This window comes from Cibotium barometz, chromosome 65 (assembly GCF_041138505.1).
Source record: "Cibotium barometz isolate CiBa-2024 chromosome 65, ASM4113850v1, whole genome shotgun sequence".
NCBI classification, from domain to species: domain Eukaryota; kingdom Viridiplantae; phylum Streptophyta; class Polypodiopsida; order Cyatheales; family Cibotiaceae; genus Cibotium; species Cibotium barometz.
This window is the reverse complement of record NC_141110.1, coordinates 12,737,550-12,881,728: the sequence shown is the minus strand read 5'-3', so window position 1 is coordinate 12,881,728 and position 144,179 is coordinate 12,737,550. Positions and strand designations below refer to the sequence as shown.

Sequence of the window (144,179 nt, the reverse complement as noted above, 5' to 3'; positions counted from 1 at the left end):
GGTTCGATTTTGATAAGATTTTTTTTTCCTGAACTATCTTTCTCAAAAAGGATTGATAATTCAGTTACTAATTTACTGAATTTTATTCATTGAATATTCACTTAACTGATTTCTAGATTAATTACGAATTTCGATGAGGAATAAGTTAATCATTTATCTGAATATTTTGATCTCGATAGATTTCTTGAATTTTCTCTTTACAATCCATGTGAATATAAAACGATAGAAATTTCTCTCTTAGAGTATTTACTTATTCATTTATCAAATACTCATAGAAATTAAACATAGAATTAAAGAGAATTCTAAGTTTGATATAAAAATTCTTTATGCATCTATTTATGCATGAAAAATCAACTTCAATGGGAATAACACTTTTAAAATAAAAAAGAATTTCTTTATGCATCTATTTATGCATAAAATCAATTTTAATAAGAATAACACTTTTGTAATATATACTTCCTTTATGCATCTTTCTATGCATAAAAATCAAATTTAATGAAAATAACACTTTTATAACAAAAAAATTTCCATTATGCATCTTTCTATGCATAGAAATTAAATTCAATGAAAATAACACTTTTATAATAAAAAAATTTCCATTATGCATCTTTCTATGCATAGAAATTAAATTCAATGAAAATAACACTTTTATAATAAAAAAATTTTCATTATGCATCTTTCTATGCATAGAAATTAATTTTAATAATTAATATCAATGATATCCATGCATATTCATAGGTGAATATGTACATGGAGTAAATTAGAATATTTCTTTTAGAATGCACAAATGGTGGGAATTACTCTTTTGGAATAACATAAAAATAAACTTTCATTTTCACAAAATTTTAGAAAACTTTGCCATAACCTCCTTTGTATGGCTGACCATTTCTCATTTTTATCATTCTAATTTCAACTTATATTAACCCGATTAATCTTATTGGTCCATCAGAACCTTAATCCAAAATTTTCAGAAAATTTGGACCCTTAGACTAAGGCCTTTTGAGTAGATTAAAATTTATTTCTAATGCACCTTAGGAATTTCTTTTTAAACTTCTGTTTCGAAAAAATTTCTTTTATTAAGAAAGGATATTTTTCCATCCAAAGATATCTAAAAACTAAATTACCTCTCTCTATAATATTTTCTCTCTCTAGGCCAAAACAGCAGGTAGAAACAAGATCTTTTATTATTCTGAAAAGGGGATTGATTACAGGGGAAGAAACTGGACATCTTGAGGGGCTGAGGAGGAATCTTACATCCTCTCCTACTTGAAAAACATGAGATGTCCTCACATCTCACAAATTGGGGGTAATCCCGCATCAGTTCGGCTTCTTTGTGTCCCAGGTGGCATCTTCAAAAGGATAGAACTTCCATTTGACTAATAATGCTCTTAGAATTCTATTCCTGAGAACCTTCTCTCAAACATCAAGGATTTCTTTAGGTTGGAGTTCCATCTGCCCTTGGGTTGAAGAAGTAAAGAGTTCATCATTAAGCACATGATTTGGGCTTGGTACATACTTCTTAAGTAGGCTGACATGAAATACATTATGTACTTTGAGATGAGGAGGCAGAAGAAGTTTATAGGCTAAGTCACCTACTTTCTTTGTAATCAGATATGGCCCACAGTATCTGGGGGATAACTTCTTGTACTTCCCAAGAGATAGGGAACTTCTTTTGGGGCGTACTCGAATGAAGACCATATCTGCTTCTTCGAATTTTGTCTGTCCTCTTCTTATCTACATACTGTTTCTGTCTATCCTTGTGGGGGTAGCTTTTATATCTTTGCGGATTGACTGCATCTGCTGCTCCATGTCGTCAAGTATCTGTCTGGACATCTCGACCCTAATCAATGGGTCGGGGACCAAGTTAATGGCATTAGGCAGTCTTATTCATACAGAGCTTGGCTCATCCCGATACTTCGGTGATAAGAGGCATTGTAGGCGAACTCGACTAGGTGCAGATAGCTTAGCCACTTCTTGGGTTCCCTGCCAGCATGACCGAAGTATATCTTCGATTACTTGGTTCATCCTTTTTGTTTGACCATCGGTCTCGGGGTGGTAAGCTGTGCTGAGATTCAAGAAAGTTCCTACTGCTTCAAAAAATACAGTCTAGAATCTTGACTTGAACTTGGGATCTCGATCACTTACTATTCTCCTAGGTAGGCCATGTAATCTGAATATTTCCTTGAGGAACACTCTGGCCACACATCCACTGCAGTGTAGGTTTCTTTTACTGAAATGAGATGGGCAACTTTGGTTAGTCTATCAACTACCACGAAGATGGAGTTGTAACCTAATTGCAGTAGTCCAGTAATAAATTCCATACTGATACATTCCCACTTCATTTGGGGTATGTCTAATGGATGTAACTTCCCAGGCATTTTTACTCTCTTGGCTTTGACTTTCTGACATATCAGGCATTGACATACATAATTAATTATATCCTTTTTTAGTCTAGGCCAAAAGAAGCTTTTCTTTACAGACATGTAGGTCTTGATGAAACCTAGATGTCCTGTTATAAGGCTATCATGGGCTTCATTCAGAATTTGACCCTTAGTTCCCTCATCATTTTGGGAATGCATAGCCTGCTATTGTAATACATAATTCCTTTATCCAGGTTGTACCCTTGAACTCGGTTCAACTCCTGAGGAGTTTTGCTTTCCTGCATAAGTAGGGTAGCAATAGGGCCAAAGAATCTATCCTGCATGATCTTCTCTCTTGCTTCATTAATCAATGGATTGGACACCACTGTGATTGCAAGCAAGGAGGCTTTTCTGCTGAGGGCATCTCTGCTACCACATTTTCTTTGCCTGGGTGGTACTTGATTTCAAAATCAAATTCCTGCAGGGTCTGCATCCACCTTCTTTGGCGCATGTTGAGATTCTCAGTGAGTGAAGATCCACTTTAAGCTCTAATGATCTGTCATCAAAGTGAATCTTTGACCCAATAGGTAATGTCTCCGTAACTTCAAGGCATAGCATCAGTCCAGTATCCAGTCCCATGGGTTAGCCAACCGCCCAACCACTATCCAATTAGGAATTTGGTTAGGTTTTGTCCCGGGTGCCAGGGAAAAGAGTTCCCAAACCCCCTAGTCGGATATTCATGCAAACTTAAAACTAGTCACACCACTTACACACCCAATATGAAATTACCTTTTTCACAGATTCAACTTTAAAACAATCATTTAATGAAATCATAGTCACTGATCATGATCCTCCATAATATCCGGTTAAATCCTAATTTCCAATCATTCCTTCATCGGTGTACCTATGTTATCATTGGCAACCAGAACGCTCACCTCCTGTCTACTCAGGGGCCTTTTCGATAGTTCCTAACTCATAGTAACCAGCAATATATTCACATAACAAAATGGAATCTCCATTGAAGATTAGCAAGATCAACCAACGGATCCATATAAAAGAGCCATGGACTCATCCGTTGAGGACCAGCAAGGTCAATCAACCAGATCCATGCCCGAATTCAGAAAACAACTCTTACTCCTTGTTCCAATATCTTCCTCGATGCACGCGTGGGTATTGTCGGTGAGCCCGAGCACCGTATGGTCAGCACCCACTAGGATCCTTCGCAACAGGTGACCTAGCGCTTCACTCATAGGCCGCTTCCTTGGTCCCTGATCATCCACCGTACCAGAAGCTCACCATTTTAATGGAGGCTTCAGCCACCTTGCTTATGCGAGACGTCCTCCATTGACTCTCCGTCAGCCGACCTTGCTTACGCGAGACGTCCTCCATTGACTCTCCGTCAGCTGTTGCAACTTTATCAGACTAGGTCTCCACAACCTCATTCACAAGACGGTCAAAATGCTTCTTTAGCATTCTTGACATAAAACAACCATTTAAAAACAGGTCATAAATACAGTTTCTATAGCGAACTCTCGTCTTTCCACATTGTTTCACATCAATTCTCATTTATTTCATGCGTATTCCCATTCTCATCACATCATTTATTTCATGCGTATTCCCATTCTCATCACATCATTTTCCATTTCATCACATTTCTCATTTATCCGCATCAGATCTCATCCACTCGCATCTAACCATATCCACATCAGATCTCATCCACTCGCATCTAACCATATCCACATCAGATCTCATCCACTCGCATCTAACCATATCCACATCAGATCTCATCCACTCGCATCTAACCATATCCACACATCAGATCTCATCCACTCGCATCTAACCATATCCACATCTCATCACATCACATTCATTCACATCTCATCCGTTCAGACCACATCACATTCACTCACATCACATCTCATTCATTTTACCTCACATCTCATTCATTTTACCTCACATCTCATTCATTCACATCTATCCCGATTCACATCCCATCACATCATACACATCATACACATCTAACCATATCCACATCTCATCACATCACATTCATTCACATCTCATCCATTCAGACCACATCACATTCACTCACATCACATCTCATTCATTTTACCTCACATCTCATTCATTCACATCTATCCCGATTCACATCCCATCACATCATACACATCTATATCCATCCTTTCACATACTCATTCACATCAATTCTTTCACATATACATTCACATCCATTCTTGATATCACATCTCATCCATTCATTCATACCTATCTGATTCACATCACATCTCATCACATCTATTCACCTCTATTCACATCACATCTATCCATCCATTCACATCTATCTGATTCACATCACATCTATTCACCTCACATCTCATCACCTCTATTCACATCACAACCACCCATCCATTCATTCACACTTATCTGATTCTCATCACATCTCATTACATCTATTTATAGAATTTAAACATAGAATTTAAGAGAATTCTAATTTTTGATATAAAGATTCTTTACGCATCTATTTATGTATAAAAATCAACTTCAGTGTGGGAATAACACTTTTATAAAATCCTTTTTTGCATCTATTTATGCATAAATTTAAATTTAAGGAAAATAACACTTTTGAAATAAAAATAAATCTTTTATGCATCTTTCTATGCATAAAACCAATTTTAATGAGAATAACACTTTTGAAATAAAAATAAATCTTTAATGCATATTCCTATGCATAAAACCAATTTTAATGAGAATAACACTTTCGAAATAAAAATAAATCTTTTATGCATCTTTCTAATAAGCATAAAACCAATTTTAATGAGAATAACACTTTCGAAATAAAAAAAATCTTTTATGCATCTTTCTAAGCATAAAACCAATTTTAATGAGAATAACACTTTCGAAATAAAAATAAATCTTTTATGCATCTTTCTAAGCATAAAACCAATTTTAATGAGAATAACACTTTCGAAATAAAAATAAATCTTTAACGCATCTTTCTAAGCATAAAACCAATTTTAATGAGAATAACACTTTCGAAATAAAAATAAATCTTTTATGCATCTTTCTAAGCATAAAATCAATTTTAATGAGAATAACACTTTCGAAAATAAATCTTTTATGCATCTTTCTAAGCATAAAACCAATTTTAATGAGAATAACACTTTTGAAATAAAAATAAATCTTTTATGCATCTTTCTATGCATAAAATCAATTTTAATGACAATAACACTTTTGAAATAAAAATAAATCTTTTATGCATCTTTCTATGCATAAAATCAATTTTAATGACAATAACACTTTTGAAATAAAAATAAATCTTTTATGCATCTTTCTAAGCATTAAATCAATTTTAATGACAATAACACTTTTGAAATAAAAATAAATCTTTAATGCATCTTTCTATGCATAAAATCAATTTTAATGAGAATAACACTTTTGAAATAAAAATAAATCTTTTATGCATCTTTCTAAGCATAAAACCAATTTTAATGAAAATAACACTTTTGAAATAAAAATAAATCTTTTATGCATCTTTCTATCAATTTTAATGAAAATAATACTTTTGTAATAAAAATTTCCATTATGAATCTTTCTATGCATAGAAATTAAATTCAATGAAAATAACACTTTTATAATAAAAATTTCCATTATGCATCTTTCCATGCATATAAATTAAATTCAATGAAAATAACTGTTTTATTAATAAAAAAATCCAATATGCATCTTTCTATGCATAGAATTTAAATTCAATGAAAACAACACTTTTATAATAAAAAGATTTCCAATATTCATCTTTCTATGCATAGAAATTAAATTCCATGAAAATAACACTTTTATAATAAAAAAATTTTCAATATGCATCTTTCTATGCATAGAATTTAAATTCAATGAAAACAACACTTTTATAATAAAAAAATTTTCAATATGCATCTTTCTATGCATAGAAATTAATTTCAATAATTAATATCAATGATATCCATGCAAATTCATAGGTGAGTATGTACATGGAGTAATTAAAAATATTTCTTTTAGAATGCACAAACGGTGAGAATTACTCTTTTAGAATAACATAAAAATAAACTTTATTTTTCATAAAATTCAAGAAAATTTTACCATAACCTCCTTTGTATGGCTGACCATTTCTCAATTTTTAACATTCTATTTTCAATTTAAAATTAACCCCAATTTGAAGTAAAGTACTCTAATCTACTCAATTTTCACTTTCTAATAAGAAAAGTTGAATCAATTTATTTGTTACTCATTTTAGGATAAAGAAAGGCTGAATTCCTAAGGAAGAGAAGGGGGTAGCCTTTTCATCAAGGCATAACATTAGGATTCACATCAACTATAAAAAAAACAAGGAAATCATAAAACCATAGATTTGAAATTAAAAAGTAAAAATTTTGGCTTGCATGGAGTTTCGTAAGCTTTCCTTTGTCTTGAGAGATTGAGGGTTCTACTCTTGTTTGGATCAAGAGTGGCCACCAACTTCTTTGGAGAGGATTTAGTAAAAAACAATTGAATTATCAAGTGAATTCAATGTAATTGGCTCTCTGGGTAGGAGTAGAGTAACAGTGCATAAACACTATTAACCTTTTACAAAGGGGGAGGCTTCTATTTATAGGAAAAAATGAGCCTCTAACCAAGCAAACTGACTCTAGAATTTTCTAGATCAATTTGGTCAATTTTTGACCATTTTTGGGTCAGTTTAGCTTACTTTTTGGATCTAGTTGAAATAAGAGAGAGGAGAGATAAAAATATCTCATTATTTATGAGTTTAAAACTCCTCCACACATGTGAAATAGGCGCCTCCTTCATGAGGGGAGATCCCCACACTGAGGTGTCAAAAATGCATCATTTCCTCTAAATATCTCTTCTTTTTTAACTAATAAGCCTTGTCCTTAGTCAACTCTTCATCTTAAGTGAGCATTTACTCATTTTTGGGGGATTTTCTTTTATTCTTCAATTTATCTCCTCCCTACATTTGGATTAATCTTATTGGTCCATAGGAACCTTAATTGGAGCATAATTCAAAAATTTTTGAAAATCTGGACCCTTAGGCTAAGGTCCTTTTTACCTATTTTCAATTAATTCCAATTGCACATTGGAAAGTTCTTTTTGAATTTCTGTTTCAAGGGAAACCATTTTAGACACTAGGAGGATTTTTATATCCAAAAATATCTCAATTTTGAATTACCTCCCTCGAGACATTTTCTCTCTCTAGGCCAAAATAAGGTAAAACAGGATCTTTCTTTTATTTCAGAGAGGGGAATAATTATAAGATCAAAAGAGGAGGTTCTTACACCTGCACACCTCAAAAGCCGGAGGGAGGAATCTTACACTGGCCCACATGTACAAGTAGACTCAAAGACCTCCACATGTTGGATCAGGTCCCCATTTCTCGAGAATTTTTGTAGAAGCTTTGAAATACTATGTGGCTTCATCTGGGATGGGGTCTGGATTCCAGGGCAATGCCTAGCTGCCTAACCATACCTCGGCCCATTTTCATGGCCATATTTAGCAGATCCGTCCTTGTGACTACATTTAAGTCTGTTTTAGGATACATCATTGGTCTCCAAGGAGCTAACCCGCTACCTAGACCACATCCTCTTCCTGGATAGATTCTTCTATTTAGTTCGGGTCTATGGCTAGGTCCCCGGTAATTCCTCATTGCAGCCTCAGCCTGCCTTTGTAGGATCAGGAGTTCCATGTTTTGTAAGAACGAGGGGTCATTGATCATTCCTTATATATTCTCTCTTTTATAGAGACGATCATTCCTTATATATTCTCTCTTTTATAGAGACGATCCTCACCACCTGTGTAGGTGCCCTAGGTAGGTTGTCCTCCTCCTCTTGAGTCTCCAAGGCTCTCGTCAGCCCTTGGTTCCTCACTCATTGATGGGTTCTAGAGTTGGTTCACTCCTTTTGTTATTCCCATCCACATGATATCAGTTGCATTTCTAGATGTTTTTGGTTCCTTGCCAAGTGGTCTGAATGGATTCACTTCCTCCATTTCCCATGGTTCCACCCTTGTTCTTTGTGTATTGAGCTCTTGTTTTCTTAAGCTCAATAGCCATAATTGTTGCTCTACCTCAACCCTGTTCAAGTCTATTTCCATTTCTTACACTGTGGGGAAGAAGACTTGTCATGTCATGGTGGTGCTTTCCTTATCCCTTCTAACCCCCGAGGGTCATCCCACCCATTAATCCTCACTGTGTTAGCATTCCTGGGGCCATAAGGTTGGGTTGGTAAATCCGATCTTAGACCGTGTCCTGCGCTTGTTGATGGGCCCGTTGCCCGCAGATTGTGCTTCATCCTCCGTGCCATGCTGGAGACCAGAAAATCCCTTCGCCATATAAAAGATTCCACTGGACCTCGTTGAAGAAGAGGTTTTTTCTTCCTCTCCAAGGCCCAAGAATCTTAGGATTCCTCACTACTTGTTTCTATGTGGTGATCAAATTCCTCCAAGCTAAAACACTCAATTGAGTGCTCGTCAAGTAGCCTGAACCAACACGTTTTTGGTAGGAAGAACCTGGGTGATTTGATGCACTATCGTCGGGGGTAAGGTCATCTCCAATGAGTGTCCTGGACCTCAAGTGCATGAGAATGTGTTTCAATGGGCAAAATCACTATAACTTTTTCACCTGGTTTTCTGCCGAACTGTCTGTCTGGTCATGAAATAGCAGACAATGGTTCACGTTGTGAAGTAGCAAGAAACAGTTCACACCATGAAACAACTTGTTGTTCACGTTGTGAACTATTTTTTTCACGTTTGCGACAACTAGTGTTTCACATTTTGAGTTTTCATCTCAGAATTACTTTAATCTGAGTCGCATAGACTCCAATGGTGCAATTAGGGTACTCTCTTATCTCTGGTACAACCCTTAATTTGTGAACTAGCAGTCTGTGAAAGGTTATTCCATGAACTGCTAACACATGAAGAGTTAACTTGTGAAGGGATTATTCCATGAAAGGTTTAACCTGTGAAGGGCTTAAGCCATGAAAGGCTCTTGAAGTGCTAACCCGTGAAGTAGCAGGTTATAGTTCACGTCGTGAAGTAGACTATACTTCATGCTGTGAAACAGAATATAGTTTACACCATGAAACAAATTGTGGTTCACGTCATAAAACAAAATGTCGTTCATGTTGTGAAGTGCTTCGCTTCTCTTTCACGAGATAAGATTTTTCTATTTCGTTGTGTTAGATGTGTCAGGATAAGGCACCCTAATTTTAGTACGGTAATCCTGAGATTCTTGACGCTGATTATGGAAAGTGTTTCACACCGTGAAGTATCAAAGAATGGTTCACATCGTGAACCGTTTCCTACACTTTCACATGTTAGTAACTACATGACAGAATGATGATTAGAGGGTGATTTCCCTACTATCCAAATGATTCCAAACAGTTATGCCAAGGATGAGCAATGCAATGCAAGTCATAAACACAACCGATGGCTCTTTGTTTTTGTAGTTTTCATGATTTTAAGAAAAAATAATGCAATGTGTGTCACCAATTGCTAGCTCATGTTATAGGAATTGGTGATGAAAAACAACAAAATTGAATGTAAAATTGAGTGTAGCTTTCCTCTAGGTTCTCCCAAGTACTCACCCACACTTTCAACACACAATTTTTTCTAATTATTTCTCTACCACACTCAAAACCTTATCTACACCATTTCTTCACAATGCACCTTCCAAATACAAAGGCATTAGTGAATCTTGCATCATGGGAGCTGGAGCTCTAAGAGGATGGAAGAAACAATGGTGTTTCCCCAACATCGGCACCAAAATTGTTATGGGCTACCGCAACTTCCAAGAGGGAACTCCACACAGCTGCAAACGAGAGAAGCAATAGACACAACAATCATTGGGTACTTACCAATGCTTTGAGCTCACGTCCCTTGAGGCTCCCCAAGCTCGTTTTTGGAAGCTCTACTCCTCCAATCTCCACCTCCACACTATCACTGCAGAGTCGCTCTCACCACAACACAAGGCAATCTACCTCTCACTCTTCCATGTACACATGCATAGAAAAGGAACATGCACTAGAGTACACACACACATACACACACACACTCTCTCTCTCTTCCCCCCCTCTCTCTCTCACACACACACTCTCTCTCTCTCCCCCCCCTCTCTCTCTCTCCCCCCCCCTCTCTCTCTCTCTCTCTCTCTCTCTCTCTCACACACACACACACACACACACACACAAACACAAAAGACAAATCCAAGAGCTCTCATAGCACAAAGGGGGATTGTGTCATTTCATTATAAGAATTTGCCTTTTATACAATTGGCCCTTATTCACACTTGGGCACCCAAAACGTACTTGGGCACCCAAAACGTACTAACTAAGGCCTTGGGTGGCCAATATCTCAACATGTACAACTTTTCTAGTGCCTTTACATGACACTTATTAATGTCCTCAATTGGAGGAGCATCTTTGTTAATCCAAAATGGGATTAATAGTATGTATGTATGTATGTTATATGTGTGTGTGTGTGTGTGTGTGTGTGTGTGTGTGTGTATATGTATATATATATATGTATGTATGTATGTATGTATGTATGTATACATGCATATATATATATATATATATATATATATGTATGTATGTATGTATGTATGTATGTATGTATGTATGTATGTATGTATGTATGTATGTATGTATACATACATACATACATACATACATACATACATACATACATATATATATATATATATGTATGTATGTATGTATGTATGTATGTATGTATACATACATACATACATACATACATACATACATACATACATACACACACACACACACATATATATGTGTGTGTGTGTGTGTGTGTGTGTGTGTGTGTGTGTGTGTGTGTGTGTGTGTATACATGCACGTATGTATGTATGTATGTATACATACATACATATATACACACACACACACACACACACACATATATATGTGTGTGTGTGTGTGTGTTCAATTTAAGAGCTTAACCTTAGCCTTTACTGAAATAAGTGTGGTCGATTGGTCTTGCCTTTGAACCACAAATGTAGCTTTTGCCAATGTCATTGTGCCACCATCGCATCCTCACTCCATTGTCACACAGTTGAAATTTTCCATGGCTATGGGGGTAAAGGGGAAAAACTCTCTTTGCCTAGATGTAGGGAAGAAGAGAATGGCCTTCTTCATGGATGGTGGTTCTCTCTCATAAGATGTGGATGGAGAAGAAGCTAATGAGAGGGAGAAACCTACAATCAAACATATTCAAGTAAGTTAACCATCCAGCATCATGCAAGAATCCAATAGAACATAAGCAAGCAAGAGTAGAGATAAGGGAGAGCTCACAAGTATTCTAGTATAAGGGAATGAATGTGTGTATTTCTTAATGTCAAAATCGACATATACAAATGACTAGCTTTCACACTAGGCTAGGAAAAGCTTAGAAACAGTCCATTGGCACTAGTTCTAGTCTTAAGCAACTATGCACATGAAGTGTGACTTCCTCATTTGGAAATAATCTCAAGGTAATACCTTTTTATAAAGTCTAACACTATCTTATAAAAGATGGGTTTCCTCTACTACATACACATAAGATGGCCGAGTGAAACTATGTTAACCCATGATGTGGTGAAAATAGCATACCCCCCTTCCTAATGGTGTGTCTATGTCCTCGTGTCACACCAAGCTTGGGTAGTTTGGAAGAGGTGTGGATGGTGGATGAATAATACAGTTGAAGAAACTAATCCACGTGCTACTTTCTGGGCTTATTGAGATGGAGTTTGGTTGGTTGGCTATTAAGTTAGGAGAGGCATGTCTAGTCTCACCAGTCATATTTTGGCCATAACAAAGGGAGTGCCAAGACTATCAAGGATGCTTCCTTGGCATACGAGGTCATGCACATTGGGTCATGTCTGTGGAATTTTGTTGAAATGGCTAGGAAGTGTAGGGCTCCTCAATCACTGAGAGTGATCCATCTAGCATATCTACCTCCTCCGAATTATCAGTGTTGTGGCAAGACTCAATAAAGTGTAGGGTGAGAGGGAAATCACAGCCCCGTGATGGTTGGGTTTGAAAGGCATTGAGGCCAATCTTGTTGAGGTAGGGGGCTACTTCAAGTAGGTTGGGTTTGAATTATCAGTGTTGTGGCAAGACTCAATAAAGTGTAGGGTGAGAGGGAAATCACAGCCCCATGATGGTTGGGTTTGAAAGGCATTGAGGCCAATCTTGTTGAGGTAGGGGGCTACTTCAAGTAGTTGAAAGATGGCATGGCATTTAGCTAATGGATAGGTGACGCTATATTAATGGTGACTCCCATTTTGACAAATGGATTAGGAAGATCCAAAGGTCGCTTTTTTGTGTCATTTTTTAAGGTTCCCTATCCCTACAGAGTAGGGATGAGGTGGAACTGGCATCGTCAGCCATGGTTCTTGCTTTTGATGTTCCTTTTATGAAGATTATGTTCTTAGTTTTAGTATGTTCATAGTCGGTTTTTGTGAAGTACAAAACGCTAGGAAAAGGATTGGATGTAGAAAAAACAAGGCTCAATGAATAAGAGGGGGGCTACATCAAAAGAAAGATCAAAATGGGGCGAGTTGGGATAAGATTGGTGCTTGTGATCTTGGAATAAGACTTATGTTATATATGCACACCCACTACAAATGTGCAATTTAGATCAAAATGTATAGTGGTGCATATAGTTTGTAGTGTGGGTTTTTGGACTTTCCCATTAGATGTAATATATGCATGCCCACCACAAATGTGTAGTTTAGATCGAAATCTATAGTGGTGCATGTAGTTTGTGGTGTGGGTTTTTGGACTTTCCCATTAGATGCATTTGGATTTCACGGGCTATGCCTTTGAACTTTCCCGTTAGATGCATTTAAACTTCATGAGGTATGCCTTTGGAATTTCTGGGTGTGTGTCTATAAAGAAAACCTAGATGTACATGCCATACTCACTTAGAAATTACACCATCGATGAGCGGAAGGTAGTCCAACTGACTACCAAAAGAGTGAAGGAGAATGGCCAGTCCATGTCCTACAATGGACCATCAGCAGAAGTGAAGGAGAATGGCCAGTCCATGTCCTACAATGGACCATCAGCAGAAGTGAAGGAGAATGGCCAGTCCATGTCCTACAATGGACCATCAGAAGTGAAAGAGGTAGACATTGCTGAGCTAGGGGGAGGATCCCAAACCTGTCTACATTGCTAATGACTTGACTACTACTGAAGAAGAGTAGCTCATTGCTCTCTTGAAAGCATTCAAGGATTATTTTGCTTGGAAGTATACTGAAATGAAGGGTGTACCACCCGAGGTGGTTCAACACGCTATTTTGATCATAGAGGGATCGAGACCATCCAAGCAAAAACCTTACCAGATGAATCCTAAATACACAACTATTGTAAAGGAGGAAATTGATAAGCTCATATTAGCTGAAGATTTCATCTATGAGATTGAGGACACAGATTAGCTGTCACCAATTCTGATCATGCCAAAAAAGAATGGGAAGCTCAAAGTGTGTGTTGATCTTAAAAAGGTCAATGCAGCTACCATGAAAGACCACTACCCATTACCATATATACAGAGAATGTATTAGAATGGGTAGCAGGTAATGAAGCCTACAGCTTTTTAGGTGGTTTTTTGGGATACAACCAAGTGTCCATTGCACCAGAGGACCGGCACAAGATGGCCTTTAACACAATGTGGGGGACCTATGCTTATAAGGTTATGCCTTTTCGGGGACCTATGCTTATAAGGTTATGCCTTTTGGCCTCACTAATACCCTTGTAACATTCCAATGATTGATGTGCATGGCTTTCAAGGACTACAATGCAGGAGTGGCTTGAGGTATTCATTGATGATCTTTGTGCACACTCACGATGGACTGAACATCTGGCTTGCTTAAGAGATGTCAATTGTATTGCATATCATTGAACCCTTTAAAATGCCAATTTTGGGTCAAGCACAGTGTTATATTGGGACACGTTGTGTCTAAGAATGGTATTTCCACCGATGAGATCAAGGTGAAGTTGATTATGGAATTACCCCCACCAACAAACTACAAGGGTGTACAATGGTTTATGGGACATGTTGGGTACTATCGAAGATTCATTATATTCTATGTTGAAATCGCCAGACCATTGTATAGACTACTCATAGTCTTTGAATGGACTGAAGAGTGCCAACAAGCATATGATCAGTTGAAAAGGGCACTGACTAGTGCACCAATTTTGAGACCACCCAATTGGGACCTTGTATTCCATGTGCACATTGATGCATCAAATTTTGCTATAGGGTGCATATTGGTGCAACCTTGTGAGACCCCTACCCTCTCCGTGTGGCCTTCTCCGGGCACTGGCAGAGCGAAAGTAGCAGCCTCTCATGTAGGGCAGAGATTCCCACTCGCCAACGGATGTCCGGACAAGAGACTAATCTGGTGGTTCCTCCAAAACCGAGACCGGAAAAACTTCCCTCACCCAGAAAGCACAGGTGATTCCTCCAGGAAAATTTTCTAACGAGAATCTTAACTCCTTAACTATCCTTTCTATTCTGACCGAGCCCATAGGTCACGTGGCCAGATCAAGGAAGGGACTTGCTTGGTTCATAAAAATCATCGCTTTTTTCCCCTTAAGCGAGGCACAACCGTTGATTCTTTCCCATAGAACAAGAATCTTCCTAGGACTTATTCTAACTAACGCAACTTGAACATATCTAACTGTATCATAAAAATCCACCGACGGCCCCTGGGTTATAGCCAACCGCCCAACCACTGTATTGGTGGGATCCTTTTTTATAAAAATTTGGTTATGTTTTGTCCCGGGTGCCAGGGAAAAGAGTTCCCAGGCTCCCTAGCTGACACTCAAGCAAATTACAAAATAGACACACCACTTACACACCCAATATGAAATTTCCTTTTTCACAGATTCAGCTGTCTTTAAAACAGAGTTGGAATGAAACCATAGTATTTCCATCTCATAATCCTCAAAATTCTAGTCCAATGTTTTACAGTCAAAATGTCATCCAGACTCTCCGTTGAAGACCAGCTAGTCAACCAACAAGATCCAATTTTAAGTTCCAATTCACTTAGATAATTTCTTTCCAGTCCATCATCAATAACTTCCTTGATATACGCATGGGTGTCCTAGCAGTCCGAGCCCATGCATCGCGCATGGTCAGAACCCTCTGGGATCCTCCTTAGGTATCCTAGCACTTCACTGAGGGACCGTTTCGTCGGCCCTCGCCCATCGTACCGAAAGCGTACCATTTTAACCATACCGAGGCTAGTCAAGACCTTGGCAGGCTTTGCCGCGTGAGAGACGTCCTTTGATGACTCCCCACCAGCTCATTAGGAAAAATTTGGACTCACTTTTGGTCCTTTTAAGCTCTTTGAGATTCTAGGGAATATTCTATAAGGACCAATGAGGTTGAGGCTTCCATTATGGAACTTTTGAGGTTACTGAGGAGGCTATAACTTTTGAGGTTACTTTCTGGAGAGGAGGCTATAACTTGAGCATAAAAACTCCAAATTTGTCGTAGGTTGGTGCATTAGAATCCTCTCATCAAGATCTTTCCAATGATATGTTACATGATATAGTTTTGAGGTACTATAGATAGAGTTATCCACTATCTCCCTTTTCGTAATAGAATGATGACTTAGAGGTACTATAGATAGAGTTATCCACTATCTCCCTTTTCGTAATAGAATGATGACTTAGAGGGCCCCAAAATAAGTCCACATTTTCCCTAATGTGTTACAACGTAATTCTCCTTAGATTAAACCATAAGCCAAATGCTTCCTCCAGCATTCTCGCGTAAGATAGTCCTTTAGAAAAACAGAGTTTCTATGCAAAGTAAGAATTTCCCGTTGATTTTAATTCCACAAGACCCTTTTTCTCAGTATCCAGACTTTCTTAATGAAAATCACAATTCTAGTATCTTGGTAACCCACCCATCAATTACAATGAATTTATGACTTATTTCTCGATGATTCTGGTCCAAGGAAAACTTCTCTAATTCCATTCTTCGTACTGAAGAAATGGGAATGGTCACAAGGTTTTGCTTAATTTCTAATTCGAGAGATAGGTAAGCATCTTATTGGCCCACCATTCGCACATGGTTGTGGTCTAACCATATATTACTTGGATTTAATCCTAGCTTTGATTCCTAAGGATTTTTCTTCTATTTATCTGATAAAGTAACTGGGATTTCCAATTGTAAGGGTAAAATCCAAAATTATGAAAATTTATTCTTTCCTAGCCCACAATAGAATTATAAATAGTTCTATTTGAGAATAATGAATTTTATAAAGATAACTCTTTTTCCAATAATCCATTTGTAAATATGCATATATCATTTTATTGATTTATTCGCGAAATATCTTAAAATGTTCTTTTCTCCATTTTGATCCTCAACATTAATATACCATAATTTTCTACATGAAATTATGGTGAAACCTTCTCTTTTAACACCGAATTTAATTTATGCATTTTCTGATTAAAGTACGATGAAAATTCCTTTTTTTAATAAATAAAAATACCCATGTTTTGAAATATGCCAAGAATTCCTCTTTTAATATTTAAATTATTTGTATCTAGAATATCATGGAAATTTCTCTTTTGCATCTATTTTTTGCATGAAAAAATAAATATAACAAAAATTCATCTTTTCTCTATTTAAACAATTATGCATAAAAACTATAAAACTATTTTCCATAAATATGACAAAAATCATTCTTTTAGCATAAAAATATCTATGCCTAGAATATGATGGAAATTTCTCTTTTCTCTATTTAAATAAATATGCATAAATACTATAAAAGTATTTTTCATAAATGTAACAAAAAACATTCTTTTAGCATAAAAATGTTTATGCCTAGAATACGATGGGAATTCCTCTTTTTTGTATTAACAAAATTATGCATAAAATTAAATTTATTTTTTAAAATTTTTACCATAGTTTTGCTGCATTTTTTGAGAATTCTCAAAATTCTACTTTTAAATAAATACCCATAATTATGATATGTGATAGGAACTCCTCTTTTAAACTAAAAATTTACTATGCATGCATAAACATAATTATATTTAAATCTTTTAATTATTCTTAAAGTATCCATTCATCATTACTATATGAAAATACTTACAAAAATATTAGCATAACTCTATTTCAATCTTAAAATGAATTAATATGATTTTTCTTAATCATAAACAAGCTTAAAAGAATTAATCATCATTTTTAACTAGATTAAAATCATAAAAATATTTAATCTTCTTCTCTAGCTTATCAAGCCTAGAGTTTTGATTAAGATAATGAGATTATCATTAAGATCTATCCTTCTAACAAGGATCTAACCATAAAGATGATTAATCTTTCAAAAGGAGAGATTTACTAATAAAATATATTATAATTAAGCATAAAGATTAGCATTAAATCATTTAAACATTATGAATCATTAAAAAGCTTGATTTCAAGAAAAAAAAACCATTCATTAAAAAGCTTCCCAAGCATTAGAGAGGTTGTGAAGAAGATTATCATTGAGAAAGATAGAAAAACACCATGGATTAAGGCTTACCCTTGATTTTTGGTTTGATTCTTTCAAAAAGAAGTGAAGCCCATAGCGCAAGCTTGGCCACCAAGATGGGGAGGGTAATCTCCAAGAGAGGATGGAGATTTGTGAAGCTCCAAAGCTTCCCAAAGTAGAGGCAAAATAGAGGGATAATAGAATTACACTAAAATGAAGATAATACTGGCATGTAAATACACAAAGATGAAAATACAAAGGAATTAGGGTCTATTTATAGGTGAGGGAGGCCACTAACCAAGTCCAACTAGGTTCTATAGGCTTTCAGCTTAAGTTTGACCCAATTTGGACAAGATTTGGACAAGATTTGGACAAGTTTAGCTCACTTTTTAATCCAGTTTGTAGGAGGAGTGAGGAGAGATTAAAAAATTTTTAAATTAAAAATGCAAGGTAATGATGAAAAAAAGGTGCCTCCTTCATGAGCCCTCTCCCTCCTTACTGAGGTGTCAAAAATTGATTTTTTTTACTAATAAATCTTAATTTTTAACTAAACCCAATACTTGGTCAACTCTTCATCTTATGTGAGTATTTACTCATTTTTTGGATATTTTCTTTTATTCTTTGTATTTTTGTCATCCCAACACTTGGATTAATCCTATTGGCCCTTTAGAACCTTATTTGAACCTTAGTAAAAAAAAATTTAAAAATGTGGACCCTTAGGCTAAGGTCTTTAATACACATATTCAATTAATTTCCAATGCACATTGGAAAATTCTTTTTGAAAACATTCATTTTCATTCACGTCCCTTATCGTTCATTCACATCCATTCACATCCCTTATCATTCATTCGCATCCCTTATCATTCATTCACATCCTGATTCATATGCTATCACATTCATTTTCATTCACGTCCCTTATCGTTCATTCACATCCCGATTCACATCACATCACATCCATTGACATCCCTTATCATTCATTCACATCCTGATTCATATGCTATCACATTCATTCACATCCTATTTACCTCTCATTCTCATCACTTCTATTCCCATCTATTCATTCTCATCTATCTGATTCATATCACATATCATCACATCTATCTACCTCTCATTCTCATTACTTCTATTCTCATCACATCCATTCTCTATTCATTCTCATCTATCTGATTCATATCACATATCATCACATCTATCTACCTCTCATTCTCATTACTTCTATTCTCATCACATCCATTCTCTATTCATTCTCATCTATCTGATTCATATCACATATCACATATCATCACATCTATCTACCTCTCATTCTCTATTCATTCTCATCTATCTGATTCATATCACATATCATCACATCTATCTACCTCTCATTCTCTATTCATTCTCATCTATCTGATTCATATCACATATCATCACATCTATCTACCTCTCATTCTCATTATTGATACAAAGATTCTTTACAAATCTATTTTTGCATAAGAACAACTTCAGTGGGAAATAACATTTTTATAAGAATCCGTTTATGCATCTATTTATGCATAAATTCAATTTTAAGGAGAATAACACCTTCGAAATAAAAATAAACCTTTTATGCATCTTTCTATGCATAAATTCAACTTTAATGAGACTAACTCTTTTGAAACAAAAATAAATTTCTTTAATGAGACTAACTCTTTTGAAACAAAAATAAATTTCTTTATGCATCTTTCTATGCATAGAATCAAAATTGATGAGAATAACTCTTTTGAAATAAAAATAATTTTCTTTATGCATCCTTCTATGCATAGAATCAAAATTGATGAGAATAACTCTTTTGAAATAAAAATGAATTTCTTTATGCATCCTTCTATGCATAGAATCAAAATTGATGAGAATAACTCTTTTGAAATAAAAATAAATTTCTTTAAGCATCCTTCTATGCATAGAATCAAAATTTAATGAGAATAACTCTTTTGAAATAAAAATAAATTTCTTTATGCATCCTTCCATGCATAAAATCAAAATTTGATGAAAGCAACGCTTTTATAATAATAAAAAATCTTTTATGCATCTATTTATGCATAAATTCAATTTTAATGAAAGTAACACTTTTATAATTAAAAAAATCTTTTTTGCATCTATTTATGCATAAAAATTAATTTTGATGAAAGCAACACTTTTATAATCAAAATATTCCCAATATGCATCTTTCTATGCATAGAAATGAATTCTAATGAAAATAACACTTTTATAATAAAAATATTTTTAATATGCATCTTTCTATGCATAGAATAAAAATAACGCTTTTAGAATACACAAGTGGGGGGGATTACTCTTTTTGAATAATAAAAGATAAATTTTATTTTATAAAATTTAAGAAAATTTTGCCATAATCTCCTTTGTATAGTTGACCATTTTTTAATTTTTTCTACCCTTAAGTTACTTAAAAATTATCCCCAAATGGTTTAAAGCATTCTAAACTAATTAAATTCCACTTTTAAAGGAGAAATAATATGAAAAAGTTAATTCTAACAATTAGATTACTTTAGGATAAAGAAAGACTGAATTTAAGAAGAAGAGAGGGGGAAAGCCTTTCCAGCAAGACATAGCATCATTTTACATTTTAAAACAAAACAAAAATTAGAAAACCATTAAAAGGAATAAGAAAAAGTAAGATTTCTAACTTACATGAATTTGTGGGAGCTTTCCTTTGGCTTGATGGTGTGAGGGATCTACTCTTGTTTGCAGCAAGAGTGGCCACCAATTCTTTAGAAGAGGGAATGGTCAAAAACTAATGAATTATTAATAAATTCATAGTTTTTGGCTCTGGGGAGAAGTAGAGTAAGAGTGCATAAAACACTATTAACCATTTACAAAGGGGGAGGCTTCATTTATAGGAAAAAGTGAGCCTCTAACCAAGCAAACTGATTTTAAAATTTTCTAGATCAGTTTGGTCAATTTTTGACCATTTTTAGGTCAGTTTAGCTTACTTTTTGGATCTAGTTGAAGCAGGAGAGAGGAGAGATGAAAATATCTCATTATTTGTGAGTTTAAACTCACCCACACATGTGAAATAGGCGCCTCCTTCATGAGGGGAATTTTCCCACACTGAGGTGTCAAAAATGCATCATTTCTCTAAATATCTCCCAAAAGAATAGTCATTCCTATGGCTAATTCTTTAGAAAAAGAATGCTTCATTGATAAATTCTTAATTCAAAACCAAACTCTAAGATTGTTAAGCTAGAGGTTAAGAAAATAGTATTTTTATGCTTTTATGTTAATAAAATTATGGTAAAATTATGATTTAATTCCATAATTTGGATTTAAGTTTAAGGATAGTTCTTCTATCATAATTGTATTACAAAGTCTTATTCTTTTTTAGAAAATTTAAAAATTATCTATAATAGCAACGAAGCTATGGTAAAATTTTTAGAAATTAATACATATCTTATTTTTATGCATAATGCTAAAAGAGGACTTCCTACCATATTTTAGGATGAGACATCCAATGCTAAAAGAATGATTTTTATCATATTTATGAGAAAATAATTTTTAGTATTTATGCATAAATAATTAATTAAAGAAAAGAGAAATTTTTGGTAATTTTATTTTTATGCAAAAAGAGAAATTCCCATGATAATGGAGATCCATGTAATTAAATAAAAAAAGAGAAATTTTGGTATATTAAAATAATGGATATTTTTATTTAATTTTAAGATAAATTTTAGATAAATTTATTTTATGCATGAGAAATTTTAAATGATAAAAGAGAAATTTCCATGACATTTAGAATTCAATCATTTAAATGGTAAAAGTGGAATTATTAGCATATTTGAAATAATGGATATTTTTATTTAATTTAAAGAGAAATTTTAGATAAATTTATTTTATGCATGAGAAATTTTTAAATGATAAAAGAGGAATTCCCATGACATTTGGAATTCAATCATTTAAAAGGTAAAAGTGGAATTCTTGGCATATTTGAAAAAATGGATATTTGTATTTAATTAAAAGAAGAATTTTTGTGGTATTTAAGTAGAGAAAGGTTTAAAATAAGTATTGGTGAGACAAAAGAGAAATTTTCACCATAATTCCACCTAGAGAATTAGGGTTGATAAATTAAATTGGTAGAAGAATATCTTTAGATATTTTATGTGGATATATCACCAAATTGATATTTATCCAAAATTAGATTAAATGGAAGAAGAGTATTTTCATAAATATAAAACCATTTCTTAAATTATTATGATTAGAATGAAATTCATAAAGTTGGAATTTTCTTACGGTTAGAAGTTCAGTAGATGTTTATCTGAAGAAAATCCTTGGAATCAAAGTTAGAAATAATTCGAATGATTTTGGTTAGACCACGACTGTGAAAGGGATGGTCAGGAAACTACTTGTCCATCTCTTGATCTAAATCAAGCAAAAACTTCGTGAACCAATTCCAGTTCTTAATACAAAGAATAGACTACTGTTAACCTAGTTTTTCCTTGACTGAAATCACCAAGAATCTAGTTGGATATTCAGTCAAATGATGGGTAGATTACCCTGATGAGAGATCAATGATTCTCATTAAGAAAATATGGATTAAGGAAAAAAAAGGTTTTATGGAACCAATCTCAAACCGGGAATTTTACTTGCATAGAACCTCTATTTTCTTTTAAAGGACTGTTTTACGCCAGAATGCTGGAGGAAGCATTTGGTATGTGTTTAACTAAGAAGAGGCTCGTTTGCAATAACTGGCAGGGAGTCATCGAGGGACGTTGCTCGCGGCGACAAAGCCTGTTTGAGGTCTTAACTAGCCTCGGTATGGTTAAAATGGTGCGCTTCCGGTACGATGGGCAAGGATCGATGAAGCGGTCCCTAAGTGAAGTGCTAGGACACCTAAGTAGGATCCTAGAAGGTTCTGACCAGGTGATGCACGGGCTCACGGTTGCTACTAGGACACCCATGCGTACGTCAAGGAATATTCAGATGAACTAAAAAGAATGACTTTTGTGAATCAAATTTTGATATTGGATCTCATTGGTTGAGAGTCCGGATGATATATTTTGTAAAACGATGGACTCAATATTTTGGAGGATTATGATTAGCAATACTATGATTTTCATTGAAAGATTGTTTTAAAGATAGCCGAATCTGTTATAATGGCAATTTCATATTGGGTGTGTACGTGGTATGCCTACCTTAAATTTTGCATGAAATGCCGGCTAGGGGGCCTGGGAACTCTTTTCCTCGGTACCCGGGCAAAACATAACCAAATTTTTATAAAGGAATCCCGCCAATACAGTGGTTGGGCAGTAACCCATGGGCCCATGGGCCGACGGGGCGACGGCGGGGGCTGGTGGATCGGGGGATTCCTTCCATACAAATAAGTTACGATTAGTTACGTTAGTTAGATTATGTCCTAGGAAGACCCTTGTTCTGTGGGAGGGAATCAGTGGCTGTGCCTTGTTTTAAAGGAGGAAAAAAGCGGTGATTCTATGGACCAAGTGCAAGTCTCTTCTTTGATCTAACCATGTGACTTTGGGTTTGGTCGGATCAGTTTGAATAGTTAAGACTTTGACTCGTTAGATTAATTCTCCCGTTAGATGATTTTCCTAGAGGTCATTCTGGTGAGATGGGATATCGTCTATGGGATCCCGAGGCTAGAAAAAATATCCGCAGCAATGATGTGTATTTCAATGAAGACAAGATGCATAAGAAGCCTATACCTATAGTGGAGGTCAGGAGAGTTGTGTTCCAAGAAGATGGACAAACAGCAAGGCAGCCAGCACCTATTGCTGATGCAGCTCCTGAAGTGCAAGGTGATGGAGTGGAACAACAGGCAGTTCAGGCTTAGCCTTTGTTAAGGAGGTCTACACGTGCTTCACATCCTCTTGATCGTTATGTTCCATCTCTTGATTATGTCATGTTAATGGATTGTGGAGAGCCCTCCTACTATAAAGAGGCCATGCAAATGGATGATAGAAAGAAGTGGGAGAGAGCCGAAAATGAATTTCGGGCGCGTTACAACCTCCGTTTTTCAGAAAAGCAGGCGATTTCAAGCACTGCGGGTAAGTCATCGATTCTCTGCAGAACTCTGTTTTAAGAACTGCAAGAAGAGAGATTGGTTGTGCAGACATTGTGTGTGCTGCAAGGAGGTCAACAGTTGCCATTAGGTGTATGTATGCACATTGAGGTCACTGGTTGTGACATTTGAGTGTACTACAGTCCCGTTGCAGAAAATATAGCAGTTTGTGCGGGACAAACCAGAGTGCTGTTTCTGGTAAATTTGTGTGTCTGGCAAGATGTCAAATGATGGCATAAACCAGATTGTTGCTGAGAAGCTTGATAAGAATAACTTCCATGCTTGGAGGTTCAGGTTGACGAATTTCCTGATGGGAAAGGGTTATTGGGACTACATAGAAGGTGAGCATGAAGAGGCACCGGAGATACCGGAGATCAATTCGACAGCTGCAGATGTGAAAGAGTTCAAGGATTGGAACCAAGGAGCCATAAAAGTTATGTATTGGCTCTCTATCAGTATACATGACACCATGATTGGGCACATCCACGATGCCAAGTCCCCCAAGGAGGCGTGGGATACCTTGGTAAAACTCTATGAAACGAATACCAAGGCACGAAAGATACAGTTGAAGAATGAACTTCATACTGTGGAGAAAAAGAGTATGTCTATGAATAACTATGCATTGAAGATCAAGGGTATTGTGGAATCCCTTGCATCTATTGGCATTTCAGTAGATGATGATGACAAGGTGGAAGTCTGTCTACGTGGTCTCAGGCCACAATACAAGGCATTCAAGACGTCTATTCAGACTTGGAAAAATATTTCCAATTTCACAGATTTGGTGTCTATGTTGATTATAGAAGAGAAGAGCTTAGGTGAAGACCAACAGTCTTCACAAAACAAAAATAATTCAGAGCAACAGGCCTTCTACACAAGTTCAGGAAGAGGACAAGGTAGAGGAGGCCGTGGACGTAGTCAAGGAGGTGGCCGAACAGGTAATCAGAATTATGGCCAGCAGCAACAACAACAACAGTCCCAGAATTCACAACAACAACAACACGCAGGTGGAAGAGGCCAATTCAGAGGCAGGGAGAGTCAAAGAGGTCATGGAAATTGGCAAAGGCAATATAATGATACACGTGGATACTTTTATTGTGGTAAGCTTGAACATGTGCAGGCAGATTGTTATAAGAAGCAGGGTGACATGCAAAATGGGAAATTGCAGCAAAACAACTAGAGCAGAAACAATGAGGATAATGAAAGGTTGTTTGTTATGCAGCATGTCGTTAATGCCATGTCTAAAAATGTTGAAGCAGCACATAAAGATGATGTATGGTACGTTGATTTAGGTGCTTCAAACCACATGACAAGAAACAAGGAAATATGTAAAGTTCCTAAGGTCAGATGGAGGGGGAGAGTTCTCTGAATTTTTGAAGAAAAATGGTATTCGGAGAGACAATTTACATGTAGATACACTCCGTAGCAAAATGGAGTTGTTGAGCGGAAAAACAGGCACATTGCTGAGATTGTGCAAGCATTGATGGAAGCGAAGAATATGCCGCATAGCTATTGGGTTGAGGCTGTTTCTACAGCAGTTTACATCATGATGAGAACATGACTCCAACTACAGCCATACATGATGTAACTCCAAAGGAGAGGTTTACTGGCAGAAAAAGAAAGATGAAACGTTAAGACTCTATATTGATTAGAGGATTAAATCAGTTGACAGTTGTCAAGTGAAAATCTGAAAGATGTTTTGGGTTTGTGTACATATGAAACGTGTGGTGTGCGAATAAGCTTTGCCCTGAATGCCCTGGCAAATGTATAGGCTAAGTGGTTTGGCAGTAAGCTGGCATATGCACGTGTTTTTTTCGGAGCAGATGCTGGAGATCTGGGGTTTTATTGCAACATATGGTGTGCGGGTTGTTGCTAAATGCAGGGCACCGGCTGGAAATGGTCATGATTGGTAAGTTGATATAGCTGATGATTCAAAGCTGTGGGCAGATATTGTAACTTTTGTTTTGGAAGGTCCGGCACGGCGCGATGACCCGAAGCATAAGGAGAAGGAGAGGCTATTGTAAGTGGTGGCCATCAAATTGAAGCTTTGAAATAGGAAAATATATATATATATAATCCATGTGGCCAATAATGTTAATAGCCACATGGAAGGCTTGGTTGGCTGCCAGCACGAAGGTCTAGAAGGTGGCGAGGCGCTGCGAAGAGTAGAGAAGTGGCCGCCTTGAAGTTATTAGAGTCGGGTGCAGTGCAGAGGTCGCAGAGACGGAGGCACTACGAAGAGAGAAAGGGGAAAGGGGATCACCTTGCGCGGGTGATCTGCAGCAGCAGCAGAGCTGGCGAAGATTCGAAGCCGGTGGTCGCCGGGGGTAGAGTGAAGAGTCCGCCTTGCAGAAGAAGGCTGCACAGCAGACGGGCGTGTGTGGAGAGTAGCTGACTGGCTGAGACCACGGGGAGGCAGCTATAGACAGCACAGCTACAGACAGGTGAAGAGAGAAGGGGTCGAGCTAGTTGCTCTTGGCGGTGCAACGAGTAGAAGGCGTGGACCAGTTGTGAGGTGGCCACTTTGTGAGAACTGTGGAGAGCCAACGGAGAAGGTACTGGCGGCCTTATGACAGTAGAAGAGCTGCTGAGGGCTCTTGGGCACAGCTGCAGCAGCCAGAGGGAGGCCAAGGGTTTGTGTTAAGCAGCCAGAGGGCTGGCTGGCATCAAAGGTTCTCGGGCGTAACTGCAGACTGCGCAAGGGATGACTCTGGAGAGAGAGAGAGACAAGGTGGTGGCTGCCTCGTTGTGGAGAGTACCCTAGTGATAGCTGCAAAGGGAGACAGTAGGGCTGGTGATTGGAGAAGCAAAGACAGGGCTGCTGTTAGCAAGGGACTGAAGTTGATGTGGCTTGGGCTGGATACAAGAGAAAGAGGGAGCTACAGTGTGAAGAGCGAGAGGAGCTGACAAGCAAGGATTGTGCAGAGGCTCTGTGGGGTTGGCGAAGCTACTGGTCTCGACACACAGAGAGTGGGAGCTGCTAAGTTGAAGGTTAGCTAGTGTGGGCGCCTTCTGTAGAGAGAGTAGCTGGTTTTGTGTGGTCACGATTGCAGGCAAAGAGTGGATGAGCCTTGGTTTTTTGTGTGTGTTGGCTGCAGCAGTAGAGGTGCTGATGTGTGGGGGGCTGGAGACAGTGGGGCTCGCCTACGACACTTGGCAGGTAGCAGCTGGAGATAGAGAGTAGCCGGGCTACAGAGGAAGTGAAGAAGGGTTGCTGGTGTGGGCGCCCTCTGGAGATTGCAGAGACTGGGAGACAGAGGCTTGGTTGTCAGACGCAAGGGTGAATTCCCTTGGCAGTAAATCCTGGCCAGAGTCCTGGTCTTTGGTATATTTGCTGAGTTGTTCAGTGTGGTTGGTGCTTTGTATGTTTTTTGCTGGATAATGATCAGTTGTCTGTGTTGGTTTTGAGCTGTTCCTTATGGTGTGGGTGGGTGGTGAAGTGTGAGGAGTGTTCCAGCCGGTGGGGCTGGTGCCCCCGTTCGTGTTGTTGTTTCCAAGTTTGGGAGGTGGAAGAGCTATAGAGGCAGGATTTTCTTTCTTTTTTTCACCTCACATCCTTCTGGTGCCCCCATTGAGGATAGCTCAGGGATTTCTCTTACGAGGGTGTATGCCCCAGAGTGAGAGATTGAAGGAAGGTGTTTCCAGTGTTTTTCTTGGGATTTGAAGCTTGGGGGACAAAAATGATGTCGTATCCATAGTTTTTTGGTGGTCCTAAAATGAAGATGTGGCAGATTTTCTGGAAAGAATGGAGGTTGCATGCATAAGCAATCACATCAATGAGCCGGCATAGGTGTTGCGGTTGCTGAATATCTGCTTGAAGGGGGATGCAAGGATATGGTCCAGAGCTTATGAGGAGTCGTTAAAGGATGTTGAGCCACACATTTCTATGACTGAGGATGGATTGAAGACTACTCTTTTGAACAGGTTCAAGAAGGTTGAGGATCCAGATAAAGTTTGGCATGAGGTGCAGGGGTTGACACAGGGCGAATTGGAGCCGATTGATGATTATGTGAAGAAATTCTCTTTGCTATGGGAGACTTTGTGCAAGGCTTTAGGAGATGATCAGGTACCTCTGGACATGAAGGATCGTTTTATTACAGGATTGAAGGGAGGCATTCGCTGGAAGGTGGAACTTAAGAAGCCCAGGTCTTATGAGGATGCAGTGGAGATGGCCAAATCAAAAGATTGGAAATTGCAACGATGAACCAGCTGGGGATGGTTCCAATGGCAGTGAGGCCTGAAATTAGAAGAGTAGAAGCGGTACCGATGAGAACTGTTGAAATTTGAGCTAAATGATGAGCTATGGTGGATCAAACACTAGAATCAACATAATTAACAAAGTGATTAGCAAGTGATTAAGACGTAATTAGTGAATAATTAGCACATAGATTAATGTAGGCATGGATACTCAAAAACCAGCAAATTCTCATTAGGGCTATGTCTCAATTTATAGAGTTTACATCAAGCATCAAATCCCATTGATTTCTCCATGATTCACTCCCTGAATATCTCCACCTCTTGCCTGATTCTCTCCACCTCTTCTCTTTTCCCTGAATATCTCCCAGAATATCTCCACACTCCTAAATTCCCTCATGCTACCCATTATTCTCTCCCAGTAGATTCTTCTAACCTTTTCACAGGTTCTTTCACAATTACATCTCCTCTTTTACAGCCTCTATCCAAGAGCTTGTTCCCACACACACCCTATTCACTTGTATTTTCAACACCTCCCCTCAAGTGAATAATCCTAACACACCTGGACCCTGTATCAAGTTTCCCTCTTACTTGATAGCCCGCGACCAGTGCCTCAAGTCCCTAAACTCCATAGTCCTTGACACTCTCTCTCTCAATGTGTCCAAGGCTACTATAAGTGCCCGCGACCTTGACTAAAGTGCTCACACATACATCTACCACTTGGCCTACATCATCGGTGGCTCAGAGGTGGTTTTACTTTATTGGGGCAGGTTACATTGGGTTGTGGGGTCTCTCTCTCTCTCTCTCTCTCAGAAAAGATGATCCGACTCCACTTCTCTTGGAGCCTCCATGAAGTTTGCCGATGTCGTTCCTTCTTTCACTGGGTTTGCTGTAGCAGTCTCTCGCCATGTGTCCTGGCTTTCCACATTTGTGGCAAGTGAAGGTCCTCCCTCCTACTCTGCCTCTTCCTCGTCCTCGTCCTCGAGAGAATCCTCCTCGGGTGAAGAATGCTTTTTCCTCTCCTGCTGTTGAGTCGAGCTCTTTCTTCTCTTTGCCTCTGCTCTCTTGCTCCAGTAGAGCTGCTTCTATCTCGTGTATCTTCAGTTCAGGTACATTCTTTAGTGTTGCTACAATGTTTTCATAATCTCCTTTGTCCACACTTTTCAAAAGTACAGCTAATGCTTCATCATCTTCTACCTTTTTGCCAATAGCTGCCAGCTGTTGCTTAATACTTTTATATTTGTTCAGATGTGTGATTAAAGGTTCACTTTCCTTCATGTCCAGTTTGTAGAATTGCATTAACAAATTTATCTTGGAATTTTTTGCTTGTGTACCAAATAATTTATTGAGTTCATCCCATGCATCTTTTGCCCACTGTATCCCTGTGATATGATGAATGATCTCATCATTTAAACTGAGTGCAATAAGCCCCAATGCTTTTTCATTCCTACTCTTCCACTCATTTTCCCCTCTCTCTGGGCATTCATCTCTCCCTTTAACTAATCCCCACAGATTTTTCCTCATCAGCAAATACATGGTTTTTGTTTGCCATGTATAAAACTGTTCTCCATTAAATTTGGCTATTTCTTGTGCTGAATTCATGGTGGTGTGAAGGGGGTCTTACCTCTTGATCCAAATTCAAGATTCAAGGGTAGTGTCTACCCTTTTACAACTCAATCTGGTGTTTAATAGATGATTACAACAATTTTATCAGCATAAAATCACCAGAAATTACATTAAATTGAGAGTAACCAATTTGTACGGGATGGTTGGAGTATCAAACCAACTCCGATTTGCAATCTGAAGCTTTAGGGATCTGTATCAGATACCTAATGGTTAATTTGAACCCTCAATTGCACCAAAGTACAGTGATTAGCACTGATTAATCACTGATTAGCAAATTAATGCTCTGGTTTGTGTGCAGAAAACAGAGTATGCGGGGAGCTCAGATCTGGTGCCTTCCACTTCAAATGAGCTCAAATGCTTTCAAAGACATCAATAGCAATGAGTCTAGTAGAGGATTAAGCCAAGAAACACAAGATTTGACCAAATAATGAAAGCTTAATCTCTGTTTTACCAAAGTCACCTACAGATTTGATGAAGAGCTTTGATCTCTCTGTAGACTTGATGAAATTGATTTCTGTCTTCACCAGCTTGTAGAGCATGCTTGATTACCCTTTGTGCCAAGAGGAATTAGCTCAATTTGATTTGATGGAGTGTAGATCTGCATTTTACTCAGAAAAAATAGCGCTGCAGAAAACGGCGATTTCTCCTAAACGCCTTCGCGTTTTGCTGCGCCGTTTGATGTGCTTGTAGCTAGATGTCTTAGCTAGCTTGTGCTAAGAGGGCATAGCCTAATATTGAGTGTGCATGGAGAATAGAGTCCTCCACTGGCTAGGGGTGAAGGGGAAGAGTGAAAGCTTACTAAAAAATTGATTTTTTGCTAATTATTTTACTAATCCTAATTAATTCACTAATGGGCTCATAAATCTGGTTGATTCTAGGCATGGCTCTGATACCATGTTGAAATTTGAGCTAAATGATGAGCTATGGTGGATCAAACACTAGAATCAACATAATTAACAAAGTGATTAGTAAGTGATTAAGACGTAATTAGTGAATAATTAGCACATAGATTAATGTAGGCATGGATACTCAAAAACGAGCAAATTCTCATTAGGGCTATGCCTCAATTTATAGAGTTTACATCAAGCATCAAATCCCATTGATTTCTCCATGATTCACTCCCTGAATATCTCCACCTCTTGCCTGATTCTCTCCACCTCTTCTCTTTTCCCTGAATATCTCCCAGAATATCTCCACACTCCTAAATTCCCTCATGCTACCCATTATTCTCTCCCAGTAGATTCTTCTAACCTTTTCACAGGTTCTTTCACAATTACATCTCCTCTTTTACAGCCTCTATCCAAGAGCTTGTTCCCACACACACCCTATTCACTTGTATTTTCAACAAGAACCGTGTTGGAAAGAGTGCAACCGACTGAAGTTCAGGTGAATAATGCCATACCACATGGGACAAAGGTAGCACCCACAGCTGTTACAGCTTCTGATGAAAGGCTTCAACTGGACATGAAGCAAATGGTGGATTATATGAAGAATATGAGTTTGAAGATGATGGAGAACACAGGTGGTGGACGTGGCCGAGGCAGAGGATATAATCAGGAAGGGATTGAAGGTCAAACAGCAGGCTATGGAAGTGGTCGTGGTTATGGCAGGGGTAGACGGTTCATTCCTACATGCTGGAATTGTGGTGAACTTGGACATCTAAGTACAGACTGTGATAAGCCTCAGCGAATGGGGGGTGATATGTATCCTTTACCCTCTCAGATTCCCAACAGGGCGAATGATTTTGGAATTGAAATTAAAGGTGAATCAGGGACCAGTGGATTGACAAATGAGGAGAAAGGTAAAACTAAAGTGATAGATGTGGTCACCCTTGAGAAGACGAAGGAAGCAGAAGCTGATGTGATGCCTTTGGGGAAACGGATGCCACAGGAAAGGGAAAGCATGAATGCTGTAGGGCCCAGTAAGAAGAAAGGTAAAGTGAAGGAAGGAGAGGATGTGAAGGTCAAGCAGAAGAGGAAGTCTCGTAGGAAGTTTCAGGTAACTGGGGGTTGGGCAGGATAGCTATAGTTTACAAGAGGACATGGCTGGAAGGAAAGCTAATATTACTTTTAGGCAATTGATAGAGTTAGCTCCTAAATTGAAGCGTCAGTGGAAAAGGAGCCTGCCAAAGGGATAGTGATTGTTCTATCTGTTCAGGAGTTGCCTGATATATGTCCTGTGGATGTATGGTACAAAGGGAAGAATCTGGGAGAGGCATACATAGATGGTGGTGCACAAATCTGTGTAATCACACTAGCAGCTGTGGAGAGGCTTGGTCTTAATATTACTGAAGCGTCTGGATTCCGTATTCAGTTGGCCAATCACCAGAAGGTCAAATGCTTAGGTATGATTAAAGAGTTAGAGCTACAGGCTTTTGATGTAAAGGTGCTTGTGGATTGTCATGTTATGCCTGCAGGAATGGGTGCATTCCCCATCATTTTGGAAAGACCATGGTTGAGAGCGGTGAAGGCTATTCAGGATTGGAGGAAAGGGGTCATTACTCTGTATGACAGGAGAGGGGATAAAAAGCAGTTTAATATGGATAATCAGAAGCCTGTTTGTAATGAAGAGGAAAGTGAAGCTATTTCGAGTGTTGATGATACGACCAGTAGCACCACTACTAGTGAGGGAACAGAAGACACTTCATCCAGTGAGGAGGATGCAGACATGGATGCCCCGGTTATTGATGAGAAAGTGTTTAGTGATGAGTTTGCTGAACAGGAAGAGGCCATACAGGAAGAATGTGAGGAGGTACAAGTGAATCATAAGCAAAGGTATGCATGTGATGTGAAAGAGTTTGCTTTTGAGTCTTTGGATAATGAACCTGTGTGGGATGAGTGGGAAATAGAAAGTCTGCAAGATGATGAGCCTGAGTTGGAGTTGGATGATCAGATGTGCATTAATGTTAAGAAAGCCATGACCAGAATTGATGCTATAAAGGAAGAGCAGCACCAGAAGTCTATGAATGATGCTGATGCTATGGATGAGACTATGGATGCTGTGATAGATGAATTTCTCATTGGCGTTGACGAAGATGAGCATACAGGAACTGAAGTGGATGCTTTGGGAATGGTGCCTGTTGAAGAGGAGTTTGTTTTGCCTGTAGTGGTGCCTGTAGTGGCTGGCTTTGATGGTGATGTTTCTCATGTGGATGGACAAGAAAATGTTATGACACAGCATGTCTTTCTTGATGAAGCTTTCATCAGTTATTACCCTCAACAGGAGTTGCTTCACTGGTTCTCCAATAATGGTGTTGACCGTATCAGTGATTTTGGCATTGAAATGAGGCAGGATCGTGTGTATGTCAGAAGCTTTGTTTCCAGAAGTTCTTATGTTGTGATGTGGGATGTGGGATGGAAAATTATGCTTGTGGAAGATGAAAGTGTTTCTTTGATCACTTGGAACAGAGATGTTTTGGTTACATTGTATGATGCTCAAAGGATTGATGGAGGGAAACGTGGTCATATGCTTTTTTCTGCTGATCATAAATGATTCAGCAGGCTAGGGGTTGGGCAAAGTATGTCAGGTGAAAATCTGAAAGATGTTTTGGGTTTGTGTACATATGAAACGTGTGGTGTGCGAATAAGCTTTGCCCTGAATGCACTGGCAAATGTATAGGTTGAGTGGTTTGGCAGTAAGCTGGTATATGCACATGTTTTTTTCAGAGCAGATGCTGGAGATCTGGGGTTTTATTGCAACATATGGTGTGCAGGTTGTTGCTAAATGCAGGGCACCGGCTGGAAATGGTCATGATTGGTAAGTTGATGTAGCTAATGATTCAAAGCTGTGGGCAGATATTGTAACTTTTGTTTTGGAAGGTCCGGCACGGCGCGATGACCCGAAGCATAAGGAGAAGGAGAGGCTATTGTAAGTGGTGGCCATCATATTGAAGCTTTGAAATAGGAAAATATATATATATATAATCCATGTGGCCAATAATGTTAATAGCCACATGGAAGGCTTGGTTGGCTACCAGCACGAAGGTCTAGAAGGTGGCGAGGCGCTGCGAAGAGTAGAGAAGTGGCCGCCTTGAAGTTATTAGAGCCGGGTGCAGTGTAGAGGTCACAGAGACGGAGGCGCTGCGAAGAGAGAAAGGGGAAAGGGGATCGCCTTGCGCGGGTGATCTGCATAGCAGCAGCAGGCGAGATTCGAAGCCGATGGTTGCCGAGTAGAGTGAAGAGTCCGCCTTGCAGAAGAAGGCTGCAGAGCAGACGGGCGTGTGTGGAGAGTAGCTGGCTGGCTGAGACCGCGGGGAGGCAGCTATACAGACAGGTGAAGAGAGAAGGGGTCGAGCTGGTTGCTCTTGGCGGCGGTGACTGGGCAACGAGTAGAAGGCGTGGACCAGTTGTGAGGTGGCCGCTTTGTGAGAACTGTGGAGAGCCAACGGAGAAGGTACTGGCGGCCTTATGACAGTAGAAGAGCTGCTGAGGGCTCTTGGGCGTAGCTAGAGGGAGGCTAGGGGTTCGTGTTAAGCAACCAGAGAGCTGGCTGGCGTCAAAGGTTCTCGGGCGTAACTGCAGACTGCGCAAGGGATGACTCTGGAGAGACAGAGAGACAAGGTGGTGGCTGCCTCGTTGTGGAGAGTACCCTGGTGATAGCTGCAGAGGGAGACAGTAGGGCTGGTGATTGGAGCAGCAAAGAGAGGGCTGCTGTTCGCAAGGGACTGAAGTTGATGTGGCTTGGGCTGGATACAAGAGAAAGAGGGAGCTGTAGTGTGAAGAGCGAGAGGAGCTGACGAGCAAGGATTGTGCAGAGGCTCTGTGGTTGGCGAAGCTGCTGGTCTCGACACACACAGAGTGGGAGGTGCTAAGTTGAAGGTTAGCTGGTGTGGGCGCCTTCTGAAGAGAGAGTAGCTAGTTTTTTTTGGTCGACGATTGCAGGCAAAGAGTGGATGCTGACCAGAGAGAGAGCCTGGTTTTTTGTGTGTGTTGGCTGCAACAGTAGAGGTGCTGATGTGTGGGCTGAATAGTGGGGCTCGCCTACGACACTTGGCAGGTAGCAGCTGGAGATAGATAGTAGCCGGGCTACAGAGGAAGTGAAGAAGGGTTGCTGGTGTGGGCGCCCTCTGGAGATTGCAAAGACTGGGAGACAGAGGCTTGGTTGTCAGACGCAAGGGTGAATTCCCTTGGCAGTAAATCCTGGCCAGAGTCCTGGTCTTTGGTATATTTGCTAAGTTGTACAGTGTGGTTGGTGCTTTGTATGTTTTTTACTGGATAATGATCAATTGTCTGTGTTGGTTTTTGAGCTGTTCCTTATGGTGTGGGTGGGTGGTAAAGTGTGAGGAGTGTTCCAGCCGGTGGCTGGTGGTGCCCCCATTCGTGTTGTTGTTTCCAAGTTTGGGAGGTGGAAGAGCTATAGAGGCAGGGTTTTCTTTCTTTTTTTCACCTCACAATAGTCAAGAATAAGTATCCTATCCCTAGGATTGATGAACTTTTGGATAGGTTAAGTGGAACCCAAATGTTCACAAAGATTGATCTCAAATTTGGATATTACCATATCAGAATTAAGGATCAAGATATCCCCAAGACAGCCATCAATACTTGATATGGTCATTATGAATTTACGGTCATACCGTTCGGATTAACAAATGCCCCAGCAACATTTATTCACCTCATGCAAGACATTCTCATAGAATACTTAGATGAATTTATTCTTGTCTTCTTTGATGACATCCTGGTATACTCTAAGAATGCAGCAGATCATGAAGATCATGTGCGTAAAGTCCTGGAGATCCTAAGGAAGCACCAACTCTTTGCAAAAAAGAGCAAGTGTACTTTCTCTCTGCTGACGATGTTGAATACTTGGGATTTATAATATCTAAGGATGGGATTTCTCCTAGCCCCGCTAAAATCCAAGCAGTCATAGATTGGCCAGAGTCCAAAACAGTGAAAGAAGTCAAAGGATTCTTAGGATTAATCGGGTGGTATCGAATCGGGTGGTATCGAATCTTCATACTACCCAGGGTATTGAATCGGGTGGTATCAAATCTTCATACCCAGGTATGCAATTGGGTGGTATCAAATCTTCATACCCAGGTATGCTCAGAGAGAGCATCCCCCTTAACTAACCTTCTCAAGAAGAGTAACATATTTCATTGGACCACTGTGTGTTAGAGTACTTTTGATAAGCTAAAGACAGCTTTAGTAACTAAACCTGTTTTAAAATTGCCAGATTTTTCCATACCCTTTGAAGTAGTGAGACAGATGCCAGTGGCTTTGCCCTAGGAGTTACCCTAGGAGGTGCACTTATGCAGGAAGGTCATGCAGTAGCCTATGAATCTAGAAAACTCAGAATGCAAGTTGGAGTTACTCTCAATAGTTTATGCTCTAAAGTTGTGTGGAGACATTATCTCTTGGGGGACAGAGATTCACCTTGATGATAGATCATCAAAGTCTGAAGTGGATCTTCACCCAAAAGGATGTCAACATGCGTCAAAGAAGGTGAATGCAAACCTTACAGGAATTTGATTTTGATATTAAGTACCAACCAGGGAAAGAAAATGTGATAGCGGATGCACTCAGTAGGAAAGCCTCCTTGCTTGCAATAATATTGGTGTCAAATCCGTTAATCCATGAAGCAAGAGAGAAGATCATGCAAGACAAATTTTTTGCCCCTATTGCTACCATATGCGATGAACCTTTGAATGAATTGAACAGGGTCTGTTGTTCCGTCATATTTGACCATAATTTGGAAATTTATACGATGGTATTTCTGTATGAATCATTGAGGCCGTATGTAAGTGCTCTTGTTGGAAGAGACTCAGTGAGTCCTTGGGCCACCTCCCTTCCTAGACTAGTCAGTATGTCCAAGGTGTGGGCATCTAAGAAAGAGTTAGTACTTGTAGGATTTGCGGGAATGATAGGCAAGGCACCAAAGCCCAGTTGAATCGAAGTGACAGGGGGTGTAAAACCCGATGACACGCTTGTTAAGCTTATCGATCCGAGCTATAGATCAAACGTTAAGGTCATTTCTTTGATACCCTTGAGAAAGTCATTACAAAGCGATTTGCATCATCTAACAAGATTCTAACAAGATTGTGACCCTTGTCTACTTTATTTTCAGACATAATTTATATATAATGTAATATGGCACCATTTCTTTGATAACCTTGAGAAAGTCACTACGAAGCGATTTAGGACATTCAATAAGATTGTGACCATCTAACCACCTTGTAGTGATTCTACTTTATTTTCACACATAAATTATCCAGAATGTAATATCACGACATTTCATTGACATATCTCACTAGTAAAAGTGATTTCTTTGACATATCTCCAGAATTATTGGAAAGAAAGTGCAAATGAGCCGACAACACTCTAGTTTAGGCATGGCCAATGGCATTGGGAGAGGTAAATTGGTGGCATAGATCTCAGTGGCATAGATCTCAGTGGCTCGAAGATGTCCTTGTGTGATCCCTAGCAATCCCTCTATCGTGGCCATGTCAGAGTGCCTAAATGCTCTTTAATGAGCAATCACAATTTTTTTTTTCTTTTTATACTTTCCCCCACAGCTCGTTATAGCCTCAAGAGGCTTGGCATACTCTTCGTTGGATCAAACAGGTGTCCGTTTGTCCTAATTTAGGTGCTATATGCACATTTTTTCGAAAAAAGTGTATGCTAGGAACTTCCCAAATGGAAGAGGAGGTCCTAAAACCTATTTTCCATCATTGTCTCGAGATGAAAAAATTTTCTGAGAATTTTTCCCTGTTTTGCAACACGTTTTTTAGGGTATTCCAAAAAGGAATTTTGAAAAACTCTATATGAGGGAGTTGTAGTATTTTTGGAGTACTACAACTTTGTTTCCCTGAGTCGTCCGTGATTTTGTCGTTTAGACCCTCAAAAAGTAGCCCGAATATGGCTCGTCATCGTTTTCGCACTATTTTTTACGATTTTTCGTGGTTTTTGGACTGTTTTTGCCTCGATTTCCGAGCCAAATTTTGAGGCTGATGTGGTCGGAGGCCAAAATGGTCGATTTTGACTTCGGACGACCGAGTCCACAGTTGAAGAGCTCAATGTCAGCTTTCCGATGAGCCCTAGAGTGCCTTCATCGGATATATGATTTAGAAGATACGGGCCTCCAAACAAGGGTGTTTTTTAGAGTTTTTTTTTCCCCACGTAAAACTGGTGTTTCATGCCGTGAAACGGTTCACGTCGGACTTCACAAAAAATTAAATTTCATTTTTTTTTGAGCTGCATGTGAACTAGTGTTTCACGCCATGAAACGATTTTCACGCGTGAACTGGACTTCACGTGGAAATTAAATTTTGATTTTATTTTATTTATTTTGCTGCGTGAACTAGTGTTTCACGTCATGAAACGGTTTTCATACGTGAATCGGACTTCATGTGGAAATTAAATTTTTATTTATTTTTTATTTTTTATTTTTGTCGCGTGAACTAATGTTTCACGGCGTGAAACAGTTTTCACACATTAACCGAACTTCACGTGGAAATTTAATTTTGATTTTTTTCCCCGTATGAACTATTTGATTTTTTTTCTAATTATCCACTAATCTTGATTAACTAGATAATGGGCTCATAAACTTGATGGATTCTAGGCTAGGCTCTGATACCATGTTAAAATTACAGCAATGTGATGAGCGATGGTGGATCAAATACTAGAATCAACATCATTAACAAAGTGATTAGATGATAATTATTCTCATTAGGCCAATGCCTCAATTTATATATCCAAGCATCTAATCCCACTGATTTCTCCTTGATTCACTCCACCTCTTTTGCTTGATTCTTTCCACCTATTCTCATTAGGCCAATGCCTCAATTTATAGAGTTTACATCCAAGCATCTAATCCCACTGATTTCTCCTTGATTCACTCCACCTCTTTTGCTTGATTCTCTCCACCTCTCCCAAAATATCTCCACACTTCCTAAATCTTCTCATGCTACCCTTTATTCTCTCCCAGTAGATTCTTCTCACCTTTTCACAGGTTCTCTCACATTTATAGATTCTCTTTTACAGCCTCTAGCCAAGGGCTTGTTCCCGCACACACCCTATTCACTTGTATATTTCAACAGTACAAGTACTAGAAATATTGGGACTTTTGATACCCATACCTGTCAAAGTTTGTTCTTGGGCAATGGTGGTGAAGTGGAGGCAATAGGAATTGGTGATTCTTGGGATTTTTTTCGGTTTCTCCTTGTTTTGTCTTGGGTTTGTCTGACTTTTGGCTTATTGTTCTCGCTTTTGTCTCTTTTACAGCCTCTAGCCAAGGGCTTGTTCCCGCACACACCCTATTCACTTGTTGGTCCGTATTTTAGGTTGGGTTTCTCTACTTGAGGTTTTTGGCTTGGGTCTCTCTACCTTAGGTCTGGCTTTTGGCTTGTTGGCCCGTGTTTGTTGTAGAGTTGGGAAGGGTTGGGGTGTTGGATAAGGCTTGGAGTTTTTGAATAATCGAACTTACAAGCTCGATCAGACCTGATAATAGAGTGAGAAATTTTTGAATCTTTGAGGAGATTTTTCATGGTTCTACTTCTACAAGGGACACTTACGGTTCTTTGCTTAAATTTGAGAGTCACAGTCCTTGTCCTCTAATCAATGCTGCAGTCATGCTTAGGAATCTATCCTCTTTCAAGGATGTTTTCTTTTGGCATAGTCCATGCAGTCATGGCAAAGAAACTTCCTTCCACGGGATAAGAATTGATGTGGAACTTAAGTTTTACAACACTTTCATACTTATTGTATAGTCTTGGGATAGTTTGCACTCGAGTGTTTGTGGGCTCTGTTGAGATTCAAGCTCGATGTCAGCTTGTGCCAGTTGCACTATGTGCTGGCATGTTAGGTAGTAACATGTGTGAGACATAAATGATCGCGTCCAGCTGGTCATAGTGTGTGGACATTAGCTAGGGTTAGTAGTGTGTGGACAACACAACACATAGTGTGTGTTGTAGATTATGGATTATGGCTTAATGCATTGTGTGAGAAGGGAGATGGCTTCCCTCTATGGTTAGGGTTTACATATAATACATTAGGGTTTGCTCCTGTGTGTGTGTCTCCTCTCCCTCTACCTGTTTTTCATCATGGTATCAGAGCCTGGTCCTCTCTATTAGGGTTTATGAGTGAGTGAGAGCAGAGGGAGAAGAAGCTGTGAAGAAAAGCTGTGAAGCTTGCCATTGGAGCTGTGAAGCTTGGAGCACACCAATTTCCATCAAATCTGCGAGCTTGGCCTACTCGGGTAAGGACTACTAAACATCCTTGAGTGGATTGCAGGTGCAAAAACACAAACAACACCAGATTTGAGCAAAGAGAAATTTCTATTTTGCAAGCTCTCCATTGAAGCTTGAGTGTGGTGAATGTATGATGCAAATAGTTACAAATCTGACAAAGAATCATGTATCTGGCAAAGGGGAATGTATTGGCAACTCATGTGCAAGCCCTACATTGAATTTGGAGCAAGTTTGATGCATATTAGTGAGTGGAAATTCACTGTTTTGAAGCCCTCACAAAAACAGAGAAGTGATTTAGAGCATTTTTACGATTGGTCTTTTCTGGTTTTACTGGTTTTTCTCAAAACAAAAAAGGGGATTTGATAAATTTGGTATGTACGCACCTTGGTTGGTGTTGATATGCAACATTGAGCTTGTTTAGGTGTCAATGCAAGCTATCCACACTTGATTGAACCACTACATTGCAGTTTGAAGCCTTGGAAAGCGCACCAAAACAGGGTACCTTGGACTGCGCATGCCAGTTTAATTTTAATGAAATCAGTTTGATTTTCTACATCAAAAGTGAAGTTTGTTGAGTACTTTGGAGTATCTGGAACACTTATAAGAGTGTGGTTGAGCTAAGGAAGGCTCGTTTATTATAGATTTAGACGTGTGTGGAAGGTGCATTTGCATTGAGCAAATATGTCAGACAACCCAGTATAGATTGTGGGTGAGAAGTTGGATAGAAAGAACTTCCAGGCATGGAAGTAGAGGATTAAAAGCTTTCTGAAAGGAAAAGGGTTTTGGAACCTTGTTAGAGGTGCGGAGCCAGAGCCAGAACTACCCCGACAATCTACACAACAATAGGTTGTAGCAAAGTTTTGCATTACTTGTCTATGATGACAAATGGTGAAAGTGATGACACTTGGTATATGGACTCTGGAGCATCAAATCATATGACTTGTCATGGTGAATGGTTTGAACATATGAAGCCTATGGATGTGAAAGGCTATGTGGAGATAGGAGATGATACCCAACATGCTATCACACATGTTGGAAGTGTACCATTGGTTATTCACAATGGTGAAATAAAGTCTATGGGCAGATGTCTTGTATGTGCCTTCTATTACAAAAAGTTTGGCCTCAGATGGTGGAACAGGGTTTACAAGTTCGTTTCAACGAGCATGGTTGCTTCGTTGAGGATTTCAAAAATGGATGTAGAGTCATTGCCAAAGGCAAGAAAGAAGGCAGGTTATTTAAGTTGGATGCTGGGATTCCTGAGTTAAAATCAGCCATGTTCTCTAAAAGTTGAAATGTGGTACAAGACATTGACATGTGGCATAAAAGGATTGGACATGTGAACATACAAAGGTTAAAGAACATGCAGGCAAGAGGCATTGTTAGTGGGCTGCCTAGATTCAAGTATGATGGGAATATGCATGTCTGTGATGCTTGCTAGTTTGGAAAGCAAGCGAGGTTGCCATTTCCTAAAGAAGGCAACATGAGTAGCAGGCCACTTGAGATAGTTCATAGTGATGTATGGGGTCCTGCACAAAACCCATCCATTAAAGAAGGCAGCTTGTATTATGTGACATTCATTGATGATTCAGCAGAATGACTTGGATTTACTTTCTCAAAGAGAAAAGTGAAGTGTTGGGAAAGTTTATGGACTTCAAAGCATTTGCAGAGAAGCAATATGGCTCTTGGATAAAATGTTTGAGGACAGATGCAGGTGGTGAATACACCTCACATGCTTTTGAGAATTTCTTGAAAAAGCATGGCATAAGAAGGCAGTTAACTTGCAGGTACACATCTCAGCAAAATGGTGTTGCTGAGAGGAAGAATAGAGTCATTTGTAATGTGGCTAGGGCGATGCTCAATGAAAAGAGCATGCCAGATTATTATTGGGCAGAAGCGTGTGCCACTGCGGTGTATGTACTTAATAAGACAACCACAGCAGCCATACATGGAAGTACGCCAGAGATGCGGCTTACAGGTTTTAGGCCAGACATTGGACACCTCAAAGTGTTTGGTTGCATAGCTTATGTGCATGTGCCTGATGAGAGAAGGAGGAAGTTGGATCCTAAGGCAGAAAAGTGTGTTTTTGTTAGGTATGCACAAGATCGCAAGGCATATAAATGTTACAATCCACAAACTAGGCAAGTGGTTATCTCACGAGATGTGGTGTTTGAGATGAACTTGCTAGCTGGTGTACAAGCAAAGGATGAGGGTGTCATTGATTCCATTGATGCTAATGTGCATGTGAACTTGCCACAAGCAAGTTCTATTTCTATGTCTGGGCTAGCAGAGTCTGAGAGTAGCACTATACGTCCATGGTCTCAGGACGCTTGAGACATGAGAGTGTGAGCACTGGGAGTAGTGTTGTGGATAAAGGGAAAAAGAAGGCTGAAGGAATTAGCATTACAGGTTATGAGTCGTCAAGTTAAGAAAGTTTGGATGAGGAACTTGGCATACCAGTTTTACGCACACCAAGTGCAAGGCAGGATAGATATGTGTCTCCACATGCTAGAGTGACAGGTGTTCAGAGTGATCCGCATACATTGCGGAGGTCCCAAAGAGTCAGGTATCCAGTTGACAAGTTGACATATCGTGACTTTGCTATGCATTACGCATATATGACCTCTTTGGTGAAGCATGTGGAACCTACAGAAGCTATTGGGAAGCATGTATGGGAGAAGGCAATGGATGTTGAGATGGACGCATTAGTTCATAAAATGAAACATGGCATTTGGTTGCCTTACCACAAGGTAAAAATGTCATTGGTTGCAAATGGGTTTTTAAGGTGAAATGCAAATTAGTAGATGGTTCCATTGAGTACCATAAAGCGCGGTTGGGTTATGCACAAACCCAAGGCTTAGACTATGATGAAACATTTAGTCCAGTTGCAAAGATGGGAACAGTGAGAGCAGTCATTGCTATGGCTGCAGCAAATGGTTGGGAAATGCATCAAATGGATGTGAAAAATGCATTTCTAAATGGTGATTTACAAGAGGAAGTTTATATGGCACATCCAGAAGGATATGTACACCCGAGGTACCCCACTCATGTATGCAGATTAAAGAAAGCATTATATGGTTCGAAGCATTATATGGTTCGAAGCAAGCACCTCGTGCTTGGAGTGATAAGATAAGCCGATATCTTATCTCCCTTGGATTTTAGGTTTCTTCAGCAGATTCTTCACTCTATGTGAAGAAGACAGATCATGGGATTGTCTTACTTGTCATCTATGTGGATAACTTGATTGTCACATGAGATCATGCTACAGATGTTATGCATGTCAAAAAGGCATTGAGTGGGCAGTTTGATATGAAAGACTTGGGTGAATTGAGATATTTTCTTGGGATTGAAGTGATCAAAGACCATGCAGGGACATGGTTAGTGCAATGCCAATATGCATTGGATATGTTGGCAAAATATGGAATGACAGGGTGTAAGCTAATGAGTACACCTTTGGAGAGCAGAATGTGAAGTTGCGGGCTGATTTTGGTGAAGAGTTGGATGATCCATCTATGTATAGAAAGATGGTTGGCAGTCTTATTTACATGTCTATCACACGCACGGATCTCAGTTACGCTGTGGAGCTAGTAAGCCAATTTATGCAGAGCCCCAGAAAACCTCATTTGGATGCAGTGAGTCGCATTATGCACTATGTAAAGACCACTGCACATGGTAAAGGCTTGAATGTACACGGCTACACAGTCGCAGATTGGGCAAGTAGCTCGTATAATAGGAGGTCTACTAATGGTTATGCCTTTACATTTGGAAGTGCAGTGGTGAGTTGGAGCAGCAAGAAGCAACCTACTGTTGCTTTATCTAGTACAGAGGCTGAATACAGGGGTGCAGCCATTGCTACGTGTGAAGGAGTATGGTTAAAGAGTCTCTTGGCTGATTTGGGTGACCCTATTGATGGCAAGGTTGTCATTCATTGTGACAACATGAGCAGCATACAGTTGGCCATACAGTTGGCCAAGAATCCAATTTTTCATGCGCGGACCAAACACATAGAGGTCCACTATCATTTTGTCAGAGAGAAAGTGTTGGATGGTACAATGGATTTATAGTATGTGAAGATTGAAGAGCAGGTGGCCGACATCTTTACAAAGCCACTTAGCAGGGAGAAGTTTGAGTACTTCCGTACTATGTTGGGAGTACATGGGATGAGCTCGAGGGGGAGTGTTGAGAGCTTTGATAGCCCATGTACTCCCAACATAGTACTTCCGTACTATGTTGGGAGTACATGGGATGAGCTTGAGGGGGAGTGTTGAGAGCTTTGATAGCCCAAGCTCATCTACATCTTTATCTATGGCAGTACAGGGGCTGTTGAGATTCAAGCTCGATGTCAGCTTGTGCCAGTTGCACTATGTGCTGGCACGTTAGGTAGTATTGGGATCCATGTCTCATAGGACATAAAGTTTCTTCCTACTCTAATATCTAATAAAGCAATCTTGGCTATACTCATTGTAGTGGAGGGGAAGTCTAAGCAAAGGCTTGTGGGCTTCACATCTTCTTCTTTGTCCACCATTAGTGTTTATGTTAGCCATGTGGAAGGGCAAATGCCTCTTCTTGGATTTCTTTTTCTTCTCCAGCCTTCACTTCCCTTGTTTTAAGGAATTCTCTAAGGAGTGCTTGATGTTCCCTTGACACTTCCTTTTCCTTCATTGGTGTTGAGGTATAGCTAGGCACGTTAACAACTCTAAGTGGTACTACGATGTCCTCCTTAAAAGACATTGATTTTTATGATGTTTCTTGGGGTTTTGGGCTTTTTGATTTTTGAGTCTTTTTTAATTTTATGGTTTTCTTGATGTTTTTGTATTTTGAAGTTTTCCTAACCATGAAAAGTGAATTATGAAGTAATCAAATAGACCAGGGTGATCAATCAAAAGAAAGTTGGTAAAGTTGGTCAACTCAAACCAATTTGGTTTTGAGATGCCCTCATGGAACTAATTTAAGAGGTCTCTGTGAATTTTCCTTGATAGGTGAATCATATGATTCATAAACTTGATTGGCAATCCAAGACTAGCAGCACGATGCACAATTCAAAATTTTTGTGATTCACTATTCAAGATCGATGGATGCCCTTGGATTAAGCGATTCAGGATTTGGAATCAGATGATCAAAGACCACCAACTGTAATTCATGATTTTAGATTTGAATTATAGCTACTCAAGCTACTCAAATGAAGGCACGCATGCACAAATTTAAGCATCTACAAGCTACTCAAATGAAGGCATGCATGCACAAATCTAAGCATCTACAAGCTACTCAAATGAAGGCAAGCATGCACAAATCACTCATCACACACAAGCAATCCATCACCACATGTAAAGAAGAAAGCACAAGCAAAAAGGTAGAAGCTTTAGAGAAGAAGGTAGAAGCTTATTCACTAGAAGATGTTGTGTGCTTTACATTATGATAAGTCACTTATATACAAAGGGCTTCGCTCAGAGAAGCTTTAGAGAAGAAGGTAGAAGCTACTCAAATGAAGGCAAGCATGCACAAATCACTCATCACACACAAGCAATCCATCACCACATGTAAAGAAGAAAGCACAAGCAAAAAGGTAGAAGCTTTAGAGAAGAAGGTAGAAGCTACTCAAATGAAGGCAAGCATGCACAAATCACTCATCACACACAAGCAATCCATCACCACATGTAAAGAAGAAAGCACAAGCAAAAAGGTAGAAGCTTTAGAGAAGAAGGTAGAAGCTTTAGAGAAGAAGGAAGAAGCTTATTCACTAGAAGATGTTGTGTGCTTTACATTATGATAAGTCACTTATATACAAAGGGCTTCGCTCAGTCGCCCAACACTTATGGGATGCCCAAAATAGGCTCTCATGTATATACAAGCCTTATATGGCCGGTCTCCCATTACAAAAGTGGGGCCATGGCCATACATAATATGAACCACTTAAGCTAGGGTGGAGAGAACAAAAGAGCACATGAGTATGAATTGAGGTAACAACCATTCTTTCAAATACCTGCACTAAGCCTCATCCTCCATTTACATTTCTAGATGGGGGGCTAGCCCATGGTACAACCCATCGCTTGGACCTTCCTAAAATTCACAAGACTCTTCCATAACCTCGTCTTCGACTACACCACCCATTGATCCATAATGCCTCTATCCCCGTGCTCAACAATGCCAAATCCCTTGAGTCAATAGAGGCCACCTAGCTCCATTGCCACTATGAGCAAAGCTAGTTGCTGTGCCTCACCACTTTAATGATCTTGATGCCCCAAGGAAAGGGATGTCGACGAATGTCAAAGAAAGCAGCCAAGAGAGTCAATGAAAGAAATTGAGTTGGAGAAGTCTACATATTGAGGATTGCACACATAGAGGCACACCTTCAACCCTTTGCCCATGTACATCACCTACATATTTCAATATGTGCATCACTATTTTTGTATATCTCGCATCTCATGATTCACACGCACACATGCACCTGCATTTAAACTGCGTCAACGATAACCCTCTAGGTATATCTCTAGATGGGGGGACCATGGCGGGCATAAGCCTGGCCCATGGTACGACCCATCGTTGGAAGAACCCTCAACCTTGCAGGTTCCTCCAGAGAGCTTCATTCCATACAACCTCTCCTCCTTCAGCTCCACTTCAACACCAACAAAACCTCCTTCAGCTCCAGTTCAACACCAACAAAACCTCGCTTTAGTCAATGCATTCACCACGATGAAGACTAATCTCTATGCATCATACTATGAGATCCGGACATACTCTCATGTTGTGCCATAAAGATTTGGACCGCTAGCTACCCATGCTAATCATTCCATAGTGGTCTTGGCACTCATTCCTCCAATCACAGGGTGCGGACCACTTCTATCATGAAGGGTCCACACCACTTCCATAACCAACAGAGGTCTATCATGAACAATCTCTACATCGCCTATCACCTTGCATGCTACCTTAACAGGTTGCCTACTACTAGGGCTACCCAAAGCTTTTCCCCAGTATGCCTAGCATCATTTGCCTGTGGATTTGGTCCCGAACCATACCACTTAACCTCACATGCCAGCTTCATGGCACCTCATGGACTATCCACACTATTCCAACCATACCACTTAACCTCACATGCCAGCTTCATGGCATGGACCATCCACACTATTCCAACCCGAGACAATAGATTCACCACCGACTTGGGGTGATGCGAGGACATGATCACCTTTAGGAGGGGGGTATGTTAACCACTCCATAGGCTAACATGGTTTCACCTCGCTCAACCTACCGTAAGGCACTTCACTATCTTACTCAAACGGGCACTTATCCTTTGTAAGATGACATTGGACCACATAGAGCAACCTTACCTCGTGCTTAATGTCAAGCGGCCTTATGGACCATTTTTAACTTTGGCCAACCTAGAATGAAAACTCGTCACTTTATATAAGTCATTTTTTGACAATAACCAATACATAATCATTCTCTTGCACCCTTGCAATAGAATACTTGTGAGCTCTCCTCTTCCCTCTTCTTGTTTGCATGTATGCTATTGAATTTTGCATATTTAATGGATGCTTGCTAGAGGATTTGTTGTAGGTTTTCTGCTTGCATTAGCTTCCTCTTCATCCCCCGCCCGCCTTTTATGAGAGAGAACCATTACCAAGAAGGACTATCTCTTTTTGCTTCCATCTAAGCATAGAGAGCTCTATCTTCACCCCTTTGGCAAAGGAGCATTCCAGTGTGACAACAGAATGAGGAGTGACGGATGATCTAGTACACCCACATAGGGAAGTTGTAATGGCTCTAAGGCAAGACCAATGGCATATGATTCAACAAGGCTAAGGTAAGCTCTTGACTTGAACACCCATCCTTGAAGAATTTTCCTAGGATCTTATAATAGAAGGACTATCTCTTTTTGCTTCCATCTAAGCATAGAGAGCTCTATCTTCACCCCTTTGGCAAAAGGAGGACGTGACGGATGATCTAGCACACCCACATAGGGAAGCTGCAATGGCTCTAAGGCAAGACCAATGGCATATGATTCAACAAGGCTAAGGTAAGCTCTTGACTTGAACACCCATCCTTGAAGAATTTTCCTAGGATCTTATAATAGACTCTATCTCCCTAGTTGTGCATGGCAGGCGAATTCGAGCCTCCTGGTTACCCTCCACAGCTAGCTTTGGTTCAATCCAAAGTCAGTGTGAGAAGATACCCTTAGTTGACTGATATCAATCTGTATGATGGCATGAGAGAGAGAGAGTCTAGAGTCGGTGAGAAGATACCCTTAGTTGACTGATATATATATATATATATATATAGAGAGAGAGAGAGAGAGAGAGAGAGAGAGAGAGAGAGAGAGAGAGAGAGAGAGAGAGAGATAAACGTCTCCTAGAGGCTGAAATGGCCCATGAGACCAAAACAAGGTACAACTGATGATGATGATGTCTCATCATAATAAATTTGAAAGAAAGAATGAAAATAGTAACATCCTAAGAGAGCTAAGAGCTGAAAGCTGAGCCGCTGAATCGTTGCGCGGTAAACTCCTCCGGTGGTGGCAGGCAATGATGGCTTGAATCTGCCGATGGTGAGGGAGTCGTGGATGTGATCCTCGTGGTCATGGGTGTCTCGCTCTATAGATGGCAATGGCTCTGTCTAGGGTGACTCCTCTGGAGGGTGGTATGCCAGGTAGGCCTGTAGATGGGGGAGTAGAGGCTGGTGGGGTTACAGTGCTGGCTCTGAAAAAATCTGTGAGGGCTCTTTGTCTAGGTGGCTTTGGTCCCACTGCCCTCCTGTTCCTCAATAGGCTCTCTCTGTGGCGTCTAAGCTCCATTATGAAGAGCCCTAAGCACCTTTGGTCCTCAAAGTCCATGATTTGACGCAAAGGTCCAAAGCCTTCATGGAACAGGCATTGGTACCTCCCTCGGATCTCATAATAGACAATACAATGACATATATAGTGTTCCTCTAACTCCACCTCCTGATGGCAAAGCTGGCATATGTGGTCCTCTCTAGTGATATATCCTCATATTGACTTGTCTCTATCCTCAGCCGGTGGTGTGAAGAGGTGCGAATCTGTCCAATAGCACTCCGAATACCATGTGAGAGGTGTGTGTCCATGTAAGCATGGCGTATAATAAACTCATTTGAAGAGAGGTGTAGAAAATGACTATGGTAGTGTGTCATTTCCGGCTGTGGAGGTGTGACCCATGTCCTCTCTGTATCTAGTCTTATAATGTCCATCCTGATCACCCGATTCAGCTCTGAACGGTTGAGATCTAAGAATGGGCAGTCCAGGCTGTAAGCAAAAGGCGGGAGTGCATCAACACTCATGCCATGCAAAGCCAACCATGTGCACATCTGGGCAGAGAGAGAGAGAGAGAGAGAGAGAGAGAGAGAGAGAGAGAGAGAGAGAGAGAGAGAGAGAGAGAGATGTGTCATTATCATTTGTAGTGGATACAATCAACAAAAAGCTTAGTGCTTAAATATCATGGTTTCCTCTTAGTGATGAGCAAGTCTATAACGAAGGCAAGAAGGGCAATGGTCTTTCCATTCTACGAGTTAGTGACCCACGCCCTGCCCTATCGCTATCCCTTACGTTCGAGCTGGGGAGTTTGAGGAGCTGCCACGTGGCCGTCGGCCATGAGCAATTACATATTAGTGTGGATAATAATATGGACTAGTTGGGGACCCATGCTTCGCATGTCTTTTGAGGCGTCCAAAAACAAATGCTACACTTCCTTGAGATAGAGATATAAAGATAGAGAAGAGAGCTTGCGCAAAGTCCCATACACACACGTGGTAGGGCGCCCTCTTTTCCTTTCACATTTTCTGCCGTTATTTTCTACCGCGTAAGAAATTACGAGCTACTCGCAAACAAATAAAGGGACTTGACCAATGTCAGCTCCCGTTTTCAACAAGACGACGGCAGCTCTCGAAGCCAACAACGTTCTGCACAGAAGAAAAGAAAATCATTCTGCACAAAAGAAAGAGAATCTGCCGTTTCATCACGCATTCTAGCTTGATTGATCTCACGAATTGCATTTCTATCGACAAATATACTGGGGAGGTGCTCTCTTCTCAATGCTTCTGGTTAACCTTTTTTTATGAGTTTTTTTTTTCTTTCTTTCTCTAAAGTGATCAAAAAGTACAAAATTTAATGCTAATCAGTATTTTTGCGTGACATGTTTCCTTTTCCTGTTTTTTCTGAGGATGTCATTATATTTGTGTTTTCCCTTTCCTAAGATCATATCAAATCATGAACTACAAAATTTCAAGTGTTGGTGGAAAATTGCCATTTTCTTTTTGTTGATGGGCCATTCCCCAGGTTGTACGATGTATCATCCGTCATGGTCAGGGGTAGTGGGAGGGTTAATCCTGGCCCTCCATTTGGCAAGCATTAAAAGCAGTAATAACCCCTCCAGAAGTAACAGGATTTTGACAAATCGTCACCCGGAATGTGGAATGCAACAAGATTTTTACAAATCAGCACCCGGAATGCAGAATGAAGCAGAATGCACCACCTCAACATGCGGAAGCTTGATTGAAGGAGATGGCACCACCTCAGCATCCGGAATGCTCACTGATCAGTGATCACTGATTTCTGACATTACCGACCGTCCTCCCCCCTCCCCCAGACTACAATGGCCGGGAAAGGCCGTCGGGAGGCCTTTTTGGTCGGATGGGGGCTCCCGGCCTCTGCCGGTCGCCCCCCTTCCTCCCGGGAAAGGCCCCTGAAGGCCTTTCCCTACTCCTTAAGGGCATCTGAGTTTGAACCTTGACACCTATAATATAATATATAAGTTAAAAATGGTTTTTGGAAAAGGCATCTTGTATCTGGTGAAGTGATATCAGCATTCCATGGATCAAGTTTGGTGTGGAGTCTATGATATATGATTGGGAAATTTAGTGTGATAGCCACTTGGGCAGGGGCCTGTCAACGCCTTCAAAAAGTTATAACCATCAAGATGATCATGGTAAGGTTATATTGATGAAGTAAGAGCAGTGTCTCCATGGTGATTGGCATGATTCGTGCAAATGTTTTGTACTCGCAGGACTAACATCTCCAAAATCTAGGTCCTGTGAGTATTTTCTAGTCAAAGTAATTTTAGTGAATCTAGGAGACAATTGCAAGACTTTGTACACTCCAACCAATCATCACTTTATATTCTCCATGAAGAAAACAGAGTGCTTTGGTTTTTGTGTGAAAATGTGATCCAGAGTGGAAAAACACCTCTGAAAACCAGCCTGCCCTCTTGCTCTCATGCCATGCTCTCGGTGAAAGAACCCACCTCAGCTGCTAGGACTGTTCCATAAAGTCCGGCCATCACGTGGCCGATCATGATAGTGCGGTAGTTGTTTGGGTCTAGCGGGTCTCCAGCTTTGTGAATTGGGATGATGATGTTGGCTGTCCCAAGATGGGGGGAAGCCTTCACAAAGGGCACGGTTAAAGATCTCAGCCAAGAAAGGGGCAAGTGTATCACATGCGTGTATGACGTGCTCCACTACAAGATCCTCATGGTCCCTAGACTTCCCAATTTGGAGCTAATGTACGGCCTTGGCTACATTTTGAGGTGTGAAGAGGCTGCACACCTCAAAAATGTAGTATTAGTATACATTTAATGTTAGTATTTTCATATGGTGTTGTGACCTTAGGAGTAAGTGTGACACATGGGACTATCAGGTTGGACCCCTCATTATCATGACCTTAGGAGTAGTATTAGTATTTTCATATGGTGTCGTGACCTTAGGAGTAAGTGTGACACATGGGACTATGAGGTTGGACCCCTCCCTCATTATCTTTGTACAAAAGGTGTGTACTTGCTTTCTTATCTACTGATGCAACTCGTGGAAGTTTGTGTGTTTCAGCCTCTCTGCACTTGAGCAATGCGATTGGGCTTTTGATGCTTCATTTTTTGCCCCAAATTTAACCCTAAATCTAACAGTTTTGTTCCTATTAATACTTGTGGGAGACAATGGCCACCATCACAGCTTGGCACATCTTGAAAGCGAGAAGCACAGAGGCTATGGACAGAACCTAGATCCTACCTTCTGAAACCCTTTCTTGGATTTGGACTGATATGTGCATACACTTATGGCCACGAGATCAATGATTGCCAAGAGGAAGAGTTTCCTTAGCGAATCAAAAGACTGTCCATTCTTTTCAGAGTCTTCCTTTGAAATTTGGCTTATCTTGATGTGTTCAGCCACCTATATGATTTATTCATGCTATGTATGGTGTATCGATACCTTGAGGCTGCGCTCTTTGTGTTGTTTCTATCATACTTAATAGAAGCCTTTTCATGGGGGGGGTGGGAGAGCGACGGACGGTGGGCAAATCTCATAGGCACAAATTCTCTTTTCCAGCCATGCACATAGAAATCAGCGTACTTTGACCTACGCTTGTCCAAATTATGAAAGACTTACCTAAGATGACTGATTTGAAGATCCCTTTTATTCTAGCATGTCTTGCTATATCATTGATGCAAAGGTTTCTTAAAAAAAGGATCTTCAAGAATCCTCAGCTAGTCTTGTTGTGGTTGTTTCTTGAGTGTCATGTGGTAGCACCCCATGCGGGATATCCTAGGATGATATGCGAGCCTATGCTCTTTGTACATGGATCAACTCTAGCATTTTAGCTTTGTCATTTTCTTTCATTTCATTTTAGTACTCATGGTGATGTATCCCATGGACATGATGTAATCCTTTTGGTCTCATAGGTCATTTTGGCCTTTTGTAGAGGTTAATATAACTTTCTTTCTTTCTTTGTTTCTTCAAGTGTGCAATCAGCTAGTCTTGTTGTGGTTCTTTCTTCAAGTGTGCAATCTCATCAAGTATATATTCCAAGTAATATTTGAGCAATGAATGAGAAAATAATAGCTTTAGTAAACGTATTTCTTGCTTGGACCATGCATAGCACCAAAGCTTCTCTTTTGGTCCTTATGCAACCGTAAAGATCACATGTTCCATTTGAGCCTAGCCCCATGACATCATGTAGATGAAGAATATTGTGTATGGGTGTTATGAGTGCATGTCGTGCCAAACCTGTTCCATTGCCCATACACAAGAGGCGAGCTCTTGCAAGTTCATTTCCAAAGCCTTCAAGCCTTGTTGTCTGCGGTCATAGAAGAGAAGTCATTGTACCAGGACTGGTGAAGAAACAAGGATAGAGTAGATAGGTGTACTTATGAAGAAACAGGACTGGTGAAGAAACAAGGTTTGTTTCTGCGGTCGTCATAGAAGAGAGGTCATCCTACCAGGACTGGTGAAGAAACAAGGATAGAGTAGACAGGTGAACTTATGTGAGGGATGGAGGCACAATGATGGCAGGATATGAATTACAATACATTTTTTTTGTTGGACTCGAGACTATCACATTATGTTTCAAGTCATTATGTATAGGTTGGTTTTTTTATTCGGTGCTAACTGTATTCTTGTGCAAATATGGTATAAAGATGGACAGACGTGACAATCATGGCTTTTAAAAAAAAGTCGTAATAAGTGTGTTAATGATTGCATTCTGTGCAGAGGTTGAAGGGGGAGTGCAATGGTGGAGTTGCAATCAGTGCATCGCTATGCAGCTGGTGCATTGTTTACTCTAGCTCTTCACCAAGTTCAGATTCACCAATGCTCCTTGCCGTATCATTTAGATGGTCATGTTACAGAGACACAACATGGTTCAATAGATACAGAATACGAAGAAAAAACTGATTGTCTATGGACTAGCCAACAGTCTGGTTTGCTCCGCCCAATCTTTAGGTTCATTTTTGTACTCTTTCACCATTTTTTGGGGCTTAACTTGATGCCATTGAATATAGAAGGCCTAAATTTGAACCAATGGGCTTATTTTGGGCTGCTTTTCCCTCCTTCCAAGCTATATTTTATTTAGTTTATGTTTTCTTGAAATCCATTGGAAGATGGCTTGCTGGATAAACCAGATGGGTGTCACTTGTCAGGTATTTGAAAATAGATCCCAAAGCATGGGTTGGATTAGAACAAACGGCTTTATCTCCAGATGCAAAGTCTCACATAGGAGCTGTACGTCCCTTCTTACGTCTTCTCATAAACTATGTTGGAAGCATATGTAGTTTGGGGTTTGGTCTTGATAATTGTACCAAATAAAGGTGGTTCATTTTTTCAAATGGATTCTGGTTTCCTTTCAGTTTATTAGAATTCTCTCAGAAGAGGAAGATAATGCCTCTACATCCAATAATGCGGAGGTGAAGTTGGCTGAAGCTGTGGAGACTGTTGCTGTTAACTTTGAGGGGTCATCGTCCTTAGTTGCTAATGAAAAAGAGCAACCTACTAAACCTTTGGAGTTTTCAGATGCAACCAAGCGCCTAGCAACTTCACAAGAAGCCTCCTCGTCGACGTCTTCGTCAGCTTGTGGTCACGATGGGAACCCCCAAGAGCTCAATAGTAACTTTGCACCAACAGACACCACAGGAGAGTTTCCATTGTTAAAGAAATATTATTTTTCTTCCTCTCTTGGTAAGAATAATAGAAACATTGCAGATCAAGGGAAAAATTAGTTGCTATTTTTAGCCCAATAGCTATTTACAAGGTTCTCCAAATAGTGATGGGCTATTTTACGAAAAAAATGTTGCAAGTTAAAAACAAATTCCCCAAAAATTACTAAATTTAAGTGGGTTATGAAGACAAAGCACTAGAAATACAATACGTGTCAGTGCATAAGGTAGACATTTTGAAAGATTTGCCCATGGTTTCTTTACTTTTGTTTATATACAAAAACCATATTCGTCAACATGTCTATATTTATACCATGACAATAGGCTCTTATTTTTTACTGTGTTTCAGATCCATATAGAAACGAAAAAGAACATGAAGCATCTGCAAGAGAAGGTCTTGAGTCAAAGAGATTAAGTGAGGCCCAAATACTTGGACTTGATGGTGTCTCAGAAAATATCTCTATAAAAGAAAATCCGATCTCAGAGGGTAGATTACTGACACAACAGAGGAAGGTTGCAGTGCTATATGAGCTTCTTTCTGCAGCCGTGGCTGATACTCTTCCAGGAAAAGGTGAAGATGAATCCAGGATGAGGCAGGGTTACGATGCTCGCGAGCGTGTAGCTCTTCGACTCTTGGCAACATGGCTTGATGTCAAGTGGACTAAAATTGTATGCATGCATGATACTTTTGTAATACTCTGTTTCTGTTTGGTTTGGATATTTAGTGCATGGTGATTTTTGTGACCTTGGATTTGGGGATATCTGCAGTCAGCAATGGAGATTTTGGTTGCATATGCTGCCATGGAAGCTCAGAAAAATACAGAAGAAAACAAGGATGATAAGGCAAGTGGAACAAAAAGCTGGGCTAAATGGAAAAGAGGTGGTCTTATTGGTGCTGCTGCTGTGACTGGGGGAGCACTCTTGGCCCTGACTGGAGGTTGGGTTGCCTTTTCCATACGCTGCTTGGTCTTTTGCCAGTTCCTTTTATAACATAAAAGGGGTATTGTCATCTTTTCTATTCAGGCCTTGCTGCACCTGCTATTGCTGCTGGTTTATCTGCATTAGCACCAACACTTGGCACTCTCATACCAGTAATTGGATCTACTGGGTTTGCTGCTGTGGCAGCTACAGCTGGCTCCACTATAGGTTCTGTTGCAGTTGCTGCTTCTTTTGGAGGTACCGATTTGATTTGTGCAAAAAAAAAGGGATCGAAATCAAGAAAGATCTGTTTTTTCCAGAAGTCTAAACTGGATTTTTTTGTATTGACCATTATTTTTTTCCCCGTAAAAGAGACATCTATTAAGTATAAAAAAATATACAAAAGAGAGATTTCAAACCAAACAAGAGGGAAATCTCAACCGTTCCAGTACCTTGTGCAACAGTGTGTTGCCAACAAGGTCCCATATGAGTGGGAGAGCCATAATCCCACTCTCATAAATTGGCCGCGCTTTCTTTATGCAGCCTCGAAGATCCCTGGATTCTGGCCCAAGTGCCCACGAGGGTGTGGATGATATGACTCCAAATCCTGTAAATGCCCTATGACTCAAAAACCAAAGTGCCCTCAATGGCCTCAATGCATCTAGTGTTCCAAATGTGCCAGGCTGAAGTACTAGCAATGATCTCCCATGCATCGTCTGACCTTCCATTTCTCTCCATTTCCAAGCTCTCCATGGCCATACCCAACTTGCTAGGGTGTTTTCCAAGCTTCTAAGAGTGTTTCCAAGTGCTAATCACTCTCCTACTGACTCCCAATGACTGAAATTCAGCAAAACAGCTCTCATTTTTGCTGTAATTTCTGGTCTTTTTGCTGAAAACCCTAGTTTCAGCCTTTCTTTCTCAAGTTGAACCATAGGGGAAGCTTTCCCAGGGTTCCCTTCATGCTCTTGAAGACTTTTGTTGCGAAGGATTGCGGCAAATCGAAGATATCAACACTTCTAAAGCTTCCAACGCGAAGGCTTCCGCTTGCAACAACTTCTATGAAGACTGGTAAGGACAATGTGTTGTCATTACTTATTCAGTAGAAGGGCAGGACTCCTCGTTTAGCCGCCCTGTGTAGTATTTCTCTTGTCCTATGTGCTCTTGAAGATGTTGCTACCTTGCTTGGTAGAACGTAGAGCCAATGGTAGAGAATATGGGCACTGAAGTCGGGCCGGGCATCAAGGCAGCTCCTTGGTGATCTACATCGACATACCATTGTTTTCTAAATGCTGAATTTCATATGCATTGGCATGGAGGATTTGGCAATGGATGCCCGTGAAGCTATGTATTGAATTTCTCCAATAGTAATACAATTTACTCAAGGGAGGGGTCGGCCGTTCCGGCTCATTGTGTGTCTCTTGTCAATTCAGCAATTTACTTCTTGTATATGAGCAAGTGTCCTTCAAATCTTAGTGTATTTAAGTGTATTGATTAGCATTGTGTTCAACAAATCACATTGGTATCAGAGCATACGGTTCTCTTTCACTTCTATCGTGAGAGACGATCACCGTGAACACTAGCTATCTCTACACTTAGAACATTATGGACAGCCATACAATGAATGTTGGAGATGCTAATACAAGAGGCAGTGACAATGAAATGCATGCCTCCAATGCTTTACAGGATGAGCAAACTCATGTGGTGCACAATAGGGAACATGAATATGTGGGACAGCCGTCCCTTGGCAAAGAGAAGATGCAAGAAGAAGAGTCCATAGTCTTGAGGGCTGAACTTACTCGTATGCAGGCTCTTCTCCATGCACAACAAGAAGAATTGAATCGCCACGAGGATCCATTGGTACATGATCGTTTGAAGGCCAAGAAAGCTGAATCTTATATGGATCATGCAATGACAATGATTGCTCAAGAGTTGCACATGCAATTGAGGGATGCAGCACGTGCATACTTGGCTCGTACCGAGGATGCCTATGCAAAAAAGGCAACCATTCCACGTCTTGGAATCCCGACAAGTGCCTGAACAAGAACTTATGTCTAAGAGGATGAATCTCCATGCGATGGGAGAGGAACAATCAGTGACTTCACGCCATGCAGGAATACCTCATGTACCCGTGAAGGATACAATGTTTATGGCAGTGGACAAAATGTATGTCAAATGCCATTGCCGGTTGAAAATGTACATGCACAACACATGCAACATGGGCTGCAATTTTCTGTTGGTGGAGGTATTCCGCGTATCTCTCATGCCACGCATGCCTTCGAGTCTGCTCGTGAGGGAGAAGTTATGACTGAAAATGTATCAATGCATGTTGAGGGGCCAGCCATGCCTCATGCTTACAGGGCACATGTATCTATGCCTTATGCATCACCTTTTGGTCCAAAAATGATGCCACACAGGAGCTGTACCAATGGACAAACATGGAGGAAAACATGTTGAGATGCACACACATGCATCAAAGTCTCGTGACTTCAAAGCCGGAGACAAATCTGTGAAGTTTGACACATATCATGGGGAATATGATGCATCAAAGGCACTTGCTTTTATTGCCCAGTTTGATATTGCTTTCAGTGATGAGGATATCACTCAGAAATCCATGATCTGGCATGTAAGCATGTTCATGAAAGGCACTGCTGTCCATTGGTGGCTCACGGAGAAGCTCTCACCGAATCTCGTTAGATCATGGGAAGAATTCAAGGAGAGGTTCTATGCTCAATTCTTGCCTCCCAATGCATTGAATGAGAGAACAATGAAGTGGGATTGGGTAAAGCAAAATGAGGGAGAATCGGTAAATGCATATGTACAAAAGTTTTGGAAAGTGCTTTTGGAGGTGTCTCCATTTATGCATGTCACCGAGGCGGAAAGGAAGAGAAGGTTTCAATCGGGATTGCAACTCGTGTACAAAGCGGGATTACAAATGTATCCTGGTCATACCTTACACCAATTAATCGCAGCCGCCACGGCCACCGAGCAATTGGAACTCAAATTGAGTCGATCCAATAAGGCTAAACCCTCATTTCAAGGCAAAGAGAGGGCTGTCCAAAACCTGCAAAATGATGTACAGCCACCTAAAAGGGACCAAAACCAAGCCAAATCAGGTCCAAAAGCTGAAAATAACTTTGCTAAAAAGCGCTCTTATAAGCCAGCAAACTTTGGTCTTAGTGCTGAGAAGAAGGAGCAATATATGCGTGAAGGCAAATGCTTTACTTGTGGCAGCACTGAGCACATGGCAAGAGCATGCCCAAATAAGAAGAATAAAGCTGAAAATGCTAATGTACTGAAGCCTAATGTGCATATGGTTCCGGATGTGCAGGGCAACACTTCACATGATAGCAAAGATAGGGTTGTATGCAAAGCTTGGGGACAACTCAAGGATCAGCCCGCTTTGTTCATGTTTGATGATTGTGCATCTGAAAATTTCATATCCACTCAGATGGCAGCTGCTTTGGGTATTGAAGTGGAGGACATGGGTCCTCAAATTGAAGCAGGGGCTGCCTTTGTTGGTAGAGAAGTGCAGGTCATGCCTATTTTTGGCAAGTTGCGCATACACATTCAAGGCTATGTGGATCATGAGGATTTTCTTGTGGCGCCTTTGAATGGCTGTGATGTATTGCTTGGAACGCCTTGGTATACACGTATTGATCCGTGCAAGGCTTACAAGACTAACAGGATCACCTTCATGCATAAAGGCCGAGAACATGTAATTGATGCTGGTGAAGAGAGTGATACCATTCCCCTTGTATCTCATGTACAAATTAAGAAAGTAATGAAAAAGAGTATTTTTGCGTACTTGATTTTTGTACGAGATCCTGTTGAGAAAAATAATGTACATGTAAACACTCTTTGTAATGATAGGCTGAAATTTTTGCAAGAGCACAATGATTGTTTTGCTGATGAGTTACCAAATGAGTTACCACTTGTACGACCGGAAGATCATCGCATTGATCTTGTGCCGGGTAGCTCACCACCTAATAGGCCAGCCTATCGTGTAAGTGCATCCCAAAAAGAGGAGATCATGAAGCAAGTGAATGAGCTTCTTGAGAAGGGTTTGGTTCAGCCAAGCTCTTCCCCATATTGTTCACCCGTCCTCTTGGTTCAAAAGAAGGATGGATCCTTTCGTATGTGTGTGAATTATAGAGCTTTGAATAAGCTTACCATCAAGAATCGGTTTCCGATTCCACGCATAGACGACATCCTTGACAAGTTGGATGGATCGGCATGCTTTAGCCGAATTGATCTCAAGAGTGGATATCATCAAGTACGTGTAGTGCCTCAAGATGTACACAAAACCGCTTTCAGGACAGGCTACAGCATTTGGGCTTTATGAGTATCTTGTTATGCCTTTTGGTCTTACAAATGCCCCGGCTACATTCAATAGAATGATGGATCGCATATTCCGTGGGTACAGGAAATTTACAGGTGTCTTCTTTGATGACATTCTAGTCTTCTCGAAGATCGAAGAAGAGCATAAAGCTCATTTGGCTATTGTTTTTGAAGAGCTCCATAAGCATAAACTCTTCATAAATGCAAAGAAGAGTGAGTTCTTCTTGTCAGAGATACATTATCTTGGGCATATTGTGTCCAAAGATGGAGTGCGGATGGATCCTGCAAAGATTGATGCAATTCGGAATTGGCCCGAATTGAGTTCGGTCCATGAGATCCGTAGTTTTCTTGGATTATGCTCTTACTACCGTAGGTTCATTCGGCACTTTGCATGGATTGCTTCTCCTTTGCATGATTTGACAAAGAAGAAGGCCGTGTTCAAATGGACTAATGTAGAGAGAGATGCATTCCTCAAATTGAAAGATGCAACTACTCATGGTCCAGTGTTGATCGTTCCGAATTTGCAAAAGCCGTTTTGTGTGGAATGTGATGCATCTGGAAATTGCATAGGAGCTGTCCTTAATCAAGAGGGACATGCCGTGGCTTATGAGAGTCGTAGATTGCATGATGCAGAGCTATCTCTTGGCATTTATGAGAAAGAGCTCTTGGCTGTAATTCATGCACTTACTATATGGAAACATTACCTTCTTGGGGCTGATTTCACTGTGAAGACAGATCACCAGAGTTTGAGATATTTTCTTACTCAAACTAAGTTGTCAGAGAAGCATATGAGGATGGCCAATTTCCTCTCTATGTTTCATTTTCAGATCTTGCACACCCCGGGAAAGAAGAATGTAGTGGCCGATGCATTCACGAAAGCCGTATGTAGCAGCTATCTCGGTTGCCTCTCATGGGGACTTGTCTACCATGCGTGATTTGTATCATACGGATGCTGATTTTGCCACTATTTGGGATGATTTGATGGCTGGTCATGCACATGCCTCATATGTGATCAAAGAGGGTTATCTCATGAAAGATAATTGCCTATGTGTGGTGTCTGACATGAGGCAAAAGGTTTTGGATGAGTGCCATGCTCCTCCATATGCTGGTCATAGAGGCATAATGCCTACTACGCACATGATTGAGCGGTATTTCTTTTGGCCAGGTATGCGGAAGGACATAGAGGCACATGTACGTGCATGTATCACCTGTCAAAAGGTCAAATTTGATAGGCAAAAGGCACCAGGTTTGCTTCAGCCATTGCCTATTCCCACGCAGCCATGGGAAAGTATTACAATGGATTTCATTATGGAGTTGCCACGTACCCAACAGGGTAATGATGCAATTTGGACAATTGTGGACAGGTTTAGGAAGCAAGCTCATTTCTTGCCGGTCAAAAAGACCATCAAAGCTGAGCATATGGTTAAAATATATCTTGCACAAGTGTTCAAACATCATGGAATGCTGAAGTCCATTGTGGGGGATAGAGATTCCAGGACTACAAGTCTCTTTTGGCGGGCCTTATTTGATAATATGGGCACCAAATTGGACTTCTCATCAGCTTATTACCCTCAAACGGATGGGCAAAGTGAAGTTGCAAATTCAGCCGTTTTGGATCTCTTGAAATGTTATGTGGCGGATCAGAAGTCTTCTTGGGAGAAGTACTTACCGCTTGTCGAATTTGCATACAACACAGTGCATGCATCTACGGGAAAGGCCCCGTTTGAGATTGTTTATGGTAAGGTGGTTTTGCCACCCATGCTTCGCACAAAGGATGAGATGATGAGTATGTAAGAGACTTGGATATTGCTTTTGCACAGGTGCGGACAGCCATTGCAAGGTCACAAGACAAGCATAAAAAGGCTGCCGACAAGCATAGAAGGCAATTGAATGTTAAAGAGAATGATTGGGTATTGCTGAAATTTGAGAAAGCAAGACTTGCAAAGAGGCCTGGCAAAGAGGGTGCATATCCTAAGCTTGCAACCAGGTACTATGGGCCTTGTCGAGTGATCGAGAAGATCAATGAAGTGGCTTTCAGATTGGCATTACCTAGTCATTGGCACATACACAATGCTTTTCATGTGAGTCTCCTTCGCAAGTATGTAGGGCCGGAGCCTAGTGAAATGATCATTGAGGATCCACCAAAAGTGGATGACCTTGAGGAGATCTTGCAACCAGAGCAGATTGTGTATCACAAGGAATGCAAGCTTGCTGCAGGCAAAGTTGTGAGGCGTTACCTTGTGAAGTTTAAGAACTATCTTCCCATTGATGCTAAATGGGTAGATGAAGAGTTCTTCAAAGATTGCCCGCATGTGCTTCAGACATATTTGGATGCATTTCAGTTGCGGACAACTGTTTAGAAGCGGGGGGGAATGTCACCATTTGGCCACCCGAATGGTTCACTCTTGCTTTCACACTATGTACATATTGGATTGGTGTCCATGGCTTATGGAATGTGCCTATGCATGTGATTGACACCTGTCATGCTGTATAGTTGGATATGATATTCTGCTGGGACTTGATGTTATCATACCCAGAATATCTGGAGGACTTGGCTTTTCACTGGGACTTGTGCCTTTGTGTACATGCCCGGAAACGCCTGGAGGATTGGCTTTCCACTGGGTCTGATATCGCATATACTTGCCTGGAAACGCCTGAACGGAAATTGCTCATGCCAATGCTGCATCGCATAGCATCTTTATGTGCTTGCCTGCAAATGAAATTGCATGCTGTTTTCATGCCTACATGACCTATGTGTAGTTCCGGGTAAGGGGACACCCGCTCGTGAACTGTGCGTGTGAAACTGTCTGCTGACATGGTTGTGTGGCATGTGAACAGGTGGTAAGTATTTCCCAATCTAGGCTCAAATAGCCCTTAGGACTTAGCCAATATTTATAAGTGAGTGCGTTCCCATTTCATTAAAGTTTGGGCGTCCAAAAGTCACTTAATAAATTATGACCGCTTCTAAGTTCACACTCACTGAAGTCTCGAGGCGGACAAGACTCAATGTCCAGGACCTGATGCTCCCCTTTTACTCATAAATGGGCATCTTCCCATGTCCCTTCACCTGATTGGACCCCAATTCACTTACTTATTAAGAGAAATTCGTGTTTTCTCTTCATGAGGATTTTTGGAGGCTGAAAACTCTGTTTTTCCACCATTTCTCTCCATTTCCAAGCTCTCCATGGCCATACCCAACTTGCGAGGGTGTTTTCCAAGCTTCTAAGAGTGTTTCCAAGTGCTAATCACTCTCCTACTCACTCCCAATGACTGAAATTCAGCAAAACAGCTCTCATTTTTGCTGTAATTTCTGGTCTTTTTACTGAAAACCCTAATTTCAGCCTTCCTTTCTCGAGTTGAACCATAGCGGAAGCTTTCCCAGGGTTCCCTTCATGCCCTTGAAGACTTTTGTCGCGAAGGATTGTGGCAAATCGAAGATATCAACACTTCTAAAGCTTCCAACGCGAAGGCTTCCGCTTGCAACAACTTCTATGAAGACTGGTAAGCTAATTGGACAATGTGTTGTCATCACTTATTCAGTAGAAGGGCAGGACTCCTCGTTTAGCCGCCCTGTGTAGTATTTCTCTTGTCCTATGTGCTCTTGAAGATGTTGCTACCTTGCTTGGTAGAACATAGAGCCAATGGTAGAGAATATGGGCACTGAAGTCGGGCCGGGCATCAAGGCAGCTCCTTGGTGATCTACATCGACATACCATTGTTTTCTAAATGCTAAATTTCATATGCATTGGCATGGAGGATTTGGCAATGGATGCCCGTGAAGCTATGTATTGAATTTCTCCAATAGTAATACAATTTACTCAAGGGAGGGGTCGGCCGTTCCGGCTCATTGTGTGTCTCTTGTCAATTCAGCAATTTACTTCTTGTATATGAGCAAGTGTCCGTCAAATCTTAGTGTATTGATTAGCATTGTGTTCAACCAAGTCACAGGATCCTTCGCAAGTCACCTAGCGCTTCACTCATAGGCTGCTTCCTTAGTCCCTCATCCACCGTACCGGAAGCTCACCATTTAAATCGAACCGAGGTTGGTCAAGACCTCGGCCAACCTTGCTACGCGAGATGTCCTCCGTTGACTCTCCGTCAGCTGTTGCAACTTTATCAGTTAGGTCTCCACGACCTCATTCACAAGACGGTCAAAATGCTTCCCCAGCATAAGGCCAGAACCAGACGTGGTCTTCCCCAGGACAACACGGGAGCCTCTGGCTCCAAGAATTCGACTAATGTGCCCAAGCTTACTCTAGACCAAAAAGCGGAGGCAGGCAAGACCGGTGGCAAGTTGAGTGCTAAGGAGATCACTCAGTACAAGGAGGGTAGGTGTTTCTTTTGTCATATAAAAGGACACACTTCTCGGTGTTACCATATTATAGTAGTGATGTGTGTGAACACACTTAGGACCGCCGGGGCACTTTTTCCCTAACTAGGAGGTTTTTTCCCCCGTGCATTGTATATACGCCCATTATCTTCTAGGGCTTGTTATCTTTCATTTTTGGCACTCATAATACACTACTGTGTTGTGCTCAAGCTTCCTTATCTTCTTGAAGTTGTGTGTGCATTCCTGCAACCCTAATTCCAACAATTGGTATCAGAGCAGGCTTCCTCCTCCCGGGCAGCATCACCGGCACCTGCCGCTTCATCTCCTCCGATTGCGACGAGGTTTCACGAGCGTCTGCAGGTTAGTATATGCCGTGGGACAGCCCGTAGGGCTTGGTCGTTTCAGAATTTTGATCTGAAGTCATTTCGCCCTCCGTTTTTGCATTCCAAGTACTGCGCAGGCAAAATCGTCCTACTGTGCAGATTTTCTGTCAAGATTAAAATCTGCAGGACAGGTGCCCATTCGTCTGTTTTGGTGCTGTGCTACATAGCACAGGTCGATTTTATACAGGTTTACCTCTTACAGACAGCATTTACATCTAGTAGTACAGTCATTGGCCATGGCTGACAACAATGATGTATTCCGCATGTTGGCTGCTGAGGATAAGTTGGATGGCACCAACTATCCATTGTGGGCATATATGATGCGACATGTATTGGTAGCAAAGGGGTTATGGAACATTGTGCAGGGTATTGATGCACGTCCTATTGTGGCTGGGAATGCTGCAAACACATCAGAAACAGGTACTGTTGATGATGGTGCAGGCACAAGTGCTGTAGCAGCTGTTCGAGAACCACCACTTTCAGCAGAGCAGATTCGTTGGGATGGTAGAGATGCGCAGGCTCATGCCTTGATTGCGCTGTCTGTCAAACGTACCATTATCCCACATATTCGCTCCTGTAGGACTTCTAAGGATGCTTGGGATGTACTTGCCACATTGTATCAGGCAAGAAATGAGGCTCGTGTTGCTTACCTCCGAAAACAGTTGGAGAGTGAGCATATGAACGAAGGTGATTCTATGGATAGCTTTTTGACAAAGATCAAGGATTTCAAAGAGCAGCTCATTTCTGCAGATGAAATCCTGTCAGACAGTTCACTTGTGCAGACTGTTTTGAATGGTCTACCAGATTCTTATCAGGGTTTTGCTTCCACTCTTCGCTTGATGATGAAAGGCAATCCCAATGCCTTATCATTTGAGGAGTTAGTTTCTGTTTTGCTGCAAGAAGACCAGTCAAGGCAAAACAGGAATATTATGCGTGTCGCAGATCAAGCTTTCGTTGCTAGTCAGAGAAGCGGGAAAGGTAAAGCTGGCTTTTCTTCTAGTAAGCAGAAATCTGCAAATGCTGCGCAACCAAAGAAGGAAGACAAAGATGAGAAGAAGGGTGACAAACAGAAGACATTTTGCAAGTACTGTAAGGGAAATGATCATGTCATCAAAGCGTGTCCTAAGCTGGCTGCGAAAGAGGCTAAGAAGAAAGAGGCTGGTATGGCTGTTGCAGATGCCTCTCCTTCTAACAATGAATCTGCTAATGTTGTTCAAGATACAGAATGGGCATTCAATGCGCAGTGCAGTTATGACCCATCTTTGCATGACACATGTATGTCTGCAGTAGATTCAGATGTATGGTACTTTGACAGTGGTGCCACTAAGCATATCACCTCGCAGCGCAGTTTATTCACTTTCCTTGAGTCTGCTCCCACAGGGAATACTGTCACTTGTGCCAATAACTCCTCTTATCCCGTTAAAGGAGTTGGACAGATTGTGCTGAATGTTGCAAATTGCAACACCTTTACACTTTTTGATGCATTGTATGTGCCAGGGATCAAAAAGAATCTGCTGTCAGTCTCCGCATTTGCCAAAACAGGTCTGGTTGTAAAATTTGTGGATGACAGATGTACTGTTCATGATCTCTCTTGTGGTGACATCATTGTAGCATCTGGTTCACTATGTCGAGGGCTGTATAAGCTCAATATGGATGGCAAATGTGTAGAGGATTCAGCATGTGCTATTATGGATACGCAGGCTATTTCAAATGCAAAACTGTGGCATGCACGTTTTGGTGATCTGAATTTTGCAAGTTTGCTGCGCCTGCAGAAATCTGAAATGGTGTCTTCTTTGCCTAAGCTTGAGGCACCTGTCAAGCATGTTTGTGAGGGCTGCATATTGGGTAAAATGCAGCGTGCTTCCTTTCCCAAAGATGGATCAGTGAGAGCTGAACGCAGATTGCAGCTTGTTCACAGTGATGTTTGTGGTCCCATGCAAACTCCATCATTTGGAAACTACCTTTACTTCGTGACTTTCATTGATGATTTTACCAGGCATGCATGGGTATATCCTTTGAAGGCAAAGTCCGAAGTGTTTTTGTACTTCAAACAGTTTTTGGTTATGGCTGAAAATGTGTCAGAAAGTAAGATGGGCACCCTCCGTTCAGATCGAGGGGGGGAGTATATGTCTTCAGAATTTAATGCATTTCTGGCTGAGCGTGGGATAAAACACCAATGTACAGTGCCGTATACACCACAGCAAAATGGTGTGGCTGAGAGAAAAAACAGGTCTCTCATGGAAATGGCAAGATGTATGGTTAAGAGTCAAAGTCTACCACATGGTTTTTGGCTTGAGGCTGTCATGTGTGCCACTTATGTACTAAACAGGTGTCCCACCAAAGCATTACAGGTTGTCACTCCATATGAGGCTTGGCATAGCCGCAAGCCATCTGTTGGCCATTTACGTGTTTTTGGTTGCCTGGCATATGCATTAGTGCCTGTGCAACATCGCAGAAAATTGGATGACAAAGCTGTCAAATGTATTTTTGTTGGATATAGTGCTGAGAGCAAAGGCTATCGTTTGTATCATCCACAGACAAAGCGCATTTTGGTTAGCCGTGATGTTGTATTTGTGGAAGATGCAGTTCAGCCCTTGGTTTCATGTACTAAGGAGACAGATATCAGCTCACGTGATGTCTATGATACATTGTTGCCTCTTTTCAGTGGTGCACAGTCAAGTGCAATACCTCATGAGGCAGTTTTTCAGCCTATGCAGGTTTTAAATGATGGCACAGATCAGCCTATATCTGATGCAGATGTGCATGATGCACTTGAGGATGAGAGACAAGAGATTGAGGGCTCTAGGAACATGCCTAGATGGCTGGTGCAGACTTTGCGTGACAGCAAGTTGGATGCCCCTTTGTCTAGTCGCACTCGTTCTGGCTCTCATGGTGCCTCTTATGCGTCAGATTGTTATGCATTGGCTGTTTCTAGTATGTGCGATGAAAGTGAGCCTGTTTCATTTGATGAGGCACAAAGTTCAGAAAATTGGATGGCTGCTATGCAAGCAGAATACGATGCTATTATGAAGAATAGTACATGGTCTTTATGTGACTTGCCCCCTGGCAAGAAGGCCATTGGCACTAAGTGGGTATACAAATTGAAGCGTAAGCCTGATGGCACAGTGGATCGCCATAAGGCTAGGCTTGTTGCAAAGGTTATGCTCAAGAGAAGGGCATTGATTTTGATGAGACTTTTGCTCCCACATGTCGTATGACCACTGTTCGTAGCATCTGTGCATTAGCAGCTCATAATGGTTGGAATGTACATCAGCTGGACATAAAGACTGCGTTCTTAAATGGAGATTTGCATGAGGAGGTGTATGTATCGCAGCCTCGTGGTTTTGTTCAAAGAGGGCAGGAAAACAAAGTGTGCAGGTTAAAAAAGGCTTTATATGGTTTAAAGCAAGCTCCACGAGCTTGGTATGAAAAAATACATGCATATTTGACTGCACATGGGTTTCAGAATAGTCCAACAGAAAGCACTTTGTATGTTAAACGTGTGGATGGTGTACATCTAATCATTGCTCTCTATGTCGATGACATGCTGCTCACAGGACCAAATGAGAGTCATATTGCTGATTTTAAGGCTGATTTGAATGCCTCTTTTGAGATGTCAGATTTGGGGCATTTGCATCATTATTTGGGGATACAATTTAAGCAGTGTGATGGAGGTATTGCTTTGTGTCAGACAAAGTATATTGAAACATTGTTGCGGAGATTTGGCCTTGAAGACTGCAAGCCTATTGCTACTCCAATGGAGACAGGTTTGAAGTTGAGTCTTCATGATGCTGGAGATCACTTTGATGTCACACTCTATCAGACAGCTGTTGGTTGCCTCATTTATGTATGCATTACGAGGCCAGACATTCAGTTTGCAGTCTCACAGGTGAGCAGATTTATGCATAGCCCAGGCATTAAGCATTGGCAGGCAGTGAAGCGTATCTTTCGCTATTTGAGTGGTACTCGGCATCTTGGGTTGTTTTATCCCAAGGGGGGATCATTGCCGCCAGATTTACATGTTTTTTCAGATTCTGACTGGGCTGGTTGTTATGACACACGCGTGTCCACGAGTGGTTTTTGCTTCATGCTTGGAAGCTCATGCATATCATGGTTGAGCAAGAAGCAGCCTACTGTGGCCACTTCTAGTTGTGAAGCTGAGTACAGGGCAGCTTTCACAGCTACGGTTGAGTGTGTGTGGCTCAGACGCCTTATGGCTGATTTGGGTGTTGGGCAGCCATCTGCCACCACCATCTTCACTGACAGTCAGAGCGCATTGGCAGTTGCGCGGAACCCAGTGTTCCATGCTCGTACGAAGCACATTGAGGTGCACTACCATTATGTCAGGGAGAGACTCTCTGCAGGAGAGATCAGTTTGGCTTATGTGCCAACACAGGATAACCTTGCAGACCTTTTCACAAAGGCTCTGCCTCATGAGAAGTTCGAAGCTTTTCGCAAAGCTTTGGGCTTACTCCCTTTTGTGGATTCATCCACATAGCTAGACACTTCCCTATACATGAGTGCTAGCTCTTGTTCACCGCATCACTCCAGGGGGGATTTGTTACCATATTATAGTAGTGATGTGTGTGAACACACTTAGGACCGCCGGGGCACTTTTTCCCTCACTAGGAGGTTTTTTCCCCCGTGCATTGTATATACGCCCATTATCTTCTAGGGCTTGTTATCTTTCATTTTTGGCACTCATAATACACTACTGTGTTGTGCTCAAGCTTCCTTATCTTCTTGAAGTTGTGTGTGCATTCCTGCAACCCTAATTCCAACACTCGGGAGTGTCCTAAGAAGACTATCACTCCAAAGACCGCCGCCCCAACTTCCACGGCATCAGTGTGAGCCCACCTTCCACACAGATCCCAGTGGCTGTCCCTAGTTCTTCGAATCCCAATGCTTCGGTTGGAGCAATCATTAGCTAGGAGCTCGAAGATAAGCAGAAGGGTGCCCATGACCAGGAGTATGAGCGCAATGAATTGCTCAAGACCTTTGGCTACATAGGTGTCTAGAGAGTTGTCGTCTTGTTTGATAGCGGCAGCACAGAGGATGTGATCACGGAACAAGCCGCTCGGCGTGCCCGTTTCGTCAAGTATGAAGCTCTAGGTGCTAAATTAGTCATTGAGGGCATAGAGTTTGTGCTTGATTTTATGGTTGCCCCTCTTGTAGGAGCAGATATAATCTTGGGCATTCAGTGGTTTCACAAGTTCCTTCTTGATGTCAAGTGGGACAAGCACACTTTCCAGATTAGCCGGAATGTGTCCAACACCCCAGTGACCATTAAGTGTGAGTCGGGAATTCCGAACTTTCCGCTCATGAGCCACTTGCAGGCTAAATGAGCAATCAGAAAAGGTGCACATTGTGCGATGATTTACATCCAGACTGCCCAAATGGTGGCCAGTGCTTCCGAGAAGTATTTGGCTCTCCATGAAAAGTTCTAGAAGATTTTTCTTCGGGACAATCTCCTCCCTAGCTCCTCCCATCGGCAGACCGAGGACCACAAGATCGACCTCCTTCTAGGCTCGAAACCCCCGAGCAAGTTTCCATACCGCCTTCCCAAGGCAATGGAATCGGAGTTGGACCGCTAACTCCAAGAATTGTTGCAATCTGGCTTCATCCGCTCCAGTGTCGCCATTTACAGCACCGATCTTGTTTGTGAAGAAGAAAGATGGGTCTTCTTGATTGTGTGTCGATTATCGTGCACTCAATAAGCTGACTATTAAAAGTAGTTTTTCGATGCCTCGAATAGATTATATTCTCGAGAGGCTGAATGGAACTAAGGTGTTCTTGAAACTCGAATAGATTATATTCTCGAGAGGCTGAATGGAACTAAGGTGTTCTTGAAACTCGGTTTGAAGAGTGGGTACCACCAGGTGAGAATTGTTGAGGGGGACATCCCCAAGACAGCCTTCCGTACGGAACAGACCCACTATGAATTTGTGGTCGTCTTTTCGCTTGATGAACGCCCAAGCCACATTCAATTGTATGATGATGCGCGTGTTTCGAGAATTGATTGGAAAGTGTGTGTTCATATTTCTGGACGACATACTGGTATTTTCAGCTACGGTTGAGTAACATGACATTGATGTGGAGAAAGTCCTGAAGTTGTTGGAAAGCAACGAGCTCTACGTCAATGAGAAGAAGTCGGAATTTTATTTGTTCGAGGTTCATTACCTTGGATATATAATTAGTGCAGAAGGCATTCGACTTGATCCGGCCAAGGTGGCCGAGATTGTCAATTGGGAAGTACCACAGACTGCTTATGACATCTGATCCTTTGTGGGTATATGCCAGGCATACTCCACCCACATAGACAAGTTTTCTGACCTCTCGGAGGATCTCATTGATCTGCTAAAGGGGGTCAAGACTGAAAGGCAGCGGATTCGAATGACTCCACGAGCGTTGGAGGCATTCAAAAGCCTCAAGGTGGCTTTGTCAGAAGCACCTTATGTAGCGCTTGCCTCGTGGGACGAGCCGTTCCAAGTGATCACCGATGCGAGTAACCATCACAATTGGAGGTGTATTACAACATAATGGCCATCTAGTAGCTTACATGTCTCGTAAGTTACTGCCCGTGGAAAAGAATTACTCGGTCTACGATCGGAAACTCCTTGCAGTTATTGAAGCCTTGAAACATTGGAAACATTTCCTTCATGGCCGTGACTTTGAGGTTCGCACTGACCATCAGGCGTTACGCTGGATTCAGACAATGCCAAGTGCACAGTGGAGTGACTGACAGCACCGCTGGAGCTAGATATTCCAGCAATTTGGTGGTATGATTGAGTACCTTCCAGGAAAGGCCAATCCAGTGGCCGATGCTTTGAGCCGGAAGGGACATGCAACTTTGATTCAGACCACTTGTCACGACCCTGTGTTTTTCTCTGGACAGTATGCAGGTGTGCACGGGGACATGGTGGACAGTGTGAATGGCATTAGTTTGGAGTTGAAAAGGAAACCCATGTGTGGACAACCCCGAGTGTGAAGGGGACAAAGAGATTTTAATTTAAAAGGTTTTATAACCTTTGGTGGCCCAAGGGCCAAAAAGCTAATTTGGGAGACATGCCTCTTTCTATCTCATGCTTTTTGGTAGGCGCTTGCTGAATCTGAAGGGTGTGCTTTTTCTCTATTGGAAGGGCTGGCGGGCTGAAGCAGCACATGTTCTCTCTCTTTCCCTCTTTCGCTTGGCACATAGAGGACTGGATTGCATGCTGAGGGGGCACACATGCTTATGGAGGGGCTGGCTGCTGAAAAGACGGGCTGAAGGAGGCGCACAACCAGGGCTGTTTTGATATTGTTAATGGGATGTTTTTGGTTGGCTGCAAATTCAGCTATGTGCTTGGGTTTCCGGCTGCAAGTACAGGTCACTTGAATGTGTTTCTTGGCATGGGAGTGATGCAAGCTCGCATGGCTGCATGCTCATGGAGCAGATTGTTTTCTTCCTGCTGGAAAGGAACACAGGAACCTACAGTTATGGGCATCTCTATGTTTCCAGATGTTTCATGAGGGAACAGGTAACTAGATGTATGCCGTTGTTGGCACTGTTGTTGAATGGTGCTGTGAATGGTTCTGTATGGAAACAGGACAAAGGTTTCAAAGGGAAACATGCCTAAGGGTTTCATGTGGAAATAGGTCGTAGGTTTCTCGAGGAAACATGTTTATGGTTCTGCAGGAGATAGGTCACATGCAGGCAGAAGGTACAGGGATGGACACATGTTTGATACAGCCTTGCTATACTGATTGGACAGGGGACAGGGAATCCATGATAGAGATGGATAGTACCCTTGGAAGGTAGAGAGGGTTGGTATAGGTGTGTCGACTGTATGGTCTGCTGTGCTGTGATGCGAGTTCTCTTTTGTGAGACTGTTTGGGAGTCTGTGTTGTGATGCAGAAGCACTGGATGTGTCAGGGTGATGCTGTTCATAGGGTTAGAGGCTATGGATGGTTGTGGCAGCCCTAATCATGGGAGAAAGCTTCTGTATGCAGACTCAATGTGTGAGAGTCTTTTGATGTGAACAATGGCTGGATGTCACGTGCATCCCGCACTTCGGTGCCACGTAGACATTTCTGTACAGAAGGTGCAGGACCTGGGATGGTGAACTGGTCCCATGTGAGCCCAGTCCGGGACGAGTCAGCCAGGGATTCATCTCAGTCGTCCGAGGTCAAGTGTGCATTGTCCTGCACATGAGTCCAAGGTCAGGTGTGCACTGTCCTGCACATGAAACAGTGCCAGTCCTCCGCGCTGTGAGTCTCCCTCTAGAATGATGCCAGTGGTTCTGTGTATCTGGTATGGTACCGGATGCCAGATCACTGAGTAGATAGTGGTTAGGACAAGGGGCCAGCCCATAGGGCTACCCCGGATCTTAGTGTGGGCATGGGAATGGTGTGGAACCACCCCCATGAGGGCCAAGAAGGCCCAGGCTGAACCCACCAGCCATGGAGGGGCTGTAGGACAGCCCTAGGGCAAGATTAAGGCTATTTCCAGGAGTTTACAGCCTTTATATGGCTGCAGGGCAAGTATGGGGCAGCCCATACAGGCTGCCCAGCCCTTGGATTGTGGGCAAAAGCTGTGCCCAGCCCTCTGGAAGCAGGCGCATGATGCCCAGCCAGCTAGGAAAAAAACGTAGCATTTTATGTGATTTATTTTAGCATTAAATGCTGGAAATTCAGTCGTGGGAGTATTTTATGTTGGCCGACTGCTTTAATGCTGGCCGACTGCTCATGATTGGGTAGTATAAATAGGAGAGTCCATAATCCCAATTGTTCATCTCATTCTCCACCAAGAGCTCAGGCATAAGGGGCTAGACAAAGCCAAGAGGGTGCTTAGCAAAGGGGTGAAGGATTCAGGTCAAGGGCAGGGTATTCCCAGCCAAGAAAAGGTCCAAGATTGCTGTATTTTCTTTCAGATTTCTCATCATTCTAATAAAGCAAATACACCATCCGTGTGTCAGAATATGCAGCGGAAATGATAACCAAACTTGGGTTGACAAGAGCAAGTAGAGTGCAGAAAATAGACAGCACAAGAGACACAGAGAAATAGGTGTGTAAACTCTTCTCTATACACAAGATCCTGCAGAAAACTGAATGATACAATGGTGAGGAGCATGGGGCCTATTTATATGCCGCATGGATGCAGTCGGCCACAGCGCTAGAGGGCTCCATGACTGCATAAAGCAAGTCGGCCAGCAGAATATCTCCACGACTGATAAGAACAGGTCGGCCATCCACCAACACCTCCACGACTGTGTAAAACAGGTTGGCCAGCCACCAGGAGCACATGAGGTGCAGTCGGCCAGCACCATGGGCTCCTGCCAACATGTGGCATCCATCCACACCATGAAAAAATGGGAAAAAAATACGGGGAGTGAGGAAAAATGATAAAACACCTATACAGGGCAGGCACACCCACAATAGAGGCCCTGGTGTATAAAAATAGACAGGAGATGACTTCTAACACCCCCTCTCAGCTCGTGGCTGTGAAATCAACCCAAGGGAGCTTGAGTGCCGCCTGAGCATAGCTTGAGGTGAAGAGGTCCGTCGCATTGTCCTCCATCGAACAATAAAGTAGCAAGATGTCACCAGCCAAGATCTTCTCACGTACAAAGTGATACTGTATCTCTATGTGCTTGGTCCGGGCATGGAAGACCGGGTTCCGAGCAATAGCTATACAACTCTGGTTATCGCACTGGATGACTGTGGGCTCCTTCTGTGGAAACCCAATCTCGCCTAGCAGCCTCCGCAGCGACCTCACTAGCAGCACCACAAGCAACCCGGTACTCTGCCTCTGTCGAAGAGAGGGCAATAGTTGGCTGCCTCTTGTTGCTCCAAGAAACTGCTCCTGAGCCGAGGGTAAAACTGTATCCTGAAGTAGATCTCCTCGTGTCTGGATCTCCTCCCCAATCTGAGTCACTCCAACCTTGGAGTCTGACTCCATCCCCTCCTGTGTAAAAGAGTCCTAGATCCTTCGTACTCTGTAGATACCGCAAGATCCGCAATCCTGCGTCCCAATGAGACTTCAATGGCGTCTGCATAAAAGAGCTCAACAGCCCCACGGAGAAGCTCAAGTCCAATCTGGTGTTCAGCAACCAGATCAATGAACCAACCAACTCCCGGTACTGCGAGGCATCAACTGGCTCACAAGGATCAGTAACGGTTAACTTTGTGTTCGGGTCCATCGGCGAAGTAATAGGCTTGCAGTTCTCCATCCCAAAGGCCTCAAGCAACTCATGAACATACCGCTGTTGAGAGACGAAAAACCCCCTCTGGGTCTGCCAGATCTCCAATTCCAAAAAGAAGTGGAGTAAGCCTAAGTCGGTCATCTCAAACTCCTTTGACAAGGTAGCCTTCGTCACTCCAATGTGCTCCACATGACCACCAGTGAGAATGAGATCATCCACATAAAGGATGATAATCGTGACCATGCCGCATTCCCGAAAGAGATATAGGTTTGGATCTGCAACCGATCTCTGAAATCCAGTCCAAACAAAGAAGGAATCAATCTTCTGATTCCAAGCCCTGGGAGCCTGCTTAAGACCATACAAGGCCTTACGTAACCTGTAAACCATCCCTTCAGATCTTGGAACAATAAAGCCTGGAAGGCTGCTCAACATACACCTCCTCTTGCAGGTCACCATTAAGGAACGCAGATTTTACATCCATTTGATACACGGGCCACCTCTAAGAAGAAGCAAGGGCAAGAACGGTCCGAATCGTGGACATCCGTGCTGTCGGTGCAAAGGTATCCTTGTAGTCGATGCCTGGCCGCTGAGCATAACCTTTAGCCACAAGTCTGGCTTTGTGTTTGTCCACCGACCCATCAGACATATATTTGGTCTTAAAGACCCATTTGACATCAATGACTGACCGTTTCGACAGCCTCGGTACCAACTCCCAAGTGTTGTTCTTCTCGATGGCATCAAGTTCCACCTGCATGGCTTTCCTCCAAGTATCCTGTGAAAGGGCTTCCTTGACGGAAGTGGGCTCCTTGTCCCATATAATACGAGACATCAAAGCATAGTTTACCTTCAGAAGCTCCGCTGTATTGCTTTTATCTCGGACTCTGTGTGATCGTCGAGGGCCGTCCTCTATGGTCCACTCGGAGGGTAACTTTGTGACACCTGACTCCCGAAGGGTGTCTAACAACCACCTAGGTACTCGGACAGATTGTGGAGCCTCCTGAGGTCGTGGGGGCTCAACTCCAGCTGCAGGCTCAACCTCCTGTAATGACTGAGGTTGATCAACTGGAATAATGGTTTGGGAATCATCATCAGACTCCTCTCGATCTCCAAGAAGTGGCGGCTCCTCGACAGTGGATACTGGAACATGCTCGTCACAGACCACATCCCGGTTGACAACAATCTCGTTCCTGTTTGGATCATACAACCTGTATCCCTTGGAAAGAGAATTATACCCCACAAATACAAGCTTGCGGGACTTGGAGTCAAGCTTCCCCCTCTGCTTCTTCGGAATATGTACATACGCGTCACTCCCAAAGACACGGAAGTGCGAGACATCAGGTTTCCTGCCAAAATATGCCTCAAATGGAGTCATATGGGGTACCGAAGTCGTCGGAGATCGGTTGAGGGTATGGACAGCCGTTGCCACAGCCTCTCCCCAAAGTGGACGAGGAAGATCACGATGTTCCAGCATGGTCCTCGCCATATCCACCACAGTCCTGTTCTTGCGTTCGACAACTCCATTCTCCGAAGGCGATCCTGTATTGGCCAGTTCCCTTTTGATGCCATGATCTGCACAAAATCTGAGAAATACAATCGAGGAGAATTCACCTCCTTTATCAGCCTTGAGAGTCTTTACCTGAAATCCAGACTCTTTCTCCACCATCACGTGCCAATCCTTGAACCATGCAAAAGCTTGGTCCTTCTGGGAAAGAAAGTAGACCCACGTGAATCTGTTACAATCATCAACAAGCAGCATAATGTAGAGAGATCCTCCCAAAGATGGTGTCTGCTGAGGTCCACACAAGTCAATGTGAATCAACTCCAATGGTTTCGAAGCCCGCCTGGAAGCCTGCTTCGGAAAGGATTCCCTGTGCTGCTTACCACGTATGCAAGAACTGCAACGCCCTTGCCTACTGCCAACATCTGGCAAGCCAACCACCATCTGGTCTCGGAAAGCTCGCCGAAGTGCATCCACATTTAAGTGGCCAAAACGAAAGTGCCACAAATCTCCGACCTGAGAACCTGTCAACAAGAAGAGTGCAGAGAGCTTGTAGATACCATTCTCCACACCGCCTTCCCAAACAACCTGGCCAGTCTCACGGTCCCGTAGAGTAACTGAATGCTCCTCAAATTCCACCCGAAAGCCAGTCTTGCATACTTCATGCACTGACAGAAGATGAAAACCCAGAGCAGGGACATAAAGAACACGGAAAGCATGCTTGCCCCACTTGCCGTCGGGAATAATCTCCATCCGGCCCTCACTATGTATCGGAATAGTGGAGTTGTCGCCAATAAAGATGCGACCTGACTGCCGTTTCAGATCCAAAAAGAAGTCACGGGATGGAGTCATGTGCCTAGAAGCACCACTGTCAAGAATCCATTCCCGGGCATCCTTCGCGGTGAAGCCAACTGCCTCCTCGCTCGAAGACGATGAAGCGTCGGAGTCCATCATCTCTAAGTGTACAAATGCAGGAGTCTTTGCAGCTGAGGCTGAGGAATCAGCACTCTTCCGTGTCCGCTTAGGACACTTCCTCCAATAGTGGCCTTTCTCGCCACACTCATTGCAGGATCTTTCGGCCTTCAGCTTCTCTCGTTCTGAGTCAGGCTTCTTCTCAGAAGACTTCTCCGATGAAGCCTTCCCTTTGCTCTTGTTGTTATTCCGGCCTTTCGACCGTTGGCCAGTTAAGGCCTCCGAACCGCCGCTGTGAGGAGGGTTCGTGAAACGTTCCTCTTGGTCCAAGACCATTGGCACAAGCTCCTCCCAGGTAATGGTGCTGAGCCTGCCACTCGTAATCAACGAGGAGTAGAAAGGAGAATACTGAGCAGGCAAGTGGGACAGCTAAGTGATGGCCATGTCTTCAGATGATATCTCCTTCCCAGCTTGGAGGACTTCCTGCTGAAGGGCCTGCAGCTTGTTAATGTGTTCCCGCATCGTCGAGGACTTTGCAGGGTTCATAACCCGCATCTGCACTTCCAAGGAGATCCTTTTCATGGGTGATACCCTGTTATAAAGAGAAGCCAAGTGCTCCCATATGCCTCTGGCCAACGTCATGTGCTTTACATGATTGATCACTTGTGGTGTGCAGTTGAGGAAAATAAATGACCGGACCCTGGCGTTGACACGATCCCACATGTGTGCCTGTGCCTCTCGGTCCTTCTTCATCGATAGTAACTCCCCTTCCTCTGCTGCCGGCCGTGGAACCCCGATGACGATGAAATCAACAAGGTCATATGACTCCAGCACAAACTCCATCATAACCTTCCAGATGCCGTAGTTGTTCCCGTCCAACTGACGGTCCACAGGGAACGTGGGGAGAGTCGGAATCTTCACGTGCTTCTCAGCCATCTCTAGTAAATCTGCTATCGCGGGGATTAAACCGAAAAGGGTGGGTGGGTGGGAAAAAAAACTCTTAAAACCTGCAAGTGGCTGTCCAGCACCTTAGCCCGCCTTCCTCTTGCACCTTCTCTTCCCGAACAGTCCAAAACAGTCCACCAATCAGCAATCTAACTATCCCCCTCTTGCACAGAAAACTCCCAAGATCTATCACGAGCCTAGGGCTCTGATACCATGTCAGAATATGCAGCGGAAATGATAACCAAACTTGGGTTGACAAGAGCAAGTAGAGTGCAGAAAATAGACAGCACAAGAGACACAGAGAAATAGGCGTGTAAACTCTTCTCTTTACACAAGATCCCGCAGAAAACTGAATGATACAATGGTGAGGAGCATGGGGCCTATTTATATGCCCCATGGATGCAGTCGGCCAGCGCTAGAGGGCTCCACGACTGCATAAAGTAGGTCAGCCAGCAGAATATCTCCACGACTGATAAGAACAGGTCGGCCAGCCACCAGCACCTCCACGACTGTGTAAAACAGGTCGGCCAGCCACCAGGAGCACATGATGTTGGGTATAAAGTCCCAGTTTCGCCTCCGGACCTTGATCATCACGTAGCTCTTTTCGAGAGCTTCGCGGCCATATATTTACTTGTACATTTGGCCCTCATTTGGGCCTTGTAAAGGCATTCTTTGTATTTGGTCCGCCGGGCACCCCATAAGTTGGGCGCCCGCCCATATAAGACCTAACCCTAACTTTACCCTTGTATCACTATAAATACGAGGTCTCCCTTGAGCCTCAACAAGACAATCAAGATATTCTTGAGCATTGTGTGAGTTCTCTCTCTCTCTCTCACTCTTCTCTATCTCCTCTGCACTTCCTTGGCTGCAAGCTCTTGTGTTTGAGTCATTCTCTTCCAACAACTGGTATCAGAGCTATGGAGGGAAGCTGTATGCAGAAGCTATGGAGTTAGAGGTGTCTTCCACCAATTGACTACGGGATCGTCTGCGTTTTTCGCGTCAAACACCTCCCTTCTATCATCAATCTGGTGCGTTTTTTTTTAGAGTGCTGCTCTTTTCTTTTTAACGCAGGAGCCTCTTTTGTGGTTTTTTCTTGCTCTTCCCCTCTCCTGCGTTTTCTGCTCCACCCCTGCTGCCCTTCTGCTGCGTTTTCCTCTCCCTTGCTGCCCCCTTTGCTGCGTTTCTGCTGCTGCGCTGCTGCAATCAGCAGCGTTTGCTGCCTTGTTCTCTCCTTGCTGTACGGCTGCCATCAGCAGCAGCCAACGCTGCTGCCAGCAGCCCCACGACCACCAGCAGAAGCAGCTAGGGCTGCAGCCAGCAGCCCCACGGCCACCACCAGCAGCCAACGCTGCAGCCAGCAGCCCCAAGGCCACCAGCAAGCAGTCCGGGCTGCAGCCAGCAGCCCCACGGCCACTAGCAGCAGCCGACGTTGCCTCCAGCAGACAGGATCTACGAGCAACCCCCAAAAGACAGCAACATACTGCCCCTCGGGTTTACATCGACATCCGGTGATACTCTTCCGCCGTCTCCTTCACTTGAAGTTGTTTCATCAATCTACGAGCATCCTACATTCAACCCATATCTGGTACATAACATCTTGCTATTGCTTACTTTCTGAAGTGTCAGTTTGATAAGTCATGGCGTCTACAAGTGATCTTAAGGGTCTACTAGAGATTAAGAAGTTTGCAGGCACTGGGTTTGATCTTTGGAAGGTGAGGATTCAGAATATCCTCTATCTGCGGGAATGTGATACTGCACTTGAGCAGTTCAAACCCGCTGCTATGACAGATGATGAATGGGGAATCCTGAACAGAAAGGCCGTTGCCTATCTCCAGATGGCTGTTGCTGATGAGGTTCTTGTAGACCTCAAAGGGCTGACAACAGCCTATGCCGTCTGGGAGAAGCTGAGAAGCACCTATGAGATCACCACGCCAGTGAACCAGGTACATCTCATCAGGAAACTCATGAATATGCAACTTGATGATTCTAAGAATGCAGTAGAGCATATTACTACTTTCACAGGGGTGCTTAATCAGATGCAGGATTCTGGATTGCCTGCTTTTGATGATAAGTTGAAAGCTATCTTTTTGCTCACTACCTTGCCTGACTCTTGGGAAACACTTGTGGTGTCACTTGGGACAAATCCCAACCTAACTTTTGATGGAGTCAGGGGTGCTATTCTCAATGAAGATATCCGGAGGAAGACCTCAGAGACTAGCGGTTCTGCAAATGTCGCACGAGGGAGGACGACCAAGCGGGGAAATACTACTACCAATTCAAAGGGTAGAAGCAAGAGCAAGGGCCAGCAATCTGATGTTACATGCTACCAGTGTGGTCGTAAAGGCCACAAGAAGCCAGATTGCAAGTTTTACAAGATGGAGCAAGACCGGAAGAAGAAATCCAGTCATTCAAATGACAAAAAAAAGGAAAAAGAGAGTAATTCCAGCAAAGCAGAAGAGTTCGAAAAGGACAAGAGCAAGGCCAATGTGGCCTCTGGTGTTGTCATAGAGGAACTGTCTGACTCAGATGATGTGCTATGTGTTTTTTCTGCTAATGCTCTTGATGTTCATAACTTGCATGTCACAGAACCAGATGTTATTCATGCCTTGATGTATGAATCTGATGTGCTTTCACAGACTTGGATTATTGACACGGGTGCCTCTTTTCATGTAACTCCTATCAAGGAGTGTTTTGCAACTTTCACTGCAGGCTCCCGAGGAAAGGTGTTCTTGGGGAATGATCATGCTTGCAATATTGAAGGTATGGGCACCGTGAATTTGACTTTGCAGGATGGTAGTGAGTTTGTGCTGCCAAATGTGAGGTATGTGCCTGGTTTGAAAACCAGTCTCCTGTCTGTGGGCCAGCTTGATGCCTTGGGATACACGGCCATATTTGGAAATGGCACATGGAAATTGACCAAAGGCACAAGGCTGATTACAAAAGGATGCAAGAAAGGAACATTATATAGCCTTCATGGTCAGGCTTTGTCTGGTAAGTTTGTTGCTTTTGCAGAGGTACGCTCCCACATGGAGCTTTGGCATAAGAGACTTGGCCACATGAGCCATAAGGGTCTCTCCATTTTGTCCTCCTTGAACAAGTTTGATGCAAAAGGAAGCAAGCTTGATTTTTGTAATGATTGCTTGTATGGGAAACAGAATAGGAGTTCTTACTCCTCTCGTGCCTCTCGCAAGGCTGAAAAGTTGGACTTGGTCCACTCTGACATATGCAGCATGCCCATTAAATCTAAAGGTGGTTCAAAGTACTTTGTGTCTTTTGTGGATGATCACTCACGAAAAGTATGGATCACTTTGTTGAAATCTAAGGATGATGCTTTTGCTGCATTTCAAAAGTTTTATGCATTTGTTCATACTCAAACTGGAGTGAAGATTAAATGCTTACGCACTGACAATGGGGGTGAGTTTGTTAGTACTAAATTTCAGAAATTTTGTGATGATAATGGCATTAAGAGGGAACTTACACCCCCCTATAGCCCCTCTTCAAATGGTGTGGCTGAAAGGTATAATCGTACACTGTGTGAAAGAGTTCGATGCATGCTGTCCACAGCTAATCTCTCTCAGGATTTTTGGGGAGAAGCCTTGAAAACTGCAGTTCATGTTTGCAATCGATCTCCACACACAGCTTTGAAAGGTGGAATCCCTGAGGAGGTTTGGTCTGGCAAACCGTCCTCATATGACCACTTACGCATCTTTGGTTGTGATGCATATGTGCATATCCGCAAGGAAGACCGGAACAAGCTTGATGCTAAGTCCGAGAAGGGCACCTTCGTTGGCTACGGTGATGAAGGTGAGATGGGCTACCGTGTGTGGTTGCCATCAACCAACAAAGTGGTTCGCAGCCGGGATGTTGTATTTTATGAGGCAAAGCTGCTCCGTAATGTTTGTGCCTCTCATGGTGATCAGAAAAAGGTCAAATTTCAGCAAGAGCAGCCACCCATTGATGCTGAAAATGAGCCCCAGGATGCTTCACAAAGGGCTGAACATAATTTGTCCGTGATATTTGAGCCAGAAGAGGTTGGACAGCCGCTTCATGCTCCTGGAGGTGTAGGGCAGCAACCCCTATATGCTGAAAATCAGGCTGTTCGTGAAAACCCGCAGCCTTTTGATGCTGAAATTATGATTCCTCCCGATATTGACCCCCAACCAGCCAATGATCATTGGGTACGGAGGTCTACTCGTTTTCGGAGGGAACCTCAGCGTTTTGATCCCTCGTTGCAACATGTTTTGCTTACAGATGAGGGTGAGCCTCTTACTTTCAAAGAGGCTAAGTCTTGTGAACTCCGAAACAGGGGAGCATGCTATGCAGGAGGAGATTAAGTCTCTACATGCAAATGACACTTGGGATTTGGTTGAGTTGCCCAAAGGAAGGAAGGCTATTCTTAACAAGCGGGTGTACAAAGTCAAGACAGTTGACGGTCAGCCTAAGTATAAAGCCCGCCTTGTTGCTAAGGGCTATGCTCAGAAGGAAGGGATTGATTTTCAGGAGGTCTTCTCTCTTGTGGTCAAAATGACCACCCTTCGTGTTTTGTTTGCTCTCACTGCTGTTTTGGATTTAGAACTGTATCAGATGGATGTAAAGACAGCTTTCTTACATGGTGATTTAGATGAAGAGCTGTATATGAAGCAGCCTGAAGGCTTTGTCATTCCTGGCAAAGAAAATCTGGTTTGTAAGCTGAAGCGTAGTCTCTATGGGCTGAAACAAGCCCCGAGGCAGTGGTACAAAAAGTTTGATGCTTTCATGCTTAACCAGAAGTTTAATCGTAGCCATGCAGATCATTGTTTGTATACTAAAACTGATGCAGATGGCAGCCCAGTGATACTTGTGCTGTATGTTGATGACATGCTTCTTGCCGGGAAGAATAAGAGCATTTTGGAAGCTCTTAAGGACCAGCTGAAGTCAGCTTTTGCTATGAAGGACTTGGGTTCAGCTGAACATATTTTGGGTCTTCGGATTAGACGGGACACAGCACAGAAGTTGCTTTTCCTCACGCAGGAGAAGTATATCCAGAAAGTCCTTGATAGATTTAACATGGCTGATTCTAAGCCTTTGGGTGCTCCATTGCAGCCCTATGTTAAACTATCCAAGGATGATTGCCCAAAAGATGATGATGCAGCCAGTACTATGCGTGGGATCCCTTATGCTTCTGCTTGTGGATCTCTTATGTATGCTATGGTTGCTACACGGCCAGACATTGCTCATTCAGTGGGAGTAGTCAGTCGTTTTATGTCCAACCCAGGCAAAGCACATTGGGATGCTATAAAGTCTATTTTGAGGTACTTGAAGGGGACACAGAAGAAATGCCTTATGTATGGTAAAGGTCCACTTGAGGTGCAGGGTTATTGTGATTCAGACATGGCAGGTGATTCTGATACCCGCAAGTCTACTAGTGGGTACATCTATACTCTTGCAGGTGGTGCTGTTTCTTGGTGCTCTAGACTCCAGAGGATAGTAGCACTTTCTACTACTGAGGCCGAGTACATCTCCGTCACAGAGGCTTCTAAGGAGGCCATTTGGTTAGCACGCCTTGTCACAGAGTTTGGATTGCCAGAGAGGGCTCCGGTCCTTGGTTGTGATAGCCAGAGTGCCATATACCTGGCTAAGAATGCCATGTTTCATGCTCGTACCAAACACATTGATGTACGGTACCACTTCATCAGACGGGTGCTAGATGATGGTTTGGTCAGTTTGGTCAAGATTGGCACCCATGAGAACCCTGCAGATGCTCTCACCAAAAGTTTGCCAAAAGCACAGCTTGATATGTGTCTACAGCGGGTGGGAGTTACATAGCTTCACTTAGAGGAGCTTCACTGGCCCTTTAAGTGGGAGGTTGTTGGGTATAAAGTCCCAGTTTCGCCTCCGGACCTTGATCATCACGTAGCTCTTTTCGAGAGCTTCGTGGCCATATATTTACTTGTACATTTGGCCCTCATTTGGGCCTTGTAAAGGCATTCTTTGTATTTGGTCCGCCGGGCGCCCCATAAGTTGGGCGCCCGCCCATATAAGACCTAACCCTAACTTTACCCTTGTATCACTATAAATACGAGGTCTCCCTTGAGCCTCAACAAGACAATCAAGATATTCTTGAGCATTGTGTGAGTTCTCTCTCTCTCTCTCACTCTTCTCTATCTCCTCTGCACTTCCTTGGCTGCAAGCTCTTGTGTTTGAGTCATTCTCTTCCAACAACACATGAGGTGCAGTCGGCCAGTACCATGGGCTCCTGCCAACATGTGGCATCCATCCACACCATGAAAAAATGGGAAAAAATGGGGAAAAAATACGGGGAGTGAGGAAAAATGATAAAACACCTATACAGGGCGGGCACACCCACAATAGAGGCCCTGGTGTATAAAAATAGAAAGGAGATGACTTCTAACACCGTTACGGAGGGTAATTGGGACCCAATACTGTGTCCTCTCCACCTCTCCCTCTCTCTCTATTTTCTGCACTTCTCCTTTCAGTTTGTGCGGTAATTTCCGTCGCGAAAAGAGTGCTGAATTCTGAGTATTGAAGTTACCGATTCTTCTCCGAAGCTTCCGCATATTACAGTGGTATCAGAGCCTACTTCAAGTACAAAGAAACCAGAATTTTTTCTCGCTCGTGTGGTTGGTTTTTAGACGCCGGTGGACTACCCCTTTCGGAGTGACTCCTGTCCCTCGAAGGACGGTTGGTTTTTAGCCTCCGGAAGCTTCCGGAAGTCTCCCACACAGATAGTGGATGGTCAGATTGCGTTCCGGAAAGGAATTGCATTTTCTTGCTATGGCGAGCTTCGACGACGAGAGAGACCAAGAACCATGGGACCAGAGTGCACCAGGCAGCCCAGCTAGGGCACCAGGCTTGAGTGTCACAGACATGTTCCAGCAGATGATGCGAGCAATCGCAGAACAGACAGCCAAGTTGGATGAGCAAGGCGCAGATCTTGGCTCTGGAGGAGCGTACCCGCTCTCCAGCGTCGCGTTTTCCATCTCCTCCTCCCTCTCCTTCTGTACCCCAGATACCAGATCCTCTCGCGGGGTCAGCCCGCAGCCAAGCTCCTTGCTTGAGTTGCAGATGCGTGCATTGGAGATCCGACAACGAGAAGACGACGGCATGCGACGCGTGGAACACGAGCGTTACCTCAGAGCCTTGGACGCCAGATTGACACCGGCGGCGTCCTCGAATCATTTTCTCGAGAAAATGAACTTTAGTAAGTATAATGGTAAACTCGATCCCACAACTCTTTATTCATGGTTACATCAATTTGAAGCTTACTTTGCCGCAGTTAGGAAAACAGATACTGACAGAGTGATCTTAGCCAGTTGGTACTTGGAAGGTGAGGCCATTCCTTGGTGGACTCAGTGGGCTCATGCCCACACCAGAGCAGGTATGGCAGCTTATGTGTGGGACGAGTTCATCCGCGACCTTAAGCAGCGGTTTCTACTGCCCCACTACCTTGAGCGACTTGAAGACGAGTTCAGGGGAGCGCGTCAGAACGCGCAACGAGTCCTTCAATTTGCCAATAAAATTTTGACTTTATGTCTGCAATCAGGCTTATCTGATACGGACAAGAAAGGGCAGTTTTTGTATGGCCTGGACACGCAAATCCAATGGGAGGTGCGTATGTTTAGGCCAGCCACCTTTGAGGACGCACTCTCGCTTGCGCAGAGTGCAGAAATGAAACATAATGGTGGCAAGCCCAAGACTTCCCAGCCGGCTTCTCCCAGGGCTAACGCCTCAGGGGGCAAAAGCCAGAACCAGACGGGGTCTTCCCCAGGACAGAGCCCGGGAGCCTCTGGCTCCAGGAACTCGAACAATGCGTCAAAGCTTACTCCAGACCAGAAAGCGGAGGCAGGCAAGACTGGTGGCAAGTTAAGTGCTGAGGAGCTTTCTCAGTACAAGAAGGAGGGTAGATGTTTCTTTTGTCATACAAAAGGACACACTTCTCGGGATTGTTCGAAGAAGCCTCCAAAGCCCGCCGCCGCCGCCTCCACAGCTTCCGTGGTGAGCTCCGCTCCCACATAGACCCCAGCGGCTACTCCTAGTTCTTCAAACCCCGGTGCTTCAGTTGGAGCAATTATTAGCCGGGAGCTCGAAGATAAGCAGAAGGGCGCCCATGGCGAGGAGTATGAGCGCAACGAATTGCTCAAGTCCTTTGGCTACATAGGTGGCCAGAGAGTCGTCGTCTTGTTTGACAGCGACAGCACGGAGGATGTGGTCACTCACGGAATAGGCCGCTAGGCGTGCCCGTTTCGAGCTGACTTTGGTGGACAAACAGGTTGAGGGTTTTAGCACAGGCATGACAACGAGCGTCAAGTATGAAGCTCTAGGTGCTAAGTTAGTGATTTAGGGCATAGAGTTTGTGCGTGACTTTATGGTTGCCCCTATTGTAGGAGCAGACATAATTTTGGGTATTCAGTGGTTTCACAATTTTCTTCCTGATGTCAAGGGAGACAAGCACACGTTCCAGATCAATCGGAATGTGTCAAACGTCCCAGCGACCATTAAGTGTGAGCCAAGAATTCCGAACTTTCCGCTCATAAGCCACTTGCAGGCTAAGCGAGCAGTCAGGAAAGGCGCACAGTGTGTGATGATTTACATCCAGACAGCCCAGATGGTGGCCAGTGCTTCCGAGAAGTACTCGGTTCTCCATGAAAAGTTCCAGAAGATTTTTCTTCGAGACAGCCTCCCTCCCAAGCTCCCCCTGTCTAGACCGAAGGACCACAGGATTGACCTCCTCCCAGGCTCGGAACCCCCGAGCAAGTTTCCGTATCGCCTTTCCAAGGCAATGGAATCGGAGTTGGACCGCCAACTCCAAGAATTGTTGCAATCTGGCTTCATCCGCCCCAGCGTGTCGCCATTTGCAGCACCGATTTTTTATGTCAAGAAAAAGGATGGGTCTTCCGTTTGTGTGTCGATTATCGTGCACTCAACAAGCTGACTATCAAGAGCAGATTCCCGATGCCTCGAATTGACTATATTCTCGAGAGGCTGAATTGAGCAAAGGTGTTCTCAAAACTGGATTTAAAGAGTGGGTACCACCAGGTGCGGATTGTGGAGAGGGACATCCCCAAGACAGCCTTCCGTACAGAACGGGCCCACTATGAATTTGTGGTCATGCCATTTGGTTTGACAAACGCCCCAGCTACATTTAACCGCATGATGATGCGTGTTTTCCGGGAGTTGATTGGAAAGTGTGTGTTCATATTTCTGGACGACATACTAATATTTTCAGCTACGGTTGAGCAGCATGACGTTGATGTGGAGAAAGTTCTTAAGTTACTGGAAAGCAACGAGCTCTACGTCAATGAAAAGAAGTCAGAATTTTATCTGTTCCAGGTGTATTACTTGGGATATATAATTAGTGCTGAAGGCATTCGACTTGATCCGGCTAAAGTGGCCGAGATTGTCAACTGGGAAGTATCTTAGACGGCCTATGACATTAGATCATTTGTGGGTATATGCCAGGCATATACCACCCACATCGACAAGTTTTCTGATCTCTCACTGATATGCTAAAGGGGTGAAAACAAGAAGGCAAAAGATTCGAATGACTCCACGAGCGTTGGAGGCATTCCAGAACCTCAAGGTGGCTTTATCAGAAGCACCTTGTTTAGCACTTGCCTCGTGGGACGACCCATTTCAGGTGATCACCGATACGAGTAACATCACAATTGGAGGTGTTTTACAACATAATGGTCATCCAGTAGCTTACATGTCTTGTAAGTTACTGCCCGCCGAGAATAACTACTCAGTCTATGATCGTGAACTCCTAGCAGTTATACAGGCCTTGAAACATTGGAAACATTTCCTGTACGGCCGTGACTTCGAGGTTTGCACTGACCATCAGGCATTACGCTAGATTCAGACGATGCCAAGTGATCGACAACACCGCTGGAGTCAGATATTCCAGCAATTCAGTGGTATGATTGAGTACCTTCCAGGAAAGGCCAATCCAGTGGCCGACGCTTTGAGCAGGAAGGGACAAGTGTCTACGATTCAGACCACTAGACTTGATCTTGTTGGTACAGGACTAGAGGACATGAAACACACGTACGCGGATTCCGAGGAATTCGGTACACAGTGGGAACAGGCATTGGATGCCACAGGACCATGCCATTTTCTGCTACGCGATGGTTGGCTTTTCTACAAAGGCCGACTATGTGTTATGAAGTCATTCAGGGCAGCTCTTCTCCATGACGCCTTTGACGCCATTACAGGTGGTCATAGGGGCATGAATTCGACTCTTGAGAAATTGGAACGGCAATACTATTGGCCAAAGATGGGCGTGATGTGTTTACATATGTACAACGCTGTGACATTTGTCAAAAGGTGAAAGCGCCTCGTGGAAAGAAGATAGGGTTGTTACAGCCCTTGCCAATTCCTGAGGGTCCTTTCCAAGACATTTCCATGGACTTTGTCACGAATCTGCGTCCCAGTCCGAGTAAGCGTAACACGCAGTGCTTAACTATTGTTGATAGGTTTAGCAAATTTGTTATGCTTTCCTTCTGCACCATTTCAAGCATGGCTCAGGCCGAAGACTACGACAGTTTCTCACGAAGTTTCAGGACCGAGGAACTCATGAAGCAGTATGGCTCGACAAAGAGTTCTTCGAAGACTATCCGGCGTTATTGACGGATTATTTGGAGGCTATGCAGCTTCCGTCAAGTTAAGCAGAAGGGGATGTCACGTGCATCCCGCACTTGGATGCCACGTAGACATTTCTATACAGAAGGTGCAGGACCTGGGATGGTGAACTGGTCCCATGTGAGCCCAGTTCGGGATGAGTCAGCCAGGGATATCCATCTCAGTCGTCCGAGGTTAGGTGTGCATTGTCCTGCACATGAGTCCAAGGTCAGGTGTGCATTGTCCTGCACATGAAACAGTGCCAGTCGGCGCTGTGAGTCTCCCTCTAGAATGATGTCAGTGGTTCTGTGTATTTGGTATGGTACCGGATGCCAGATCACTGAGTAGATAGTGGTTAGGACAAGGGGCTACCCATAGGGCTACCCCGGATCTTAGTGTGGGCATGGGAATGGTGTGGAACCACCCCCATGAGGGCCAGGAAGGCCCAGGCTGAACCCACCAGCCATGGAGGGGTTGTAGGACAGCCCTAGGGCAAGATTAAGGCTATTTCCAGGAGTTTACAGCCTTTATATGGCTGTAGGGCAAGTATGGGGCAGCCCATACAGGCTGCCCAGCCCTCTAGAAGCAGGCGCATGATGCCCAGCCAGCTAGGAAAAAAACGCAGTATTTTATGTGATTTATTTCAGCATTAAATGCTGGAAATTCAGTCGTGGGAGTATTTTATGTTGGCCGACTGCTCATGATTGGGTAGTATAAATAGGAGAGTCCATAATCCCAATTGTTCATCTCATTCTCCACCAAGAGCTCAAGCATAAGGGGCTAGACAAAGCCAAGAGGGTGCTTAGCAAAGGGGTGAAGGATTCAGGTCAAGGGCAGGGTATTCCCAGCCAAGAAAAGGTCCAAGATTGCTGTATTTTCTTTCAGATTTCTCATCATTCTAATAAAGCAAACACACCATCCGTGGTGGGGGCCCTACAGAGGGTAATTGGGACCCAATACTGTGTCCTCTCCACCTCTCCCTCTCTCTCTCTCTATTTTCTGCACTTCTCCTTTCAGTTTGTGCGTTAATTTCTATCGCGAAAAGAGTGCTGAATTCTGAGTATTGAAGTTACCGATTCTTCTCCGAAGCTTCCGCATATTTCACTGGACTTGTTTGTGGATGCCGAGTGAATATGAAGCCATAATGCAGGGTCTTTGCAGGCTTCAGGAGTTCTACTGTGACGGCTGAGTATTTAGCCTTATTGTAATCAAAGCTCTTATAATCAATTAAAGAAATACCGCAAGGGGCGCCACTGTGTTTTGGGGCCAATCGGTGTCCATGTACTGTTTGCAGGAGCACTCCAGCTCCCCCTGTTTGTTTTCCTTTTCCATATCTTAAAAGGTGTTGAAGTGTTTTGTGTGCAAGTTTGTTTTGCACCGCCCTTTGGTTTCGTCTGAAGACGGAGGCCGGTTTACAAGGTTCCGTTGCTGGGACATCGTCGACTTTCTCAAGTAGGCGAGCCCGTGGTTGTCTCATGAGAGTCACATCAAAAGCTTCAACATGTGGAAAGTGAAAAGGAAGTGTAGGAGGCAGTGCAGGATTGTGTGTCTTTGCCTATATGAGGTGAAGAGCAAAAGATGAAGATGAAGCTCAGGAGAAAAGACACCAAGGACAAGAAGTAGTCGGCCAGGAACAAGAAGCAATTGAAGTGTTATGGTGCAAAAGATGGGTTGAAGGCTATGGCTTTCGACACTTTGTCACCAGTGGTATCTTCATGGAGGCTTCATGGGTTTGGAAGACAGTTTCTTTCTATGTTTAGCAGTGGTGGTCTACTGTGCTTCATTAGGGACTTGTGCTTACCACTTGGGTGGAGTGCAAGCAGGTTTTGGGTGCTTGAGGATGTTTTAGATGAGGCTCAGATGGAAGTGGAGGAACTTGATGAGGTTCTTATTCCCAAGCAGATACTGGCACTCAAGGAAAGAAATATACAAGGTAAAGTTTCTCGTCGCTATCTTGTGAAGTTCAAGAACTATTCACCGATGGATGCGAAGTGGATGGAGGAGGGTGACTTAGCAGATTCACCTCAGGTATTGCACCTTTATCTTGATGAGCCGACTCTTGCTACGGCTCATTCAGGTTTAGCAGAGCTGGGGTCTGGAGCATTGCCTAATGCTCAAGAGGGGGGTAGCACCTCCGCTCCCTTGTTACAGATAGGCTCAATTGTCATCTAGGAGTCGCTTGGTGACATCTTTGTATTCACCCGAAGGTACTGGAGGCTGACAATACATCTACTTATGGGACTTCTATGATATTGTGTACTAGTCACATGAGATGGTAAAGTTGGGTATGGTTCACAGTCGGCCGTACCTTGAACTATAACTGCAACTATGGATAACTCTATGGAGGGCATAAGTCTTGCGAGCAGTCCTAGAGTTGGTTTGGTTCATGGATATATGGATTGAACTCTATTTGTGCATGTATGCATACACTTTTTGAGGTGTTATTGTATTTTGGTGCCATTGGATCCTGGTACCATTGAGAATACTTTGGGTAATACTCTGGATTGTGTCGTGTGATGCATGTATATTGGTATGGTACATCAAGTACTTTATTATGTTCATGGATGCACCACTGGGTGTGACTCTTGCGGGATGGCCATGAGACATATGTGGGAAGTACTTAGTGGATGTATTGTTTGGATGCATCCAAACAATACATCCACTAAGTACTTCCCACATATGTGTGACTCTTGCGGGATGGCCATGAGACATATGTGGCCATGAGACATATGTGGGAAGTACTTAGTGGATGTATTGTTTGGATGCATTGAGTGCTTTCATATGCTCATGTTGTACCATCAGTCGTGGGTCTTGCGGGATGTCCATGGGCGTAAGACTTGCGAGCAACCCTTAGAGTGTTACTTTAGAGTAGGTAGAGCATCTTGAGGAGCATATTGTTTGTGAATGCATATATGTGTCATGCATATGTGTGTCATATGTAGAATGATGCATGGTTTTGTTTTTGGCTAACACAGGTTACGTGTTTCCACTTGGTTTTAGACTTTTGCTCTAGGTTCTGAAGGAACAAGCAAGAGTTGGTCTCGTCCCTGTAGACAATCTTACTTGTGGATGGAGACCTGTGGCAATCCTCTCTCAGGGTTCTCTGATTTGTCTTCGTATAGAAGATAATGTTCCTCTCTTGAAAGACCACAAGGTTTACACAATTCATCCCTTTGACCCATAATAGCATAGTGTTGAGCAAAGTGCTCAGCCTCTGAGCATATGTACTTTGTTGATCATGTATTTTTTGCTTTGCCCTCCCACTTTCCAGCCCTATCTATATAAATGCTGCATCATCTAATATGACGAGCCGGTGAACATCAACCTTCATAGTTGTTTCAAACCACGCTAAGCATTGTGTTGACTCCAAAATGGTAAACTCTTCTAAAAGCGAGTGGCCAGCTTATGCTTGGGTTCTGATGAGGATTCTCAAGTATCGCATTTCTCACAAAGACCATGTTTAGTTACGTGTTGCTTTATTTTGAGTATCTTCCAAGGTATATAGATTTTTTCGGGGGCAGTTGTTATCCAAAGCATTGAGATTCCTTATTTTGCAGCTGCTGGTGCTGGCCTCACAGGCTCTAAAATGGCCAGAAGAACAGGAGGTGTTGAGGAATTCGGCTTTGAAGGTCTTGGAGAAAACCATCAACAAGGGGTAAGCATTTATATCATCACCATAAAGCTTGAAAACTTTTCTTTCTTCATGCAATAATCGAGTCTAGTTCAGCTTTCATGCTTCACCCTTGCAGTTTGATTTCTTTATAAGAATTTCTTGGATGTTTGCGAGAGAATGAACTTTGGAGCATCCCTGTGTGAGCAACTGTATTTTGCAGCGTTTGGCAGTTGGCATTGTAGTCTCGGGCTTTTTAAATGATTCGGAAGATTTCACAAAACCTTGGCTAGGACACGACGGTGACTTGGAGATGTAAGTATGCTTTCTATTAGAAAAATGTGTCACCTACTGTGATTAGGGTGCTACCATTGTTGCCAACAATTTTACATACAAAACTGTTGCTGAAAGGATTGTCTATTTGACAAGGCATGCCTATGCGACCTCTTCCATTACCGGAAGTGAACAACTCTGCTCCTCTCTGCCTGGACATCCAGCAACTCAATTTGTGGCCTCTCTGACTCTTTTCCTGGCTGCCTCTCATTGTCGTGCCACCTTGTTGTCTATGTTGAAATCTTACCTCTCCATTGTCTGCAGTTTGTCCAAGGCAAGAACGGCTCCTTTTAGGGGACTTTTCCATTTCACCTAAAGGAACCCTGTACATGAGATATTTGGAAAGGAAGGATCCTTTCCTTAGTAAGAGTGTTGATGCATCAGGTGCATCGCTTTCAATAGTTGTACAGGCTTTGTAAACTGCTGAAAACAATTGCCTTTAGCTCATCTTTGCATATACATCGTTATTTAAAATTCTGGGCATCCTCATCGAAAGAATGCTTTTCATTAGAAGTCTCAGTTTAATATTTGAAATTACAATCTGTATGAAGATGAGATGCTTTGTTTAACAAGACCATTGGTTAAGCTCGATGCTCTCGTATCAGGTATGCACTTAGATGGGAAACAAAAAACCTGATAGCTATCAGCACTGCTATACAAGACTGGCTCACTTCAAGTAAGTGCCTTGACCAGTCTGTGATATTCTTTTTTTTTTTGGGCAAGAAAATGAACTTGTATTAAATATGACCAAATCCCAGAAAATCTAGGATAAAGTACTGTAAAAGCCTCGTATGAAATCATACGGAAGAAAGCGAGGCTGTCAAAATCAATTCGGAGAGTGGAAATGCCATGAAGGCCCTATGGCTATATATGTAAAGAAAAGACCGAGGTCCTACTCTCTCATGATGGAAGCTCTCCTGGCTACTATGGCGTGTGACCCTTGAATCCACATGTGGCCATGAGGGTGTATACGATATCTTGCTACTAAGATTGATTGAGAGGCGTAAGTCTGAGTCCCATCTAGAGCCTCATCTGAATCTCTAGTTTTGCCATGCAGTACTGGCAATGATCTTCCAAGCCCAGCCTAACAGGAGAATGAGATCTATGCATAGATACTGGTGTTGCATATAGGGTGATAGGTTGAAGGATTCCTTTGTGAATCAAAATGGCCCTGTCCGGGTATATTTGCTTGTACAGAGCTTGAGGGGACATGACTGTGTAAGTTAGGCTACAAATTCCGAAGTGATGTAGCATGCCCCTTTCCTCATGTTGCCAATCAAGTGTGTAATGCCTTGCCAGATCCTGTGGGTCTTTTGGCATCCCTGTATGTAATGCTGACTCTAAAGCTGTGAAGCATCTTGGGCACATGGGATCTGCAGCAAAGGTTTGTCTTCAAGTTTTGATTGGAAGTCCACTATTGTTTTAACCACTTAGGTTAACGCTCTGCCCACACAGATCTACAGTCAACAATCACATATTCATAGTGTCTTGCCTAATCCTGTCAAAGACGTCTTTATCTCATCACCAGTATATTGTAAAAGCGTCTTTACCATGTTGTAAGAGTCTTAAGGATGTCTACACTTCTTGGGCATCAAGCTTGTATCATAAGGAAAGCGGCTACTAAAGCCAAGCCTTTATAAAAGATTTTTAAAACTAGGAATAGGTGCCCTTGGGTCACTTACTTCCGGGCGACCTAGTGAGAAATGGCATATGAAGTATAAAAAATAAAACCTTGTTTTTAACTCAACTGACTCTAATCTTCTCATTCATGCAATAGAATTGAGTGTTCTCTCCTCTCTCTCTTTCTTGAAGACGTTAACATATCTTTCTTTCTTTCTTCTTTCTTTCTCTCTTGTATGATCCGCAACAAACCATCAGACTATACAGGCAGAGCTTGCTGGAGGATCAATGTTAGTGGATGGTGTCTTCGAGACAGCCACATGCCTCCATCGCATTAGTCACATGGATCCCCACAGATACCTGAGGCTTGCCTTGGAGTCCTCGAGACAATTAGCACTCGAGGGCGGGTATGCCTGAGTTTCCACTTGGTTCTCAGGATATGGGCTCCACATGGACTGCCTCCCACCCCCTTTGGTACACTTTGTGAAACTCGCGGCACCCGGGGGACTAGGGCCTTTGGCACACTTGTTGATACCATCAATGCATATTAAAACATTTAAACATGGCCACAGCCTTAACACATATCCATCATCACTTTGCATGAAACATAAAAGCTGGACAAAACATCCACAAATGCTGAAAATGGAGCTTGCACATGTGACACCACATAGAGGCCGGAATGGGCCGACCCCCCCCCCCTTGGAGTATTTTATTACCCAAGGAGAATAATATTATGTACAAGCTTTGAGGGCCTTACTCTCCCCACGGGAGATGTCGGATTATCCATATACAAATAATGCCATAACATAGCCCAACACGAGGCTACCAAGCCGGAACACAGGCTGTAGAAATGCCGAGCCAACAATATAATCCATATACCTCCGTGTGGGTACTGATTCTTCCCCAAAAGCCACAGGTCTTCATGCAATAGAGCTGGTACAGCAAGTACAATGCTCCATTCAGCCGGTACAGCAGGGACAATGGCTGGTACAGCAGGTACAACAAGTACAAATGCTGCTACAGCAAGTACATTGACTAGTATAGAAGGTACAGTGGTTGGTATAGCAGGTACAAAAGCTGGTATAGTCGGTACAATGGTTGGTACAATAGGTACAAGTACAAGGACTGGTACAGCCGGTACAGTGGGTGGTACAGCAGGTACAAGGGTTGGTACAACAAGTACAATGGCTAGAAATCATAATAAATGATTAAATACCCTTGCCTTCAGTACTTCTTCGCGATGGAAGCCTCCAAAACAGTCCCCAACAGCCGGTATTCTTCATGGGCAGCCTCAAGAGAGAGAGAAAGAGAGTAGCCGTGTCATGTGGATTGTGATTGGCCACATACAGGCTTCATCCCACTGCCTTAGAGTGGAGACATGGAGAGCTAAGCGTGTCTTCAGAGCCGGGGAGCTCATACGGAGACCGAGGGAGGAGAGGATCTACCGATTATGCCACACATAGGCTGAGATAGAGGAGTATTGCAAATGTTGCTGCTTAGTATACTATGAGATCCGTTGGAGGTTTCATTGTCTGTTCCATGAGGGTGACCCACTTTCTAGGATCATCGACTTTGCCTAGGGCTCTTCTTGTTCGAGCTCCGCAAACAGAGCCCCCCGGTCGTCGGCCACACGACCCCTCATTAGCTTCAGATCCAAGACATGCTCTATTACTATCGAGCTACCTTTCCATGTGAAGTGGCTAAGGGAGACCTCTTGGCCATACTCATTAGCTCCATGCTTGATATTTTGGAGAGTGGTATACCATTTATTGGGGGCTGATGCTCCTCTCATGTTTCATGTTCCTTGTATTCCATGATGAGATTTCCATGGACAGTTTTGTATCACTCGAGTGCGAGTTTTGATTTGTTCTGTTTTATTTCCATTCCATGATGAGATATGCCATGGACATTATTGTATCACTTTGGTCTCATAGGCCCACTGGGTCTTTAGTAGATGCTTTATATATCTTTCTTTGTTTCTCTCTCTCTTCCTTGCAACCCTTTGTGAGTGTATGTGGGCATGTCATTGCTTAGGTTTTGGTAAGGCAATGCCCTCCTCAAGATCTCGAAGTCTCTTCCTTCTCCCTTTTCTTCTCTTCTTGCGTTTCTAGGTATTGCAAGCTTATGGTTGGAGCTTTGGGCAACCACATTGGCCATGGCTTTCTCGGGTGCACTATCCATGATGCTTGGAGTTACCTTGGTGCGATGAGTGCGAGAGAATCACTTGACAAGCAGCTTTCAACACCCGACGATGACGATCTTGAAGATTTTGCTCGAGCTTGGCATTTGTTAAGTCCCTAAAGATCCTTGCACACACAAGGCTAAACATATATGGCTCCGATTTGTTGGGGATAGCCATCCCATTTGCAATCGTGGTTTGCATTTCATAGCATGTATTGTCTAACATTGCTCTGTACGGAGTAGCGGGCACATCGTGAAACATGTACAATATAGCATTGGGAGTAGATTCTTGTTTGTGTTGTCATTTCTAGGTTTTGCTTTATTTTTGTGTTTATTTGTTTGTTGTTAGCTTAATCTTTTTCTTATTTCTTTTTTGTTTTTGCTTAGTTTTTATATTAATCTTCTCGTTTTCATGCATTTGTATTTAGAAATAGACAAAGGCTTAGCTTTGCTCTAAATTAGGCTTAGAATAGGCTAATTTTTGATTTTTTGCTTAATTAAACTGTTAATTAGCGTGGCATGGGCTGTGATCACTCAGCCGAGGGAGAGAGGCGGCCTGGGCATTGTAGATCCTATTTGCCAAAGCCGAGCTTTGCTTGGCAAGCTGGTAGTTCGTGGTCTCCAACCAGGTGTTGAGCCGTGGAAGGAGCTTCTTGTTTCCAGGATGCTCAGCCGCACTCCGTCTCTTAGCGGCCCCTGGAACCCCAGCATCAGGTGGATCTTTACGGAGCAGCGCTCCAGAGGAGTGGGCCTTGGCTTCGAGGAGCGTTTTGCAGCCAGCCTTCTGAGGGCCTGGGCGCATCTGAGGCCGGCACTCTTCCAGACTCCCCCGGGCACCGATGAGGAGCGCCTGAGGCAGCCATTGATCTGGAACCCCTTGATTCGTCTCCCCAGTGGCCATATGGTTGGCTCGCGGTCTCACGTGTCGTGGGGCCCGTTGAGCTCCGGCCCAGCCCAGTCCCTAGACGACTGGATATGTTTTCAGCAGCTGCCTCCAGAGGCTCAGGAGAGGAGACTCAGTGGGATGAGGGGCAGAGAGTTGATGAGACAGGATATTGAGGCGGCCATCCCCCGGGAGTGGCGGACCCCAGTACAGGACCCTTCACCTCCACAGTGGATGGGTGTCTTTACTCGGCATGAGATCCTCCTAGCGGTCTGCGGCACAGCGGAGAGAGTCGCCCCACTCACTTTCGAAGTGGGAGAGGGTGGCCAGCTTCAGAGGTCACGACTAGATTTGGATGGGTTCCAGGGTTGTATCCTTCAGAGGGTTCGGGTGGTCGGCTTTCATCAGAGACAGTGGTATGTAGACCCCTCACCGGCCTCGATAGGGGAGGATTGTTCTTGGAGACTCTGGGCTTGGGACAGCAAGCCTCTTGTTCGCCTTCAGTGGGACCCAGGGGAGTGGTTTTGGCGAGATCCCTACTCGGCCCCTACCAGCCCTGCCATTCCCTTTTTTCAGTACACAGCGAGGCTGGGGCGGCGGATTCAGAGACACAGGATAGAGAGCACCCCGGCAGCGGCCGAGCATTGGCGGCGACAGGGGCTCTCCCCTGCCTTTCTTAGGGACTTCTGGCAGCGCCTTTGGGCCAGCTTCCGTCCCCGGAAGGTGACACTTTTTCTCTGGCTCACAGCGCATAGAGGATTGGCTGTGGGGGCTTGGCTTGCTTTTGGTAGACACCCAGCGTCCTGCCCTCGGTGCGATCATGCACAGGAGTCACAGCGGCACTGCTTATGGGATTGCCCACAGGCACAGCAGGTCTGGCAGCGCGCTCTCAGGATGGTTTTTGCAGGTTCTCCAGGGGAGATGTTGGTGACATGGGGTGCGGTAGCTTGGGCCACGGATAGCGGCCCTGCACTTGGATATGAGGACGCTCCTGGCAGTGTGACCATCCAGGTCTCTGACAGGGCGATGGCGGTGGTTCCGACGCCAGACTTCTCCTCGGCAGCCTCTCAGGAGGGGGTCGGGCAGAGATGGGAGTTGATCAGCAGCATGACGGCCTGGCACATATGGAGAGCCCGATGCAGGGAGGCCATTGACCACCAGACGACTCCACCGGCGGAGGTCATACAGGCCCTCTGGGTGGACATCATCCACACCTTGAGAGGACACTGGGGGAAACTCCAGGGAGACTCGGATCGCATGAGAGGGCGCCGCAAGGCTTTCCTCCGCACTTGGCAGCCTGGCCCTTTCCTCACCGCGAGGGACGAGGATGTCATTTGGCACTATCGGCCGCCAGTTTGGCTTTTCTCACCTCCTTCATGTATTACTAGGTAGCCCCCCCCAGAGAGCGGCCAGCCACGGGGGGGAGCTCAGGTGTTCATTGTGTTTTATCCCTCCTTGCGAGGTGAGCTTTGTAGCCATATGGCGTTTTCTCATTAACTAATAGAAGGATCTTTTTTCCGGAAAAAAAAAAAAAAAAAAAAACTGTTAATTAGCAATTAACAGTTTGCTAGAATAGGTGATAGGCTTAGATTTTGGTTAAGTTAGCTCATTTTCCTTGCTTAGCATATGCTTGAGATCACTTTCAGCTCTAATCTCCTTGCTTTTATTATGTAGAAAAGTCATCGAAAATCCGTAAAAATTGATAGATTAGTTATTAATTTAATTTAGAAGTTTAATCTGGTCTTAGGCACCTATCTTCGCTCCAAAAATCTAATAAACCCTAAAAATTCAGTCCAAAATCCCAATTTTTGTATTATGCCAAAATTGGCATGAGAATTTATAGTTTAAATATTGCATATTTAAACTTTGAACCTGCCGTGTTCAAACTTTCCTCTTGTGTATTTCACCTAGTCGAGTCTTCCAAAATTAATAGCCTTAATTGCACATTAATCTTAGTGAAATTTGAACCGTTGCCGAAAACTGTGAATTCTGTGTGACGTTCTTTGAAATCCATGTTAGAATCCGTCGGGTTCGAATTTTGAACTGCTTGGTTCTAAGGTTTAATCTGTTGGTTTCTAAGAGTTTGAATCTGCCAGGTTTAAACCACTGTTCACGTGTACTTTCAATCCGTTGTTGTTTTTTTCTTCACAAAAAGATCCTTCATAAGTCATAAAAGAGAAAGGTCCACAGATAGCGAACTACAAAACAACCCCAAAGTGGAGCCTGACATCTCTCAAAAGAGATAGAGTGAAAAGAAAGGAAGGTCCGGCTGGCTGCTCTCGGAGGAAGACTAGATTGGTGGAGGGGGAGGAAAAAACTGGGGTTGGGGGCCTAGTGTCTAATCGTTCCATCACCCCTTTGAGTGAGGAAGGGCCCCAGACTGCATGTGCATGGGAAGGTGGCATGGCGGCATTGCATCGGCTCTGGGTCAGCAGTATGACACTCTCAATCCACCCGCAAGGTGTGGATGATGTCTAGCCAAATGGAGCGGATTGTTTTTGCCAAGGGAGTGGAGGCACTGTGAATGGCCTCTGCGTCTAGCCCGCCAGGTCTGCCAAGAAGTGATATGACAAACTCCGGACTCGGGTGTCAACTGGGTAATTGGGACCATCGAGGCTGGGATGACAGAGATCCAAAAGTTGGTGGCTGAAGAATGAGGCAAATTGTCCTTGTAAAGTAGAGTTGCGCCTGCCTGCATAGCCCAAACAATCGTGCCCCAAGTGACAAAACAGAGGGTGCTCGGCTCAGATGTGAAAGCTTTGAGGATCCTCCACCAGACATGCTGGGCCTTTGGGTAGTCCTAGATGCAATGCCACTGAGTCTCCTTGGGGGCACGACAGTGGTTGCATAGGGAGGGTCACCTCGTGATGGCGAGCCAAGTGCCAACAGCAGTGAGGCTATGGTGCGCCAGAAGCCATAGGAGGAGAGTAACCTTTTGAGGGAGAGAACTATTCCTGGGCTTGTGGTAATAATCTGCAAGAAACTTAGGGAACATGCCTTGGGCTTGTCAGTGTGCAGCTGTCGCCGAGGTGCCATCTTATTCCTGCAAGAGGATGCGCTGACCCAAGTGGGAGAGTATCGGAAGAATGGGATGCTCGGGGCCTCCGGATGGTAGGTCGGGTCCTCCCAATGCCTCCTCCCACTTGAAGCATTTCAAGGAGCGGCTCTTCCAAAGCCAAAGTTGCCAAATTGGATGATCAACTACCTTCACAGGGGAAGGGTTGATATGTCGATGGTTGTAGTGAAAGCCCACAATGCTCATCAACTGAGCCCGTGAGGGGTAGTCCTCCTTTGTGAGGTTTGCACCTAGAATTCTCTAGTTACCCACCACATGAAGGCTGGGGCTGAGTTCGCTTGGATTTCAAAGATTGGGGAATGTCTTACCGGGAGAAGGAAGCTACCCAATGCCCATACAAAATGGGAGGGTGGATCCATGGGGGTGCGCTGATTTGTGGGAATGGCAGAGTCGAGGTAGGAGGTCCTTCCTTTGAGGCTAGCAAGCCTCTCGTGCTGTTTTGGGGGGGGGTGTGTGTGTTGGGGGGGGGGGTGGGTGGGTGGTTGTTGAGAGCTTGGAAATGGAGCCAAGAATCCTTAGTTTGAGCTTGGACAGAACTTTTGTGATCCCAAGCGAGGTGGGGCCGTGCTCCAAGGGGGTGACTTGTGGGAAGCTGGATGAGTGCGTTCCAAATAAGAGGGCGTTGAAAGCGTTCCTTGTTATACTGGGAGAGGGGAGGGGAGTGGAAAAGGGATGGGCGAAGTGCCTCCCAGGCTCAAAAGTGGTTGGCCGCAAACTTATCCTTGAAGGAGTTGCTAAGCTAGCGGATCAGGATTGTCAAGAAAATCCATGTGGTGCTGGTGAGCCATGGATGGCTACGGGAGGGGGTATGGGCCAGCATGGGTGAGGAGAAAATCCTTTCACGCTTCTCCTCCTTGCTGGAGACTGCAGATAATTAGCTTGCCCAGAAGGGCTCTGTTTTGTGCAGCAGGATCATTGATGCCTCAGCCCCTTGGTGTGGTGGGGGCGGGGGGGGGGGGGGGGGGGGGGGGGGGGGGGGGGAGGGGCGGGGGGGGTGGACAATAACACACCGAGCCACCTTGGCCTTGGTAGCGGGAGGGGGTATGGGCCAGCATGCGGGTGAGGAGAAAATCCTTTCACACTTCTCCTCCTCGCTGGAGACTGCAGATAACTAGCTTGCCCAGAAGGGCTCTGCTTTGTGCAGCAGGATCATTGATGCCTCAGCCTCTTTGTGGTGGTGGTGGTGCGTGGGGGGGGTGGGGGGTGGGTGGGGGAGTTGGGGAGGGGGAACAATAACATGCTGAGCCACCTTGGCCTTGGTAGCGCCCCTCGCTACTGGACCACAAGATGCGGATAAGCATCTGGACCTGGTTGATGCACGACGGGGGGAGAGCCCAGCAGGAGGCGATGTACCGCATAGTAGCCAATAAAACCTGTTTGGCCACAACATGGCCAGCAAGTGAAAGGTGAGTCGAGCTCCAGAATACTAACTTCCGCTGGACAGTGGACACTTAGGAGGAGGGGTGGTATCTGCTGCTTGGGTGTGATGCCAATGCCCACCTAACATTCAAGGTAGCTCGCTGAGGTCCCCATGGGTATCTACTGGAAAGCGTCAACCAGGCACTAAGCTGCCTCAAGGGGCCCGCAGGGCCGCCGCGGGGGGTGGGGGGGTCCTACCCAAAAACTGCATGACTTGTGCCAATTGATACATGCACCAGAAGCGAGGTAGAACTCTATAGCCTTTGCAAAGTGCCGAAGATTCCCATCTGAGCTGGACAAGTCATCCCCAAACTCCGCATCCAAGAGCTCCTTCGAGGTCTGGATGGGGAGGCCGAGGCCCTGATTGCCAGGGCCCTGCATGATGGTGTCTTGTGCTCGCATGAAGCTGCTTTTTGCCTCTGCAACAAAGAGGAAGAGAAACGGAGCCAAGGGGCAGCCCTGGCACCTACGCTCGCACGAAGCTGCTCTTCGTCCTCCATGATGAAAAGGAGCCAAGGGGAAGCCCTGGCGGCTACGCTTGTGGAGGCGAAGCTGCTCTTCGCCTCCACGATTATGAAATGGAAGATAAGGGGCAGCCCTGGTGCACCGAGTGGGAGATGGAGAAGCGCTTCTCGTGACCTCAAGGCTGTCTCCCCCCATTTTTGGGATAAATGTATGAGACCCTTTGCCAAACTCTCCAAGAGGATACCCATCCACAAGACCTCGTTGTGTCACGTGCATCCCACACTTTGGATGCCGTGGACATGATGTACAGGAAAGTGCAAGACCTTGTGGTTGGCCACCTGGTCCCTTGTGAGCCCTTGTCCGGGGACATGTCAGCTTGTGTGCCACCGTAGGTGTGTCAGGGTCAATTGTGCATGTCCCGTACATGTCAGTCGTGCTTGTTTTACACATCGATGTAACCCTCTTGAATGATGTATTGGTGTCCCGGGTGCTTATCAGGCTAGTTGGTCTGGTGAACAGCTACCTATCTGTGTCATAGGTCTAGGTCTAGTGAGCACAGGCGTGTATGAACCCCTCAGAGGCATAGAACTAGCAACATCTCTTTTGGGATTATGGAAGCTGAGGGGCCATGGACTCGTTTCAGCCCATTGGCCAGGCCAAATGGGAAGGCAAAAGGCCAGGAGAGGGGCCCAGGCATAGGCACCTGTCTCTGGGGAGGCATACATGTGTAAACACAAGGCAGACATATTTCTGTGTCCTTTTTGCCCAGTTGGCCAGCATCTGATGGTTTAAATCCCTGATATATAGGTGCTGTACAAGTCTTTCCAGGCATTTGAGATCTTTGCAAGAACCCACAGCATTGTGTGCGTACCCTGAGCAGCCAACATGCAAGAAAATGCAAGGTCGGTCGGTCCTTGCTAGGGGACTAGCAGAGTTGCAAAACACTGCATGTAGGAGGTCCCCAGGAAGGAGAACACAAGCAGCAGGGTGCTGTCCCAACAGCATAGAGGAAGGCGACCAAGTTTCCTCCCTTCCCTGTGTGCAGCTTGAAAGTAACACTACTAACAGTATGCAATGGGTGCACTAAGCAAGAGTTTCTTAGGGTATTTTCAGTGCAAAGAAATATTCCAACTCCTATTTTGATTTGATAACTGTTGCATATGCAGGTGTTTCCAAAGGATTGATGAAATCAGGAGCCATGATGACTGTTCTTAGCACGCTGCTAACTGCTCTAGCTTGGCCAGCTGCTCTGCTTGCTCTTACCGACTTTATAGACAGCAAGTGGGCTGTTGCAGTTGATAGGTACGGGTCTTGCAAACATGTTTATGAAGATTTCTTGATGTGCAATGATATTACTGGATTAGGGCTTGTTAATATCAAATCTTATTGATCTCGCTGTATCGAGCGCTCTGTCGAGCGAGACGCCCATACTTACCAGGACCTCGTCCACGGCCGCTTCATCACTGGTGGATTAGAGCCATCATCACCCGCCACAGGAGACGACTGCCCTGCCACTTTAGTCTCTCTATCTTACAGCACCCCATGAGAGAGACTGAGATGAGCAGATTACACCAGTCTTATACTAGTTGTAGATATTATACACTTTTGTTGTACCTCAGTAGGAGTATTTTTCTTTCATAGCTGTTTAGGACTGTTTTAGGACTTTTTTAGTCCTTTTTGTCTTACTTTTGATGAGACACCATCAGCTGTGTACTATGTTTTGGTCTCATAGGCCACTTTGGCCTTTCGCGGACGTTAATATATCTTTCTTTCTTTCTTTCTGTTACAATTGTGAGTTGGCAGAGGAAGGGTCTGCACCATGGAGTCAGCCTGCAAGAAAAAGTGGAATCATGACATCTAGTGCACTTGCTTGTCACCATCATCATCAACCTTCTGTGCCTGCTGACGTGCCACAATCCCCTTTGCCTGACTCTCAACGTACGCACACAGAATGCTCACCTATCACAATCTTATTAACCTTCTGTGCCTGCTGATGTGCTACAATCCCCTTTACCCACCTCTCAATACCTGCACAGAATGTTGACCTTTCTGTCTTGCCTACCTCCATCAGAACTGCCTCCCTAATAAGTCTGAGCCAGGAGTGCATTGTAATACGTAAGCTTTCTAAGAGAAGGAGAATGGTAGAACCAAAAATATTATAATGAGGCAGGAACGGGTGCGCAGAAGGTACCGGCAAAATAAAAACCTTTCCCAGCGAGCTGAAAATGGGCAGGTGCCAAGTAAGCCCCAAGAGCGGGCGGCTCAGCCCTCAGGAGTGGGCAGCTCAGTCCAACGTCCCCCCCCCCCCCCCCCCCCCCAGCTCAGCCGGCTGGGCTGAGCGGCCTATCACAAGCTGGAGGAGCCACCCGCGGCCGGGCTGGGCGGCAGTGGAGCTGCGGGCACTAGAGCCGCCCGTGGGTGGCGGTGCAAACACGAGGCAGGCCGCTTGGGGACACAGAAGGGGGAAGCTGGCCCGAAACGGCGAACAGGAGCGTTGCCTAGAGCTGTGGACAAATGAAGTGAGACAAGACAGCTTTGATATCAAATATTGGACTCTGTCACACATAGGAGTCAAGTATTATGGTTAAGGGTTTGCTGCACAGCAGTACACAGAACTTGCAGAGATGCATATAGATAGAGACACTGAGATAACATAGAGAATGTGTGGAGGGTGAATGTGCAAGTCAACCCTGGCACACTTTAACATCCAATATAATATACAAGTACAAAGGGTATGATAAAGTGTCCTTTCACACTCGATATCCAAGGGGAAAAACCACTTGGGAAAAAGTGCCCTTGGTTAAGCTCCTATTCATACATAGCACTACCATAAGTATGCAGTTGGCTTCCCCTTCGAACTGCACTGCCTTCGCCTCTCCTCCCTTCGCGCTGCCCCCGCCTTCGCCCCCTCTCCTCCTCTCCGTGCTTCCTTCGATCAGCCTTCTGCTTGCACCCCCTCTCCCCGTCCGCGCCCCCTCTCTCGCGCTGCTCCCGCCTTTGCCCCCCCTCTCTCGCACTGCCCCCACTTGCCCCCCCTCTCTCACGCCCATGCCCTCTCGCTCCAGCTTGCCGCTGTAGCCCCCCCCCCCCCCCCCCTTCTTCACCCCTGCCGTGTTGCCCGCCCTCTCGTGTGGTGCTACCCCTCCACCCTCCCCCCTCCCTTGCTTCCGTCGTCCTCTCCCCCGTGGCCTCTCCAGTCCCTCTCCCTTGTCTCCCTTTCGGCTCTGACTCTCCATTCCCGACTCATCCCCTCCATTCTCATCTGGCAGTTTTTCTAGTTCTTGGGCATTTTACCCTTCGGCAAGCTTCGGCCTCTTTTAGTCTTCACCCCCTAGGAGGACTCCATGGCAGCGGCTCGGTCATCCTTGATCGAGGCTGCTGTCCCTTGCATATCCTTCTCAGAAGCGGACCTCTAGCTCCTCACTTCGACAGTTGCATCCCTAGAGGCCTCCACTCTGGTGTGCAAGATTGTTGGTAGCTGCATGGACAACTCAAGGGATCTTCTACAAGCTAGCCTCCTTGGAGTACCTGTAAAGATCACCGATATTCATCCTTTGGGGCCAGGTTGAGTTTGACTTGCCAACGGCATCAGATAGAGTCATGCAGTTGAGCCCTGTCACATTGCGTACGGCCCAAGCCTTCTTTGTGAGGTGGCAGCACGGCTTTGACTCGCATGCGACCTACTGGCTAGCGTTCCAGGCTTTCCCGTGATAGTTTGCTTCCTTTGAGCCTCAGGAAGGAATACCTTCCTCTTCTCTCGGTGAATGGTGGAGCCATTGGGAGAGTGATGGAATCCTCTCCTACAGTTGCTTCGGCCCCCGCAAGGGTGATCGGGATTCCATCTCTTTGCATTTGTATTGCCTCGCCGGAGACAATGACAGAGGGCTGGGAGAGATGCAAGCCCTCAGGCAACATAGCACCAGGACCCGACTGTGCACGACACTGTTGCCGGCGGAGAGTGGTAGACCGTTGGCTTGCGCTAGGGCCGCCAACCGACTTCTAGAGTCGAGTGGCATCGCCGTGCGTGCGAGGTTGGTAGAGTACGGGAGGATTTGCACCCCCCCCCCCAAAAAAAAAAAAAAGTCACTTCGAGGGTGCCACCTCCAGCCCTTTCGGTCTGGAGGCCATTGCTTCGTTGAGATTCCTCCTCAGGTTCTCAGATTTTAGTGAGGCTAGCTGGTCCCATTGAACCCTCGGCGAGACCCTCCCTCTCTGGTGGATCACTCCTAGCTGCTTCCATCTCCCTCTTCCTTGCTTCCCCATCCCCATCCCCATCCCCATCCCCATCCCCATCCCCCTCCGCCTCCCTCCCCCCCCACCCTCAACCCTCGCCTCTGACTCTTCCTGCAGAGCAGTCCTGCCTGCCTCGTCATCTTCTTTTGATCTTGCGCTCCCCCCTCCCTCCGCCTCTCCTGAGCATTCCCGCCGCCCTCCGGCTATGCCTGATCCAGAGCGGAGGCAAGCGGCGAGTTCTGTCTGCCGATTGATTCATCGCTTCTCGGAGCCAATAGAGATGACCATCGTCGCCTCCCCAGTGAGAGCTCTCTCGCTAGAGTTGCCAGGTGCCCCCCAACAGTTGATCCGCAACTTTTTGTGGGCCGGTAGCGCGATGGGAGGCCTGCCCTATTCAAGGTGGCCTGGAGAGTGATCATTCAGCCCGCGACACAGAGGGGGCCTAGGCATCATCGACCCCGCCATTTAGAGCCGTACCTTGGTGGGAAAGTTGATTGTTAGAGGACTTCTCCTAGGTGATGAGCCTTGGAAGGACTTCCTCTTGGCCAAGATTTCAGCCCGTACTCCGAGCTTGGGGGGCCCTTGGCTGTAGAGCACCAGATGGATCTTCATAGAGATGCAGGCCCGCGGATTTAGACCAACTTTTGAGGACAGATTTGCCGCCAGCCTACTCTGAGATTTGGATCACCTTAGGCCGGCCCTTGAGCAGTCAGTTCTGTAGCCTCGGAGGAGGGTCTTCGGCAGCTCGTGATCTGGAATCCCTTGATTCGTTTACCTAGTGGCCACATGATGGGGGCCCGCGCGGCATCATGTATCCTCGGGAGCGTTGAGCATAGGACCTGCTAGATGCCTTGGAGATTGGCTTGCATTTAGACAGCTTCCCCCTGAGGCTCAGGAGAGAGGCCTTGCTGGTATCCGGGGCGGCAGAGACGGATTCAGCTTCAACATCGACTCTGCTATTCCTCAGGAGTGACTGACCCCTGTCCTTGACCTAACCCCTCGCAGTGGCTGGGTGTGTTTACTAGGAGATGGCGCGGATGAGAGCTGTGTTTTGCTCACTTTTTCGATTGGACCCCATGGCAGATTAGAGAGATTAGAGCCCGCTTTGGATGACTTCAGTGGATGCACCTTACAGAGGGTGAGGGTGATTGGATTTCAGGCACATGAGTGGCACATTGACCCCTCTCTGACCAAGGTGGTGGAGAGACTCTGGTGTTTATGGATTTGGGAGAGCCGGCCCCTCACGTGCCTGTAGTGGGACCCGAGGGAGTGGACGACTTGGTGTGATCTTGCTGACAAAGGAGGAGATGCTGAGTACTCCAAACCATCACCTTCCAAAGAAAGTGAAGGCAAATGCATACTTTCTTTATTTCTGGGAAAAAGATCTTTCTATTAGTTAACAAAAAACCAGCCTTGAAGGGTTAAATACAACCACGAAGGGCTAGATACAAACTCGCCTCCATGTATGGGGCAAGGATCAAAGAACAAGAGGGGGTGAAAGATGCACTTCTCCTCCAGCTAGCCGCTCTCTGAGGAGAAGGCTATCTCATATAGGGGGAGGGGGAGGGAATAACCACAGAGGTGGTCTGTAGTGCCAAGTGGGCTCACCACCTCTATCTATGAGAAAAGGGCCAAGCCGCCAAAGCCTCAAAAAGGCTTCCCGCTGCTTCCGCATACGGTCAGAGCCACCCTGCAACTTCCCCCACTGGCCACGGAGGGTATGAATGATGTCGAGCCAAATGCTCTTGATGATGGACTTGGCACGCGGAGTGTGGGTGCCTTCGATGACTTCGTTGCATCAAGCTCTCCAGATGTGCTAGGCTACAATGCTGCTACAAATCTCCTAATTTTGGCACGAGCCCGGAGTCAAATGGTCAGTTAATGGGGTTGGAGTGGTACTGCCGAAATGCAAAGGTGAGAGACCTAAAGGGCTAGCCCCCCACATTCCTCCTCATACAGCAACATAGGCAAACTTGTGTACAAAGATCGCATCTAGTTCCTCGACAAGAGTGTGCCCAACAGGACCCCGCCTCTTTCAACACATCCTTCAGCTTCCAAATCATCACAGCAGGTGCCTATGGAAAGTCTGGCAGTGGTATGACATTCTTCATTTCTTACCATCATCAAGCGCCCTAGCACAGTGATCGTAGAGCCTTTGGCCTCGTTTCTAATCAAACACTCACTCTCGCAAAAGGGATAGTTCAATTTTTTGCTATGGAATTTGATACCTTTCTAACCACTGAATATAAGTAAGCCATGACAATCTCAGCCTCAGTGGCGCAAGCGACAGTGCCCCATGAAATGATACGGGTTGAGGTCCTGTCCATCGGAGAATCCGCTACCAAACCTGCTGAGCCTTCGGCAATCCCAAAGACAATGTTGCAAAGATTCCTGAGGGTGGCCGCACCTTAGACAAGCTGCTAGTCGACCGCCAATGGCCAACCACATGCCAACCGCCAAACTCCTGTGTGCCAACAACCAAAGAAAGAGGGTGATCTTTCAAGGCCGAAAATTGTCCTAGAGCCTCTTCCAAAAATCTGAGAGAAACCGCTGAGAAAGGCCCTGTGATTGCCAGTGTACTGCTATTGCCGGGGTGCCCTCGACCTCGTGCATCTGGATTATGCGGCCTAGCCATGCGGTGTCTACGAAGAACGGGAATAATGCTCTTGGATCTAAGTTCCTAGGGGAAGTAATCCTCTACTACTTGTAACCTCAAGAAATCACAAAAAAAGGAGCCCTACGTCAACACACAGGTCTGCATAAACTGACCATTTGAATCCTCGTGAGTACACATTTGGGCTTTTTATGGTGCAGGTTTGGCAAGGGAGACGGCTCCATATTGATCGGTCTCTATCCTTAACTGATGTGAAGATGTGCGGATCTCGCGAGTAGCACATCTGACTCCATGAGAGAGGTGAATGTCCATGTACCTCAGGCGGACAACAAAACCATCAGGGGATAAGTGGAGAAGATGCTCTCGGTAGAAAGTCATCTTCGTCCCTAGTGGCTCGGCCGATGTGATCCATGTGTGTGCTATGTGTAGCTGAATGATATCCATCCTGATGATCTTGTTGAGCTCACTCTGGCTCAAATCTAGGAAAGGGGAGTCCAGGCTGTACTGTAAAGGTGGAAGGTGGTCCATATGCATAGCGAGGTAGCATAAGCATGCCATGTCTCCGGTGATGTAATAGGTGTCTAGGAAACTCGCCATGCCTCCTCGCTGTCCTGTCCCAAGAAAAGATGGTATAACTCATGCTCCAACTTTGCTAGGTAGGCTCGCTTCTTCCTCCGCACGAGGCGGCGAAAGATCACGTGTGCCTGGCGATGTGTACAGATCCCCTGTGCTTCCTCTCGGATGAGGCAGGCATGGGTTTCTCGGCATTCATCATCGTACGAGCCTTTCTATGGGACATTCTTGCTCGGAGGTGTGACGAATGGTTGAGTGTGAGGGAAGTACATGGCGGCTGACGTGTGGAGTGTCGAGGCGAACTGTGTCGTGAAGTCCTCCAGCCATGTCCTACAGAGCACTGTACAAGTGGTTGGCGTAGCCGGATGCCGTCTCTCTGGTGAAGTGGTATTGGGGGTGTCTTTGGGGGCCGCTCGGTGGTGGCATCGGATCAAAGTGGCATGCAATGCTAAAGGAAAGGTATGCATGATCGGCAGCTACAGTGATGGGGTGAGGTGAGATTGTAAAAGACTGTATGTCAGGTATGAGAGATAATGGTCCCAGCAAGTAGTCCACTGTACTCGCACCGGGTCTATCTGTCGTGGAGCGCGCTCTTGGCCGCCTGCTGTGTGTGTGCTTATGTGAAAAGCATGTGAAGGCTCCTGAACTTGGCCATCGAGTGAGGTCATTGAGTATGGCCAATCCGTGTGCTCCTCCTAGCTCCAGCAGATGATCTCCATAATCCGAATCCTCCATGTCTTGGGAAGTCAAGTCCCAACTCCTTTGGTGCTAGATCTTTGTACATAGGCTCATTACTCTCAAAAAAGGGCACCTGATGCTGTTTCGTACGTGTGTTGAAGTCACCTGCCAACAATACATCTCCAATGCTAGAATAGTGCATGACATCCTCATAAAGTGTGAGGTATGGTGACTCGCCCTCTGCATGGGTGGCGTAGGTGGAGCCTTTGGGTGCGAAGTAGCATATGGCAACATAAATATCACGTGGCCGATCAATATGTATGCGGATCCACATGAAACGGGCCTCCTCATCTCTCCTCATGACCTGCACGACATGCTGTAGCTCCTTCCTGTAAATCACAGCAACCCCTCCAGATCCTCTAGTACCTCCACATGACCTTGCTTGAGGGTGGCAAGTGGACTCCCACTTGTAGCCTTTGACCTCTGGGGTAAGTGGGTGCCCGGGGCCTGGTGTGATCCAGTCACCTTTGAAGAGTTGGTGGGTTTACTCTTGCAAGAAGAACAAACAAGAGCAAATCTATCAAGCAACTGTGGTGTGACATGGCATTTTCAGCCAAGGACAAAGGGAAAGCAAAGAGCTTTAAGCATGGAGGATACTGGTCCAAAAAGGTTGGTCATGGACAGTCCTCTTCTTGGGGTGATTCATTTGAAAAAGGGGATGCCAGCTAGCCCAAAAAGCAAGGCAAATGTCACTACTGTCATAAGTGTGGCCACTACATAAGTGTCACATGCACTCTACATTATTGTAGTGCACGGTGACAAGATGGCTCATCATCATCAGTGCAACATTGTACAATATTAGCACCCTTTAGGATGATATTTGTCGTACGCCATGACCCATTGTAAGCCTTAGTCCAGGATATGTTAGGCACGAGCTACGTAGGTCATTCCTCAGCCATAGCGAGTCAGTCGGTCAGTCAAGTCCCTTAACCCACTTGAAGAGATTCATTCATGCATATAGAGTCAGTAGAAACCTTAGGGTATGCATTAGAAAGCACTCTGCATATTGCATATCATTCATCCATTGCACATAGATCATTGCAGAAGCCTTGAAACAACATCCGGTATCCTTAGGATATTTATTACCATTTATTTGGCATTTTTCAATATTTTACAGCATTTAAATATCATTATTTGACATGAGCAAGTCGTGTAGCACTTTATGCTACAGTTGGCCAGCATTAAATGCTAGCCGACCAGCACTTGTGCATATAAATAGCATTCCATAGCACTCATTCTAGGCATCTCATAAATCAACCATAAGCGATTGAAGCCTTCATCACATCAGTCCTCAGCGTTTTCAACCAATGTTTCATCCTTCAGCAGCTAGGAGCATCAACACATGTGCATTCAGCCTTCATCAACAAAACGCATCAGCATATAGCATTCAGCCCATCAGGAAACCTTGCGTTTTCTGCATAGGAGCAGTTTTTCAGCATACATATCTTCATCGTTTTGCTACTTCACTTTGGTGAAGGTAAAACTCAGCATTCATATTCATTTCAGCATTCATTCACAGCCTAGAAACAGTCCCAATCAGCCCATACCTCATCCTCAGATTTGTAGCCTTGCCTCATTCCATTGGGAAGAGTGCATAGGCTCGAGATTGGTCATCATTGGTGCTTCTACAGCTGTGTACAGTTCAGCCCGACTCTTGGTCCTCCGAGATCTTGCATTTGGCTTATTGTCAGTCCAAAGTCAGTCTCTTCAAAGTAATAAAGCAAATACTATTCCGGTAACGGGATAGGGGGCCCTTTAGTGGGTAATTCGGGACCCCATACGGTGTACAGTTTCTCTCTCTCTCTCTCTCTCTCTCTCTCTCTCTCAATCTTTTAAAGTTTGAAGTCATAAAAGTGGATTGCTAAACTCGCAAAACTCAGGATACAGAAGGCGGTGTGAGACTTGTGTGGCAGGATCCTTAATTTACGAGTACTTCCGCTGCATGTTCCAATAAATGAATGAAAAAATTGGGTGGCAAAAGAGAAGAAAAAAGATGCAACTAATGTAGTAGTTGACACTTCTAATGACAAAGGGGAGCAGTCTGCTAATGTAGTCCATGAGGAGTAGACATTTTTGGTCACATGCACTAGTGACACACCAAGTGCTACAGAACAAGATATGTCTTTGATTGCATCCCACAGTAAGGATGTAATTTGGTATTTTAATAGTGATGCTTCGAGCCATATCACTTCTTGCAAAGATGTATTTCAGCACTTGGTTTATGCTTCCGATGGCCGCTATCATGTGCAGATCATTCTACTTATCCAATGAAATGGATGGGCAAGGTCATGCATGTTGCAAACTTGCAGCCAATGGTGCAAATGTATGTGGGTTGTCCAGATGGAGGAGTGGGACCTGCTGACTCCCAGTCTTGGGGGTGAAGTTCTTGAGTAGGAAGACTTCCCTCAGCCGTGAGAACTCCATAACATCCCCATATAATGGTAAGTACGGTGATTAGCCATGTTGTGCAGCAATAGGGGAGTGGCTTGGTGCAAAATAACACACAACAATGTGGATGACTCTATCACCACTAAGATGTACCCGCATCCAACGATACCGTGCATCCTCGTTCTTCCGGACGATGCTGAGAATCTATCGGAGATGGGATCTCGTGATGTGTGGGTCTCGCCTCGGGAATTTGATTCCCACTCATACCTGGCTATGTATGGTAAACCCCTCGCAGGGCTTTGGTGAGTCTTTGTATAGAAAATGACATGCTTGTCTGCGAGAATCTCGCTCAAACCTCTTGGATTTGACCACAGGATGGCATGGCAGTTCCATACGGCTAACTTTAGGTGTTTGGTCTCATAGATCCCTAGGTGCCTATCTTTGTAGATAGCCCACTTGCCTGCTCAGTGATAATGACCCTACCATCTTTGTAGATAGCCCACTTGCCCGCTCTACAGTCCTCATGAACTATCACCATCGCCTCATGCCGGTGTGCCACCTGTGCTGGGGTGAGATCATCCCCCATGTACACTTGTGTGCCCTTGAGGGCAGCCTATTTGTCTAAGAAAGCCTGTTTGTTGGTGGCATCATGGAATCTGATGACAAGGGGCCACTCTCGTGTCATATCCTTGCTTGCCCTCCATGTATCTGCAAAGGGGGGGCAATCCTGTCCACTCCTATCATCTAGCAAAGCGTCATGGCATCTGCATTGGGAGAAGCCCCCACCTGTAGCCCCCGCACTTGCACATGGAGGGCCCCACCCTTCCTGCGTTTCTCCTCCTCGAGAGGCTCATGTATGAGGCTCTGTGGGGGTTTTTGCTTCTTCACCACCTCCACTCAATCTTTCTTGGTGGTCTGGAGTTCTTCCCACAACTTATCACTTCCAACCTTCAGCTGCTCCAAGTCCGTCCTTGAACGCTCCTGAATATTCAGTTCCCCTTCCTCCACTGTATGGTCCTTGATAGTAGCCTTTTTGGCTTCCTTTTCTGCCCGAGTTCCCCTATCATTGGGGCAGCCTGTAACATTGCCGGTTGTTGGATCTGGGTCTCTTTTGACGTCCGAATCTCCTCCTGGTGGTTCACCTTTGCTGTCAATTCTCCAATCTTGTTATTCTTGCTCTGTATCTCCTTGCAGAGGCCTTCCAACTGTTTTTCATGTTGGTTCAAGATCCTGTCCAGCACCTTTTCTGCTCGCCCAACGTCTTCTTGGTGTTGTCCTCCAGAGTCTTGATGTATGCCTCCAGGTCCTGTAGGTTCATCCTGGTTATTTCCCTCTGGTTGCTGCCTTGGGGGCCTGAGCAGAGGGGGTGCGTACAACAGCGCAGAAAGGGTGGATGGCGTGAAGAACAGGCGCAGCAGGCAGCGCTGGTGCGCACAACAGCGCACCGAGCAGGTGCAGCAGCGCAAACAGGCACACAGCAGCGCACTGAACAGGCGCAACAATGCGAACAGGTGGGGCGGCAGATGTGCGCGAACGGTGCGGATGGGTGCGAGCAGAGTATGCAACGGGGCGGCCACCAGTGCACAACGCGAACAGAGATGAAAGTAAGAAAGAAAGATATATTAAACGTCTTCAAAAGACCAAAAGTGATACAATAGTGTCCATGTAATCTTATCATGGTACAAAAGAAAACAAAGATGAGAGAGAGAGAGAGAGAGAGAGAGAGAGAGAGAGAGAGAGAGAGAGAGAGTGAGATTTATATCTTCAAAAGACCACGAAATAAAATTTTGCTTGAGATCTTTACCATGGAATATTTTTTTTCATGGAATTTCTTAGATCAGACAAGGCTGGCAAGCTTCTTGCTAATGTACTTCTCAAAGGACTGCAGGGAAATCGGTAATTTGTTTGTTTACGCTAAGCAAATACTAAATGTATTGGACTTGTGATGTTAGCAGCATGTAATATATATGCATGTGGCAGACCAGTAACTCTGATTGGATTTTCTTTGGGAGCGCGTGTTATTTTCAAATGTCTAGAGGAGCTAGCAAAAAAAGGAGAAAATGGTATGTGTGCACACTAGATCCAATAATCATTCTCACAATCTCTTTTTAGAGCGTGCGAATGGGATTGATAGTTGTCATTGTAATAAGTTTGATGATAGATACAAAAGCAATCAAGCAATGAGCTGCCCCCTCGAAACCTGCACCCATGTGGGCACCCTCCGTCTCTTTCACCCTGGCATTGCCTCAAAATCTGGGTACACCTTACCTGTTTTCGTCCGACCCACTTTTCATTTCTCATTCATTCTCTTCTTCTTTCTGGGTCAGTGCTTTACTTAATGTGGAGATTGTGAGTAATTTGGTCCCAGCTGTTTAGGACGACTCCATGGCAGCTGCTCAACTTTCCGTGACCAAAGCCACCCTCAACTCTCCTTTTTCGGAAGTGGATACTTTGGTTTGCAAATTTGTCAGCAACAGACCCGCTCGGGAATAGATTGGGACCTCCTGCAAGCCACTTTGCGAGCACAGACACATCAATGACATCCAGTTCCTAGCGCGAACACTTACTCCTGGGTTCAGTTTGATGCAGCCACCCCAGCTGAGAGAGGCCTACAGAAAAACCCCATCGCTGCCCACACGTTCTTCGCTCGATGTTGGCATGAATTCTTACTCGATTTTGAGCTGCAGGCAGCCATGATCTTTTTGGTGTGCCCAAGGAGTATCATGAGCTTCTCATGGTGATTGGGCAGCCTCTATGGATTGAAGTTTGAGAGGTTAACTCATCTGACATGCACTGGATTTCAAACTAATGGGGCAGATCACTCATTGTTAAACTCACTCGTAATTATGGCATTTCAATTTTATAATGTATGTAAATGATCTCATCATCACTAGCAACAATGAGGTTGAGAAAGCGAAGGTGAAGAGGAGATGGGAGTATGAAATAAGATCTAGATAGCTGCCTATGTGCTAGGGTTTTCTAGAGATAGAAAGAAGAGTGTGGTGGAATCGCACATACAACACACACAAGAGTCCTAAACTACTGCACTGTATTATGTACAAGAAAAAAGTAATAAATTTGAAATTCAAGTACAAGATATGGCTGAGAATGTAGCCGTCAAATCAGAGCCCTTTTACCTACTGTACACTCATGGCTAGCACTTCGCCTACAGAGAAACAATCTGTGAAGTCTTAACACTGAGGAAAGTAGATGAATATGATGATTTGGCTACCTGCGTATGTATATGCATCAAAGCTTCTGGTTGGCCAGTAGTATTTCTGGCGACCACCTGTACCCGATTTCCATGTCCTCAATGCCATGTCCTTTGTGCCATGTCACCACCGCCACATCATCATTGCCACGTGTCACTTAGCTAATGTCTAGCTCTGTCCTGCATACTCATAGGTGTGTCACATTCTCCCCTACTTGCATTACAAATGTCCTCAGTTGCACGGTGTCCATATATAAAGTGCCCTTCCATAAAAGCAAAAGATACCTAAGATCCCAAACACTACGAGACCACTTTGCGTCCACTGCGAAGGCTCACATTCCGTCCTCGCTGTATTAGCACAAAGACTTGCAAAGAAACCTGCGGATGACCAACTTCCATTGAATCGAGCACTCTCTGTATGTCCAGCTGTCCATGAAAAAACACTGCATATCATTGAATATCCTCCGGTAGCCCACGAGAAGAACACTCCAGAGAATGGCCGAGCAAAACTCCTCTATCCAAACTCCATCCACTAATGTATCAGCTTAGATAAAGCACAAGAACTACTTGCACCAGCTCCAGTGCGCCCTGAAGGAAGAAAGCAGAAGCAATAACAATACTCCTTAGAAACGTTGCACCAAATTTGTATCCATCAGTACTGCTTGGCGCTTGTATGTCTAGACCACCCATGTCTTGTGGAACATACTCCAAGTAATACATCTGCTGATACGTTGAAGTCAAAACTCTGGTGGTTGTTGGTACAATCTCCAAGAAATTTGTCTAATGTGAAGATACATCGACTGGCCTGTCCTCCTAGGAGGAAGACAAATCTGATGACATGTACTCCTGTTGGTGCCTCCATGACATCAGACATTGAAGACACTCCACCCAATGCAAACGATATGTGAGAAGAGTCCTCGTGAACAACCCCAAAAACTGAAACGCCTGCCACTACTGAAGCCAAAGGTTCTTCAGTGAGTGCAAACAGCAACTGTGAAGACTCTCCCTTAGAGATCTGGCTGAAAACTTCCTCAGTTCGTGCCTTTGGCCTGATGCAATGAAGCACCTTCAGTCTGTGCTCGACCCGAGAAATGAAAAAAGCTGAGATGTGCACACATGCATCTCCTTCACACACATCCTCCAGTTCCGAAGAAGCCTCCTCGTTGGACTGCTCCTCCAAGTTCTCAAGCAACCTCCTCCTCAGATTGCTCCTCCAAGATCCTCGGACAATCCTTCGTGATGTGCTCGATGGAGGATAATAAAAGTGTAGCAAATAATTTACACGCGAGGGGTCGGCGGGCTGGTGACATCCTCCCTGGCTTCTAAACAGCTTTCCTTAGTTGAGGAGTCCATATACTCTATGGCTGCCTTGCGAGTGTAGGGCCTAACTTCTATGGCTGCCTTTCATGGCAAGTCTCTTCAAAGCCTGTAGGGCTGCCTTGCTATAGTACACTTGTGCATCCATCTTCTCTGTAGCTACCAAGGTCCATCGGTTCTATAGTTGCCTTGCTATAGTACGACCTGATCAACATCTCTATAGCTTCCTATCACTTCTATAGCTGCCTTGCTATAGTAAGTGCCACAATTAGCATCTCTGAAGCTGCCTTTCTATAGTAGTTTTGATTCAATCATCTACCTCTATAGCTACCTTGCTATAGTTGGTCGAAATGTTGTTTGAATTTGAGATACTGGCACTCCCAAAGTCTTGCTCCATCTAACCTCAATGTACCTAATGCATTAGAGGCAATTCCCATAATCATGGTTCATCAATGGGAAAACCCTAGCGTGGAAACAAACTCAACCACAATGTGAAAACAATCTCATCCATGGAATAATCCCAGCGTGGAAACATACTAAGCTACATGAAAATTTCAGAGTAACAAAAGCTTGAGCCACAAGAAAATCCTATGTAGCAAAACTCTTGCTATGGGAAAACCCCAACATAGCAGACGTGTTCATAACTCCCTTTTCACATATGCTTGCATTGGCTGATAGTTAATCAGATGACTGTGTGGGTAACTGAAATGCAAGAATCTACCTTAGATTTGAAGGTCTCTAGCACATACTTGGTTCAATGGATGACAGTTACACTACCTAGGGGCCAGTAACCTTTTTGTACACTCGTTCACTTTTGCTGTATAACATCTGTACATTCATTAGGTCATGCATGTTGTCCATGTAGCTTTTGTGATAAAATGCCAAACAATGAAAGAGAACTGAAGTTCACAAATACAGGATGCACAAGAACTGAAGGAAGATCATATACATCAAAAGGTGGTTACAAAGCTGGAGTAGGAAGCACGAGGCACACCGTAGGTGCAACCAAGTTCCCAGAATATGCGGAAAATGAGATGATACAACTGAGGGCAAAGCCCATGTTTATGTAGCACCTAGAGAGCCCAGTCGGCTAGCATAAAGCAGGCGGATTGGAGCATAAAATGGAACATGCCAGAAAAAGGTGCCAAAAATGTGGAGAAAATCCAAAAAAATATGGGAAAATTTCCTAGGCTAGGGGAGGTCCTCCAGAGGTGTAGAAATAGCGGGGAAGCACCTAGAACAGTGGAGATGACCCCTCCAACACCTCCTCTTCAGCTCCACTGAACAAGATCGATACCGGCGCGTGGCAGTAAGTGATCCAAAGTTGGTCTGGAAAGTGCCTTGGTGAAGATGTCCGCCACATTGTCCCTGGTAGGACAATACTCCAGTATTAAGGTACCAAGCGCCAAGTAGTCACAAACCATATGATAATGAACAACAATGTGCTTGGACTTCGAGTGGAAGATCGGGTTCCATGCAAGAGTCATGGCACTTTGAGTGTCGGAGTAGACAACGATAGGCATCGGAGGAGGGACATGAAGATGATTAAGCAGCTCATGAAGCCATAGAAGCTCTTTGATAGTTTCAAAGTAAGTACGTTACTCTGCTTGTGTTGAAGAATAGGCAAGTGAAGTAGACCAAGATTAGTCATCTCAAATGTATGACTGAGAAGATCCATAATCATAGCAGTGCGGTCGGGGTCGGACCCATTGAGAATAAGATCAACAACATAAAAAGTGATAATCACAATGTGATCCTCCTCTATCACAATGATATTGTTTGCAAGAGTTCTTTCAAAGGAATGAGAGAGAAAGAAAGCATCAATCTTTTGGTACCATGCCCTGGGAGCCTGTTTAAGGCTATAAAGAGCTTTCCGCAGAAGATAAACATGGTCCTCGAAACCATCGCAGATGAGGCTAGGAGGTTGTTCAACATATATTTCCTCCTGAACGTCCCCGTTAGAGAGAGGCAAACTTGACATCCATATGAAAGATGGGCCAAGAGAAGTGAGCAGCAATGGCAAGAGCAGTGTGAATGGTGGTATACCTAGCGGTGGGAGCAAAAGTCTCCAAGAAGTCCTCGCCTTCCTTCTGGACATAGCCCTTAGCCACCAAGCGGGCTTTATATTTGTCAAGTGAACCATCAGCAAGAAACTTCACTTTATAAGTCCATTGGACACCAATAACCTTCCTATGAGAAGGGCGGGGAACAAGGTCCCATATGTGATTTCTGTTAATGGCATCCATTTCTGCCTCCATCGCAAGCTGCCACTCAGGAATTTGTAAGGCCTCCTGTGGTGTAGAAGGCTCCGCATGATGCATCAAGGAAGTCATCAATGCAAAATTAACTGTAAGCATATCAGCACTCTGAGGTTGTAATCTGGTAGATCTCCTCAATCTAGATGGAGCAATCCTAGACTGATAAATGGTTGGAGAAGGGACTTGAGAATCCTGCAATGTAGAGTGAAGCCACTGCGGAGGGGGAGAGGTACTCGGCGGAGTAGAGGTAAGAACCAATGGTGATGGGTGGAACCAAGGAAGGTGTTAATGAAACTGCTGGTGATTCCGAGGATCTGCAAGTCTTCGGGGTTTCATCTAAGCGCACGTGCCGAGATAATATAACTTTCTCTTTATTGGGATCCAAAAGCCTTTTGGTTTTGGAGTGTTCGCTATAGTTGACGAAGATCATTTTGGTAAATTTGGGGTCAAATTTCATCCGATGAGAATTGGGAACATGAACATGAGCATCACATCCAAAGACATGGAAATGAAAAACTGATGGCTTTCTTCCAGAATATGCCTCCTCTAGAATCTTCCCATCAACTGCCTTTGTGGGGGAATTGTTGATTATGTACACAGCAGTGTTAACTGCTTTAGCCCAAAACCTTGAGGAAGCTGAGAATGAGAAAGAAGAGATTGAGCCATCTCAACCATTGTCCTGTTCTTCCGTTCTACTGCCCTGTTTTGCTGAGTGTGGGGAGTAGAAAACTATCTCTGTATGCCGTGGGAAGTACGAAAGTCAATGAATGCATAGCAACCCATTCTTTGAACTTTGTGAATGTTTGAGATTTCTGGGACAAGAAAAAGACCCAGACCTTCCTGGAAAAATCATCCACCAATAGGAAAAAATATTTGGCTCCTCCCGGTGTGATTTAGTCATAGGTCCGCTCAAATCCATATGAACAAGCTAAAGAGCGCTGGAAGCCGTGAAAGAGACCTCTTGTTGAAATGAATCCCGATGTTGCTTGCCTTGAAAACAAGCTGAGCAGATGCTTGACATCCGAGGTAGTCAAGGCAAGCCTTCCACCATTTGGCGGGAGATAAGAAGCTCTAGTGAAGAGAAGGGAAGATGCCCATAACGGGCATGCTAAAGAGTAGTATCCTCCTACGTGAGAAGAGCTTGATGAGAGGCTAGAAGTTGGAACAGATGAGAGTGATCGAGATTGGGTTTCTCCTGAAAACTGGTGGTCTTGTAGGGACCACCCTCTTGTATGCCCCGAGCGATAATCCAGTGAGAATCCTTGTGAATGATTTCCAAAACCTAATCATTGAAGTATAAGCCGTAGCCTTTCTGGGTTATCTTGGAGACAGAAAGTAAGTTTTTGGATAACTTTGGAACATAAAGAACATTCTCCAAGTACTTGGGCCTCCCTGATGGAGTGACTAGAGGAATATTACCCATTATCGGTGTATCAATAGGTTGATTGTTCGCAAGTCAGACTTGCATAGAGACAGAGTGAGTGTCCTCCAAGATATCCTTGTTGTGAGTCATGTGAGAAGTAGCCTTGGAATCCACAATCCAATCCTCAAGAGAGGTAGTAGTCCGCGCCTTAGTGGATGAGGTGCACTCTTCGACTAGAACAAAGGCCACATCTTTGTCTTTGGGTTTGGATTCTTTGTCGTCGGAGTCCTTCTATTTTGACTTTTTCTCCTTGTCTCTCTTCTTCTTGAAGCAATTGGGCCAAAGACTGAGTAGTGGCATTTCCTCTCTGTAGATTTGCTCTTTTCTTTTCCTTTATCTTTATCCTTGGAGCTTGAAGCAGACTCTTCGTTGGATTTGCTGCCGTTTTTATTACCTCCTTTGGGTTGCCACTTGGGCTTCCATATGGTTGAAAAAGTTGACTCAGTAGGAGAAGAGTCAGAGATCTTCATGAGATCTAGCCTGTCCTGAAGCATGCCAATCACCGCATCCACTAGGGGAAGAACAGGGCGAAAGGCAATTGTATCCTTAAAGGATTGATAAGATGAAGTTTGCTCAGTAACTCAAAGACAAAGACATCATCGGGAATTTGGACTCCCAAGATGGCTTGTTGTTGTTGACGGATCTTCTTCAGTTCTTGCACTTTGGCCATGACATCGTCCGTCTCGGTAATCTTCAATTCATTGAGTTGAGTTGTTAAATGAAGCTTGCGGCTGCAAGTGTTCCTCTGAAAACGGGCTGCAAGTGCACCCCATATATCCTTAAGAGGTTTGGGCAGCTTTATCCATACCGGAAAATTTTGAGAGATATGGCTGGTTCAAGTTGTAGGAGATGACTGTGTGAGCGCGAAGATCCATGCTGGTCCAGGAATTCACAGTCTGTGGCGAGTTAGTTGCGGGGTCGGGCTTTGGAGTAGAAGCATCGATGAACCGCCAAAGATCAAGACCCACTAGAAGGTTGAAGATGGCATCCTTCCACTGGGGATAATTGGAGCCATTAAATATGGAGTCTTTCTCCAACTGGGGAATGGTGAAAGTATTTGAAGCCATCCTCTGCGTGAAAACTCCTCCTCTAAAGCATAAGAAAACACAGCTTGTAGATCTGAGAAGGTAGGAAAGAGAAAGGGGGTTTAGAAGCAAGAGGGAGGGAAAGGCTGGGAAAAAGAATGGTAGAAGAGGCTGTTAATTCAGCAAAAATATGCCTGTAGATGAGAACATAGCCAAAAACCAACCATTACTAGCCAAAGCATACGCTGAGGGAAAAGTAGAGGGGTGAAGATAGGAGTCCCTCCTGATGCGTGATGAAGGATGGGTGGGAGTGGCAACTAGAACTTGACGTTCTGGTTGGTCAGGGGACGTTCTGGTTTGGTTGGTGCGAGGAAGGAGGCAGCTCTCCAGAAGAAAACGCAGCCTGTAGAGGAAAAATGCAGCCCACCTCCTCTGAGTAGAAATAGATATAGGTGCTCGCTTCCTATCAGCATAAATCCGTGCTCTATCGTGAGCACTCCTGATAGATTCTGGTGCACTGACTAGCATCTCTTGCATATCTACTAAGTAATATCTAGTCGCATCAATCTTATACCCTCAAGTCTTGATACAGCTACTAGAGATCTAGGTTGATAACCATACATCAGCATAAACGGGCTGTAATCAGTAGCTGAATGCTTGGCACTATTGTAGGCAAACTCGATCATTGGGATGTATCTCTCCCAATCAGATAGGCGCCTGGAGACGTCTGCGTGAAGCATATCCTCTAGAACTTGATTCACCCTCTCTATTTGCCCATCGGACTGAGGATGATTAGAGGAACTCATACTCAACATAGTATCCAATTTTTGGAAAACTGGTTGCCAGAAGTGTCCAGAAAACTTCGAGTCCCTGTCACTCACTATGTCACAAGGTGGTTGACCTTGTGGGTAAAAATCTTGTCATCTTTGTCAGCCAGTTGACCACCACCCACCACCCATGGCACAATCCGGTACACAGACTCTGTCATCCTGGAACAATAATCCATTCTGGATCAAGTATTGACTACCGGCCACCCGACTAGGTGGTACAACCCGGGAGTCCTGGTCTAAAACCGTGGAGTTCCTTGCTTGAACCTGCTGCCAATACTGACTGAAATGCCTATCGGTCCGACACAACCCTCTCAAGGAATCATACAAGTTAGCACTAATCTTGGTGAAACTCAAAAGATTCACGTCTCCAATTTGACTTAAAGCGTTTGCAACCCGATTCACCCTTCCTATATTGAATCTCCATATCAAAGTTGTGCATAAGCTATGCCCACCTTCCTTCCTTCCTCTCAACTTAACAGGCTTTTTCGTGCGAGAAAAGACAAGAAAACACGCAAACCACCCACTTACTGATACTCCATGCATGAGAGTTGGAAACCATATTGTGAAGCCTCGCAATAGACCGTCTCCAAGAATTCGTCATGTCCGGAGAACGTAAGATGAGTAGAAGACCCCCAATCCCACAGTTTTAAAGATGGAGGGTGCCTTTAATTAATTAGGTACTAGGCCCATCCCTAACATGTTTTTGGAAAGGAGCAGCTACTCCTGTAAATGTTTGATACCCTCCTCTTTAAGAGACCTCTTTCATTGGATGGGCCCTCGTGGACCTCATCCATATGTAAAAGACTATTGCAACAACTTGAGAAAGGTTGCCCAAATTAGCGAGGGCTTGCATTTGTATGGAGCCCGACTGTATGGCTACCTGTACAGGTGCGCTTGCCGAACAGCTGCGCACCTCAGCCTCCCTGCCCTTGCCTTTGTGCCGCCCTGGTGACACCTAGTCTGCTGACCTGCTGTGGACAGCCCACACACAGCCAACATCACTTGAAGAGCATCACCACCATAGTCACCAGAAAAGGGAAACAGGGACGAGACATGCAACCCCTTGAAACTTGAACCGGTAGATGTATAGGAAACAGAAACGGCATGTAGACTAGGTCGGTTAAATTATTGAATGAAAACGAATAATTACAAACTTAGCAAGACTTAATTAAATTAGCATAAACGAGCACACATTTAGAGTAAAAAAAGAAAGGAGACCTCATTCTCAAGTTTTGCCTGTTAAATTTATCAAAAGTTCAATAAAAAACGTTTTTTATGGAGTTCAATAAAAAAACGTTTTAAAAAAAATGTAACACAAAAAAAAACTTTTTTTATTGAACTTCATTAAATGGCATGTGGTCTGTCCATTTTTTCACTAAAAAATAAATAAAAATATCCCTCGCATTAAAAAAGAAAAAAGAAAAACCGTAACACAAAAGTTCAATAAAAAGTTTGTGTTACGGTTTTAAAAAACGGTTTTTATTAGGAAACTTTTTCTTAAGAAATGTTTGTGGTACTATGATCACCACAGCCTGTACGGCCAGCAGTGCGTAGCATTGTTGCTGCCCAGTACAGGACTGTGTGCCGCTGTAACCTGGCTGCTCAGCATGCACACACAACATACGTGTCAACAGTGCAACACAGCTTGCAACCTTCAACAGGGAACCGGTCAACAACAAAGGGGTTTCGATCAAGCCATGAATTTGTGCTTTACTGTGACTACATAGTGGGCTTTCATTTACAGCACTGATATTTTAATGTAATGATCCTTTTCCTTTGGCTACTGCTCAAATATTTTTTCACGCAAAATATTTTTCTCACCACCAGGTAGGATCGTAGAACGAGTTGTGCTACTTGGTGCCCCACTTTCAACAGAAGCCCAAATATGGGAAACCGTTCGGAAGGTAAAGCATGTACTTGCATGTTAAACATTTTGTTGGTTATAAAGTCAATTAAATTTTACAGATATTTTGTGTCTTTTGACATGCTAAAGGCTAGATTTCACCTTCCAATGATTTCAATGATTGTGCTGCTAGTTCTTGTTGTTGGCCCCCATGAGGATGCTCTTCCTCCATAGTGCTGTCTTCTGTTGCCTTTCTCATGGTTGTTAGCTGTCGGCTGCACACACACACACACACACACACACACACACACACACACACACACGCATGCCTCTTTCAAGGGGGGGTGGGGGGACATCAAGCTAAATGTCCGGAAAATATTTTATTAGCTATGCATACTTGCTGTATATGGGAACAATCGAACTTGTAAGTGTGCACTCTTTCTTGAGACATGTAGAAATCTGGAAATTTTCCATATTGGATACTCTTATGGAATGTCGGCATGACAATAAGATGCCACTGGATGCAGCAGTTTTGAATAGGGAATCGAAATGTGCAAGAAGTGTCCTCTAGATTAGGAGAATGCAACGGTGCTTCATAGCTGTAGAAGATATCTTATGTGTTTTATCCTCAGGTTGTAGCAGGACGATTTGTCAATGCTTACTCGACCAATGACTGGCTGCTGGCAGTGGTGTATCGTGCCAGGTTTCTGATCTTTGATTTATGTGGTTTTGGGACGGGTGTTGAAGCATTCATGATACAAATTAAAAAGCATCCATCAATTCTGTGTGGATATATGCTTAATATTTTCTAATTGTTGCCTTTTTGGTGTTTCTATTGTAGCTTGATGTCTCAGGGATTGGCTGGATTACAAGCTGTGGATATCCCTGGCATTGAGAATGTAAGTCACCCTTGGGACATGTAAATCCATGTAATTAGCTTACAGATTAAATGGCTTACAGATTGATTAAGTGGCTGTTTTGTGGTTCAACAGGTTGATGTAACTGACAAAATAAACGGTCACTCATCCTACTTGTCAGATGTTGGGGATATTTTAGAAGCCTTGAACATTGATAGCTACTTTCCTATGCATCCATCCAAAATAGGGCGTAGTGGCACCCCAGATTGTTGAGAGAGTGATTCTGTAAAGGGCCTTTAAAAAAGAGTCAACCATATGGGATGATGTCTCTTCGGCATAGGCATACTTAAAACAAGGCTCATATTTTGCAGAAAAAGTAAGTCAACAAAAAACATTTTACTGCAGTTGGAAAAGCCAGATTACATAGAACATCAAAAGCCAAATTACATAGAACATTTCAGGGCAATTTCGTTGTAATCTAAGAAATTGAGGGTTCTGGCACCACCAATCATTAGAACCTACAGGGGAAATTCGAGTTGTGTGCTTTTCATTTATTTATTTTTCATTTGTATCACAGCAAGGTAAATAGCCTGTGCCTCTTGTAGAGCATCTTCATTTCATTCTATGGGCTTTAAAGTGCAATTGATCAAAGATAATTATTTGGGATTGATCCTATAGTTATCAATCATATATGATTTTTTGTTGAAGGTTGCATGCTTAGTAATCGATCAAGATTCTAATTTAAGACTAATCTTGTAGTAATTATGACAAATATTCTATGCATGCTTGATTTTTGCATGATATTAAAACCTCTTACAACACATCCAACATTGTGTGTTGTATCTTTCACACCACAAAACCTAAATTCAAATTGCACAAAAACAAGGATAGAGAAACTATTGTTGTTGTAATAGAATTGATAGTTGTAATGTCCACCTTCGTCTGCTCCAATGAAAGGAGCTTCAATTGTTGATACGAGGGTGTTTTATAAGAGATTGTAATCTAATAGAAGCTAGGGTGGAATATATAGTAAGTTGGATAATAGTGTGGATGGATTGGAATGTGAATAGAAGTTAAGACACGAGCCCGTGCATCGCTTGGTCAGAATCCTCTAGGATCCTCCTTAGGTGTCCTAGCACTTCACTCAGGGACCGCTTCGTCGGTCCTCGTCCATCGTACCGGAAGCGCACCATTTGTAACCGTACTGAGGCTGGTCAAGACCTTGGCAGGCTTTGTCGCGAGAGAGGTCCCTCGATGACTCTTCGCTAGCTGTTGTTTTGCAACGTAAACTCTTCTTAGATTAAACAATAAGCCAAATGCTTCCTCCAGCATTCTGGCGTAAGATAGTTCTTTATAAAAACAGAGCTTCTGCGTAAGTAGGATTTTTTCATTGAATTATTTTCATCTCACGAAAACCATTTCACGAGAAAATATCTCTAGTACTGGTTTCACAAAACCTCTCATTTAATATCCAGACTTCCTTAATGAAAATCATGAATCTCGTATCTCGTATCTCGGGTGATCCATTCCCATCAATAACAATTTAAAACGAATTTCTAGACGATTTCAGGTTTTTAGGAAAAATTCTCTAAATTAGACAGTTATCTCTTCTTTGTATTGAAGAAATGGGAATGGTCACAAGTCTTGGCTTAATTTACAATTTAAGAGATGTGCAAGCATCTTATTGATCCACGTTTCTTACGTGGTCATGATCTAACATTGAATTACTTGAATTTAGATTTATTTTCTAAGAATATTTCTCCATTTATCTCATAAAATAACTGTGATTTTTAATTGTAAGGATAACATCCAAAAATATGAAAATTCATTCTACCTTGAATATAAAAGAACTATAAATAATTCTACTCGTGAATAATGGAATTTAACAAGGATATTTCTTTTTCTAAATGATCCTTTAGTAAATATGCATACATTATTTTATTAAAACATTCACATAGAAATATTCTTAAATACTCTCTTTTTCATTTGAACCTAGGCATCAACATGCCATAATTATCTACATAGAAATATTCTCTTTTTGATATCAAAATTAATTATATATATTTTTATTTAAAGATACGATGAAAATTTCTCTTTTGATAAATAAAAATATTCATGTTTATACATACCATAAATATACATTTTACATATAGCAATTTTTTTTAAATATTTAGATATTTATGCATACATACTATAAATGTGTATTAAAAAATATAACAAAAATTCTTCTTTTAATATTTGAAATGTCTATGTATAAAATATCGTAAAAATTTCTCTTTTTGTATTACTAAATTTATGTATAAACATAATTTCATAGAAATATGGTGGGACTTTCTCTTTTAATCTAAAAATTCTTTATACATAAACCTAAGCATAAACATAAGCATAAACATAAATATATGAATGCACCTTTCTAAGTTTTTTTATAAATTTTTGATGAAATTTATCTTTGATTCTTAAGCTTTTAACAAAGCTCTGATACCAGCTGTGAGACCCCTGCTCTCTCTGCGCATTGAACTCCGGAGTGCTAGCAGGGGAAGTAGCAACCTCTTCAGGAGGGTAGAGCTTCCCACTTGGGGTATCGTCCACGAATTTCCGAACAAGGGACTAGTCCGGTGGTTCTTTCGAAACCGGGACCGAAAAAACTTTCCTTGCCCAGAAAGCACGCGCGATTCCTCCAGGAAAATACTCTAACAAGAATTTATGTAATGGGGTCAAGAGCCTTAACTGTCCTTTGTAAATCCGACTGAACCCGTGGGTCACATGGCCGAATCAAGGAGGGACTTGCACTTGCTTCATAGAGATCATTGCTTTTTTCCCTTGAAGTGAAGCACAGCCGTTGATTCTTTCCCATAGAACAAGAATTACCCTGTGATCTACTTCAACTATCGTAACAAAAATATAATTGAAATTTATTGTAGGAATCCATTAATCTAGCCTAACCCTAGCCCATGGGTTAAAAAACCGCCCAACCACTGTATTGGTGGGATCCCTCTTTATAAAAATTTGGTTGTGTCTCGGGTACAAGGGAAAAGAGTTCTGAGGCTCCTTAACCAGTAGTCATGCAAAAATATAAAATAGACACATCACTTACGCACCCAATATGAAATTACCTTTTCTCAAATTCAACTATTTTCAAGACAGAACTGTAATAAAACCACAGTGTTTCCATGATAATCCTCAATATTCTAGTTTTACAAGTGTCATCCGGACTCTCCGTTGAAGACCAGCTAGTCAACCAACGAGATCCAATTTCATAGTTTCCAGTTTACTTAAATAAATTTCTCGCTAATCCATGAATATCTCCCTCGACATACGTATGGGTGTCCTAGCAACCGCGAGCCCGTGCATTGCCTGGTCAGAATCCTCTAGGATCCTCCTTAGGTGTCCTAGGACTTCACTCAGGGATCGCTTCGTCGGCCCTCGCCCATTGTATACCGAAAGCGCCTCATTTTTAACTGTATCGAGGTTGGTCAAGACCTTGGCAGGCTTTGTCGTTCAATGACTCCCTGCCAGCTCTTGTAACGTAAACTCTCCTTAGATTAAACAATAAGCCAAATGCTTCCTCCAGTATTCTAGCATAAAACAGTCCTTTACAAAAATAGAGTTTCTATGCAAGTCGGATTTTTCCATTGAGTTTACTTTTCTCACGAAACCCATTTCACGAGAAAACATCTCTAGCACTGGTTCGACAAAACCTCTCATTTAATATCCAGAATTCCTTAACGAAAATCATGAATCTCGTATCTCGTATCTCGGGTGATCCATCCATCAATTACAATTTAAAAGGAATTTCTAACTTATTTCTAGACGATTTCAAGTTTTTAGGAGAAATTCTCTAAATAAGACAATTATCCCTTCTTTGTACCTGAAGAAATGGGAATGGTCACAAGTCTTGGCTTAATTTTCGATTCACGAGATGGGCATGCATCTTACTGACCCACCTTTCTTACGTGGTCATGGTCTAGCACTGAATTACTTGAATGTATTGTTAGATTTATTTCCTAAGAATATTTCTCCATTTATCTCATAAAATAACTATGATTTCTCATCGTAAGGATAACATCCAAAAATACAATTCTACCTCGGATATGAAAGAACTATAAATAATTCTACTCGTGAGAATAATGGAATTTAACAAGGATATTTATTTTTGTAAATGATCCTTTAGTAAATATGCATACATCATTTTATTAAAATATTCACATAGAAATATTCTTAAATATTCTCTTCTTCATTTGAACCTAGGTATCAACATGCCATAATTATCTAAATAAAAATATGATGAAATATCATCTTTTTGATACCAAAACTAGTTATGCATATTCTTATTTAAAGATACGATAAAAATTTCTCTTTTGATAAATAAAAATATTCATGTATATACATACCATGAATATATATTTTAAATATAGAAAAAATTTATCTTTTTAACATTTAGATATTTATGCATATATACTATAAATGTATATTCAAAAATGTAACAAAAGTCTCTCTTTTAATATTTAAAATGTTTATGCATAGAATATCATAAATTTTTTTTGCATTATTAAATTTATGCATAAACATAATTACATAAAAATATGGTCGGACTTCCTCTTTTAATTTAAAAATTCTTTATGCATAAACCTAAGCATAAATGTAATCATAATAGCATCTAAGAATCTTATTTATTTAAAAAAAATACCAAAATATAACTTTTTTATGAAAATTATCATAAGAATGTTAGCATAAGCTCTCTTTCATCTTAAAATGAATAAATATGGATTTTTTAAACATAAAAACAAGCTTAAATGAATTAATCTCATTTTTAAGTAGATTAAAAATAAAAAAAATATTTAATCTCCATCTCTAGCTTGTTAGGCCTAGAGATTTGGGTAAGAAAACAAGATTAGAATTAAAGCTTATCCTTCCAAAAAGGATTCAACCATAAAAGTGAGTAGAGGTTATAAATAAAAAACAATGCATTTAAGAATAAGAGATTAACATTAATTCATGTAAACAACATAAATCAATAAGGGCATGGTTTTAAGAAGAAACTATGGATTAGAATGCTTTCCAAGCATGTAGAGAGGTTGGAAAGAAGATTACCATCCAAGAAGAGAGTAAAACATCATTGTTTTTTAGGCTTACTCTTGGTTTTTGGCTTGATTCTTTAGGGAGATGTGTAGCCCTTAAAAGGAAGAAGCTTGGCCACCATGAAGAAGAGGGTAATCTCAGAGAGAAGAAGAGGATTAGAGAAGCTCCAAAGCTTTACAATGGAGAGGCAAGGTAGAGAGATAATGGATTTACACTAAAATAAAAATTACACTAGTATGTAAATACACTAAGATTAAAATACAAAGGAATGGGATTCTATTTATAGGAGAGGGAGGTCACCAACCAAGTCCAACTGGGATCTAGAGGCTTCTAGCTTCAGTTTGATCCAATCTGAATAAGTTTTGGACCAGTAAGGTTCACTTTTCTGATCTAGTTTGAAAGAGAAGAGAGGAGAGATAAAATATCTCATTTTTTTGAATTAATAATTGGGGTAATGATGAGAATTCTAGGTGTCTCCTTTATGAGCTCCACTCACCCTCTTGAGGTGTCAGAATTTTCAATTTTATACTAATAAATCCCAATACTAGTTAGCTCTTCATCTTATGTGAGAATTTACTCATTTTTGGTGGATTCTTATATATTTCTTATTCAAACACTTGGATTAATCCCATTGGTCCTTTAGAACGCTCTTTGGACCTTAATCCATAATTTTCTGAAAATGGGTACACTTAGGCTAAGGTGTCCAATGCACATATTTAATTGATTTCTAATGTATATTGGAAAACTCTTTTTAAACTTTTGGTTCAGGAAAATTCATCTTAAATTTAAAGGATAACTTTATATCCAAAAATATCTCAAAATTGTATTATCTCTCTCTAGAATATTTTCTCTCTCTAAGTCAAAAACAGAAGAAAACAATGTTTTCTTGCATTTTGAAATGGGGGATGATTTTAACAGGAGACTGAAAGGAGAACTTATACATCTTTAGGGGCTAAGGAGGAACCTTACATCCTCTCCCACTTGAAAAACGCGAGATATCCTCATCTCGCAAAGTGGGGGTAGTCCTTTATCAGTTGATCTTCTTTTTTTCAAGTGGCGTCCTCTAAAGGATAGAAATTCCACTTGACCAAAAAATCTCTAAGGACTCTGTTTCTGAGAGCCTTCTCCCAAACATCTAGGATTTCTTGGGTTTAAGTTCCATTGGGCCTTGAGTCTCGAAAAAGTCAACTACTCATCATCTACTAGCACATGACTCAGGCTGGGTATATACTTTTCAAGTAAACTGGCATGGAACACATTATGTACCTTGAGATGGGGAGGTATAAGAAGTTCATACGCTAGATATTCTACTTTCTTAGTAACGGCGTACGGTCCACAGTATCTAGGAGACAAATTTTTGTACTTCCCTAGGGATAAAGAACTTCTCTTGGATCGTACACACGAATGAAGACCATATCTTATTCTTCAAACACTCTCTCCGTTCTTTTCTTATCAGCATACTGCTTTTGTCTATCTTGGGTAGCCTTAATATCTTTGCGGATTGATTGCATTTGTTGCTCCATATCATCAAGCATCTATCTGGACATCTCGATCCTGATCAATGGGTCGGAACAAGTTAATGGTATGAGGCAATCTTGTCCGTACAAAGCTTTGAGGGCTTATCTCGATACTTCGGTGATAAGAGGTATTATAAGCAAACTCAACTAGATGATGTAAGTAGCTTAACCACTTCTTGGGTTCTCTGCCACCACAGCATGACCAAAGAATATCTTCTATTACTTGGTTCACTCTTTCTTTCGTCTGGCCATCTGTCTCGGGATGATAAGCAGTATTGAGATCTAAGGAAGTTCCCACTCCTTCGAAGAATGTAGTTCAGTAACAAAATCCATACTGACACATTTCCACTTCATCTGTGGAATGTCTAAGGGATGTAACTTTCCTGGCATCTTAACCCTTTTGCCTTGACTCTTTGACATATTAAACACTGACGCACATGATTAATACATCCTTTTTTGAGTCCTGGCCAGAAGAAGAAGCTCTTCTTATTACAGACATGTAGGTCTTTATGAACCCTTGGATGTCCAGCTATCGGGTTATCATGGGCTTCTCTCAGAATGTTTTCCTTTGTTTCCTCATCATTGTTGGGAATGCATAGCCGATTATTGTAATACATGCATTCTTTGTCCAATTTGGACCCAAGAACTCGACTCATTTCCTGAGGAGTCTTGCTTTCCTACATCAGTAGGGTAGTAATAAGGGTAAAAAATTTATCCTGCATGATCTTCTCTCTTGCTTCACTGATCAACGGATTTGACACCAATGTTATTGCAAGCAAGGAGGCTTTTCTACTACTGAGTGCATCTGCTACTAGATTTTCTTTCCCTGGTTAATCTCAAAATCAAATTCCTACTACAAGGTTCATATCCACCTTCTTTGATGCATGTTAAGATCCTTTGGGTGAAGATCCACTTTAGACTTTGATGATCTATTATCAAGGTGAATCTCTATCTCAGAGATAATGTCTCCACAGCTTTAGAGCATAAACTATTGAAAGTAACTCCAAGTCATGGACATTATAATTTTTCTCATGCGTTTTGAGTTTTCTGGATTCATAGGCTACTGCATGACCTTTCTGCATAAGTGCACCTCCTAGCGCGAAACCACTCGAATCTGACACTACTTCAAAGGGTGTGGAAAAATTTGGCAATTTTAGAACAGGGTTGGTTACTAAGGTTGTCTTTAGCTTATCAAAAGCACTGACACATAGCGGTCCAATGACATAGGGCACTCTTCTTGAGAAGGTTAGTCAAGAGGGATCCTATCTGAGCATACCTGGGTATAAAGATTCGATACTACCCAGTTAATCCTAAGAATCCTCTAACTTCTTTCACTGTTTTGGGCTCTGTCCAATCTACGACTGCTTGGATTTTAGTGGGGTCAGGATAAATCCCATCCTTAGATACTATAAATCTCAAGTATTCGACATGATCAGTAGAGAAAGTACACTTGCTCTTTTTTACAAAGAGTTAGTGCTTTTTTAGGATCTCTAGGACTTTACGCACGATCTTCATGATTTGCTGCATTCTTAAAGTATACTTGGATGTCATCGAAGAAGACAAGAACAAATTCATCCAAGTATTCTCTGAGAATGTCCTACATGAGGCGATTAAACGTTGCTGGGGCATTTTTTAATCCGAACGGGATGACCGTAAATTCATAATGCCCATATCGAGTATTGATGGTTGTCTTAGGGATATCTTAATTCTTAATTCTGATATGGTAATATCCTGATTTGAGATACAAAAGTTCATCAATCCTAGGGAGAGGATACTTATTCTTGACTACCAACTGATTTAATCCTAGGGAGAGGATACTTATTCATCAATCCTAGGGAGAGGATACTTATTCTTGACTACCAACTGATTTAATCCTCTGTAATCAATACAGAGTCTTAACATTCCATCTTTATTTTTCTGAAAGAGAACAAGTGCATCCCGTGAAACACTAGGTCTTACGAATCATTTCTCTAACTAAGTTCTATGGCTTCTGGGATTGAAATTTTGTATGTACATGGGCTATTGGCTGAGGGGGTTAGCTGTATCTCTCTCATGATCTACTTCACGAGAGCTGGAGGCATCTCAATCAGCTCTTGTGGGAATAAAACAGCACTCACGTAACCACTCTGGTTTCTTAGCCTTGGATTTTATGTCTACTGGATTCATTTTGACGACATAGACAACTTGCTTCTTTCTCTTCTTTCTGAGTCCCTTCAGCAATTTAGAAGCTTTGACTAACTGCAGAACTGGGGATCCGAAAATTCCAATTCCTTGAACTTGATTCCAGAGAAGGTCGAGGAAAGAGATGGCTCCCTTGTGAGACTGACAATGAATGTCAGTCTGATTCTTATATGGAGCCAATCTATTCCAAGGATTTCGTCATAGATTCCCAAAGGTAAGACTCCGAACTGACAGTCTGTTACATTCCCATCTAGATTAAACTGAGTACGGTTTGTCTCATGGTGTGTGAAAAGAATCTTTCCAACTGGCCAATTCTACTTGCATAGGATTCCCTGTTTTCTGATCTAGGACTAACTTACGTAAACATCCTGGGGAAATAAAAGAATGTGTACTGCTTGAATCAATCAAAAGCTTAAAGTGCTTACCCTTGTACTCTGCTGGAGTCTGAAGGACTGAGAACTGACGATTCTACCCTTGATGTTCAATGGCGGCATAAATATGTCCTCTTTCTTCCTCCATTATATCAGCTATTGTGAGGCTCTGGTGGCTGCTGCTGTCTGGGGTGGAATTCTCTCTCTCTGGCTTCCCCAATTCTGGGAGGGGGATTTGAGACAACTCTGCATTGAGGGTGTAGGCTGAGCTGGCATTCTTCAAGGGTTGCCCTGATTTTGGCGAGAGGGAGCTTGATTAGATTGAAACGAAAGGGTAATTCTCGGCACTCTAGGACCTTGGCTTTCCTGGCCCATTGACATAGAAGGAGTTGGGCAGTCCTTGAGCTGGTTCACAAAACGTTGACAGCCAAAACATCTGTTTTCACTTCGAAGCTCTTCCTTTTGCATCTTGAAAAGGATCGGAGTTTCATAAAATGTGCTCCGTGTGGTGGAAAAGGCCTTCCTTCTATTCTGAAACTTCTCGTCTCCTGGTTTTGATTAGGACCTTGCTGGCTCTTGGGAGGCGGAAAGTTGGAAGTACTTCCTGGGGTTTAGAATCTTTTGAAGGACTAGAGTGCTAGCTTCGGTGGGACCTTGACAACAAAGGCCTTGGCGAAATCCTTCGCCATCCGCACTGCTTCGGCCATAGAAACTAGCTTAGCATTCTTCACCAGGGTATCCAAAGGTTCGTTCATTCCCCGAATGAACATGGCCATCAGTTGTTCTTCATCCAGCCGGTGTGGCGAGTATTTGAGCAGGAGAGCGAATGCTTGGTGATATTCCCCCCTGGTTCGGCTTCCCTAGGTTAGCCCAGGAACTCGTTCATCTTTGTTTCCAAGAAGCCTGGAGGACAGAATCTCTTTTTGAGGTATGCTTTGAGATCATCCCACGTCTGGGTGTTCCGATCCAAGCGGTTTGTCTCGTAGTGGTTCCTCCACGTTACTCTGGCTGTTTCTACGATCTTCAGCTTGGCAAGAGCCACCTTACTTTTTTCGTTGTAACCTGTGACATCGAAGTACTCCTCCATAGCTTCGATCCACTTTTCTATAGCGTCACCTAAGTGTTCTCCTTTGTTCTTGAAGGGACCTGGCTGAGATCTGTGTAGAGCTTTACGAACGTCAGGGTCAAGCTCATCCTCATCCGTGTGAGGATCTAGCTGCCTACCACGATTTCACGTCTCATGATTCTGTCAAAACGATACATCGTTAAATTTCCTATTCGACTTCGTTCCGAGATTCTAAGCTTTAAGAAGTTCAAAATTAATTCATTCAACAAGGTGATCATTCTACTATAGATCCATGACATATGTCTTGAGAAAATAGAACGTATTCCTTCAAACTCAATATCTGGTGTTCACAATCACTTAGACAACTAGAATTTTTACAAAAAATTCTTTATTTACATATGGTTTGTAATATATACATAGAGCAACATGGCTCCAAAAGTCAATGCCTCAATTGCATACGCATGAAATGGCAATACTGCGATGTGGACATACCGCGATGCAATTGTGCCCTTACCGCCATTGGTGTTACAATCCTACTCCTCAGAATAAAACGGTCGAGAAGCCTGAAAATATGACAATTGATTCTAAAATCTCGAGATGAGGAGTGATAAAGTATAACACCACGAACCACCCCTAGTCTCATCAAAACCATAGCCAAAGAGATGTTCTGACTCAGCCTCTGTCTCGCTGATTGCAACAAGCGTGGACATATTGTGCTGAGAACCACATATGTTGTTGTCTCTCCACTGGGTTTGAAAAATATAGCTCCTAGAAATGATTAGCAAGACTCGCCTTGCTCAATCGAGTCCTATGGCGGAGGAGAGAATATGCTCAAAAGCAAAGGCAGTCATATCTTGATTTTGGGTAAGGTCGGGGGTACCAGATAAGTACGGGGTGTCCATCTATAAAATCCAATTTATCATTTATAAGTCTTCAACATGAAGCTTAATATGAATGAAAATCTAACATATGAATGCACCTTTCTAATATTTTATTTTTATAAATTCCTGATAAAATTCGTCTTTGATTCTTAAACTTTCAACAAAGATCTGATACCAGTTGTGAGACCCCTGTCCTCTCTGCGCATCGCACTCCGAAGTGCTAGCAGCGGAAGTAGCAACCTCTTGTGTAGGGCGCAGAGCTTCCCACTTGGGGCCTCACCCATGAATGACCAGGCAAGGGACTAGTCTGGCGGTTCTTCCGAAACCGGGACCAGAAAAACTTTCCTTGCCCAAAAAGCACGGGTGATTTCTCCAGAAGATCTTCTAATGAGAATTTATCTAACGGGGTCAAGAGCCTTAACTATCCTTTGTAATTCGACCAAACCCATGGGTCACATGGCCGAATCAAGGAGGGACTTGTACTTGGTTCATAGAGATCATCGCTTTTTTTCCCTGAAGTGAGGCACATCCGTTGATTCTTTCCCATAGAACAGGAATTACCCTGTGACCTACTTCAACTATCGTAACTTAAACATAACTGAAATTTATTATAGGAATCCACCGATCCAGCCCATGGGTTAGCCAACCACCCAACCACTGTATTGGTGGGATCCCTCTTTATAACAATTTGGTTGTGTTTTGTCTTGGGTACTAGGAAAGAGAGTTTCCAGGTCCCCTAGCCGACACTCATGCGAAAATATAAAATAGACACGCCACTTACGCACCCAATATAAAATAACCTTTTCTCAGATTCAACTATTTTCAAGACAAAACTGCAATAAAACCACAGTGTTTCCATCATAATCCTTAATATTCTAGTTCCATTGTTTTTACAAACAAGTGTCATCCAGACTCTCCGTTGAAGAGACCAACTAGTCAACCAACAAGATTCAATTTCATAGTTTCTAGTTTACTTAAATAAATTTCTCACCAATCTATGAATATCTCCCTCGACATACGCATGGGTGTCCTAGCAACTGCTACGAGCCCGTGCATCGCCTGATCAAAACACCCTAGGATCCTCCTTAGGTGTCTAGCACTTCACTGAGGGACCGCTTTGTTGGCCCTCACCCATCAAACCAAAAGCGCACCATTTTTAACAGTACCGAGGCTAGTTAAGACGTTGGCAGGCTTTGCCGCGTGAGAGATGTCCTTTGATGACTTACCGCAAGCTGTTGCAACGTAAACTCCCCTTGAATTAAGCAATAAGCCAAAATGCCTCGTCCAACATTCTAGCGTAATACAGTCCTTTACAAAAACAGAGTTTCTATGTAAGTAGGATTTTTTCATTGAGTTTACTTTCATCTCACGAAAACTATTTCACGAGAAAACATCTCTAGTACTGGTTTCACAAAACCCCTCATTTAATACCCAGACTTCCTTAATGGTCCTTAATGGAAATCATGAATCTCGTATCTCGGGTGATCCATCCATCAATTACAATTTAAAACAAATTTCTAACTTATTTCTAGATGATTTCAAGTTTTTAGGGAAAATTCTCTAAATCAGACAGTTATCCCTTCTTCGTATTGAAGAAATGGAAATGGTCACAAGTCTTGGCTTAGGCTTCATAGAATGGATATATCCATGATATGGCTCTTGGATCATGACTATGTAGTACTGTGTGTCTATGCTTTTGCAACATCGTGATGAGAAGTCTGAAATCATCAAGAATATAGATGGGATTCCCATGCAAAAGGAGAAAACAAAACTCTTTTTCCTTGTTCAAAAAAGAGGTGAAATGCTAGAGAACAAGTGGTTCGACTGTTTTGAAGTGGTTTATCTCAAAGATAAGGAATTTGAAACTAAAATGTAGACACACAAATTCAAACCACTTAGTAGATGATTTCCCTTAATAAGATGAGGTCAATAAACTTATCGTATATCGGTATGTGGGAAATATATAAGCTTTGATAATCTTATCAGTAGTCAAGAAAGCCAAATTCCAATTGAAATACAAATTTTGATGGGTGTTTTTTTAAGTAGGGTGTGCTTCTAAAGGTATAGAATGTAGTGCTTGAGATGCATGATGGAAACATCGTTCAGCACGAATGCATTCGTGAAGTTTTTCCTCAAAATGTAAGTTGAAGGTAATGCTAACTTCTTAAGTTAGTAATAACATAGTTCAGTAAGCATATATGTATATATGTAATCAAATAGTAAGCTTATATATATATATATGTAAGTTTTTATGTACATAGGTAAGTGTATATATAGTAAGTAAGTTTACTTTGGTGGTGTGTCTCTCATGTAGGTGGCAACTTTGGTGGTGTGTCTCTTCCATCAAGAAGGATATCCAAGGCCATGGATGGATAGAGAAGAAGGAGAGAAGATGATGCATAAGTTATAGTTGAATAATTTTTTTTGATAACATAAGCCTTGTTATTATGTTTTTGATCATTAGATCTATCCGCTTGCCATTACCATGTTTTTTCAATATAAAAATAATATATTTTGTTCAAAGGTACCATGGTATTAATTTGCTTCAAAGGCACCATGGTATTAATAATTTTTTGGATAGCATAAGCCTTGTTGTTAGGCTTTTTGATTATGTAGATCTAGATATCCATTTGCCATCGCCATGTTTTTTTAATATGCAAAAATATCGTTGCTTCAACAAAGATACAATGGTGTTAAATAATGTTTATTAAATCAAGGTATCCTACTAAAATCTTTGGGAGAAAAATATGAGGCCTTCCTCAAAAGCTCACTAGATGCTCCAAAAAACTCAAGTGATAAGCTTGCAAAACAAAAAAAAGCCCAAGAAGATGGCAACCCACATACAAGCTCTCAACCACAAACCTTTCACACATGGGGAGTAGTCAAGAGTGAGGTAGCCATGCCCAAACACACTATCACTCAACTCATTAACTAAAGAAGGAACACAAGGATGGAATCCACAACTTGGGATGGAGGAAATAAATTAATTCTCCTTCTCACTCATAATCTCTATAAATAGTAAAATGTAGGTCCATCTTGTATGTACAAGTGCCACATGGTTGAGTATAGTCGAGTTTTAAAAAAAAACACATGAAGCTCAATGTTACCCAAATATCCTATGCCAAAATATAGGATATGTGCACCAAGTGATATGCATATACATGTGCATACATGATATGTACACCAAAGTGATATGCATAAAGGATATTTGCACTAAAGTGATATGCATAAAGGATATTTGCACTAAAGTGATATGCATATACATGTGCATACATGATATGTACATCCTGTATGCACAAGTTCCACATGGGTGATTTAAAAAAAAATACATGAAGCTCAATGTTACCCAAATATCCTATGCTAAAATATAGGATATGTGCACCAAGTGATATGCATATACATGTGCATACATGATATGTACACCAAAGTGATATGCATATAGGATATGTGCACCAAGTGATATGCATATACATGTGCACCAAATATCCTATGCCAAAATATAGGATATGTGCACCAAAGTGATATGCATATACATGTGCATACATGATATGTACACCAAAGTGATATGCATAAAGGATATTTGCACTAAAGTGATATGCATATACATGTGCATACATGATATGTACATCCTGTATGCACAAGTTCCACATGGGTGATTTAAAAAAAAATACATGAAGCTCAATGTTACCCAAATATCCTATGCTAAAATATAGGATATGTGCACCAAGTGATATGCATATACATGTGCACCAAATATCCTATGCCAAAATATAGGATATGTGCACCAACAAGTGATATGCATATACATGTGCATACATGATATGTACACCAAAGTGATATGCATAAAGGATATTTGCACTAAAGTGATATGCATATACATGTGCATACATGATATGTACATCCTGTATGCACAAGTTCCACATGGGTGATTTAAAAAAAAATACATGAAGCTCAATGTTACCCAAATATCCTATGCTAAAATATAGGATATGTGCACCAAGTGATATGCATATACATGTGCATACATGATATGTACACCAAAGTGATATGCATATAGGATATGTGCACCAAAGTGATATGCATATACATGTGCACCAAATATCCTATGCCAAAATATAGGATATGTGCATGATATGCATATACATGTGCATACATGATATGTACACCAAAGTGATATGCATAAAGGATATTTGCACTAAAGTGATATGCATATACATGTGCGTACATGATACGTACATCCTGTATGCACAAGTTCCACATGGGTGAAAAAAAATACATGAAGCTCAATGTTACCCAAATATCCTATGCTAAAATATAGGATATGTGCACCAAGTGATATGCATACATGATATGTACACCAAAGTGATATGCATATACATGTGCACCAAATATCCTATGCCAAAATATAGGATATGTGCACCAAGTGATATGCATATACATGTGCATACATGATATGTGCACCAAAGTGATAGGCATATACATGTGCATATAGGATATGTGCACCAAAGTGATATGCATATACATATGCATGTGCACCATCATGTGGAGAGGGTAGATAGTGCTAAGCTACGGTGTATGGGAATGGATTAACATCCCCCCACCTCTAATACACATTCGGTCCCACAGATGTGGCCGGATGAAATGGCAATGAGTACAAAAATGGAGGGGGGAAGGGAAAAAAAGAGACAAGGTCGACATCGATGATGCCTAAAAAGAATGTGTTGATGTAGAGCATGACCCAAGCCCAAGGATCTGTAAGATGTGTCAATGAAGAGGATCCTCTATGCACTAAAAATTGAAGTGAGGAAAACGTCCCCACCTCAAGAGTGTAGACCATGGAAGTGAGGGGTGCTCCCCCACCTCAAGAGTGTAGACCATGGAAGTGAGGGGTGCTCCTCCACCTCGATAGTTGATCCCATCCATTGGGATCCCAAATGTAAACAGGGAACTCGAGGGGTTTCCAAAGGTGTATGTTAGGATCCCATATGTATGAGGCTATAATAGGTGCTCTAGCAAACACCAAGGAAAGGTATGCCGATGTAGAAAGTGGTGTCAATGGGAGGACCATGGAAAGTCAATGTAGACTAATCCTGGTATGCCGATGTAGAAGGTGGCATCAATGGAGGACGAAAGTCAATGTAGACTAAACTAGGATCCCACATAGACCATACAGAGTAGGGCCAATGGAACAAGGTGGAAAAGACAGAGCTAAGGCCTCTAAATGTATCATGGAATGGAAGAGGCTCCCCTTCAAAAGATGTAACAAGGGACCTCCTCAAAAGTCAATGGCAAGATAAGAGTTTCCACACATGAGGATCTTGGATCCCAAATGTAAGAGCAATGGGTGCTCTCACAAATGCAAGTGACAAGTGAGAACCATGTAGCATGAGGGCAGTTGATGATGATGATGGAAGTGGTGCATGCACCTCAAACGACAACATGTAATCACACGAGCGTAGGGGTGTCCCCAAAAAAATTTGTCAGTGGGGTAGAGAAAAGACCCTTCTAAATATGAGTAAGAGGATGCTTGGATACAATGCTTGATGGGCGAGTATATGTGAGGGATGGGGGGATCAAGAGGTGGCAATAAAAAGCTCGATGACAAGACCGGATGGGACATGTGGAGCTCCTCGTAATGTGTCATGATGTGGTCCAAATAATGCGAGTAAAACGAATGGTGACACTAATAAAACTCACGTGACCTCAGGTGATGGGGCAATGCAAGGGTCAAATAAAGTATGTTTAGTTGAAGATGTGCATGGAAAAAATCCATGTGACCCTAGAGCAATAAAATAATATGTGAGAAGCCATGGAATGCCATAAAGTGCAATGAATGTTGGTACATCTTCTCATAGTGAAATGACCATGGCTTGCCCGACATGATGTTGGATAAATCTTCCCATGCATCCTCAATGAATGGGAATCCTTGTACCACCTAAGAATATGCATGAAGCCCATGGCATGGAACACTCACATGGTGGTGGGATGGTGTTAAGAACATGCGCTCGTGGATGTGCCATGATGCTAAAATACCTCTAATGATAAATAAGGCCAGTGGGCCTTCTTGCTTGTGCTTTGCAATATAAGCCTACATTTCTTTGTCGCATTCTCTCCTGCTTCTTTTGAGTGTGATTGTGACTACAGCAGCAGTCATAGAAGATACTGTTGTGTTATAGGTTGCATACAAAAAAAATTTATTTGCAGGTCTCTAATTGTTGCAGGCTAATATGTCTGATGAACTCAATCAGATTGTTAGTGAGAAACTGGACAGGAATAACTTCCATGCCTAGAAGTTCACTGTGACTAATTTCCTGATGGGTAAAGGATTTTGGGACTATGTCAAAAGGAGATAATGAAGAGCTTCTAGAGTTGTCCGAAGAGAATGCCACTCCAGCGGATATAAAGGCATTCAAGGATTGGAATCAAGGTGCAAGGAAAGTCATGTATTGGCTTTCGATTAGTGTCACAGACACAATGATAGGACACATACATGATGCTAACACTCTAGTAGTTGCATGGAAGAGCCTAGTGGTGGGCAGATATTCCAAACCAATACAAAGGTAAGGAAACTGTAGTTAAAAGAAGCACTGCATACTGTGGAAAAGAAAAGAATGAGTATGCTTTAAAGATCAAGGTCATTGTTGAATCCCTTGGGTCTATTAATGTATCGGTGGAAGATGATGATCTAATGAGTGTCTATTTGAATAGGCTTGGCAAAGAGTACAAGCCATTCAAGTCCTCCATTGCAGCTAGAGAGAATGTTCCCAGCTTTTGGGACTTGATGTCTATGTTGATTATAGAAGAAAAGTCTCTAGGTGAGGACTCTTCTTCACAAAGCAAGAACACATGAAAAGAGGCCTCTACTCTAATTCAAGTAGAGGTTGTGGTCGAGACCAAGGTGGTGTGTTTGACAAGGAAACCAAAATTCTGGACAACAACAGTCTAGCAATCATACACAGGTGGAAGAGGCCAGTCTAGAGGCAGGAGGAGCCAAAGAGGCCAAGGTGGTTGTTGGCAAAGAAATGAGAGTGCAAATAGCATAGAGTGCTATTATTGTGTGGCAAACTAGGGCACATGGAAAAGAATTGCTATAAAAAGCAGAATGACATTAAAAGTGCAAAGTTGTAGCAAGGTAACTATGCATCATCTAGTAAACAAGTTGGTGATGATAGAAGTGAGTAGCTATTTGTGATACAACACATGCTTAGTTCCAACAAGAGATATGTCAGGATCTCAAGATATATGGTACGTGGATTCTGGTGCCTCTTGCCACATGACCAATCAACGTGAGTGGTTTAGAGACATTTAGAGGATGGAAAAACCAAGTTATGTAGAAATAGGTGTGATGAGCATCCCATTACACATGTTGGTAAAGTGCCTATATCTCAACAGACTTCTCTTCTTCTCCTTCATGCACAAATTGCTTCAAGAACAATCTCCTAAGTCTAGTAAAGTTTAAGTGTTCCTTGACCTTATGAATTCTATACCAATCCCCAACCTTGCCGTCTAGACTAAAAGAATTGGTCTTGGAAACCTCATTTCGTTCTCCTAGTGCCTAATACACTTGATCAAATACCTTCAATTGTCTCCTAGGATCACCATCTCCAGGGAATTTATGAGTTGGCTTGGCTATCTGGGCAGCCTTTCCATGGTTATGTCATTCACCATCTCTCACAATTGGTGCTATGCTCTCCACTACCGCTCTTCCTAGGGCCTATGCAAAAGCAACTAGGT

At 43.1% G+C, this 144,179-nt stretch overlaps 1 protein-coding gene across 1 annotated transcript; it reads left to right on the top strand.

Annotated features, from left to right (window-relative positions):
- Positions 1-49,599: 49,599 nt before the first annotated feature.
- Positions 49,600-125,926, top strand: LOC147602932 (transmembrane and coiled-coil domain-containing protein STS1-like). The gene is made up of 17 exons (XM_086797465.1): positions 49,600-49,932; positions 53,391-53,621; positions 53,819-53,900; positions 54,026-54,353; positions 54,681-55,000; positions 55,100-55,268; positions 55,355-55,507; positions 92,011-92,108; positions 92,287-92,378; positions 93,002-93,072; positions 103,207-103,342; positions 114,423-114,482; positions 114,567-114,649; positions 124,478-124,554; positions 125,126-125,196; positions 125,335-125,392; positions 125,486-125,926. The coding sequence occupies exons 2-17, from the start codon at positions 53,410-53,412 to the stop codon at positions 125,621-125,623; spliced, it is 2,148 nt and encodes a 715-aa protein (XP_086653591.1). The 5' UTR covers positions 49,600-49,932; positions 53,391-53,409; the 3' UTR covers positions 125,624-125,926.
- Positions 125,927-144,179: the final 18,253 nt, after the last annotated feature.

Coding starts and splice junctions, on each gene's coding strand:
- LOC147602932 (XM_086797465.1), top strand. CDS start 53,410: ATGGTGGAGTTGCAATCAGTGCATCGCTATGCAGCTGGTGCATTGTTT. Junction 53,901..54,025: donor CAAAGTCTCACATAGGAGCT/GTACGTCCCTTC, acceptor GTTTCCTTTCAG/TTTATTAGAATTCTCTCAGA. Junction 92,379..93,001: donor CACGACGGTGACTTGGAGAT/GTAAGTATGCTT, acceptor CTCTCGTATCAG/GTATGCACTTAGATGGGAAA.